Below are 139473 nucleotides of genomic sequence, written 5' to 3'. Positions count from 1 at the left end.
ATTATAAACGATGAATCAACATAATTCTGTCTTACATATTTACGTGACTAGAGACACATGCATACAAAAAGGAATGATTAGTACTTGAAGACGGGGCGAAGGAGGCCGGAGGATTGATGCGCCCAGAGGTGAGGATCTTCGGATACGGAGTCGGTGGAGCTATCAATGGCACTGAAGACGCGTTGGTCGGGGGCGGAGGGGAGAAAGCCCAAAGGGAGAGTCTGGTGGATCTGGACCTGGTGCAGGGCCAAGGCAAAGAGTGCCCCCGCCGCGTATTTTTGCTTCGGCGTCAGCATCGACGTTGATGATGACATTGTTTTCCACCTTTTACAGTTCAAATTAGCAAGGAAAGGTTGGGAGCGTCTACAAAGATGATAAAAATGATAAAATTTGGTAGTTGTGTGAAGAATTCAGAGAGATGAAGCCATGATCACAGATCACCCTTCTTCTTCTTTTTAGCTTTTCCTCTCGGTTCAATTCTAGTGGCGGTTGGTTTCAGCTGAAACAAGAAGTGAGCTACGACGCCGTATATATGCACGTTCGCGCAAATGCCTTATATATATATAGAACTAAAATTCAAATATCAAACTATATAGAAAATCAAATATGTAATGTAAGTGTAGTATAATAAAAAAATTATAATAATTCACATAAAATAAAATATATATTAACATAACATAAACTAAATACTCACATCTTACAAGGCTCAAACCAATTGATCACACCTCAATTTTAACATTTCTCTCCTTAACATATTTATCATGATCATAGTCTTCTTTGACTCCCACCAAACGATTATGAACATGTTTGTTTTCCATAAACAAATTTTTAGCATCTTTTCTCACTTCTCACCACCCAATTCCCATTTGATACCGTTCCCCAGCCGGGGGTCCATGCATATTCTGACTCCATCCTATTTAATTGAATCAGGTCAAAGCAGTTACTAGTTTTATTTTGAAGCCCATGCCTACCAGTTGATTTCTTCTCAGTAATTTCTTGGCCTCTGTTGAACTTCTCTGTTATCACTCTCTTGGAGTCGTTCAGGTTGACCTACCAACATCTACCCACCTCGGTCCCAACTATATATGTGATAGGAGTGCATTTTGTGTTAATTTAAAGTGATTGCAATCCTTTGTGACTAAAATATTTATAATCAAATGTCATATTGCACCATTAGCTTATAAAAGATGAATAGGATGAAAAATAAATAAGTCAAAATAAATATGTGAACAAATTAGAAGGAGGAGTTAGGCGCGCCTACGTCTAAACCTGCAAGAATGTGGCTGCAAAATGATGGTTCAAAACATGATTTTTTAAAAGATTTGAAGATGATTGGAATACTTTTGACTGATTGAAAACTCTCCTTATTGAAGGAAACTCTTTGGGATAATAATTTCTATTACTTAGGTTTTTTAGTTTTATTAAAAAATCTACTTTTTAAATTCTAATAAGATTAGATAACTAGTTAGTAATAAGTGATATAATTCACCATATAAACATCTATTGGATCTCTCATTTTTGGGATAATCTCTACGTTTTTCGATAGTATTTTCTCTTCTCCTTTTATTTGTTCTCCCATTAACATGCTAGGCTAGTTCTTTTATTTCTAGTTAAAATTTCAATATGTTGTGAGATCTAACTTGTGCTTTCTACTTTCATTCATATAGGTATTTGTATTGCTCTATGTGTTTTTATCACAAATAATCAGATTTATGAATGATGGGTACCATTATTTATTGTCAATAATATTTGCCTAGCTAATTGAACTTGTAATTTTGTAATTGTTTGTTTAATTTAATAACTAGTGGTAACACAACGTAATTGGTTATGCCGTAGTTTTTGATCATGTTATGGAATGCACAATCTAATTTAAAAAAAATCTTGGTAGGAATTTATTGGTTAGAGTTGGACCTTTTTAGTTCTTATTATTGTTGGTAGATTAAATCTTGAGGACGTTCCCAAGGTTGTTTACTGATTAGAGATTTAGTCGACAGACGTTTTTTGACTATATGGACAAGGTAAGAAAATGTGAGGTTGTTATGTCGTACCAATGATTATAGACAATTTATGATTGTCATCTTTGCATCTATGATAAACCGTAGAATTGAGCATCATCTTGTTTTTAACTGGAATATTTTTCTCATATTTATCCTATTTTTAATTTTACTTTAGATTTAGATTTTAAAACAAAATCCCCTCTTCTTTTTATTTTTACTTCTACTCTTCAAGGAATTAATTTAAAACCAAAATCTGTGGATTTGATCCTACTCACTACTTTCGCAAGTCCTAGTAGGAAAATATTTTTGGTGGATTCGGTACTCATCAAATTTTGGGGCCGTTGTCGGGGATTAGTGTCTTTAAATTAATTTTTTTTGTTATTTATTCTTGCTACTTGGTTTTTATGCCAAATTCTTCTCGTATAGGTGACATTGAATTTGATCCTGAGATCAAGAAGATCACACGTAGACTCCAAAAAGAAACTCAACAACATAAGGGAAAGGCTTCTACCTCTTCTGAACTATACGTCCCACGTCTAGCAACTCTTAAGATGAAATAATGGCCAAAATCTGGAACGGACGATCAAAGAGATAACTTTTCTTGACTTAAATCAACAACCTCTTTGCATTGAATACCCTACCTTAAATGCTGACTTTGAATTTAAATCTAGTCTTATTCACTTACTTCCTACTTTTCGTGGCCTTGTAGGTGAAGACCCACACAAACATTTCAAGGAATTTCATATGGTATGTTCCGGCATGAGACCTCAAGAGATCACCGAAGAGCAAGTCAAACTGCGAGCTTTTCCATTCTATTTGGGTGATAGAGCAAAGATTGGCTCTATTCTCTATATTTGGGATCCATCATTAGTTGGAACTAGTGCGAAAAGCAATTTCTTGAAAATTACTTCCCCGCCTCACGAACCATAACTATCGGGAAGGAAATAAGTGGAATAAGTCAATTTTTGGAGAAAATTTTCATGAGTATTGGGGAAGATTCGAGCAGTTAGTGAAGAGTTGTCCTCATCACCAAATTTTCGACCACCTCTTGATTCAATATTTCTACGAAGGACTGTCTGAAACGAATAGGAGCTTGGTAGACGTGGCTAGTGGAGGTGCTTTGTATGATAAAACACTACAACCACGCAAACTGATTACAAGCATGGCAACTAATAATCAGCAATTCGGCAGTAGAAACGACAACCCACCACAAAGAGTGAACGAGGTAAGTACTTCCATTGATGAACACTTAGATGAACTCACTTCTCTTGTAAAAAAATTTATAGTAAGAGGCACTCAACAAGTAAAAGCTTGTGGCATATACACATCTTCGGGTTACTTTACCGATGCTTGTCCTACACTCCAAGAAGAATCCACCATGCATGCCAATGTTAGGAGGATTCTCTGGACCATCACAAAGGGGACATGATCCCTTTATATATAACCCCGGATAGAGAGATCATCCAAATTTGAGATTTGGAATCAACCTCAAAATTTCCAAAGACCTTCATACCAACAACAAGCAGCACCTTCTCAAACCAACCCTAATTCTGGTATGCCCCTAGAGGATATCGTGAAAACACTCACCTTGAATACTCAATAATTCCAACAAGAAACTCGGGCAAGCATCTAGAATTTGGAGTCTCAAATGAGTCAATTGGCATTATCCGCCAGTGTGACGCCCCAAAGATTATATTATATAATTAGGGGATTAATTGGTAAATTTTATGAAACTTAGTTAGTTGGTTAATAATTATAGGTCATAATTGAAATATAATAAAATTTGAATGGAATAAATTGGAGTTCGTTATAATATTTGGGGGCAAGTTATATCAATTAAGAAATGTAGGAAGGACGTAATGGGTATTTTGAGAAAAAATTAATTAAATAAATAAAATAATAATAATATTATATATATTATTATTAAATCTTGGATGGAAATTTCTTTTACCTATTTCTCTAGGTAATCTATTATTAACAACTTCGTCCCAACTTCTTTCACTGTAAAGGAATAGAATATTCTATCTTCACAACTTGTCTCATGACAGAACCAATCATTAGTTCCCAACCGTGGGGTGAATGAAATCCGATACATAAATCGGTTAATAAAAGAATCGAAAAGAAAGGAAATGATTTAGTTCCAGAGCTAAAGATTGTAGTTCTCGAACGAGCAATCGAAACGATTCTGCTTTAAACTCAAATCTGATCTCTTTCCATACCTCACAAGCGGCAGCTAGTTCAGGACTCCATTTGCTAGCCTCACGGATAATTGCATTACCCTCAGCAGCAAAATCACGTCCTTCATTACGAGCTTTTACACATGCTTCTAGAGCTACTCGGTTAGCTACGGCACCTGGCGCATTACCCCAAGGGTGGGCAGGGGACTGCAAATCCTTTTTCCCCAGTTCAAATCCGGGTGTCGTCTGATCAACAAAGAACTAGAAATCTCTTGTTCTCTTCTGTTATGTCTCTCGAACCATAGTAATATTTTTTAATTTGATTGAATCACTTCAACAGCCTTCGATGGTTATATTGGTATCCAAAGTACGAATGAGATGGATGTTTGTTGTCCCAACCATTCTTTTAGTCCCGAGCCCCATAAGGAAGGGCTATAAGTACTGGGAAGGGCTATCTCACTCCAGCAAGAAAGGAAAAAAGAAGTTTTAAGTGGGCCGTCTTTTGTGGGTAAAGGAATTTGCATAATTCTATTTCAGATATCTATATCTATTGAAAAAGAAAATGAATAAGCGACAGTAGTTGGAGAAGTTCCATCCATTTCAAGTGCGTATCCCATTTTTGCGCAGCAGGGTTATGAAAATCCACGAGAAGCGACTGGGCGTATTGTATGTGTCAATTGCCATTTAGCTAATAAGCCCGTGGATATTAATAAGAGGTGGAATAGAATAACCCGATTGAAGCGTAATGATCATACGTTTGTAATGCATTGTATGTCCCATAATAGGTCCCATTCTTCTACCCTTTCCCGGAAGTCGATGACTATATACATATAAACATATATATAATAATATGTATATAGATATATACATATAAAATTATGAGAAAAGAGGGAGCGGATGAGAGTGGCGGCCAAGCCCACCTCACTTCTCTCTCCTCTCTCTCATTACACATATATATAATATACACATATGTAGATTTCTACTTCAGAAATTTGCAATTTCTCAATGCAGGCCAAGAAGAAACAGAAAGGTAAGAATTTATGTTTTAATTTATATTAATTTATATAATTATATTATTTAATTAGTTTTTTTACTAAATATAATTTATATTGAGCGATATATTATTTAATCGGAGTACTTTATGATTTTGGCTATTTAAATTAGTGTCGAATTAAATATCACATTTGCTAATTAAAATATTAGATTTGTTAGATTTAATTATTACTATAGCTAATTTACACAATTCCATTGGAATGATTAACCAAATATGTAATTATATGTATTATTGCTTAATTAAATTGTATAGCAGCGAGAAATCGATAGAAAATTCATAGAAATATTCCGAGAATTATATTTAATAAATGGTATGTTAATAAAGAGGAAAAACGAAATATTCCGAGAATTATATTTAATAAATGGTATGTTAATAAAGAGGAAAAACGAAGATTTGTACTTCGATAAAAGTAGAATATTAAAGAATTATTAGAAATTGTACGAAAAATATTTGATATTGTATTTAAAAGAAATTATGATATTCTCGATATATTAACTGTATGTGGTATAACTCATTATAGGATAAATTATGATATTCTCGATATATTAACTGTATGTGGTATAACTCATTATAGGATACGGGGGTAAAGTGAAAAAACCGACCCACCACCTATTGAATAGATAAAGGCGTTGTAAGGTCGAGGTAAGTAAATAATTAGTATTATCTATATATGTCCCCTTTATTTGTGGTTTTACTGTTATATGAATTTGTGGTTCATGCTGACATTGATTTATCTGAAAGTATATGAGTGATGAAATGATTTGATTGATTGATGACATTGTGTACGTAGAATGAGGAAATGAGTTAAAATATTATGTTTGTTGTTTGATGCGTTGTGGATGTCTGGAATGAGAATATGTCGATATATTGTTTTACGTTACTAGTTGCTTACAAGAATGGTGATATGTGGAAATGAGGGAGCGGTGGAAATTGAATATAATTGTGGTGTGAATACCCCTTGATGTGTTGAAAAGCCTATAAGACGAAAACATGATATGAAAAGAGCTATGTGCGAAATGAGATTATTGAGCCGGCTGTCAAGGGGATTCACTTGAATTTATATAACGGTGAGATTGAGTTGATGGGAAAACACAATATCACTTTCTGGTAAGAAAACTAGGAAAAATGGAGTTTGATTGATTGTCTTATTATGAGATAGTCATGTGGTGTAATAAAGCTGATTATGTTGGAATTAAATTGATTGTATTCCATGCATGTTGCCTGTTTATCTTGTTTGTGCTGTGTTTGATATGCATATATAGATAGGGCTGGTTATTTACTTACTGAGTGGCAGGCTCATCCCTCTGCTGATATTTTCTTTCAGGAGTAAACTTTGAGATGTCTGGCTGTTGAAGAATAGGTCTACGCGCTATACCCAGGCAGGTAGGGCCAGTATGTTGTTTTCTCCTCTTTGTCAATTAGAGTACAAAACACATTTTGTTATATAGAGAGAACGTAAGCATGGAGATTACTGATGATGGATTACTTGTGGTGTTTGATGTGCATATATAATATTGTAGGTTGATTACGCTTGTTATGACGTTGGGGTTACGTATTCAAATGGGTTAAATTATTATGCGCATTTATATTTATAAACACAGGGATTACTATAAGTATGACGTTTAGGGTAGATATAGCCCTTATAGCGAAGGGGGTGCTACAGCCAGTCGTCTAAAATCTCAAGATAAGTTGCCCTCCCAAACTATCATTAATTCTAAGCAAAGCGTTAGTGCTATTACCTTGTGCAGTGAAAAAGAGTTACAACCCGAAAATAGCACTAAGCGTGGACATGCAGAATAGGACAAAACAGAGCATGAAAAAGAGTTACAACCCGAAAATAGCACTAAGCGTGGACATGCAGAATAGGACAAAACAGAGCATGAATTGGAAATGCCTCAAAAGCAAGCAGAGAAGCCCGGCCTACCCAAATAAGAGCATCCCAAGCCGTCATATACATGGAGAAGCATCATGGCAGGGATGGAGCTCTTTCGGGCGGGTTGTAGATGGAGCATCGGCACGGGCCATTTGGTGAACATTTGGAGCTTCCTCGTACTTCCACGTTTCGACTTATCACTCCAAAGCCCCTTCATTGCCCCTTGTTGCAATGACCTCATTTTGGAGGATACGAGGGTATGGAATGACGAGTTGATCTCTGCACTGTTTTGGCCGGAAGACAGGGAACTTGTTGCTCAAATCTCCCTTAGCTTTATTGGTACGGTGGACTTTGGCACTACTCCAATATATGTGTTTTCCTCTCAAATAACAAAGTCAATACACCTTAATCATACTATAATTTTATTCTAAATGCACCTATATAGTTGGGATCTTTGCAACCCATCATCCGCTAATTGTTAAAATAATTTGAAAATCATTTTTCTGATTTCTATTTTTAATCTATTTAAATTAAAAATTATAAATAAGTTTTTATCAATTATGCTTGATAAAATTATGAATATTAAGCTTTTTGGCAAATAATTCGTCTTCAACTTTGTTTTTTCTACTTTTCACCTTGATTTTCAAATATTCGCAATTTTCCCTAATGCTTAGTTTACAACTTTAAAAAAATATTCATTTTCAATCTCCTTTAATTATTATAAGAATTCATTTGAATCGATAATGTCCTATTTAAGTGGTAAAAATGAATGTTCCTATCGATAAGATTGTGGGTTTGGGTCTCATAAATATAAATATATTTTCACTTTTATAATTTGTTTTTATGTATTTATTTATTATAGTTTTGACTTTGAAATATATAATATATTAAATAATATAATAAATTCATACTATAATATTTTCCCTTGGTAATTAACAAATGTTAGGAATTAAACATTTGTTCAGATAAGGGTAATTTTGTATAAGCAGAAAAAGTATTTCAAAACAATCTGCCAAATACAAAAGTACTTTTTGTATTTAGGTCTCTTAATTTAGGACATTTTTATATCCCTCACATATTCCATAGGGGCAACAAAAAGCATATTTCATAGGGGCAATTTTGTCTCCGCCATCTTGTGTGCTCAAGTGGGCAATATAAAGGGAGATAAAAATTCAATCTTTGCTTCTACAGCAAAATAACTCCACCTTCACATTCGAATCCACCGATTCCATAACTCCATCATTCCTTCGTTCAATAATAAAATTTTCAATTTTTAGTTTAAACCCATTTTCCTTGGGAATTCCCTGTCATCTTAATCCCATCAGCAGTTCAATCCGATCCCAATTTGATTTGAAGAGCTTTTATAAGATGCAGAGAAGTAGACGTAGGTGCGAGGGCACTGCCATGGGCTGCATCGTACTCGATCTTCGTCCTGGCCTCGGCCTCGGCCCTTTCTCTCTCGGTAAACCCTATTTAGTCCATTATTTTGCATTGTTTGGATTGTGTGTGAGTGGAATTTGTTTTTTTGACATTGAACTAGAATTATGAATTGATTGGAATTAAGGATTTGAGTTAAATTTACCACTCTTTTGGGTTTCCGCCTCTGTTGATCCTCCAATCATGGGTGCATTCCTTTTTGGATTGGTTTAGAATTTAATGAACTAATTAAGATTATCGATGATTTTTGTTATTCATAAATGTAATTAATTTAGGGGAAATTGTGTATGGTATCGTGTTGATAATTTTGTTTACGTTGACATTCAGGGATGCCGATATGCGAAGCTTTTGCTCACATAGAGCAGCAGCCCAACGTTTATGATGTTGTTCATGTCAAGTACTATGACGAGGTATGGTCCGTATGGATAGGGTTCATTTAGCTTAAATCGGCGTTCTAGGTCATATTATGTTCTTTAGGGTTCATCAGTCTCAGCATGCATGACCTTTTGAAAATTGTCTCATTCTTCTATTCGCCAAATTGTGGATATGATTACCATACTTGACTGGTAATAACATTTGGATCCTGAATAAACTCCACTTTTGGAGTTTGTGTTTCTCGAAGATGGGCTTTTTCACATTCTTGATTGTGTCCTAGCCTTTGGTTGTCGTCATGTTGTTGCTTCTATCAATTGGCTAGGCTGTCGTCATATTGTTGCTTCTTTCGATTGGCTAGGTTGTCATATCGTCGCCTTATTGATTAGCTTTTGCTGGCTTTCTACCTAATGAATCTTCACACTTAATGGAACCGTGTGCTGTCCGACCTTTCAGGGATGCTTGTATGTCGTACACGTGTTTTGATCTTTTTGGCCTTTTGCCATTTCTAATTCAAGGTCTAAAATTTGTTTAACAAGTTTTACATTTTTTTCATAACATAAAGATCTTGGACTGTTGTGTGTGTTGTGTAAGCTTGTTAATGCAGGGAGTGTGACTTCTCAACTTAGCAAAGTCAGAATTTTCACATTTCTTGGTGTATCCTATGCCTACATGTCAATGCTCACTGTGCCTCGTGAAAGAATTATGCACATTCTTATGCTTATTCCTGTGATCTGCAGGAGCCTCTGAAACTTGACATGGTTATTAGCTTCCCTGACCATGGCTTTCATCTTAGGTTTGATCCTTGGTCGCAGGTACTTATGATTCGAGGATTTTATTTTAAAGATTATTCGTTTATAAAAATCAAAATTGAATATCTTGCGAACATGAATTTTCGGTTGTGCTATTGCTGCAAATGCACAAACATTCATGCGCAATCAATAAAATTGGCTGTTTTCTCATAATATGAATTCTTAATTTTAGTTTTTCTTTATAACAGAGGCTGCGCCTTATAGAAATTTTTGATGTCAAACGGCTTCAGATGCGGTATGCTACTGCCTTGATCGGGTAGGATCTTGTGCCTGTACCATTGAAACTTTATCTTTTATGTTAAAGAATTGGTTCCTCACAAGCCGTCGTACTTCCAGTGGACCATCTACTCTTGCAACATTTGTAGCTGTCTATGCTCTTTTTGGGCCAACATATCCTGGAATTTATGACAAAGAAAGGGGCGTTTACACTCTGTTTTACCCAGTATGTTTGTTGATATCAACTTATCTGGAACAATTAGTCTTTGCAATTTCTTCTACCTATCTTATCTATTGGCAATGGTTCACGGTTGTATTTTGCAGGGCTTGTCCTTTGCGTTCCCGATACCCTCACAATATGCAGAGTGTTGCCGTAACCGTGAAGGTATTCATTTTTTAATAACCTCTTCGCAATTGACAAAATCCTCTACTCCTGGTGCTAAATGGTCCTTACTGCATCTTTGCAAGCTGAACTGCCCTTGGAGTTTCCTGATGGCACAACTCCAGTTAGTTGTCGTGTCTCAGTATATGATTCTTCTACAGACAGTAAGGTTGGTGTAGGCACTTCACTGGCCAAGGCATGTGTACCTCCACTGCCTGCTGGCAGCCTTTACATGGAAGAAGTGCAAGTGAAGGTCAGATATTTTACTGTCTGTCATATGTAGTTTCCATATACATTAATTTTCCTTCTGACGGACATTTTAACCTTTGAAATGCGTATAGTTTCCACTGTACTATCTCCAGGTTAACATTATACTAGCAATTCTTCTTTATACATACGGAAAAAGTGAAGTTTCAGAATCTTTACTTAACCTCATTTATCTTATGTATTGTTTAGTTAGGGGAAGAATTGTGGTTTACAGTTGGGGGGCAGCATATCCCTTTTGGCGCATCACCACAGGTATATGAACCTTTTGAAGTGACGGTCAGTCATTTTTCAGTTATTTGCCTCTATCATTCACTTTAAATTCATCAAATCCTTCCTTAACAAATTTTGGCCTTTCATCTGACCTCAATACACTGTGACATCCAATTTCATTGAACTTGATCTCCTTTTTTTCCCCCCCTCCAAGAAGAATAAAGACATGAGTTTCTTTGCATTAACTTTGGCTTCTGGCATCTAGAATAACAAAATAAAAGTCTTTTGTTTTCTTCCTCTTAATGATGTTTTGCTGACAAATAGTCATGAAGTTCCGCTTTCTCTTCGTTATCCATATGCAGGATGTATGGACTGAATTGGGAAGACCCTGCGGAATTCATCAAAAACAGGTATTACCTAGTGTAGGATCTCGTCAAGTTACAAACTCATGAATATTAACAATACATACTTTCTGCAATATTTCCTTGGGTTTCTAGTTGTTAAAATAAGGGGGTAATTGAGTTTTTGTGAGTGACACAGGTGGACCAAATGGTAATCCACTCTGCTTCAGATCCTCGGCCACGAACAACCCTTTGTGGAGATTACTTCTATAATTATTTCACACGTGGCTTGGACATCTTGTTTGATGGGCAGGTACCCTCCTTTTTTGTCATAAAATTTCATTATTGGTCGCATGAATTATAATCATATGAAATTTTGACTTTATCTGACCTGTTTTGCAGAGCCATAAAATAAAAAAGTTTGTTCTGCATACCAACTATCCTGGGCATGCAGATTTCAACTCATACATGAAATGCAATTTTCTGATATACAGTTCTGATTGTGAGTTGTTGACCCTTTCCATAAATTTTCTTTTACAGTGAAGAAAATCAACAATCTGATCATCAGTTTTTGGGTTTAAATTGTTTCAGTTGGTGGGTCATGTCATCAGGATGTGAATGCCTCTAAGTGTGCAATAACGCCTAGTACAAAGTGGGAACAAGTTAAGGTGATATATTTAAGCTTCTTTGGATTAAACAAAAATGGAGTTCATTTTGATTGTTGAACGTTTAATCCTTGATGTTGAATTAAAAAATTCTGCAAATTTTCCTACTTGTTCAAGCCTATTGTCATTTTTCACAATATGACTTAGACAAGTTCACTACAACTGATGGTTAGACTAAGCTGTACAGATGATGGTTTTTTTCATGTCCAGTTGTAGTGAACTTGTCTATTCCATGCCCATGATGCAGTTTTTAGGAATATAAATATACAACATTCCGCAGGAAATCCTTGGCGACTGCGGTCGAGCTGCCATTCAAACTCAAGGCTCTACCAGCAATCCTTTTGGATCTACATTTGTGTATGGTTACCCAAATATTGCCTTCGAGGTGGATCTTTTTATTGCAAACTCTTAAGCTTTCCTTTGTGCTTATCTCTCGAAAGTTTCTTCAAGTTTGCTGATCAGGCACAAATATGACGTTCACAGGTCATGAAGAATGGTTACGTTGCAACTGTGACTCTTTTCCAGTCGTAATGTTTTACATGTAGACATGGTATGAAACACTTCCTTTAATGCCCCATTTTGATCAGTGATATTTGGTATCGTTATCTTCCCTACCTTTCAACTGAACTGCGTGATGGAAATGCACCTTATTTGACTATGTTAATCCAACAGAATTATGATGTAAAATATGAAACATTATGAATATATCTGTAACTAAGCTTTTCCTGGAACTATGGATAACATGAAGTCTCTTTTTAATTTTCCGTCGAACCTCACACGCAGGTGAGTTATTATGACTGTTGGCTGATGATAGTTTAAACTCTGTTTTGAGCCACGTGTAAAAATTTGTGCTGCGTAGAACCCCTGTTCGTTCCCTTTAATACAGAATTTGGGCTGACATAGATTTATGATTTATCGTCTTTTCGGTTTTCTTGTTTTGGCAGGATCAAGGGCAGTTTGTACGGACAAATGGTGGCTGAACGAGTATGTATTACATTATATCTGATGGAAGGTTTGAACATGTACAATTCCTACAACTTGTATAGTTCTGTAAATTATCATCTCGTACACAAAAATGGTTATTTAATAAAAGTTCTGTGAAAATCGCATCAGTGTTGTTTTTTTTTTTTTTTGTTGTGTGGTTAACTCATATGAAGATATTAGTTTCTTTAGTCCAAAAAATCCTTAAAATCTCGGTTTGGACGTAGGAGTCTAGCGAGGGGAAGGCGAAAGATACCATCACATTTTGCTTTCAGATAAAAGTTAACCATCTTATTCAAGAAGAAAGCAACTGAGATTTTCTGGTGGAAAAGTGTACAAATTTTATTAAAGTTGGACATACAAGGTAGCCTTCTTGTCGATGTACTTAAATACAGTTCTCCTTCAATTCTTGAATGATAATTGTGTTACATTGTCCTCAGTAGAATATGTTGTAATACGTAGAAGTAAATAATTAGAAATTGGTGAGCCATTGGTGTCCATCAATGAAGCTAAGTGATATAAATGGCTCAGCCTCCTGTTTGGTGAGCTCCCTTGCCCATGACACCCTGCCTCCATAATCCGCCCCTGGTCCCGAACACTTGAATTGCCCGTAGAACACCGTCCTTTTCCAACATACGTAAATAAATAAATAATATCAAATTATTGTGATCAAATTAAATCAATCATAAAGTAAGTATAATATATTTGTCATTTGATTATTCATTTCTTTGAACTGAATGCTAATTATAAGATAAGTGTATTATACCTATTTTATAATTGGTTTAGATTTTGGCCAAATCGAATTTGGATCAGAATTTTCATACAAGACATTGCCTGATTCATTATGGAAATTTCAGAGTGTGAAAAACTTACATTTGTCTCTGCTTATCACCCCAGTCATACCATCCTCTTGGGGTAATAATCTTATCCATATATGTATAAGCAAATACCACTCTTGAAAAAGTGCCCCAGGCCCGGCCCAAATACAGTGCACCAGATCCAGTGACCTTGCAGTTCACAAAAGAGAATCCAGTTTCCTCCAGCATACTCTCCCTTTTCTGGGCTGTTAAGGCCCCATAGCTCTTGGTCTTTGCATGGAGGTGACAGTCTTGATATAGCGACAGTCCATCTCCAAATATGAAATCCACAGAACCTTGAATGTGGCAGTTCTTGAAATAGTGCCTGCCCTTGTGGTCATATAGAGTGTCTTGGGCTCCAATAAACTTGCAGTTTATGAACGCCGCCATGTCAGCTGATATCCGCAGCGCCACCGCCTGCTTTCCGGTGGCTCCGGCAGGTGGAGGTGGTGCTTTGTTCTGTCCATGAACCATCTTAGTAATCCTCATTTTTTGGACATGACTAATGCTGAGAAACATGACATGTTTTACTAGGGAAACATGCAATTGAAGTTGATTAATCTTTAATTGCGAATATGCTAACATGCGAAACACACATAAAAAGATATTCACAGCGCAAATGTATATTTGAAAGTCCGGCAACCTTAAAGGTGATGTTCTTTGCAACAAAATACGGAGCATTGACAGCAAATGTTGCCGAGCCATAAGTACCCAAAGGCTGTCCATTTGGGCCGACACGATCAGCTGTGTCATCCCATCGGATTATAGTCTTGCCGGCGCCAGCTCCTTCCAACGTAACATAAGCCATTGTCATCGGAATTTCTATCTTTTCCCTGTCAGTATACATACATTCAACCCAAAATGTGACAAAAACAAACTTGTAATATGTTGGAACTAACAGTGATGCATATTTACCTGTAAGTTCCTGGACCAACGGAAATAAGTAGGCGACAAGGATTGAAGAGAGGGATAGAGGAAATGGCGGCGTCGAGGGTGGTGAAGTGTGCTAGTTTAGGGTTCTTGTTGACCTTAATAGTTTTGCAGGGGTGGAATTTGTTCTTGGCGTCGAGGAAGTTGGAGTGGTTGCGGGAACTCATTCTTCTCACCCAATTCAAGTAGCTTTCTTCATTGTTTTTGATGGAACTTGCACTTGTAGTACTACTTGTCAACAACAAGATTATTAATGTTGTTGCCCCCAAGAGCTTCATTCCCATTAATAATGTGCTACAATCCTTGCCCATTTTTCCGATCGACAAGAAGAATTGTGTGTGAGAGAATGGCGTATGTATGTATATGCTATCTGTAATTATCTCAATCCATCTGTCAACCCGTGTTTTATAGTGTCCGTTTTTGTCTGCTTGAGCAGCTCTGAGGATCAGAGTCACTCTCATTCTCTCTCTCTCTCTCTCTCTCTCTCTCTCTCACACACACACCCTCTCTCTCTCTCTCTCACACACACACCCTCTCTCTCTCTCTCGCTCGTATTTTTACCATCCATCCACAGGTAGAGAGCCAAATTTCTACCTTATCATGTCATTCATGGATGGTGGTGGTGCAGCCATAGCCATAGGGACATGATTTGTACAGCAAGAGAGTTGACAAATAACACATATATACTCCCATACCCACAGTTAAAATTAAAAGGGGACCATAACCATTGCATACAAAAGAAAACAGAAATCTGTAGTACTACATTGGGCAAATAAACATTATTTAGATGTCTTATTTTCAGCAATATATATGGCTAATTCACTCTAAATAAATAAAAACAAGTATATATATAATATTAAACATGCAGCAGAGCACGAAAATTCTTTGTATTCCTGGATATGTAACATATTCATTCTTCTTATTCCAATTAAGTACATCACCAACATTCTTTTTTTATTAAGTATAAAAGGATTCAATTCCATCATGGATCATTACTTACAGGCGTCAGTGCACACTAGCCAAGAAATGACATAACCTTAATACAAGGAATTGTCTTTCTGTAAGGTATGAATAATGTTGCAAAACATCTCATTCATATACTCTTCACTCCACCAACAATTTAAAGATAGGACTAAAAAATATAATTTTGCCCTCAAACTCTAATAATAAAAGAATCGGACTAATGTGAAACAAATGTCATTTTTGGATCTTACAATTATATGGTAAGGAGAAAGCAAAGAATTATGAATAGCGCAACCAAAGATGGAGATGAAGGTACCAAACTTTCTTTATGTTTGCTACTCCATTTCCTTAAAAAAAAATTCTTATTGGACCCAGGCCCAACCTAGCATGGGCCTACAACCCATTAATTATTGACAACTTCAAAAATAACACTTCCGTTGCCGGGACTCGAACCCGGGTCTCTCGGGTGAGAGCCGAGTATCCTAACCATCTAGACTACAACGGATTTGTAAATGCATATCAGAATATAAAATATTGACCTATATTTCGAAACACGAGAGAAAAACCCTTCTTCCCACTCCATTGTAGCTCTAATCGACTCCTATCCACTGTGAATTCTTCTCTGCTTCAGGTACTTGTATGTTTCTTCTTGATATGCTTTCTTTTCCTTTCAAGTGTTTTACCCCCCAAGACTTCCATCGCGTTGCATTTCTGGTGTGATTACTAAATTTAAGCAGCTGAAGGTAGTTGAGGAAATTGAACCTAAATTTCATCTCTATGCAGCATTGGAAATTTTTGCAAGTTCTGGAGCTATGGGCTTACGCTAAATGCCAGTAGTGATTTAAAAACTTGAGCTGAATTGTTGAATATTTTCAGGATAGCTTATTCTTTGCAATTAGTGTGGGTGACAGTACTGCATTCTGCGTAACTGTTGGTTGTGTGCGAACTTATATTTTGAGTTAAGTGAATGACTGAATGGGTACAATTAGATGTTTTTTTTTCCCCAAGTGTATGCTTATTGTGATCAAGAAAGAAGACACAAGAGAACTGTGCTTGGACTTGTGGAGTAAAGTTGTATTTCTTTTTTTCCTTTTAGCTTTATGCTTCCCGATCTCCTGGAAGCAAAATGTACAAAGTTGGAGAATGGAAAGTGTGCCGTCGTACTTTTAGCTTGTCCAAACGAATGGAATTGTGAATCATGTTTTTGTTTTCTTTCTTTTCTGTTTCTTGTTATTGGAGTTAGAGTGAGGGGATTTGCATTCTTTTTCTTGGTCAATTAACCTTTACATACATTGTATTTTGGTGGCGATGTGTTAAGCAGTGCATGTGTGTGGACAGGATAAAGGGGATTTTGAAAGTGAAGAATATTAATGTCTAGATAGCAGGGGTACTTAATATTCTACATTTTTAATGACCCAGTAGTTAGTATTGAGTGAGAATATAGTTTAAGGGGTTTAGGTAAAGCTCTTTGACCTCTTCCTTAATGAAGTTGGTTTCGCCGCTAATTAGATGATCTGTCGACATGCTTCTGATGCATATTGCTGTGGCATTTCTTTTTTCCCACTTTTTTTTTTTTTTTAAATCTTCTTTTCTCAGTTTTTCATGTATCTTTTTGCTATTGGTTGTTTTTTCTTTATGTGGTTCAACAAGCAGATGTTTTTGTAGATCAACATATTCAAGGAAAGGCCATTCATGATATGCAGTATACTTGTATTTTTCTCAATGGCTTTGGTTGTATCCTAAGTGCCTAATTTAGGCTCTCCTTTTCTTATTTTCTTTTTGGTGTATGCAGACTTTCACTTGTCACATAAATTAGTTCCAGGGTGACAGAGATTAGCCACAGTTTTTACTTTCTTAGTAATGATGTCGTCTGGATTAACATACTGCCCCTTGAGATATAGCCTTGGCTCGCCCACAAGAGGGCCAGGATCACATAAGAAACACGTCGCTTTCTTTCCTGATTTCAGGACCTCTAAGGATTTGCTCTATCTGCCAAGGTAAATTTTTCTTAATTCATGTTTAAGTGTTGGCATGCACAATTTTGTTTCCACCGTTTCTCACTACGACAATCGTGTAGAAATGGTTTGGCTGCATCAACTTGGAGATATAAAAGGCGGACTCCTTCCCTTAAGTGTGCAATGGATGCAACCTTCGGAGATGCTACTAATGACTCAACTGGTAAATTTTGTAGATTTATTTGTTTATTGTTGGCCCATTCTCATGTACTTTGTCTGATCTGAGATGTGAGTTCTGATCTTTGTTTGGTGTGGTGCTTGAGAGGGTTCTTCTTTGTGTGGCAATGGCAGTTGTACGTTGTTGTGAGTTATGATCATTGAGGTTCAGGCAGTAGAAGATGGATTAATTATAATTAATATCTTGGTGGAGAATCAGGCATATTTTACCCCAATATTAAAAGATGTCTTTTTTAGTCATTTAGGTTGGTAAATGTTTCTATGATGGATAATGGCGTCCAGATTGATGACACTTGACATGCTCATGTTCATAGTTTCATGAAATGGCCTTTGTTGTGACTTCTTGTTCTGCACTTGACTCATTTATTTGCCCATAGTCTCAAATAGACATTGTCAGTCTGTTACTTCTGAATTTTCATCTCTCTTTATTCTTCTTGGTACAGCTATCTTTCCTAGAATTAATGTTAACGACCCTTACAAGCGACTAGGAATCAGTCGGGAAGCTTCTGAAGATGAAATTCAAGCTGCTAGGAACTTCCTAATACAAACCTATGGAGGGCACAAGCCTAGCGTGGATGCAATTGAATCAGCTCATGATAAAATTATAATGCAAAAGTTCTACGAAAGGAAAAACCCTAAGATCAACATCAAGAAAAAGGTTAGAGAAGTAACCCAGTCGCGCTATGTGCAGGCTGTCGCAAGCAGGTTTAGAACCCCATCCACAAGTGTCATCATAAAAACTTCAATCGCTTTCATAGCTCTCGGACTGCTCACTGTTCTCTTTCCAACGGAAGAAGGCCCGACTCTTCAAGTTGCTATTTCCTTGATTATTACTGTGTATTTTATTTATGATCGGCTGAAGAGCAAATTACGAGCTTTTCTTTACGGGTAAGTTCTTTAATTCTCCAGTGAGAGAATCCCTTCTTTCACGAATGGTTCTACCTCATGTTTATAACTAATGAATCAGTATTAGCAAGAGATACCAATTCAAGATCGAGAAGTGTTTTTTTGTTCTAAAATAACTGTTTAGTCTCTGTTGCACTTTGAAAACTTTTTGCTAAACTTGTTGCTATATTTATTCAGGGCTGGAAGTTTTATTCTTTCATGGCTTCTAGGAACATTTCTGATGGTGTCTGTGATGCCACCAATACTCAAGGGGCCAAGAAGCTTGGAAGTGACAACTTCATTGATAAGCTACATTATCCTCTGGGTTTCTTCTACTTATCTTCGATAATCTGTTTCTATACATGTCCCAGTTTTGTTAGATTAACAGTAGCTTCTTCTAGTGGTAATGGAAAAGTTTCCAGTGTTTTATATGCCTCCAGTTGCTATTTTTACTGTTACGGGATAGCAATACAGATTAATAGACACCGACTTCTGTGTCATTCTTTGAAAATTTCAAGATATCAATTGAGAATTTTCTAGTAACAGATTGCAAGCTAAATGGTAATTGGCATAAAAGGTTTATGAGTTGGTTGGAGATGGCCAACATACATTGTGAATTTATTGTTGCGCTTACGAATTTACCGTCATCGAAGAGATTATTTTGACTGTGAGGGTGTTCTGTGGCAAGTACAACTAGAGTCGCCAACTTGCTGTGATAGAATCATCTCTACAGCATCCCCTCTTTTCTCCTGGAAAATCCTTATATACTCCAGTCAGGAAACACCAAATGGTGTGGAGCATGCGACATCAACAGAATATTGGTTCCATTGCTGATGTAGCTTGTAATCAAGATTTGATATTTTCACGCTAAAGCTTGTAAGAGTTTTGCTCGTATTTCTCCTTCAAGCATATGGTAATGGTGGGATACATATATGTTAACTTCAATCTACTATGTATCTGTTGACCTGCAAAGTGTTTTGGTTCTTCACACTGCATTTCAGAAACTATGACCAAAGTGGTTGCAGCAACATTTGATATATTGGTAGATAGTTCTGAGCTGGTGGCTCTCTTTGTCTGAAAATCGCCTCTTCCACAGACTGCAAAAGGAAAAAACAAGGAAGAAAAGGATGGTTGTGGGAGAAGAGTTCATTGCTTTGTTTTCCTGCATCCCATCAGACCTCAACTGGTTTTCACCTGTTTTTAGTGGTGAAGACATTGCTTTGAAATGTTATGGGCCATTTTCAATTACAATCCTGTCCACACACACACACACAGAGAGAGACATATATGTATTTCTGTGTATATGTGTCTATCAGCCATAGATTTTTAACACCATGGACCATATGACAATGCTTCAAACATAACGGGGCCCACTTGGAGGGCCATGGCCGAAGATGTTCTCCAGCTCTTCTGCTAGAAGAATAGCACAAGACACAAGAGCACTTGTCAAGTTGCAGTGAATGTTTAGGCAGACCTGTAATGGATGCATTGCTAAGCAAATGATCAACTTCTAAGCAGAGCCTCAAATTTGCTGGGGTCTCTGCTTCATTACATCATTTTATACTTACATATCCAATTTGTTAGGAAAAAGGTTCAAGATTTTCATATTTTTTCCGACGTTGCTTTGCTTTGAAAAGAGTCTCCTACTTGTAGCCAAAGAATATTAAAAAGAAAAGATGTTTTGGGCAAGGAAGACTTATTAACCACGAACTTACTAAACATTAGGCAACTCCAAACTCTGGGCTAATTTGTTCCTTTTTTCTTTCTTGTGTTTGTGTGGCATTTTGCCAAGTCAGCAAGTTATCATCCCACGTGTGTAATGCTGATTGGTTAGTGTTTTATGGCCTCAAACCATATATCTCTCTGGAACTATATAAGCTGCACTACTGTTGTATCAACAATGGTAAATTGTGGGAGGGTGCAAGGGCTTAAGATATACATTGTTATCATATCATAAAACACGAACACGAATGGCTTCAGCATCCCTCCTCAAGTCATCACCAGTCTTTGACAAGTCTGAGTTTGTCAAAGGGCAGCCCCTCCTCCGCCAGCCTGCTGTGGCTGCAGTGCCATGCCGCCCTGTCTCCTCCTCTGCCCTCACTGTCCGTGCCTCCTCCTATGCCGATGAACTTGTCAAGACTGCGGTATGTTCGCACATGATTTTGCAGTGTCACACCGTAAAACACTTGTGATAAACTTCTACCTCGTAGAATGACATTTCTTACTGAAATATAATGTTACGACAGTATCTTATTCTTCTTGGACCTAGGAGTGTGAGACTGGTTCTAGATTGACATTCATTGTTAAGTTGTTCTCGTACGATTCTCTGGATAACTTTTCTTGGATGTACCATAACTTCATGATAAGGAACATGAGATGTATCTAACAGAAATGACACCCTCAAAGGAGCACTAGGCACTATTCAAACTGAGTCTGAAATATCACTTGTGACATATTACCTCTTCCCATAGTAACACTTATTTTTGCCTTTTTTTTAATCTCGATATCTCTTTCTCCGCAATGATATTACTTATTTGCACCAATGTGAATTCTTTCTATTAAATTTATGTTAAACATCTTACAGTAGCCAAAACCTACGAACTTACTATTATTACAGATGATGTGAAACTTGTCTCCAAAGAGAAAATGTTTTAAGTTCTTCACTCACAGAAACTGTGATTTTGCTGATTCCAGAAAACAATTGCATCTCCTGGCCGGGGAATCTTGGCCATGGATGAATCGAATGCCACCTGCGGGAAGCGTCTAGACTCCATTGGGCTGGAAAACACCGAGGCCAACCGCCAAGCTTACCGGACCCTTCTCGTTACAGCTCCAGGGCTCGGCCAATACATCTCAGGTGCTATCCTGTTTGAGGAAACACTCTACCAGTCCACCACCGATGGAAAGAAGATAGTCGATGTACTTGTTGATCAGGGCATTGTCCCTGGAATTAAAGTCGACAAAGTATGTTTCATCATTAAACATAGGAGATTTTTCGTGCATGATGATTTAAGGTCATGCATATACAGAAATAAACTAACCATTAGTGCTATTTTCTACGTGTGATAGGGTCTTGTTCCCTTGGCCGGCTCCAACAATGAGTCCTGGTGCCAAGGGCTTGATGGATTGGACTCTCGCTCTGCTGCTTACTACCAACAGGGTGCCCGCTTTGCCAAATGGTACATATTTATACTAGTAAAACCTAGAGTAGGTTGCATTCATCATAGGAATCAATAAGTGGATGAGTAGATTTAAAGTGTCATATGAATAGTTCAGGCATCGGAGCGAGTAATGAGTCACAATGAAAATTGACAAAACTAGTCGTGCAATCAGTTTTGATGGACACAAACAATTGCAGAAGTATGTAATGAAGTTCACAGTTTCACTGCAATATTTTTGCAGGCGCACAGTTGTGAGCATTCCCAATGGTCCATCTTCTCTTGCAGTGAAAGAAGCAGCATGGGGTCTTGCTCGATATGCTGCTATATCTCAGGTATGATGAACTCCGGACTTTCTTGAGCTCCTACAATTTTTGTTAGCCTGTTTCCATGTCTGCATAATAGTGTCATTTGAATATGTCAGGACAATGGATTGGTTCCCATTGTTGAGCCTGAGATCCTACTTGATGGTGACCATGGGATAGAGAGGACATTTGAAGTGGCACAAAAGGTCTGGGCTGAGGTTTTCTTCTACCTTGCTGAGAACAATGTCATGTTTGAAGGTATTCTCCTGAAGCCTAGCATGGTTACTCCTGGAGCCGAGAGCAAAGACAAGGCCACACCAGAAGAGGTTGCTGACTATACCCTAAAGCTCCTCAAAAGAAGAATCCCTCCTGCCGTCCCTGGGATCATGGTAAGGATCTACATGAAACATCAAAGTTTTCAAGATTGTAAAAATTTGTACAACCTTAATTGCTTCTCTGAATTCCCATGAACAGTTTTTGTCGGGTGGACAATCTGAAGTTGAGGCCACTCTTAACTTGAATGCAATGAACCAAGCACCAAACCCGTGGCATGTTTCTTTCTCGTATGCACGAGCCCTCCAGAACACATGCCTCAAGACTTGGGGAGGAAGGCCAGAGAATGTAAAGGCAGCTCAGGAAGTTCTGCTTATTAGAGCAAAGGCTAACTCTCTCGCGCAGCTTGGCAAATACAGTGCCGAGGGTGAGTCTGAGGAAGCCAAGAAAGGAATGTTTGTCAAGGGATACAGTTACTAAGTTGTCTGAACCAACAAAAATCATCAGATGTTTGATTGTAGCTTATGATGCAACCAAGATAAACTGAATTCTGCTCCTAGCACTTGTAGAATATTTTGTTTATATCTACCTTTTCTTTTACCATAAATTTTGTGCAACTCTGACACTCCAGCTTCCTTGGAAGTTGCAGCTTATGGATAATCTTTCAACAGTAGAGATGTAGCATAACTGCTACATTTCTACTGCTTCTCAGAACATCTCTAAAGGATCATCAAAAATTTCAAGAAATATTGGATTAACATGGGCTTAGTGATAGCCGTGATGTTGGCATAGAAGCTTGTATAAATTACAAGAGAGTTAAGACATGGTCAGAGTTTCTTACAAGGCAATCACCATTCCTTATATAGATTAAAACAAACACCAAGTACGACTTTATTTTTCGCGACTATACAACAATGTCTCCATTTCTTCAAGAAATAACTCCACCCCTTTCCAGACCTTCTACGGGCATTACATCCACTTTCAAACTATCGGAACTTGTCGACAGGAGAAAACTTAGGACTCTCTGCTCAACTGATCACTAAAAAGATGAAATCTCAATGCATTCTAGTACTCAGCCAGGACTTGAATAAGTATCACACCATCATAACAAATGGCACAATTCTTTCAAGATTCATTGTTTATATCGGAGTTGACGAAAGAAAAATGGCTGGAAACTAAAGCCCTCCACAAACATATCTTGATAGCCGAATTGAAGATTGTATTTTGCAAGAGAGTTAGCCTGGCTGCTTGTTTGAAGCTTGACCGTGGAGCTGATGTGGCTTTATGTTCAAATCAATCATCCCAGAGTCCATCTTCACAGGTACATCAGCATCTGTATCTGATTTGGCAACAGGAGAGACGGTGTGATTCAGCTGATCATCTTCAATCATTGGTTTTCTCGACTGACTATTTTCCCTCTTGTTTTCAGCTGTATCCAGGGGTTTCATGGCAGGATCTCCTGTCAGGCCTGGTTTATCTCCTGGAAACTGTAGACCCAGGCAATACCAAATCTTATTAAAGACATGAAGGGTGAAGACAAACATAATAAAAAGTCTCTAGAAACAAACCTTAACTCTCTGTCTTAGCAAGAGATATCTCCGATGAGTTCTTTTTCCTCCAACATGTACCATCATGTCACATTGCAGACAGAGAGAACTACCATCCACTTCACAGTAGAAGAATGCTGAACATTTGAATAATTTTACGTTAAGCTATTAATAAGAACATCCTGATCGAAATGGTGTATATATATAACAATATGAAAAAAAGGTAGCTAATAAAGCAAAAATAGTAGACGAATGAATGCGTGCATACCGGGTGAATTTTCACATATATCACATCGAGGCACATCAACAGGTTCGTCAAGCCCAACTCTTACATGTCTACTAGCTAACTTGTTACACATGTGAACCTGCATCCCAGATTTGAACGTTATATATTACAAGCATTTACGGAAATATCAAGACAAGGCAACCTGACTTATTCAAGAAAATGTTTGAATACTTGAGAGGCTGAAGACAATTCATCTTTAAGTACAAAAACAAAAGGGCCGCTCAAAACATTCAGTTGAGATAACTATCAAGTAATGAGCATCACTCCTCTCCAAGGCTTTACATCATCGTTCACTTATTGAGTGAACCAAAATGTCCAAACCATAAAGAGAAATTATAAGATCTTCTTATTTTCTGCTATAGGCAACAGAAAATTTAGATCTTTTAGACTAAATAACATTCATTTACTGCCACAATGCTCCATCTAACAAGAAAGTTCAAATTTTTAAACCAAGAGAGACCTTTTACAATCTTTTTCTCTCAAAAAATTCATAAACAGTATAATCTTTAAACAATAATACCAATTCATTAAACAAGACATTATTTATTAACATCCCAGAAGATGAAAAGAAAAGATTATCAAAATAAACAGATGGAGCAACACGTATCTGTAGAACACACACACACACATATATATATATATATGCATACATATGCATCAAACGCAGAGAGATGACTAAACTCAAAAGAACCTTATCATCGCAGGCACGGCAAAGAGCGGCCTCATCAGCGGCGCAGAAAAGAACAGCAGCAGCACTCTCACAAACGTCACAAAGCGTCCGCATACTTCATTTCTCCAATCACACAACTCTGCATATATAATACTATCATCCAACAACACTTCTACTAATGACTTATTAGTCCAAGAAATCAGCAACTACTCTCTCTCTCTCTCACACACATACAAACAGAATCACACACACAGTAGTTGATTTGATGAGAAGAAGAAGAATAGTGATGGAGAAGGATAAGTTAGTGGGACAATGTGGATAGTTACAAAATAGTTTAGTAGTGGTTCTTGAAGGAAATAAGAGGCTATTGTGACCAACTCCTTGAGGTAGTTTGAAAGCCACAAGTTTAAAGCAGGTGGTGGGGTTGAAACTTGAAAACTTTGATTCTTACCCACTAGTTGAATATCTCAGCCCTGGCCCAGATCACTACCCACCTTTCCCTGTTCATCCCTCATCAGGGTTTTTCCTTCTTTCTCAAATTTACATATTGCCCTTCAACTCTCACCATCTCTATAACTCCACCTTGGAATTAATGTTCTTCCTGCCTTTCTTTTTTAAGCACAATGGGGTGGGAGTTTGGGGACAATATATGTGGAGGACCAGAGATGCCAACTCAAATTCATTGTTTGATGGGACATTGTTAATATACATTTAAACAATTTAATGACTTAGAAAAATCTTGGAAAAATTATAAAAAAAAATAAAAATCTAGTAATTCTTTCTTTCTTTCTTTCTTTTTTGTCTTTTCCTTTCTTTAAAAAAAAAAAGTAGAAGAAGGATAAAAGTGGAAGTTTGACTAATGTAGCATTCAAGCAATTCGAATGCTTTATTACATACTAACGTTGTATTTTATACATTATTTAATAATATACAATTTATATTATTTTTTAAATATCATTTTAATGTATAATACAAATTTCAGACAACTGTGAAGGTGATTCTTGTTCTTGGGCCTCCAAGAACATTATTATTAATACACAACATACCATTTTTCTCAAAAGGGCCCAACTTACGAAGCCCACATTTGCAATTGGCCCAAAAGAAAAGATATAAAACTGGCCCAAGGTTATTTAAGAGAATTCTCATTTGTAATTAATTGCTATATTTAAATAATTAATTCCCATGTGGGAATAGTATATTTGAGTTTATTTTTATTCTTTTTACAAATAAAAATTATGTAATAATTCATGCAAAGTCAACAAACAATGATAAATTGGTACATTGGACATATGTTTGGTACATGCATGCATGTTGGATGATGCTTGTTAATCGTAAGCATGCATGTTGCATGTTGGATGATGCTCGTTAATCTTATGGAAAACAAAACCCAATGCGCGTCGATGCATTTGTCATGTATTTGTGTGTATATATAGCATGATTGGGTTTGGAGGGGTGATCAAATCCAATGTTGAAAGGTCATGCATATGCATATGACATGTATGTATGTGTATGATTTCAAGGTCAAAATGGGTCCTATCTATCTGCAACTACCCTTTTTGCACCTTTCTTTCTGTCTCACTTTGAGTAACCATACATGCATGCAACATGCCCTTCAACTCATCATCATTATCACTTTTTCTTGTTTCTTTGGTTATTAATATGTTTCTAAAAATTAAGTATTTTTCTTAGTATAACTTAACTAAGCTAAATGAACATATTTGAAAATGCTTCAGCTTATATTTTTTTAATCAACCTCTAATTTATCCATTATTATGATAATATGTAATTTCACAAATAATCTGGTAATACACTAAGAGCGTGACCGGTACGTAAGAATGCAGTAGAAATAAAATTATCATTCTTAAGTCCATTTTTACATCTTGACTAATATGCTCTAAGTTTAGGAATATCTATTCTGATGGGAATTCTTATTCTCTTATGTAAGGGACTGGTCATTCCATCCCCTGACCATGGTATTAGCTATTCCTAACATCCAGAAAATGAAACTTTTTTTCTTGTATTAGTTTAATATTTAGGTTTAAATGTTATTAAGTTTGAGTATTTTTTGAATCTAGTATTGAGAAATAATTATGTATGCATGGTAAGAAAAAAGTGATATTATTTTGGCATTTAATTATTTTATTAATTTAAAAAATTTCTTTAGCTGAGTACTGAATAAATACTGGTAGATGCATTGATTAAATATATTACTCCATTTGATTCTTCGAAGTAATTATTTTATATTTTGGCAAAAAAATATTATTTATATGTTTAATGAGTCAATAAATTATTTATTACATAAATAAATAATTTTTATATATAAATATATTATAAATTGCTTATAACCTTCTGTAAATAATTTTAAAAACACTATTAATTATTATATAATTAAATTCAACATACCCAATAAAATATAAATAAATATTTTTTTTAAAAAAAAAAGAAAAGAACAAATTTGTAATAAAAATGATTTTATTTTATTACTAATCTTTATTTTCTAATTATCAATTATGTTAATGGAATCAACTAAGGAATATGATAATTCTATTATCTTCTATTGTGTATATCAATCACATAAATGTTATTCAAATTCGACTTCTTTCCATTCTTAAATTCATGTCATTTTCACTTAATAGCTACCATTCCAATCATCCCCTAAATCTTTTACCAAATACATTAACTTTTCTTCTACTTATAACTATTATTCTAAACACTTTTGATTTTTAGAATTTAATCACTTATCCACTTTTTTTTTTTTTTTAAATATGAAGCCTTTTTTTGGAAAAATATAAATTTTTGCAAACAACCCGTTATTTTCTTGGAGCCTCATATAATTATTTATTGGTAAGTGTGTGGTGATTAAACATTAGGATTTAGGAATGTTAATGACAATTAGCATTGAGTTCAACATAACTTTGACAACTCAACTTGACTAAGAATACTTCATTCTTACAAATTAAATGACAATTTTACCATTATATAGACAATTTCTATTACAAAATCTTTTTGTTTTATAGTAACTAATCAAAATTAATTACTACTTTAAAAAAATGTCAATGTTGTTGCATCAACTAGAAACCAAGAATTTCAGTGTTTATAAGCTACAAAACTTTCTTTCTTTTATTTTAAAATGAAACCGCGAGAGTCTTGTAAACCCAATTCCTCATAATATGCTCACATAGATTGTACATCACATTAAATAAAATATTAAAAATAGTTTAAATTGGCCTTGCTACTCCAAGAGATGTATGGATTAAAGAATAATTCAATAAATAAATTAAGTTACATTAAAAAAGAAACAATTTTTGCATATAAATAAAATATAGGCATCTCGTTGTTAGCAAAATTACAATTATTTTTCTGAAATTGACGATCGTCTACTGAATATTAATTGTTTATTGTAACAAGCGTTTGTTAGATAGATTTTAATTGTAAAAGATATTTATAATTTTTTAAATAATTATAATAAATTTAATAATGGTATATTATAATTTATACATGTAAAATATAGGGCGACATAATAAGACGTGATTGTCTTGAGAACCAGAGCGAGAGCCTCGACAAAATAATCAAACTAGTACAACTGCCTGGAACGGGAAAAAGATCGACTTTTTATTTCAAATCCACAAAAAAAGAACCCAATTCCTGTGTTGAGTTTGTATTCGAAATCAAGGGTTCTCTGTTTTTAACCTCTCTGAAATCACATTTTCATTGAGGTAAAAAGCAGAGGAGTCTTTGGCAAGAAAAGAGATAGATTCTTGACAACAATCGCAATCCAACATTCCAAGAAAATGACCCATTAAACCAGAATTTTTCAAAGTTTTGCGGTACAACAAATTATTGTTTGTTAGCACAGTTTCAACCTAATCCCACATTACTTTTTGAAAGTTTCAGCCGTGATTTAGAAAACATTAATGAGAATCATGACATTTTGACAGTCTCTCCATGAGCCGCAGAGAAAAGCATAGAAATCCCTCATGAATGCATGGGACAAAAAGAGCAACTAAAACATGTATTGTTGGGATTCATTAATATATTGCGGCGGACTCACACATTAGTCTGTTTTTTCGCAGGTGATCATCATTGTTTGCTGCAAGATATCGAGACCCTCTGGTGTTGTCTTCCAAGAAGAGGAGGGAAGCTTGTGGGTGGATGATCCCTGTAGGTTTCCTTAAGAATCTTGATAGTTTGATTGTATAATTATCATAAGTTTGGGGGTGGAAATGGAGATAATGGAGAGTGGAAGGGAGTTGAGTAGAGGCAATGAGGAAAGGATTTACGTGTCAGTGAGGTTAAGGCCGTTGAATGATACTGAAATTTCGAGCAACGATGTCTCAGACTGGGAATCCGTCAGTGATGATACTATTGTTTACAAGAATGCTAGTCTTCTTGCCTCAGAGAGGTCAATGCAGCTCACTGCCTATACAGTTGGTAAGGAAGTTATGAAACTGCAATTTTTGGACACTCTTGTTTGGTATTTTATGCTCAGTTTTGCTGGAAATATGATCATGATGTGCATGGCAAGACAATGATATGGTATAAAAAAAGCTCTGTTTTTCAGTTATCGTGAAAGAGAACACTGGGACTTTCTTCTTAAAGCCCTTGTCAGAGAATACGTGCTTAAGTATTTCAAATGTTAAGTACATGCCATCAATTACTGATTTTTCAAAACATTTCATGGAACATTCTTTTATTTATTTATTTTTTTATTTTGTGTAGATAGAGTATTCGGGAGTGATTGCTCTACAAGAGAGGTCTACCAGCAAGGAGCCAAAGACGTCGCTCTTTCAGTTGTCCATGGGATGAACTGTGAGTCTAATATTTCTTGTTTCTTTTCTTATTCACATTTCAGTTTTATGCTTGTTTTATCTCTTTTGAATCTGTTTGGGTGATCATTAGGTTATCTATAGCTATATGCCAAAGTCTGATTTTTTTTTTTCTTCTGTAGCAACTATTTTTGCATATGGACAAACAAGCAGTGGAAAGACATATACGATGACTGGAATTACCAACTACGCGATTGCAGATATATATGAGTATATACAGACGGTAACTATTAAGTGCTAATGCATCATTGTGGAAATAATTTCACTTGCTCATTTATTCTAATAACTGGGTGGTTTTCAGCATCCAGAAAGAGATTTTATTTTGAAGTTCTCAGCTATGGAGATCTACAATGAATCTGTCAGGGACCTGCTCAGTGCAGACAGCACTCCCTTGAGACTTCTAGATGATCCTGAGGTGAATCCTTTTTCCTAACATACTACTTGCCCCTAGAAATACTTTTCAATTATCTGATGGATAGTTATTTGGTAGAGAGGAACCATAGTAGAAAAACTCACGGAGGAAATTTTGACAGACAGGAATCACGCGACTCAACTCCTTTCTGTCTGTGAAGGTAAGGAGACTATTTTCTGTTGAGTTGCATTTGAATCAATGTATTTGGATGTGAGGAGGAGTTTGACCAGGGGAGGGTTTCAAGTCCATGTTGTTTCAATTTTCATGTCGAAATAGGCTAAACTTTTGGTTTAAGGATGGGGGCCCTCTGTTTTCGTACTATAGTACTGAGCAATGGGAAGAGTGTTTATGTTACGATGAAAATGAAATCATTAAGTTCGATTCCTAATCAAATACCTGCTAGATTCTTAGAATGCACACAACTTTAGATTCTGCGGTTTCTGTCTATGGTTTCAGCTCAAAGGCAAATCGGAGAGACATCTCTCAACCAAATGAGCTCCAGATCTCACCACATTATTAGACTGGTATTTACTATTTCTTGAATTTCTATTTATTGCCTTCAGACCTGGAACTAATCTGTCAAAATATGATTGCATCAACTCAAGCTGCATAAAACTCAGTTGTAATTCTGATCATCCATTGAGTCCTTAGCCTATAAGAGCTTCTCAATTTACCTATTTTTGCACCATGCAGTATAATTACATTGTACCCTCATTCTTCACCATCAGCAATGACAAGTATTTTACCAGTTCTCATTATTTCATCAGTGTCTTGCAAAAGTTTATGTTGATCATTTCTGTAAACATTCACTGTGTTTTTGCAGACAATTGAAAGCTCTTCCCATGAGTCTTTAGGCAGGGAAAACGCAAGCACTCTTGAAGCTGCTGTGGTATGGAGATACATATAATGATAACTTTATTTGGGACTTGATTTCAGTATTTCCATATGTGGTGTTTTATGGAGAGTTAATTTCTCATTGTAATGCAGAACTTCGTTGATCTAGCTGGAAGTGAACGAACATCCCAATCACTATCAGCTGGCACAAGGTTAAAAGAAGGCTGCCACATAAATCGTAGTTTGCTGACACTGGGGACCGTTATTCGCAAGCTGAGGTAGTTAGTCGATGTAATATCATCGTTCCAGGTTAATTCTGTTGATTATGTTGTTTTTGGGGAATGCAAGTTAGAGACAGCCTTCACTACTCTTCATATTCATCATTGTGTACTTATCCTTGGAAAGGGTACTTTGCCGTCCTTCTTTCTAATTTTCTGTAAGAACGAACTGAGGATCTTTGAGAGCTTGTTTTCTTGTTAAATAGAAGAGTTGTGGAACAGAGAATCTGCAGCCACTCAATCTACTCATCTTGACTTTCTGTCATTTAAAGTTTAGGGTTGAAACTTTATACTTTGATTGTCTTCAGTTTGCAAACTAGTCAGTGAAGCTATAGATTTATACCTTTATGGAATGAACCTGTGATTATAAGAGTACTAAGATGCCTGTATACTGACAAGTTCTCTGTAACTTATCTCTATTGTTTCATTACCTTATACAGCAAAGAACGGAACGGCCACATTCCTTATAGAGATTCTAAGCTAACTCGAATTCTACAAACATCACTGAGAGGAAATGCCAGAACAGCCATTATCTGCACAATGAGCCCTGCACGCAGTCATGCCGAGCAATCAAGAAACACTCTTCTCTTTGCAAGCTGTGCCAAGGAAGTAACCACAAATGCCCAAGTTAATGTTGTCATGTCTGACAAAGCATTGATAAAGCATTTGCAGAAGGAGCTTACAAGACTAGAAAGTGAGTTGAGAAGTAGCCAGTTCAATTTTCCCCCGTCAAATTATCCTGCAATACTGAGAGAGAAAGATTCTCAGATTGAAAAGGTAATAAATGAAGATGGGGGCTAAAGCTGTTCCAGTCTATTTGGTACAACGATTTTGGTGAGGAAAGGAAAAGAAATCTTAGGGAAAATAGTTTTGGTTGTTTGGTTGATCAGGAAAATTCTAAGGAATAAAAAACTTAACCAAATATATAGTGGAATGCATAAACTCAAAGTCACCTTCTCTGAATGCTATATTCGTCTATAGTTCAAATTACATGACATCAACCTGAGATTTTACTACAAAAGTTGATTGCTAGACTTTTGCAACTTGGAGCTTTCATTTATGTTTACCTTTCAATGTAGCTTGAGAAGGAGATCAAAGATCTAATTCTGCAAAGAGATATCGCTCAAGCACAAGTTAAAGAACTTCTACAAATGCTTGGAGAAGATGCAAGTTCCATGGCACAGGTAACATTTATGAAATTGAACCCTTATATTTTCTTTTTCTTTTTTTAATGTTTAATTCTTTCTTTGATTTTTCTCTAGGTAGGATTGGGAAACTACCCTCATTTGCGAGTGCAAATATCGCCGCCAGATGCTGAAATCGAAGAAGAGGAGACTCCTATATCACCAGACCCTCAATTTTTTGATGTTGATATCGAAGCATATTCTCATGGATACAGTAGGAGCAGTTCGGAGGATCATTTTGTGAAAGTTCCATATTTTGATGAGAATTTTCTGAACAATACTGTATCTCCAAGGATCTTAATGAGCAGTTCAAACTCTAGTGAGAGGGATCCGTATCATGTTTGGGAGGAGATTGAGAAACAAAGTAATGGAGTTTTCGAGAAGAAAGTTCGTTGCATTGAGTCGGAAGATTTGAGTTATAGGGGGCTAATAGGATCCAATTACACATCTTCGGAAGACAATGCTGAATTCCCTGCGTTCAAAGTGCATATAAATAGAGAGGATCAATATATGGAATTGGAATCACATCTGGCGGTTAAAGATCTAGGATTTACATCGTCTCATTTGAAGGATGATAATGAAGGGAGGGAAGATATAGCGTCTGGAGTCATGGCCTCAAAGGAAGTCGAAGAACTGATTTCTTCATCAATGATAGCAGACAATGAATCAATTTCAACAATGCTCAAGGAAGAGAAAGATTTTAGCTCCATTCAATTTCTTGATATTTCATCTCTTGAAAATATATCCATGACACATCATCTAGCTAAAGATTCATTTGGATCCAGGAGCTTGAACTTAGACAGAAGTAGAAGTTGCAAAGCAAGTAATATTACTATCTCAGCTTCTCCATGGTTAAAAATGATGGAATACAGTGGTAATACATCGTCTTTTGGTTCAGAAAGAGAATCTGAGGCTGGTGGTGGAGGGAAAATATATACATTAAACTTTAGCACATGTGTGAAAAATTTATCTAGAACAGATTTTCAGTTTCCTAGAGAAGATGCTCTTGATATTGAGAGTGACACCCCATCTGTAAAAATTTCAACTGTTGAAGATGGTGGTGGCAGCACTTCTGACTTGATAGAAAAAGCTGAGCTCGCAACTGAACAAGAAACTACTATAAAATCAGTGAGTTAAACATTTTCTTTCTCTTATTACTATATCTTCTCCAAGATTTGTATCTTCTATGGTTCTCCTCATCCATTCAGTCATGTCATGCGCATCTCCAGTTGGTTTAAGACATCCATGGTTATCAATCTGCTGATAGCATGCAGTAATCGAGAACTAATCTTTTTTGCTTTAGAAGTGCAATTAGTTTCTTTATGCCAAATTCAGGAAATTGTTTGTCTTGAACTTTTCTCTACTATTGCATTTCAAATATCATATAAGTATATCTATAGAGACAGATATGCATCTTCTTCTACCTTTTTGTTAGTATTTGTAGATTGAGTCAATATTTGGATCTAGTATCCCTGAATTTAGCGTAGTAAAACTTGATTAGCATAAAACCAACAGTATTACATATACATGCTTCTGTTATATAGAACTAAGAACAACAACCTTCTCTTGTTTATACACATTACGAAGTAAAGTCGAAGCATGTCATTTCAGTGCCAAGTGCACATTAACTTTTTCTAAACTTCGTCACTGACAGGGAGGTCGCTCTAATTACTCAAATAAGAGGAGTGCCTCTCTGGATTGGACTTAAGCCTATTGCATGATGGTTTAGTTTAACCAAATAACACTTACCTTTGAGATGTTCTATAGCTTCTGGACGTAATTTAGCTAAACAAAACTTACAATTAAGAAGTTCGATAGCTTCTGAAATGTAGCTGTTTTGATGTCTTGACATCTGATGTGTTTGCAGGGGAAGGGGATGGAGATTGCACCAAAGGTCAATGAATCTACGAAGAAGGATGTCAAAGGTGTTGGATTAAATCCAATTGAGGATAAATATAAAGGTCTTACAAGTTGGCCTGTGGAATTCAAGAGGCTTCAAAGAGAAATAATCAACCTTTGGCATGCTTGCAACATCTCACTAGCGCATAGAACTTACTTCTTCCTGCTTTTCCAAGGCGATCCTTCCGATGCTATATATCTGGAGATAGAGATGAGGAGGATGAAATTCTTGAAGGAAAAATTCTCTAGGGGAGAAAAGGCCACTGTGTATGGAAAACGTCTAACACTTTCTTCAAGGTGAGATTGCCAAGTCGATTCCAAGTTTGGCTGCAAGGATATCTGTGTTTCTTGTCCATTTAACTAATGAATGTTTTCTGATGGGCATTCGTCCACTTCTCCTCTTGAATTGGGGAGGTGAAGAATACATGTACTTATGAGACTTGCAAATGACTGCTAGTAATTCTAGTTGATGATACACTGGATGGATGCATGGAGAATTTAGATGCTACCTAGGTGGCTGGCAGCTCAACATGGTGTAGACTGTCAGAATATATATAATGACATCAACATTTCAGTATATGATATCATCATATTATGAGCTGATGGTTCACCTTGTAGTATGAATTCATCCAGATCCATGATCGCTTTTGTGAACTCCAGATAGTAGAATGAAGTGTTTCCATCCCAGGGAATTAATAATCATTAAAGACTAGAACGGCATGCCTCTAAACTCCACATGCTGCATGGCACACCTTGTAGGTAGGTGAGAGTTACATTCTAGAGATGGATTTTGGTTCACCATGATTTCCCTTCTCGAGTACAGTCATGTACACAATGGATCTCTTCTCTAGAGGAGGCTTTGCCTTCTCCCAACCTCTCAATCCTTCTGTAGTATACTTATCTTCTATTCTTAGAAATTAGAAATTATATCCAAACTTATTTTTGTTCAGATCTTTGGCCCTTGCCTACTGTGTTGACTCCTAGCATGCACTAAATTTTCTTTTCTTTATGTCTGAGATTTGCTGAGAATTATTGTTTTTGCTTACACAAGTTGTAGAGCTCGTAGTTTGCTGCTTTGACTCAGATCATCTAATATATGACATAAACAAAAGCATGATGATTTCTGTTGACTCTGATGCTGTAGGCGAGGATATCAATAACTTTTGATGACATTTATTATATATGCATTCATTTTGTTTCCTTTAACCACAAACTTACCAGTCCCCAGTGCTTATAGAATATGTAAATACTTGTCATGCATTCTACTGATATGTTTCTTAACACAAACAGTGCAAAGACTCTTCGCCGGGAAAGACGAATGTTGACTGAGCAGATGTCAAAGAAGTTCTCAGAACAAGAAAGAGAAAACCTCTTCCTCGAGTGGGGCATTGGTCTCAACACTAAACTGAGAAGACAACAGCTGGCTAATCTCGTCTGGACGAAGACAGAAGATATTAACCACATTGCCAATAGTGCATTCCTTGTTGCAAAGCTGGTTGGTTTTATCGAACCAGGGCAGGCTCCTAAGAAAGAGATGTTTGGCCTAAATTTTGCACCAAAGGGCTCGACCGGAGTCTGTAGTTTCAAACGCAGCCTGGTATCTCTCTTTTGATGTTGAGTCCAGGCCATTGACATGTAGATACATGTAGATAGTGTAATGTGTTTAACTAGCTCTTTCGTCATTATAATTTTGGGGACATGGATTCCCTTTTCTTTTTGCATTTCAGTTGTAATTTATTGTAGGGACCCGAGGGAGTTCATATTTTCAGAGTGGTGGGGTGAAATGGTTTAAGTTGGTATCCATTTTCTCCTCTCCTGTAATGTACAACATGAAATAACAAGTATAAAGAGCTATTAATGAGTCTGTCAATATAAATATACTCGAGCATTATATTTTTCGCTAATCACCGTGAGCATCTGAAAAAATGGTATAATGATTAGTGTCCTCTACTCCTCTATATCCGCACTAAATAATACACCTCCTCAGTGACATGCAAGATTTCAGGGCTCATTGGTCTCCAGATTATCAGTCAAAGTTGTAAGATTTCAGATATGTATAGTTGGGGTATAAGAATTACTTGCAGCAGAAGGCTGGCAAGTCTTCAACTATTATGTTTGATTTTTCAGACTGTTTTGATTCATAAAAATAGCTTTAGAACAATTGAAAGAAACCGAATGTAGTTGTAATAATACCAATCGTTTCCTTGAACAACGTTATAAGTCTTACAGGGCAGGAGTTTACGCTACCTGGGAACACATTGGAAACAATGGAAGGTAGGCAGCTTATACGGTATTAATAAAACATTGTTTCAGATGAGGGGAAGAATTGAACAATGGAAACAGACGAAATAATTTTGCGAAAAGAAAAGGTCAAGAATACACTCGTCACACATCGGAACTACACTCACTCTCCCACTTAACCAGCTTAATTTCTTCTGCATTTATCACCCATGAACTCCAGCTGATTCTATGTTGGATAACGGCATTCTTTGCAACAAGTCCTCTTATCATCACTTCTTTGGCTTCTCTTCTCCAGCTTTAGGCTTTTCTACATCTGAAGCTGGTTTCTGCCCCTTGGCTTTCATCTCTGGTGTTTCAGATTTATCATCTGGTTTCTCTTCTGCAGGTTTGTCCTGCTTTGGGGGCTCCAAAACTTGTTTATCTTCTACTTTTTCTGGTGTGGTAGTCTTTGTAATCTCAGCCGGTTTCTCTTCTGTTTTCTTCTTTTCCACATCTGAACCTGGTTTCTGCTCTTCGGTTCTCTTCGTTCCTGCGATTTCAAGCTTCGGAGTCTCGGTCACTTTCTCTTCTATTTTTTTTTCTGCATCAGAAGCTGGTTTCTGCTCCTCGGTTTTCTTAGTCTCTGGTGTTTCAGGTTTCTTATCCTCATATTTCTCATCTGGTTTGTTTTCCTCAGGTTTTCCTGTCTTATGGGTCTCTACTTTCTCTGATGTTTCAAGCTCGGTAGCCTCAGCCAGTCCCTCTCCTGCTTTCTTCTGTGATGCATCAGCTTCTACATTTTTGCTTGCTGGTTTTACATCTACGCCCTCTGACGTTTTGGTCTCTAGGCCATCAGTTGCTGGTGCTTTCTCTGTTTCATCATTTACTGGAGCATCAGCAACTTGTTTGGGAGATTTGACATTTTCATTTTCTAGAGGCTTATTCTCAGTTGCATCATCTGCTTGTTTTACTTCCTCAGATGCTTTGCCCTTCTCCCCTTCATTCTATAAAAGTTTGCAAATAATATTAGATGCATCATAGTAAGAAGAGCTCCAAAGGAAAACATATACCAAATGCATAAATGATTAGAAATGGCGCGATGATGCCTTCAGCTTAATCATCAGTGATACACTGGAAGTCTTTGAGAGAAGACATATATCAATCCACTTACATAAATCATGAATGGGCAGTTATCTCAAGTTTTATACACCCTGGTCTATCAATTGCTTACTCCAGTACATACACCTAATGCTGCTACACCCATGAACATACAGAAAACATTCCCACTCCTAGCAAAGACTAGTGACAGAACGAAATGACGCGGAAAGGCAGGCAGTTCCAAGCACCACTTCATTAGTAGATCAATTGTGATGGAGACAAACAAAAACAGAGAGGTAAATATATTATATGATGGATGAATTTGTAACCTTTTTGTTTGTCCTTCAGCCGTAAATGAGAGAAAATTCTTTTCAACAATCAATATACAAATGCTGCATCATCCCTCTCATAACCAAGCAAGGCAAGGTCAAAAGTAAACAGCTAGAAAGAGCACCTTTGAGTTGGACACATCATGAGAATCTTGGGACCTCTTTTTACATTTTCAGAGTAAAATAACAAGACGGAGCAGCCAAAACATGTTTTTTTAAACTTTGATCCAGAACTTAAATTTCACTTCATGTTGGCGTAATTTAAACTTGAAATCATTAGTACAAAATTCCAAGGAATACACTCTTGGCCTGCCCGTTTTTAATCATCTGAGTATCTTTAGCATCCAGAGACCATAAAGAAAAGGGTTAAGTGGGATGCGAATACTTGCAGTTGTCTATAAAACCAATAAAAGGTGCAGAAAGCAAAATGCCTTTGGATGAAGTCCCTTTTTCTACTTGTTCAGTTGTCTCCGCAAATTCCGTGTAGCATCTTAGGAGGTCCGGATTTAGAATACCGTGCAGTTACAAATATCTATTCGTCATAAATTCACGCATCAATGATTGAATCAAGAATTTTATAGAATTCCAAAACCTCCTGAAAACACAACATATTCCGTAATCAGAAGGAAAAAGAAAACTTCACACATCAAAAAGCAGAACAATAATTCATGTCAAGATTGATGAAGAAATAAGCCACAAGTTAGTAGAAGAAAAAAGTAGAAAGAAAACGAGAAAGTGAGCAAATCCATAGCAGCTAACATTCCGGCATTATCAGACATTATTGGTACTAATTCAGTTTTTTCTCTAAAGCACTAAACTTTTAAATGCAATTTACAAAGATTGTTACCTCTTTGAACAAATGGCCGAGCGAAGGACGCTTGTCTTCATCATCCGCCGGTACGTCATCCTTCTTGACAATTTCCTCCGGCAAGTTCACCTCCCTCGGCACCAACTCCTCCGGCGGCGGAGCGTCTGGTGCGTCCTTCAACACCTTGAACTTGCTCGCACACGCTCCCATTTCCAGTGGACTTTGAACTTCTCCGAGTAGGAACTAAATGCGTACTAGTTGGCTTCCCTGTTGGCGCGAAGAATGCAAGAAAGCTAAGGAGCGTTTGTAGAGAGAAGAAGAGAGATGAGAGAGAAACAGAGAATAGAAGAGTATTTATAGGGGGCCAGGGGCAGCGGCAAGAGGAGGATGCAGGTCCACCCTCATATTTTGCTCCGACATACATTCTATGATTTCCACTGGTTTGACCCCTCCCTACATAAACTCATACTTTGACCCATACTTGGACAAATATTTTCATTTTCCCCCAAACAAAAACAACAAATTCACCTACTAATATTAATATATACACATATTTTTCTATTTTTATCCCCTTTTTTCAAAATAATTATATTTATTTTAATCATAGTGAGAGGGAATAAAATTATATTATTATGATTTATTTTCTTAATTGGAGCAGGCAAAACATATATTTTTCCAATTTAATATGTGAAATTATGTTTCATTTTCTTAAATAATATTACCATCTCGAAATAAAATAATATAAAAAAATCAACTAATTATAGATTATAGATATATTACGTTAATTATTAGAAATAAATGAATTATTTTATGACGACAGACAGCAAATAAATTATTAGTATTATTGTACAAAATTGGTAGTTATTAATTTATTTCCTCAGAAAAGTATAACGTGTAGAGATATAAACGCACGTAACCGAAGGTTTTTTGGGTTGGGGGTACGTTATAACATATATTTCGTGCCTGCACGACACACACACACACACACACAACTCTCTGTTTCATTCAAAATTGTAGCAATAAATGAGAATTAATGCAATAAAAAATACCACCCTAATTTTAGACATAATAGAAAAGGACAGCCATACATGTCTGAGTTGGCCATGTTCTTCTCACTTCACACCTTCTTCTTCTTCTTGGCCCCACCATCAAAATTCACCTTTTTCTAAAATGGATAATCACATTGCACGCAACCCTACTATGATTTGGTGTAATTATACATATAATCTGCAAAATTTTATTTAATATTTTTGAAGTTAATTTTCGTCTTTTCATTATACGTATATATTGAATGTGTTGATGTTAGCAGAAAAAATCGAATGAAAATTCATATTTACTCTTAATTTATTGTAAGTTAAATAATTTTTTTTAGTCAAATAACCTTTATAAATGTGAAGACATACCTCTTTACATTTATTAACATGTGAAAAAGTAAAAATAGTTTGATTAGGAAAATATTGATTTGATATGTAATAAGTCAATTGGGATAAACATGAATTTTTATTTAATTTTTTTACTATTATAAATAAATTCGATGAATTTTTACTAACATGGAGATCTATTTGTTAGACGAAAAATAAACATCAATGGTATTAAATTTAATTTTTCAATCACATGACTTGTACGTGTAATTACACCAAACCTCATGAAAAAGCAATGTAATTATTCCTTTTTAAAAATAATTAATTTGGTTGATTTGATTAAAAATAATTGTTAGTAATTATGGTAAATTCATATGTGATTAGTGAGAACCAAGTTAATGATAATCACATGTTATTAATAATAATGACGTTACAAATAATGTAACATCAAAAAGTGTAGGCGTTAAGTCAATAATAAGCGTATGTAACACAATTTAATTTGCATTAATAATTTACCTATTTCATCATACCTAATTAAGTAATTCAATCTTTAATTGTAAATCATATTTTATTTTACATATATATATATGCGTGGAGTTAAATATTTCAGATATTTTTACATATAGAGTGTGTCATGTGTGTTTATAGTAACTATCATTAGTTGTCAATATGTGTGTGAAATACTTTAATATTTCTTATTTAAAGTTTAAAAAATTGTGTTTGAATATAAAGTGATTATTAATCTAATCGAGTTCGAATAAGTTTTAATTGCATCAAATACGAGTTCAATTTAAGTAATTTGATATTTTTTTAGTATACTTTATTACGTTTGTACAAAGCAAACCGCATTCAACCCAAGCTTGATAGCTTATTGAAAAAAAAAAAAGAATTGTTGAATTTGATTTGTCAACTTTAATAAATCTAATTTAAACACCGATCAATTTTAATGTATTATGGATAGTTTAATTGAAGGTGTAATGGAGTATTATATGAGTGGAATGGAATCCATTCCATTTCATTAGAGGGAGGGGCTTTCTTTTAGGTCCACTCTCGTGAAAGCAGGGCCCAATTTGTGAAGAAAATGTAGATGATTCTCCTCTAATTATTCATGAATTTAATTTTTGTATATGGATGGATTGAAATAACAACACTCTGAACATTTGAATTATCTATTTTTCATAAAGAAAAAGTATATTCTATAGTTTCACTCTCTAATTTCATTAATAATTATTATCATCATTCTTCAAATATAATGATTTTCATCAAATATGTTCATCTTTATATTTTGGATGATATCTTTTCAATTATTTTTTCTAAAGCCCAAAGCAAAAGAAGTGGGCCCCATTGATCAGCTCAGCGGACTTGATTCTATTAGCCCGAAGCAAGGTATAATATTAATACTAATTTGGTAGGACAAAAATTGAGCCCAATACAACAGGACGATTAATCAAACAATAGAGATTCCATATCATACATATTCCCAACACATTAAAAAATCTCCAACAAACTCTTCTTAAATCAACAGCGGTCGATCTGCCAAAAACAGGTAAATAGATTCCCTAGATTCTTGATTAATTGGGTATGACTCATTCAAATAAATATATTTATATCTAGATAAGTCCAAATTTCATTCTATTTTTTCTGTTAATTAGCTAGCCTCTGAATTCTACTCTAAAGCAGCCTACAAATAGAGATTATAATGCAATCATAACAGTAACTTCATTCATTCACACTTGTTGCTCTCGGTCAACAGCACAGCTACGACCTCCCTACTCATTTTTTTGCACTCCACAAGCATGTTTCGTCTTATATTTTAATATATTGTTACTCCACTTCAATTATTACACTACATCTTATTTTATTTTCCAAGTGTTTCCTTATTTATTTTTTGATAAATCAATTTATTGATTTAAGTATTGGGGTATTAATCCTTATTTTGTAGGTTAATCCATCGTTGATTTTAGAATTTTGTTTAACAAAAAAATTTAACCATTGTACATATTGTCGGGATTTTGATAGGCATCATACTTAATTTCCATAATACGTATCTTTGGCATTCTACAACATGGTAACACTAGCTACTCATTGTTACGTAGTTATATATATATATATATATATATATGGGAAAAAATAAAAAAGAAAACACCAATTTGGTGGACAAAAACAAAATCTCATACATAATAAGTAGAATTATTTTAGATTTGAAGAGGGTAATGTGATGTGTGGGTTTGAGAGTTGAGATGCTTTCTCAACATCGCCATTTGGTTGGAGTCTCATTTTTGATCTCTCTTCCTCCTTTGTCTTTCCCCATAGCACAAAATAAAGCCCTCCAACTAGTACAACTGCTCCCACCACACTATCACATATTCAACAAAAAATTAATTCATAATCCAATCAATATGAAATTATTAAAATTCAAAAGTACTAGTTATATTAGGATTATTAAATATATAATTACACTAAAGATATTCAAGTGCTGACCTAATTAATTAATACCATATACAACATAGCAATCGGCTTCATTTGTTTGATCAAACTAGATTCGATCTGGAATATATTTTTTATAAAAAAATATTTATGTGGAATTAAATAAAGAATCAATCACCTTCCGAGACTAATAATTTCTCCCAAGATGAAAGCTGAAATGATGATGGTAAAGAGGAAGATGAGTGGAGTGGTCATGGATAGGAAGACTGGACCTTTCTTCTCAACCACCATTGCTTGCAGGTAAAATGCAACACCAGTCACCACTATTCCCTGTACGTAAATTGTAACAATATTACAAATAATTTATTGTTACTTGAAAAATTACAAATATATACTCTCTTGTAACAAATAAAATATTCCCTTACAATAATGAGAAATATATTTGTTAAATAACTATTGATTTCAAAAGATATTTATAATTAATTTTTTAAAATAATAAGAGAATTATTTATAATTATAACGAATTTTAAGAGAAGACCTCCTAATTTATGGTAATGAACAAAAGGGTAGTGAACGTACGCAGTAGGCTACAGAGAGAAGGCTTATGCTCCAGCCAAGCTTCCATTGAGCAGGATCTCTTGCAAAGATAAGAGCAACTAGGAAGGACTGTATTGTGCTGGTAAAGCACTGCAGGGTTGTGAAGAGCAGCTTGGAAGGATAGGCTTTTAGTACTCGCCCCTATTATTTTGATATAAATCAGCATTCAGCATAACAAAACACAGAAAATAAATGAAGAGAGAGAGAGACCTGTAAGAGGAGCCAGAAAGCCCAAGTGAAGTTGGAAAGGAGGATGAGAGCGACACCCTGAATCCAAGTAGCAGTGTTGGGGTTGGTGGAAGGGAGTTGGGTGTTGATCAAGTGATGATGCAGCAGTGGTTTCAAATAAGGGCCTCTGTAGAAAGCTATGGTGGCTGCGCCTGCTATGCACACAACAACTCCTCCCACCTTCATCATTCCTTCCCTTCTCCTTATATTCACCTTCTCCATCCTCAATACAAGTGCAAGAAAGAAAGTAATAACTGGAAGAGTATTGGTGGCTGCTGCCCCCAGAGACGCACATGTATACTTCAAACCTATACCTACCATATCCAAGCTCATCGTGATTCTGCAAATTCATTCACCACCAAAAAATAAAACTAAAGAGAGAGAGAGAGTGTGAGAGAGAAATATGTATATATATATATACACACATACACACATAAAGAGAGAGAGAGAGAGAGTGAGACGTACCCGAAAAGAGATAGCATGAAAATCTTGATGAAAATAGAGAATGAAAGGCGTGGAGCTGTTTTCCTGCATAAAATATACATACACTGAGAATGTAACTGTGTGAAAAAAGATATAAGGAAAAGAATAGAGAGAGAGAGAGAGAGAGTAGGTAGCAATACCATTCGAAGAAGATGGCAATAGGAGCCAAGAAAAGGGAAGCAACAGCCTGTCTGTAGAAAACAAAAACAAAAGTGTTCATCCCAACGTCGAAGGCCACCTTCGTCAGCACGAAATAACCAGCATATATCAACTGTATTGCTACAACTGCCACTAACGTCTTCATCTCTCTCTGTCTGCGCTGTGTGTGGAGAAAAATGGCTGCAAAATTGGGGGATATATACATATAGAAGCTGAAGCTACTAGCCTACTAGTGAGGTGTGTGAAGGAGGAACAGTAGTATGATTAATAAAGAGGTTATTTGGTTCTGGGCCCTACCTAAAAGCACTTGGGATCTTCTCTGTTGCTCTACATTATGTATAAAATTTATTTACATTCATAAAGAAAATATATGAAATAATGTTAATTTTTGTGTATGTAGGATCAAACATATCTTCCAAAAGGAAAATCATAGGTTTATACAGCTACTACTAACCTATACTATATAATAATATGATTGTGAGAGAGTAGATAACTATTTCTCCCTAATGAAGAATGGGGAAGTGATGATTATTAAGGGGGATACACAAAAACAAAGTCCAAGAAAGGTATGCTGCCTTCTTTAACTGCTTTTAAATTTTTTACCCTTCTCAAAGTTGAGTAAATATTCTTTTTCTCCTCTTTTGCTTTATTCATCCATTTTTTGTCTTCTTTTTTTCATTATTAATTAATTGATGCTTAACCACTACAATTAATAAAATAATATTTTATAATAATAATTTAGAGTCATTTGTGGGCTGCCTTAATCTCTAGCTTTTCCACATCTTCTATATATATACTTTTTCTTTTTAAGAAAAAGAGTCAAAATTTGAAAATCATTCCATGCATATTTTCGGAATGTGGGTCCTATAAATTCATATCTATAAACACCATTTTGCTATCACTAAATTTGTTATGCCTATTTATTAATTAGGGAAAAACAAATTATTAGACAATGATTCAAACTTTATTAAAATGCATTTATAAATTATAATTTACACAATTTAGTAAAATTTGGATATATTATTTAAATTGAAAAAATTATTCTTTTACTATTTTTAAAATTATTAATTATAGAGAGAACCTAATGGGTAAATAACAATATATTAAAATTAGTCGGCATGCTGCATTTAAATCGAATTTCAGGTGTACAAAAATCTTGACAATTCTGCTCCAAATTCAATCCAACCAAAAACAAGAATATACACATTCTTTCCCATAAAATCAAATGTTCCCCCTTAAAAAATATTCATTCAACATTAATTAATTGCTGCAATCAGCCCACATTTCACGCGAAAAACATGATCCATCCTCAATCTATATTCCCCTTAAGTTGGGTTTAATGCCATATATTTTCTATAATATTTCAAATGAACAAATTATCTTCTTATGAAAAAATTGTATATGAATAAATCACTTTCCTATGAAAAAAGAATAGCAATTTAACCCCATGTGTTTTCTAATATGAAGCAATTTATCTCTTTATATAGAAATGTAATTAAATTGCTTCATTTTAAAAACTACAGAAGGTAAAAAATTGATGCATTTTAAAAAATACGTAAAGGTAAATTGCTATTTCTTTTTTCTCGTATGAACATAATTGTCTCATTTACAGTATCACAGGATTTGCTTGTATCTTTTCCTAATATTTGCTATAACTTAAGCCCAAAATTAATCATCACACATACGTGCGCCTAGAGATAGCGGCTACAAAAAATTTGTATTGCACTTAATATTATCAAACTTTATTATTATTATTTAATTTTTCCTTTACATTATTGAATAATTAATATAGTATGGTGTGAAGATGCTTTCTTCTTTAATTAATTTGATTCCAAGGCACGATATCTTATGCTATGGACTATTGTTTTCCCTCCAGCAGGTTCTAACTTTTTCCTAAATATTTTATGTATTTAAATGGTGCATAATTTAGGTAAAGTAAAGATTAAATATTCTTGATTCCCCACCCCTTTTTTTTTTTAATTTTATTTTCCCTATTTCGGTTACCTGTTTTTCACAATCAAAATGATGTGATCATTGACAGCTTTAAAATTAATTACTTTTATTCATGTTATGAGGAGATTAATGAAAAAGTGTCAATCAAATGTTATAGCACGATAACAAGTGTCTTAATTAAAGGCTTTTATTCAGGGAAAAAGAAAAACAATGACTGTTGACTACATATATATAATTGCATGTTACATCAGTTTTCAATTATGAGATTAATTTTTTTAATGGTAAATATGTACTTTCATTTCATATTAAATAAAGATAAAGGACTAAGATATATATATATATAATTTTTAAAAAAATCACGATAACTATTAATAAATCATGATTGCACAAATATATATTATTATATAGTCATTGTTTCTGCATGTCAGGGCTATAAAAAGAAAAAACCATGGTAAATCTTATGTTTTCTAGTAATATTGATGTTTATCAAAAAAAATTTAAGTCGTAGTAGTTTATAATATAAGAAATGGTTTGTTTATGTTTTTTTGATGTGAATATATAAGTTTTATAATAATTCCTCTTTTTGTATGGAGTTGTGTTTTCAAAATTAAATTCATGAAATTTAGATTAAAAAGGACAAATTAAATATACCTCGATCATATGAAGGTGTTAGATCGAGACGGATAAATGTATGCCATCATATGAGTATAAATTAATGACCTCTAAAATAACGAAACAACGAAATGTTAATCCAGCATAAGAGTATAATTTTTATCTTTTTCCTTATTCGGAGGTAAATCAAATTAAATGAAGAGGGTGATGATAATTGATTTTTGTGGTTGGTGTTTTTAGATTCTTTTATATATTATTTACTTTTATTTAGTTTATAAATTAAAAGTTATTGGAATATAATTCGAAATCAAGCACCCTTCAATATCATCCATCATGTGTTTAATTATGGTCGGAAAGTTATTCAATTCCTTCACAAATTCCAATATATAGGGGATTTAATCTAGTTTTCAGTGATTCCTTTTCGATGTGGTTCTGATAACGTAATTTGGTCCGCATTACCTGATTCCATTTCAATAGAAATTAATCCACAAAAAATGGGTACAATAAGAAATTGCACTATATATATATATATATATACATAGTTGATCTAAACAAAGAGTTGTTTTAAAGAAAACAGATGACGAAGTTTGTTTAATTGGAGGGCTCTTTTGGTGTTTTGTGATCATTGCATTATCTAAGAATTCCACCCAATCATCAATCATCAATCATGCATTACCCTAATAAAAACAGAAACAAACGAAACTTGAAACAACACGTGATTCCTCGCCTTTCAATCTATTCACTTCTTTTTAATATATGGTATGGGGACCTCATGAATCCTTCAAAATTAAAATTTAACTTTATTCAATAAATTTGTGATCCAAATTTTTATGAAATTAAAGCAGATAATACCTCATACAACATCACTCAATATTCAGATAATTAACCAATCAATCAAAAGCCCTTTGCCCATTAAAGTCCAAGACTTTGAAAGCTACACAACAGCTTTAGTTTTGGGGATCATAGCGTCAAAAGAAATGAGAGGTTGATAACATGACCCTCCTTTCTCCATTTCTACCCTTCTTGAGTTGTTTCAAGAGGGGATACGAAAGATACATTTGCTTTGAGTTTTCTCTTTGGGTTGGTGGAAGTGACATGCCCTCAATCATGTACGCATGTTAAAAGTAATTGCGTATTCGCGATTCTAACCTATCAACCACTCGTAGAAAAGTAAGATTTTGACTGTGAATCATCGTAGCTCATCTTAATATAGATAAAAACATGTTTATATGATTTGAATGTTTATTTACACTTGGATAAACTATTCGAATCAGCAAATTGCTTCATGCCCCTTTATTATTACGTACCGCCACCATTATAATTTCAAAGTTTTAAGTTAATGTGATATATACAACTTAAATCGGAGGAAGAAAAATCAAATTATTTAAAAAATGGAGGGGAGGGGGGAGGAATATAAGCAAAAGATCCATGTTTTCGGAGTTGTTTGAAAAAGGTAACTAAAATTTAGACTAAAAATCTTAAAAGTATTTGCGTGTTATTGAGTCTGACGTGATAGTTGCTGATAGCCACTCGTAAAAAAAAGTAGGATTCAGACTGTGAATTAACGTAACTTTCGCATGTTATATAATTGGAGAGTCCTTCTTGGCTAAGGTAGATTATTATTGGAAGATTACCTCATACCCTTTTAAAATTAATATCACCATTTCTTATAACTTACAAGTCTTTTAATTAATGTGATATACATAACACACAAGCTAAGAAAAACAATAATAATCAACTTTTAAAAAAATTATCTAAAACAATAATAAATGAACAAGTTTATGATGAATTTTTAGTAGTAATATAATGAAATGTTGAAACAAGGAACAACAATAACAAGATTGCTAAACTATTTCAACAAGCAATAAAGATATTGTGGATTGATACATTATTATTAATATTGGCTACTTTTGACAAGTAGTTAAAGTTTAGGGCATGTGCACATATTGCCCTAAAAGTTGATCAACTTGACTACTGCCTACTGCCTATCTAATCTACCCAACATCCCATCTTCATCAACAAATTCAAATGATTCTGCTTCTCACAATCGCCTCTACCCTACCTTTTCATCAGCTATTAATTCATCATTTTTAACTCATAACTCAACTATCTTCATTCCATCCATCGCCATAAGAATTAGAGGGTTCAGAAAATTTATACTTAGTTTTATGGTTAATTAAGTATAGAATTGTCATGTCTGTGGTCCATTGCTCTTGCCCCAATTTCAGGCCCAACTGTCCATTTCTTTTATAATTTATTCCATCAAAGCATAGCCCTACAAAAGGAAAAAGGATGTGAAAGTGAAGATAGAGATGACATTATTTATATCTAGGCTAGATTACAATTTACAACCCCTCTCATCAAATTTAATATAATTATAAATACTTTTTTATTTATTTAGAAAATTATAATACCCTTCTAATTGTACCATTCCTCTATTCAGTTAGTCTCAATTAAATTTGCAGCCATTTTTTATTGTAAAATGGCCAAATACCCTCTTGATTTTTGCATCAAGAAATGGCCAAATATTCAGTTAGTATTAAGAAAGCGGCATCTATACTTGATATGGAATGTCATTTTTGCATTTTATTTTGTCATATAAGTGATTTATGCCTTTTTCTTAAAAGAAATCAACTTATCATTTTATTCCTGAGAAATTATCTTTAATTTTTATTTAAACTTATATAAGTATATAATTATTTAATTTTTCTCAAGAGCTCGGCGTATGTTATTTATTTGTTTTAAGAAAAAAGAAAATTCTGACTTCTTTTTAAAATTTTAACAAACTGTATCCAAGTAAGTATAGATTTATTATTACTAATATTTTAAAAATTTCATATATATTATTTTATCTAAATCCTTTAAAATATTAATTTTTAAAATAAGATTTAATATTTTATAAATTCTAAAAGTAGCATCTTAATATTTTGACTAAACACCCTCTAATTTGATACTTTTTATAGTGTATTTAATTTAAGGATTGATTACAGAGAAAGATATATATATAAAAGAAAAGAGTATAAAATACAAAAAATAAAAGTAAAATAATATGATAGGCGTTAGAGATGAGTGCAGTCTTAATTAATGACAATGATTGCGCATATATACACACACCTTTCTCTTCATTAACTACAATGGATGGAATCTGACAAGCATGCCTTGTCATTAATCCCCCAATAATCTTTAGGGATAAAAATTAATATTTACCCTCAATTATTGATTTATTGAAAATCAATTTTTTTCTGACTAAATTACTCTTATAATAGTACAAATATATTTTATTACATGCATTAATATTTGAAATTATACAAGAATAATTTGGTTATAAAAAAATTATTTAACGTGTAATAAATTCGTAATAAGTCATCCGTAGGTAAATATTTATTTCTATTTGATTTCTTTGTTAATAAATTTTGGTAAATTTTTATTTGGCTAAATTGCATATTGGTTCCATAAAAAAGGGTCAGTATCATTTTTGGTCCAGTGATTTACGGGATTTTATTTTTAGTCCAAAAAAGTTAAAATAGTTGAAACAATGGTATATTTTCAATTTTCAGTCAATACTTAACAGAAAGTGTCAAAATGCCTTTAATTGACACAACTAACTCCTTTTTTGTTGGGCTAAAATGCATTTTATCGTCTGTATTTTTGTTGAAATAGCTAAAAGCTCTGTAGTATTGTACTAAAAATCCATCTATGTTTTGTAAACTCAATAATAAAAAAAACACCCACTCTATTAGCAATTAACAAAAAGTGAATTGCACACGCTCCGTGTGCATTTGGTTTTTTTTTAAAACTATTTTGACATTATTTTTTAGTGCTTTTGACTAAAATACACTCATGATATTTATATATTTTGCATGTACATCTTTTACTTATTTTGAGTGATTTTTTTTTTCTACATTTCATCTACTAAAAATAAATTATTTTTTAAATACATTTACTTAAAATATGAAAAAAATTATATAATTTTTGAAATTTTATAATTTGAATTGAAATATTAAATTAAATTCATAGTATAAAAATTAATAGTAAATTATTTTAAATTTAAAATATCTTAAATAATACAAATGTTTAATAATTATAAAAATTATATAATATTAATAATTTAAATTATTAATCAGTTAAAATATTTAAATTTAAAGAATTCTTGTAATTATATAATTAAATTAAACTAAAATTCAAAAGTTTTCTTTAATTATATTTAAAAGTATCAATGAATTATTTTTATATCAAAGGTTAAAAATATTTATAAAAAGATTAACCCCTTCAGCCCTCTCCACACACACCCCAGCCCCCATCGATTATCCCAATTTTATAATAATAGGTAAAAGATAGAAGCACCCAATTCATTCGTGCTGCTGCTTCACACCTCACCAATACCCTTCTGCCCACTGAAACAAAAGAAAAGGGCAAAATAACAAGTTTTATTCCAGATATGTCCTTCCAAGCTACACATCTTTCTTTATACTATTGCTAGCACAAGTTATCCGTAAATACTGCCCGATTCCATGCCCTTTTTCGTCTCAACAAAATTAAAATTAATAAAGCGATAAAAATTAACAAGTGAAATAATTTTGTCCATCTTCTGCTCTCAATCTCATTCTGAGACAGACAATCAGATCTTATTCTTCTTCACCTTTGCTGAATCCAATCTCTCCAGGAAAAAATCGTTTCCACGTGCCATACCCTAATCCTTGGATCCGCTGATGTAACCCTCGCTGATTTCCTCTTTCGAGTTTTTCCCTGTTTTTTTTTTTTTTTTCGTGTCGGAAAAAGGGAGCTCTACGATGGATCCGGAAGAATTTCGGGCGATTTTGTCGAGATCGGGAGTCGGAATTTGGGCGATGATTGAGGCGGCGATTAGAGTCGCCAGCTCAGACTACGGCGAGGAGTTGCGCCGCCGCCGCGATAAAATTGTCGAGTCGCTTTACGCGCCGGCGGCGCAGCTCTGTCGGAGCTGCAACGGGGACGTCCACCAGAACGTCGCTCAGGACGAGCAGTATTATCCGCAAAATATTAGTACCGTTTATAATAATAGTGATGATATTGATAACAATATTAGTAAGAAGTATAATAATGATGATGATAATAACAATATGAATTCGAATGAGGATTTTAGTAAGAGTCCGTCGACTCCGGAGTCAAACCATCGGGATTTTAGTGGTGGAGAAGCCGAAGAGGATTTGGACCCCTACGGAGGGTTGTTTGATGATGAGCAGACCAAAATTGTCACCATCAAAGAGCAGCTGGAAGATCCAAACCAGGTTTACGTTTACTTTCGCTTATTTACTTTTGGCTACAATTTTCCTAGTTGAGTAGATTATTTTCTTTATCCATTTTCTTACTATAAAAAGGAAAATTTCTTTGGTCCAGAGTGAAGATGCTGTGGTGGAATTGCTCCAAAACCTGGCAGATATGGATATCACGTTTCAAGCTCTGAAGGTGAAAGTTATATATTTACCTGGTCGAAGTGAAAAATATGATGATTTTAACGAAGTTTCTTTCTATATATCTTTGTTGAAAAGAATTGAGGTTATTGTGTAGGAAACTGATATAGGAAGGCATGTGAATCGATTGCGAAAGCATCCATCAAATGAAGTTCGCAGATTGGTGAAGCAGCTTGTCAGGTTTTCACTTTTCCCGTTATTTCTCTTTCAAATTTTGGAAACGGTTGGATTCTTTTCCCATTGAATTTCGATCATGGTATATAAACTGACTTCTGTTTTTCGATTTGGATTTTTGTTATTTGGGATTGCAGAAAATGGAAGGAAACTGTGGATGAATGGGTTAAGGTGAACCAACCACAAGGAACTTCAAACCTCATTGGTAAAATATTGTTTCAACATTAGAAACTGCTCTCTTAACTTTGCTTGATAGGTTAGCTAAAAGCAGCTTACGTGGAAAAAGAATGAATAATTTTAAGTAAAGAAGAATTCATGTGTTAATATTGGTGGTGGCAGCTGATGGGGACTCACCTCAGCAGAGCATACCCAAAAATCAAGAAAATGGCCATCACCAGGTGAATTGAAAGTTGTTCCAGTCAGTTACATTTTCAGGAAAAAAAGGAAAAAGAATAAAAGATCTGGAAAGAACATAAGATCACAACAAGGGAACACGGACATTAGAATGTTGTTGTGGCCTTCTGAAGTTTTGGTTTTTGCAGGTTCCAGATTTTGGGTACTCCCCGAATCCACAGAGTGAGTGTTGAATCAGATATTCAATTTGGAGCTGGCCATTTCTAGCTGGTTTTGTCATTAGATTAACATTTCAATCTTCTCTCTCTATGCGTGTTAGATGGGAGGTCTAGTGTGGAAAGGAATTATGCAGAACATGAAACAAAGCCCAGACAACCACAGTTTGCTCCTCGAAGAGAAGCTCCATCAAAACCACCACAATCAGTTCCTAAATCTGCTTCTGCTCCACCAAATGTACTTGACTGCCGAGCATACTTCTCTTATTCTATTTTGTTTGAAGGGGTTTGGTTGCATGTGTTTTTGTACCGCTTATATTTGTCGTAATGGAATTCATGCATTGATATATTGATGTTATATATCAACGCCAAGCGCATTAGCTATCAAGTTTGGATGGTGAGTTTCAACCAGTTCTCTGCACATTATTACTCTGCATTTCTTGTGGAGATGGCCAATCATTTTTTGCCTTTTTTTTGTGAACTGTGTTTAGAGATTTGGTTCAATTTTACTGTAGAGGCCTTTAACTACCGTAATGTGATTATGCAGAGAGCACAAAGAGAACCAGTCATAGATGATGAGAGGCTGAATTCAGCAAGAAGGCGGCTTCAAGAGAACTACCAAGAAGCTCAGAACGGTCTGCTTTTGATATTTGGAACTTGTTGCTATACTAGAAGCTCCACTATGGTGTTATGTTCTTTTATGCTGATTGGATTTGTTTATTTGTTTTTGGTATACTTCTGCATGGTGTAGCCAAAAAGCAACGGACGATTCAAGTGATGGATATTCATGAGATTCCCAAACCAAAGAACGCCTTCTTTGCCAAGAACAAAGGCGGCTTTCAAGGGAGGCACCATCGGTGATTGACATATTTTGTTTTAGGTTTCTACCCCATTATTGCATCCAACTTTGTTTCTGAAAAGGGCCTTTCCACAAAGCAGTTGGCTTAGCCTGCTTTTTACACTTTGTCTTTATGCATGAATTGAAGTATAGAACTAATGTTAATCTGTGGTTTAAATTTATACTACTGAGTAATTTTTGCCACTAGTGCCTCAAATCTACTGCAAAATGCATAACTGGCTGAGTTGCTTTTTTTCTTTTGGCTTCTTATGTTAGTGAATTTATTAGAAGGCCAGAGAAGATAGTGTTGAGGCTTTAGAAGCAGTATTTGGGTATTTGCAAATATTACAGGTTACCGTTAGTACTATTTGTTTTCTGGCTGTTATTTAGACCTTGGCTTGTCCTCAAACTCTTGCTATTTAGAAGTCTTTTTGGATTAGTTGCGATTCCATTTGTTGGTTTGGTCAATTGGGAAAATAAATTCATATAAATATTCTTTGAAATTACTTGGACAAAGATGAGGCTGTCTAGCATCTAATAATAGTTAATGAATCTCTGTGTTTTATTATTTAGAGATTTGTTCAATTTAATTAGTTGCAAGGATTGTGCGGAAAGTTGGTAGGGTCACAACCTGATCCAACATGGACATGGAGTTGTATATCATTATTTTTAATTAGTAATTGACGAAATAAGTTGTTATTTGAAAAACCAAAAAAGATTTGGTCATTCCTTTTCTTAGTTATGTTAATAAATGTGTACAAGTTGCAATGGCAAACATTTAAGGATATGTGTCCAATAGTTGTAAAGTCTAAAACTGCAATCATTGCCTATATTGAATTAGAGATTTCTCCACTAGTAATTATGTCATTTTAGGAGAAAAGCAAAATCACAATTTATTTTCTGTAGCGTGAGGTATTTATTTATACAATAAAATAAGGGGTAAAAATAAAACACACTTTCCCACTTTTGAATCATAATCGTATACGGTTAATAATTTTGATCCTTATCTCGTCAAAGATTCTGTCCCTAACCATCAAAATTTTGCTACCTATTTCTCAATCTGGACCATTACTTGACAGCAACATTAAAAAAATAGAATGATTTTAATTGTAACAAGAAAAGACCCTTGAGAAGTATAATCTGAAAAAGAAAAGAATTCAAACCTTTGAAGCTTCAACCAAAAAATAAAAATAAAAGAAATACAGAAACAACCCACAATCAATAGGTGTATTTCATTTTCTGTTAACAGATTCTTTCATTTTCTTTTTACTCATTATATTACATGGAAAGGTCCCTTTTTATTCACCAAAACCCACCCCTTCTAAAAATATTACAACGTGTCACGCCAACCCCATTCCCCAATTTGAGATAAATAATATTGATAAATATAAATGTGAAATGCATTTTCCACTCCTGAATATTCATACTATTAACATTGCCATTAATCATTACCTACCATTTTTAAAGTATTTTTACAATTTAAAAAATAAAATTCTATACATTTATCATTTGGTCAAAATTGAAAGACTTGGGTCAAAAGACCTCTTTCAAATATAATATATAATCTATACTAATATATAAGAGAAGGCATTTCTCTTTCACAAGCGGCGGTTATGACACCGCGACATCAATTTATTATTATGCCAATAATACCCCTAAAGTTTTTTTTTCCACTTTGTTGCTTTCTTTTTTTCAATCTTTTCTTTATTTTTATTTTTTTAAAAATATGATGTGTTTTGGCTTATATATTTTCTTATTCATAATATATTATAAAATATAAAATATTATTTATTATATACACGTAAAAATAATGTATTACGACGACTAATAGATAATAAATAATAAATGTTTTTTTGTTAACGACAAGCATCGTCATCCCATATTAAAATAAAACTAATCATGTTAAGAATAAATATAATTCTAAAGTTTTATTAATAAAAATTCGTCTTAATATCCGACTCGCTACCACAAAACAAGAATTTGTTAATTGTTATAGCATGACATTTGGTCATACCTAAAAAGTCAAAAAAAAAAAGAAACTCGAGGGGCGAAAAGAAAGATATTATAAGTAGAGGGGTGAAACTGGAATATCCCATAATCGACTAGACCTCTATCTATAAACACGTCATGTACGTTACAAGTTGCCTAAGCGTAGAACAGCAATGGCGAATCTCTCGCAAAAGGCTTTTGGGTGGGCGGCGACTGATACCTCCGGGGTTCTCTCTCCTTTCCACTTTTCTCGAAGGTATGTATATGTATACACACACACACAAGGTAGATGTAGATATTCACATACTCTATTTGGAGCTGGTTGTACGGTTGTTTAGAGAGATACATGGGCACATATAAGAGGCGTTTTTGCATGAGATTCAACCGAGATGTCTTCTGACTCTCCATCTGTTTGAGGTTATGTGTAATTATGCACCTATTTTGCTGAATTTTGAGAAAGTGTAGATGGAGAGTAGGGAGTACGATCCGTATTTCTTTCTCTTTTGAAAGTTCTTGTCTATTTTTTTATGGATTTATTATTTTATTCGATCTAAAATTCCCATGAAACAATTATTTATATCTAAGAAGATCCATGAAATGTCTTTTACTCCTAATCCGTTACCAGCAATGTTTCATCTCAATGGTTAACTCTTTAACCAATAAGATTGTGATTTTTGGATGAAATTATGAATTTCATATTAACAAATTCTTTTTTTTTTGTAGAATTTCTCTTGTTAACTATATTCATTTATTTTTTACACAACTTAATTGTGAAAGTTTTTAATATATTTTTTTTAAATTTGAAAAGTTTAATCTTTTTGTTTATTCATTCAACTCCAAAATTTAAAATTTTCTCCATTATAATTTAAATATCTAAAGAGAATATTACTTGAAAAGTTTCGTTTAGTAAAATAATTATATTGATACAAATTGATCAATTGTACATACCAAAAGAAAAATATTTTACTTAAAATATCATCAATTAAATGCATTTCTTTATCTAAGAAGCCCGGTTATTTGTCAAAAAATTATCACATCTTGATAACATCAGTTATATTAAAATTGGGGCTTTTCAAATGAAAAGTTTGCAGTAATGAGTTTCTGGATTGATGAAAGGAAAATTATAGGTATGGTTTACTTAGTGATTTACCTTTACTGCAGAATTTATCTCTTGTGTTGACTATCACAATTCTGCAAATAAAATATCTTGCAAAACCTGAAAAAAACATGTTTAGAAGGCCAGTCTTTTTAGTACAAGTAGCAAAATTGCAGCTAAATGATCTATACAGGGCTGCCCTTTATTTGCTTTTTTCCTCCATTGATGGATATTCCCATATTTTGGTTGAATGCTACATGATATCGAGACATGTTTTTGCTCCTCAACTATGCTAACCACAACGTAGATGTGATGTATTATCAGCAACCAACACATAAAAGATATTGTGATTGACAGGGAAAACGGTGCTGATGATGTTACAATCAAAATACTGTACTGTGGAATTTGCCACTCTGATTTGCACACTGCAAAGAATGAATGGGGCTTCACGAAGTACCCTGTAGTCCCCGGGTATGGTTTAAGATCCTAAAGTTTTCATAAATATGTTGTAATTCATAATTGTACGATACTTGTTTTCAACTTCTATGTTTGAGGAAACATAGAATTGTTTCTCTTTCTGTTATCTTACTGTAGATTGTAGCATATTGCAAAAGATAATCACTTGAATCTCATAACCAGATTAACATGCCTTCCTCTAGATTAGAGCTTCTAGAACCAGATTGGAAGTAATATTCATGGTTTTATAGTTAATTTTCAATTACATCATTGCTATTTGCATTAGTTTGGCTACTGATGATGATCTTCATATTGGAAAGTTAAAAAATATTCTTGTTTGCAGACATGAAATTGTTGGGCTTGTGACTAAAACTGGGAGCAATGTTGAGAGTTTCAAGGTTGGTGACAGAGTTGGGGTTGGAGTGTTAGTGGGCTCCTGCAGAACATGTGACATCTGCCAGCAAGACCTGGAGAACTACTGTCGTAAAATGATATTCACATACAATTCCACCGATAAAGATGGCACAAGGACATATGGTGGTTATTCTGATATAATCGTTGTTGACCAGCACTTTGTGCTTCGTTTTCCTGATAACCTTCCATCAGATGCTGGTGCACCCTTATTGTGTGCTGGGATCACCGTCTACAGCCCAATGAAATACTATGGAATGACTGAGCCGGGGAAGCATTTGGGCGTGGCTGGACTTGGTGGACTTGGCCATGTTGCCGTTAAGTTTGGAAAGGCTTTCGGGTTGAAAGTTACTGTCATCAGCACTTCCCCCAAAAAAGAAGCTGAAGCCATCAACAAGCTTGGTGCTGATGCTTTCCTTGTTAGTTCTGATCCTGTTCAGTTGAAGGTAGGTGAAAGCAACCTTCGATACAGTAAGTTTTTACTGTACTGGCATTTAAATTGCTAACATTTTGTCTGATGCAGTTTAATCACAAAGGACTTAATTTTATAGCTCTGCTGGTAAGCTCTATAAATGGTGTAAGAGCTTGGTGAAAGATCAACTCTAAGATGATGATTAACCCAAAAATACTATCATATGTTCGACTAGAGGCAGTTAGATGGTGTCATTTGAGGCTGTTATGATGTTAAAGTAGAGTTTTGACTGTCATTTATCTAAAAGTAGCTTATTCTTGCAGGCTGCTATGGGCACAATGGACTTCATCATTGATACCATTGCTGCGGTCCATCCCTTGGCCCCATTGCTTGATCTGCTGAAGATGAACGGGAAACTAGTTACAGTTGGCTTGCCAGATAAACCACTGGAGCTACCTATTTTTCCCCTAGTATTAGGTAAGAAGAAGTTGATGTGTAAATTGGCTTTGGTGGATTTCTATTATTGCAATGCTGCAAATAATTTTTGTCTACTACATTGAACTTGAAGAAAATGTGGCTGAGGCCTGAGGCAATTGAATGAATCTCATTACTTGGAATATTTAAGGGTTAATTACAACGACTTACTCTTTGGAGTTAGTATAATTACAGACTACAGCTCTCCCTCTTCAAAATCTCACCAAAAATTTCCCCCTCCAAGTTTATAATGCTTACATACTACACAAGATTCCATAATGGACCTAACTGTAAGGTTCTTTTAATATGAAAACTTAGAGGGTATGTTTCATAATTTTAAGGGGAAGGGGAAGAATCGGTAATTATAGTAACTCTTTAAAGGAGGGCGCCCATTGTAATTGAACAAAATTTAAACCTGCTCATGACATGAGAACTTCCTAGAGAGCTTGATCTGCTGTCAGCTGAGTTCTGGTAGTATCCTACCCTGTTCCCATTTCACAGGTCGGAAGCTTGTTGGTGGAAGTGACATTGGAGGCATGAAGGAGACGCAAGAGATGCTGGATTTCTGCGGGAAGCACGGCATAACTGCAGACATTGAACTGATACGGATGGATTACATAAACACTGCCCTGGAACGTGTCTCCAAATCTGATGTCAGGTATCGATTTGTGATCGATGTGGGCAACTCCTTGGCTAGTCTTTGAGTAGCAATATCATGTTTAGCTGCTGCTATCTCTACAGAACTATGTTTGAAACATTTTCACAGGTCTTAGTATTCAGCTAATTGAAGACTTTAACAATGTTTGATCTCTGCAAGTTGAGATGATTGAGTTGAGCTAAAAGAAATCTCCAGTTTGTTTAGGGAGAACATTGTGTTCTGACTCCTCTAAAAATTTTAACAAATATTAAGATAAATTACAACATGTTCTCCTCGGATATGCTGTAATTATAAATACCCCTTTATTTTTTGAAAAACTATAAATATCTTTTGAAATTGCAAATATTCCTTGTAACAGTCTATTATATGGAGTATTTGTTACGGTATTTATAAATTCAAAGTTATTTGTATTTTTTTAAAATGAGGTAGCTTTTGTATCTATGACAAATTTTAGAAAAATCCACTGTAATTTACGCTAAATTTTATAATTCACTTCAATTAATACGCAATAATTATTTTTTTTCGTGTAAAATAGTTAAGTTTGGAGAACAAAAAGATAAATATATAACATGAAAGTAGAAATAATTAAGAGATGAACAAGAATTCTTTTTAAGAAGAAAATGGGGAAAAGAAAAAGAAAAGATTGGAGGTTGCATTTCAACTGCATTAGAGACATTTTCAAGAAATCTGAAACGGGCGCGCCAAACTACAACTGAAATAACAGCCTCTCACACTGCCCCCCTCTCTCTACAACCTTACTTCAATTCAACCAATGGCGTATCCTTCCCCACCATCACCACCCTCCACCCTCCTCCTCCTCCTCCTCCTCCTCCCCCTCATAACCCCCGCCAATGCCACCACCAGCTTCTCCACCACTTTCCGCGAACTTGAAACCATGCTGGAAGCACTCCGAAACCACGGTTATCCACTCTTTACCAACGCCATCACCACCTCCGACATCCAATATCAGCTTCTCTCCACCACCACTTCCCCATTCACTCTGTTTGCACCAAAAAATTCGCTGCTCCGCGCACTTTGCATGGACTTGGACGCCCCCGCTTACATCAGCACTCTCTGGTACCACGTCATCCCCGATCACCGCCACACCTTCACCGACCTCCAAAACCTCTCCTCCCCTTTCCTCGACACCCTCCTGCCCCACTACTCAGTTTTGATCGGCAAAATTCAAGACAGCGACGCTTTGTCCGGCAATGCTACAGTTGGCGTAATGGTGGATGGAGTGAGCTTGTCGGACCCGGATCTCTTTCTCGGGCCGAGAATTGCAGTTCACGGGATCGACGGAATTCTAGTGATCGGACTGAACATGTACCGAGATTTGGATGGCAATGATAAAGAGCGGGAGAGTTTCCCTCGGGCAGAATCTCCGCCTTCGTTGTCGTCTGATCAGTTTGGTTGGCATAATGACGGGAATATTCGGGTGGCCCCGGCGCCGGAAATTTTGCAGGATGAGGGGGAGAGAGTGAAGAATGTGAGGAAAAAGAAGAGAGCGAGACGGCACCGCCGAAGACCAAGAGCGGAGCCGGAGGCATAGGGTATTTCATGGTCATCACCCGGATGATGTATAGATGAATTGATGGGCATACATGGCTAGCTAAGGGCCATTAGTGTAATATTTGAGGTAACAACGGGACAAATATGTCAATTCATCAAAAGCAGTTTGAAGTTGATGGTTTCTAGAGTAAACATTGCTATCATGAGAGAAGGGAGATGGATTTTAATGCAGTTGAGTTGAATATCATTTTCACTGAAATTTGCGCCAAAAAATTGCTGTTTTGAACCATATACATTTCATTGGAAAATTGCGCTTTTATATATATATATATCGTGCTTATTTATTTATTTTTTTGAAGTGAAAAATATTAATTACTATTATTTGAATAAATCAACAACTACTACTACTACTACTAAAATAGAATAATATTGTTTGAAATTAATTTTCTTGTTACCTATGAGAATAACTATATTAATTAATATATAATTGGAAAGGGTTAATTAAAGTATGGTATTTTTAGCTTGTAACTGTATATGGTATTTCTTGTGGATGGGAAAAAAGATAGCTTTATGGTTATATATATTTTGCTTTGAAATACAATTGTCTATATCTAATTTAGATATGATTGGAAGAAATTTGACATGCATATGGTGAATTTAGAAATTAAAGGTGGTTGCTCATCATGAATTCTTGATCATCCACCTTATCAATTACAAATCAAAGCAAATTTACTAAACAAGCTCTTGTTACTCATAAAAATGACAAAGTATTCCACCATACAATATACAGTATTCAGTTTGGGCGGGGAGACTCACTAGCGTCGCAATAGCCATGTAGAATGTCGGCTTCTTCAGGAGTGTAGCCGAGGGAGGTCAGCATTTGAGGCCAACAATGGTGCTGGATGATCCATATGGCACGGCAACAGCCTGGTCCCAGATAGGTTTCCCCGTTGAGAAAGAAGAGTACAACTTCAGCTGTGCAAGATTGTAGTTGAAACAAAGACTCCCAACAACCACTATTGGATGACCCTTCCTGCTCATCCAACTTTAAGCGGCTGGAGAGGGACATGTCCTGCAGGCTGCCTGATGCTGAAACACACAGCAGCAGAGCTATGGGGAGTAGTTTGAACGTGGAATCGGCCATCACTAGTGCGTGTTTGTTTGTTGTTGAAGTAGCGCTCACTTATATATAGTGGATGTGCAGGGGGAGGGGGAGAGGCATCACTCAATCAATACAATACACACACTTAATGTTTCACAATCCATGCATCCGTTATAAACTAATTATAATTAGTTTCTGCAACTCTTCCCCTTCACACCAAATTATTATATACTTTTAATTTCACAATAATATTAATTTTTTGGAATATATATATATATATATAGTTGGATTTCTTCGTATTAAATTTATATATAATTCGTCTTATGTATATATATATATATATATATCACTATATCCAGTGTGAAATATATACTTCAATCTTTGTATCTATCTAATAATACAATTGATGTTCAATTAGGAGGGTATAGTTGATTAAACTTATTTAAAATACTTTATGTTTTCAAATATTATGTTATAAGATGTTTCAAAATTGTTCTATTTCATTTTGTAAAATTAAAATTTTAAAGTATGTGGATAAAGTAAAATTATAAATCTTGTAGTAATAATTTATATGATTAAAATACAAGTAATTTACTAAAAAAATAAAAACAAAGTCAAAACTCCTTACTTTGCCTAAAAAGTTTATAAAATCTTTATATATGGATTTGATGTTATAATATCATTTTCTATAAATTTTATCAAACACTCAAGTCGAAAACTTATAGATAAATATTAAATTAAAATTTCTGCATTTTCTTAAAGAGAAAAATAAAAAACAAAGGAGGAGGGCCCATCCAATTTGGACCTCACCATCACAATACCATTCCGCCCCTCAAAACCTCATTCTCAAGCTCCTCCAAAATGAGCGCAGCGAATCTACCACGCACGGAGGCTAATGTGCTCCGGGCCCACGAAGGTGCTGTTCTGGCCGCCCGCTTCAACGCCAACGGCGAGTATTGCCTCAGCTGCGGCAAAGATCGCACCATACGCCTCTGGAATCCTCACCGTGGATTGCATATCAAGACCTACAAATCGCATGGTCGCGAAGTTCGCGATGTCCATGTCACGCTGTACAAGCCTAAAGTTTCATGCTGGCACTTCCCCTAACTCTTGAATTGTTTTGTTACTTTTTTTTTTTTTATTTTCTTTCTTCTTTTGTTGTAGGGATAATTCGAAGCTGTGTTCGTGTGGAGGCGATCGGCAAGTCTTCTACTGGGACGTGGCGACTGGTCGTGTAATTCGGAAATTTCGTGGTCATGATAGTGAGGTCTGTACTGTTGGTGGAATTGATTTTGTTAAATTGCATGAGATTAGCTGTTGGATATGAATGGTTGGAAAGATGTGACATTAGGTGTCTTAAGTGTCGCAGTTTTTGTGGATTTTTAGGTAAAAGATTCTGAATAAAAATCTAGTCTTGGAGCTTCAGTTGCTGGTGGAATGTTGATATTGCAAACTCATGTTAAAAATTAGATTCTTCTTTGACAGAAGATTGACTGTGAATATGAGTTATAGTCTTCATTTTGACATATATTGGCATGTAAGAAGAAGATCAAAATAGCTGCATTATATTGTAGTACTAGATGAAAAAATTTCATCTTTTCATGAAAAACAGTATTTGTAGAAAAAAAGTTCCAAGTCCTAAACTTGTACCTTGGAGCAGTGGACCTAGGTTCCTCTTTGTTGCAGCAAGGTGTTTGCTGACCGCATTCCTCTACCTCGTCATGTGGACTGATATAAATCATTATTATGCTTATTGGAGCATCTGTAGTATCCCTTTTCATACTCACGAGGGCTTGTGGAGTGGAGCTTTTTCTTGGATTTGGAACTAGTGATTCTGATTACTTTAATGAGTCTTATATCAACTACTAAGCCGTTCAGTTGATCAGGATCGTAATGCTGATCTATCTGTTTTCTGATTATGTAACCTGCGGGGCCTGAAGGATTAATTATTCCATTTCTCCTGCTGCAACATTTAGAATTCTCGTTCTACTTCAACGTTCCGTTAAGGATGCCTTCTACTCGGAAGCTCAATGAGATTTTTGAAAATTTTGGTTTTTTGTATAATCTGTGCTGGATCATGTATATTGTATTATAAAGTATTGGAGTAACGTCAATTGTATGATTTTAAAAAGTGATATCCTTGGCATTTTATCCACTGATTTCTCATGGCACTCTGAAGCTTAGCTTTCTTCATATTAGTATCTTTCACTAGCAAATTTGAGAAATAATATTTGCTTACCTTCACCCTATACGGGCATTTTGTGTCGGTTTTTTTCTCAAAGTAATTATTTGTTGATATTAGTCTTCTTTGTTACCAGGTGAATGCTGTGAAGTTTAATGAGTATGCATCAGTGGTGGCATCAGCTGGCTATGACCGCTCAGTCCGTGCTTGGGACTGTAGATCTCACAGCACTGAGCCTATTCAGGTTATTTCTTGTTGTTACCTTACTGAAGTTGAGTTCAGGGTACTGCTCCACCCAGGAGTTTTATGTGAATAGGAACTTTAGGCAGAAAAAGCTTTCCTTGTCTTTCTGGTGCTGATTGCAGAAAGATTTTGACGACCAAGAAGTTTTTGTTTTGTTGATTTACGATCTTTGCTATGTTTTCTTAAGAATTTGGCTTTACTTAATAGAGATTAGGATACTTTGCAGATCATCGACACCTTTTCAGATAGTGTCATGTCCATTTGTTTAACAAAAACTGAGATAATTGCTGGAAGTGTTGATGGAACATTTCGAACATTTGATATTCGAATTGGTAGGTATGTGGCTCTGAAAATGACGATAACTGTATGGGATTTCTTCATTTATTTTATTTTTGTCTTTAAAAAAGCATAGTGCTAAACTCAAACGGTTACTTTATGGTTCTTATGAATCTTAAACTCTCACCTCTGACTTCATAATTGTTACCAGAGAAATATCTGATGATCTCGGGCAGCCTGTCAACTGTATTTCATTGTCAAACGATGGCAACTGTGTACTAGCCAGTTGTCTTGATTCTACTCTAAGGCTTTTGGACAGGTAAATTCTTTTCCCGGGGTCTACTCAGGGAAACATCAATAAATCTTTGGTATCTTTCTCAAATAGGTTCCGTTTTCTGTGGCAGATCAACTGGTGAATTATTACAAGAATATAAAGGCCACACTTGCAAGGTTTCCCCCTGGAACTTAAGACTATGTTTATTCTTTTTCCTTATTAAGATAATCCGTCATGCAATCAATAAAATATATTCTTAACTACTTTCCTTGTTCACTCGCATGTGTCTGTCTTATGAAATAGACATCTCTGCTCTTTTGACTGTCTTTTCCCTCTTTCCTACTTTTTCATTGTCACTTATAGTGTTGTAGTAGCACTTACCCTTGTCCATTTATCATTGTCCTGGGCTTAACTCTTAACTTTGTTAATGTTGCCTTCTGCATCAGTCTTTCAAGATGGACTGCTGCCTAACAAACACGGACGCCCATGTGACTGGTGGTTCAGAAGACGGCTATATTTACTTCTGGGATCTTGTAGATGCAAATGTCGTATCCAGGTTTCGAGCTCATTCATCAGTGGTAAAGTCACATTTAATCATGAAATATTTGCCCTTGTCTCCTTATATTCTTATTCCATCAAAGTGATTAGAAGTTTGATGTGAATATGTGAACTGAGGACAAAATACCCAGATGTCAACCAATTTAGCATAAATAAAAGCTATCTGAGACCATTTTCTTTACTCCTATGGTTGCCATTTCCCCTCTTTGTTAAACCGAACCGATGATCACGTTACATTGATGCAAGAAATGTTAAAACTTGTGTTAAGCATTCTAACTACTTGTGCGCTTAACCTTATTTGTTTCTCTCCCTCTTTTGGTTGACAGGTAACTAGTGTAAGTTATCACCCAAAGGATGATTGTATGATTTCTGCTTCAGTTGATGGAACAATTGGGGTCTGGAAAGCCTGAGAAGCAAGGTTTTGTGGACTTTCAACTTCATATTTTCTCTTTATATCCGGCTTCTGTTTTCTTGGCGATTGCATTACTACATGCAATCGTCCAGGTACAACGACAACATGATTAGCTCAAATGTCTTTAGTGTTGTTTATCAAACCAAATATATCAGAGCGGCCAAGGAAGCGATGAAATGGCATTGCCCTTGCCGTAGAACTTTAAGGGCATGGTTGGAATGGCTTCACAGCTTGTTGGAAACCGTTATCCAGATATTTGTGCTGGCTGCCTGGCTGCCTATACTGACTTAGTATGAATTATGCAAAAACACATGTTTGGTTCTACCATTTTATATATTTTTAATTTACTCAACCAATCTGATGAATTATCATTCTTTTTTATTTTTCTAAAATATCTCAACTATTTTCGATTCACCAAAGAATGATAACGCTACATGAAGATTATTCCTGCAACTTAATTTACGTGATATATTTGTTATTTCAAGAATCAATTATTAAAAGTTGGTTGTTGATGCATACAAATATAGAGGTGAGGTTAGGTGAGAAGGGGCTGCCTCCAAATTTGTAATTTCTTGGATTCTTTTTATTTTTATTTTCACATATTTTTATTATTATCATTATTGTTGTTGTTGTTTTAGGAGTATATGATTATTTTATTTATTAGTGGATAATTTTGTGTTGTGGAATTAAAATATATATTAATTATTAAGCAGTAATTACAATTGTCTTGTAAAATTTTACTATTTAAAAAAATAATTGATAATAAATTAAATATAATCATATTTGCTATTTGATTGATTTTTATTTAATAATATTTTATTTTATATATACATCAATCCACAAGAAGCATTATATTTGGATGCATCAAAAGAAGAGTAGGTAAGAGATATAGAACACCAATTGTTAATTGCATAAATAAATAATGATAGTAATAATAAAAAAAAATAAAATTAAATATTTATGTGATGTATATTATATTAATCCCAAGAAAGGTAGGGGGTGATGAAAGTCATGTTCACAATCAATTTTATCTATTTGCTGCCCTATTTTGCCACATCAAATGCTCCTAAACTACCCAACTCCCTACAAATACTTTTTTCATTAAAGAAAGAAACATCTTCTTGTTTTCTAATTTTGATGAAAATACAATATTATTTTTTTAAAAAATGAACAGTTATTGAATAATAATGCAAAACCTACAATATGCCAATCCATAGTAATTGAATTGTTGGGTCAATGCATTGAATTTAATTCCAATTTTATATTAGTCGACAAATTTCAACACCCAAAAACAAATATTTAATAGAACATCCATATATATTCCGTGAAAATGCCACGTGCATATGTTAGTATATATATTGCATTTAATATTTAAATTATAATATATGTCTTTTTATATTCCATCAATTTATGTTAAGGTTAGTGGATGATTATGGTCATAACAATTGTACATTTTCTTCTTCAATACCATCATCCCACTACTACTACCCATTTATCACCACTATTTATTATATAATTATCCACTAATTCACATTACAATGATGGATATAAAACGGGCATCATTCTACTTATCTTATATATTTGTATAGATTATGTGGAAACCTTCTAAGATTATATCTAACTACAAAATATTTCATGCAATTATATTTTCTAAATTATAGTTATAATTACAAATATATTCCCTGTTTAAAAGCAAAATTTCACGAGTATGCCTTAAAAATAAATTATATGAACAGACGTTTAAGGAGTCTATTGTAATTATAATTAGTTAGAGAATATAGACATATTTTTTTTTAAAATTTTACAAAGTTGGGTGGAGTACAAGACAACTTTGTACTTTCTATATATATTTATATTCTAGAAATTTAGACCCGTGAACCTATGTTTGTCCATTTTGCCCCTACTCCAAAACCCTAAAACAACTTTGTACAAGAATTTAACAATTTTGTTTTTTTTTTTTTTTTAGAAAAGAAATGGTGTAGGGATAAATTTTATTTTATTCCCCAACATTTGATTTCAACTTCAAAATAGTCCTTATCCTTTTAAATAATACCCAATTATAAGTTTTTTTTTATTAAACATAGTTATATTTTTTTAAAAAAAATTATATGCAAGGTATGAAATTGCAATTGAAAATGAAAAGTTAGGGATTAAAATATTTTTTTGTAAAAAATAAAAAAAATTATAAGAGTAAAGTAGAAAATTCACCCATTAAAAAAATTAATTTGAAACGAGTTGAAAAGACAAGGACTAAATTCAAATAAATTTTACCCAAAGAGGTAGAGTCAAAATAGTCAAATCCGTATAAATGTAGTCTGAGTCTGACCATAATTAACAACAGTTAATAGTACAAATACGGATGTACAGTGTACTCTCCCATGTGACATTCCTTATTACCAACCAATTTCACACACACACAAAACTCTGTTGCTATGTAGGACCTATCTCCCCACTGCCTTTACTCTCTCTCTCTCTTGTTCTTTTTGTCTTCTCTCTCTATATCTAACTGGTGTATCTATCCGCAAGAAACAAGACTCATCAAAAATCACACATGATCAAGACTCTGATGAATAGTGTGACCCAATCCCTGTCCCAAAATTTAAAGAGAACCACCCCAATAAAAGGAACGGGAGCAATCCCTCAATACAAACAGCTACATATGCACACACACACACACAACAGAAATACCACATCAAGAACGTCATCCATACTAGAAAAAGGACAACAAAATTTTGGTGTTAGCTGAGATTGCAAAGGCCCGTTGTTCTTGTTTTTCAATCTCTCTTCTCTCTCTCTCTCTTTCATTACATGTATGTACATACACAACAATTATTATATATACATATGGCTTTTATTACTATACCAACCACAGTAGGGACAGCGTAAAGCTAACAGCCCCCACCTCCATCACCGCATTTTGGGCCCATTCTTTCCACACACACACAGAATTCAGAATTTCCCGTTTCCACATTACTGTTACAGATATTTTGTTAGTTTTGATGCATAAATTAACCATCTAATACAACCCAACTCCACCTACCTTTGCCTTTGCGTTTTCTCTTATTTGTAAACAGCAATTTCATCTCCCTCTCTTCTCTCTCTCTCTCTCTCTCTGTCTCAATCAATCAAACAAGAGTCCTCTAAAAAGTCCATTTAGCCCAGCCATATTAAAGTGAGCATTAGCTTGTGGTGAAATATGATCAAATATCCATACATCTTCATTTATTAAGTTCCTCGACATTTTCAAGAAACGAAAACACCTTTTGGATTTCTCGACTTTCCAGAATATTGTATTCATTTCTTCTCATTTTCTTCTTTTCTCTAACAGAGTGCTTTTTCATTCTGGCAATTTGGTGTGGCTGGTGTCTTGTAATGGGGTTTACACTCGGTGCTCCAAGACAGTTTTTAGCGTAAAACCTGGCTTCTTTCTTCAGGCATTGGAGTGAAAGGTTCAATCTTGAGCTGGGTTTTGTGTATCTGGTGGAGATTTCTGGGACTGGAAGCTGGATAGTTAGAGCTGTTTATGTGCATTGACGGAGGGTTAAATCTTGATTAGTTTACTATGAGTAGAAGAGTTCTGATTTTCTGCAAAGACTGTTGGCTTTTTTAAGCCATTGCTGCTGTTGTTCTTCATTTCAAGACTTACCCTAAGTGGGTTTTTCTGTATGAATTGAAGAATTTATTTTTGCCTCAAAGTATTGGCCTTTAAGCCCATCCAGTTTCGTTGAATGCAGTAGAAACTTGAGGTGGGATTGTTTGTGGGATTCAAAAAAGTTGGGATTTTTTGCTGGATTTTTCTTAGTGGAAGGTGATGAATACAGGAGGCAGGCTTGTTGCTGGTTCTCACAATAGAAATGAGTTTGTGCTCATTAATGCTGATGAAACCGAAAAGGTAAGCTTCCAAATCGCTCTCATGTTGGTTCTAGTTTCAGGTTTCTTAGTTTTTGCTTTTCCTTGTTCCTGTCTTCTTTATCTGGCATTCTGACTACCAATATAAGTACTGTAGATAAACTGTGGAGTACTTCCTTGTTCATTATTTTGATTTATCTAATTAAGGAGTTGTATTTGATATCTCTGCTTATGGCTAGAGTTTTAGGGTTGAGATTGTCAAATTCGATGTTTGTTTATTTATATTATATATATTTGTTGATATATTAACTTAAATGGTTTCCTTGATTTTTATGCATGAAGTCTGTGATGAAATTATCATCATCTTATTTCTATATGATGGAGAACAAAATCCACATTGTTTGTTGTATGACTCGTGGTTGAGAAGCTAATGGAAATGAGACTCGTGATGTTTTGTTATTCTCTAGATCAAGTCTGTTCAAGAACTAAGTGGACAAACATGCCAAATTTGTGGGGATGAAGTGGAGATAACTGTGGATGGGGAACTCTTTGTTGCATGCAACGAATGCGCTTTCCCTGTCTGTAGAATTTGCTATGAGTATGAGAGGAAGGAGGGAAGTCAAGCTTGTCCTCAGTGCAAAACCAGATACAAGCGCATCAAAGGTGAGTTTGACAGTGTTCTTAATTGTATAAAAATGCTCATGGTTAAACACCCGAGACTTTGGTTTGCTGGGTGAATGTATTGAAAGATGCATCTATATTGCAGGTAGTCCTAGAGTAGAGGGTGACGAGGAAGAAGATGAAATTGACGATTTAGAACATGAGTTTGATTATGGAAACATTGAGGCTTCCAGCTTCACACAAGGTATAGGTGCAATACCCTCTGGCCGTGGTGGTCATGCTGGTTCAATTGGATCGGCCACAAGCTCAAAGAATGATTCTTCGCAAGGTCTTGAATTCCCTCTCTTGACGTATGGTGAAGAGGTAAGACAAGAATTATCCTTCTCCCTCTCTCTCTCCCACTTGCGCACTTGTTAACTCTTTGTGATGTGTGTATCTTTTTGCCGCATAGTCTCTAACTTCCTTGTCTTCTGATTATTTCTAGGATGTTCAGATTTCTTATGACCAACATGCTATCATAGTACCTCCATTTGCCAGTCAAGGGAATGGGATTCATCAGATTCTTGCTGGGACATCAGCACCTTGTATGCTGTTTCTGTGGCAGCTCTGTCTTTTAGACTGTTTTCTAATTTGAACACAGCTTTTAATAGGTGTACTTTGATGTACAGTGCAACCCCGATCTATGGTTCCTGAGAAAGACATTGCATTATATGGCTATGGAAGTATTGCATGGAAGGAACGGATGGAGGAGTGGAGAAAAAGGCAAAATGACAAACTTCAAGTGGTCAAGCATCAAGGGGATAATGATGGTGAACTGGACCCTGATTTGCCAATGTAAGTGATGGCCTCCATAATGATCTGTAAATGGCTTTCTAAAGAAAGGAGCTTGCTTCACATGGTCATGACATGACATGACCATATTTAATCTCACAATGGAAATCATAAGTCAAGTTGCTCGTAACTTGACATCAAATGTCTCTTATACTTCAATCACAGTTCCAAAATTCTTGATGTGGCACAATGCTTTGTTGTTGAGGACCGGAGTGCACAGTAGTAGTTGTAGTAAATTTAAGTCACGGAAACCTGATTATGATGCGGTAGAATTAGTTCTTTTAGGAAAAAAGTTAACGGGAATGCTAGTATTCTGCTCTCAACAGAAATTTTTAACTGGATTAGATGTAAATAACATCAAACAAAAGATACAAAACAATAAATGGATATGAACATGCTCAGTGGACTAAGTAAACTAATGAGCTATTGGAAATAAACCTAATCTCATAAATTAATGTAGTAAGGAGACTAACTTACACATAAATAAGAGCAACTGCTTGGTATTGAACGACACATGATCGTTTGCCACCATCGGGAAGATACTTTTATATGAGATTGTGACTTCATTTGGTGTGTATTCCTGGAATTTACCCTATGGTTGATAACTTTTATGCTCATAAATTGTGGTATAAGCTTTAAGATGTTTGTAGAAGACTTCTTTTCATGCCAAAACTTTATGATCGTATCGAGTTGCCTGCGTGTAGTTGTATTTTGTGTTTCTGTTTCACAATCTGAATGGTATGTGGCACTAGCTTTTCTTTTCTTTTCTATGATTTCCAGCTCATTTGTCTCTTTTCAAATCCTGGTAGGATGGATGAAGGGAGGCAACCACTGTCAAGGAAATTACCCATATCTTCAAGCAAGATAAGCCCATACAGATTGATAATTATACTCCGTCTTGTGGTTCTTGGCTTCTTTTTTCACTATAGGATTCTCCATCCAGTTCCCAATGCATATGGCTTGTGGATGACATCAGTTATTTGTGAAATATGGTTTGCTGTATCATGGATACTCGATCAGTTTCCAAAATGGTATCCGATTGAGCGAGAAACATACCTTGATCGGCTTTCCCTTAGGTATATTGCCTTTTAATCTCTTTTCTGAAACTTGTAAATGGTGATTAGCTGGACTCAAGCCACTCTACCAGTTTAATTTGTGAATCTTATGTTCATCAGAACCATCTTTCTCTCTCTCTCTCTCTCTCGCTCGCTCGCTCTCTGTGGATCAAAATGTCAATTCTCTGTACTACTCCATATCCATGGATTCACACCTTGAAAAAAAAAAAGAGTTTATTGTAGTCACTTGCTTTGAATTTTTGACCGTCTATGAGATATAGTTCAAGTCATTTACTGACTATTCAATGACTCTTAGTGTTGCTTTCACGTTTTAGGTATGAAAGAGAAGGAAAGCCATCTGAATTGGCAGAGGTAGACATCTTTGTCAGTACAGTTGATCCCATGAAAGAACCTCCATTGATTACTGCAAACACAGTTCTCTCCATCCTTGCCGTGGATTATCCAGTTGACAAAGTCTCATGCTATGTGTCAGATGATGGTGCAGCCATGCTTACTTTTGAAGCACTTTCAGAGACATCTGAATTTGCTCGAAAATGGGTTCCATTCTGTAAGAAGTTCAACATTGAACCTCGAGCTCCAGAATGGTATTTTTTGCAGAAAATGGACTATTTGAAAAACAAATTTCATCCGGCATTCGTGAGGGAAAGGCGTGAAATGAAGGTCTGTATCATGTATTCTGATTTCTTCGGATATACAAAAACCCACAAAAAGAACATATTATGTGCAGAAGAAAGATTGGGAGATAACCTATATGTCGCAAATTGCCTTTGGCTGCGAGTTATTAATATTTTTGTTTGCTGGGTTACAGAGAGAATATGATGAGTTCAAAGTTCGGGTCAACCGTTTGGTGGCCATGGCACAAAAGGTTCCTGAGGATGGCTGGACAATGCAGGATGGAACCCCCTGGCCAGGAAACAATGTTAGGGACCACCCTGGTATGATCCAGGTTAGTCATACTTCTCTTGATGATTGCATGCAATTTGTCCAATTAAGCTTGTAGTGTAGTCCCATTTGGATAACTGTAGTTTCTTACCATCTTTCTAGTTCATTCGGTTCTGATTTCCCGAGTTGTGAAAACAGGTATTCCTAGGTCATGATGGTCTTCGTGATGTTGATGGAAATGAACTGCCTCGCCTGGTTTATGTTTCCCGTGAAAAGAGACCCGGCTTTGAGCACCACAAGAAAGCTGGAGCGATGAATGCTCTGGTAAGTATTGATTGGACAGTATATTCCCTTGAAAGTCCTTCCTGTCACCCCCCCAACCCCGCCTTCCTTAGGGCCTCCATTTGAATTCAACTTCACTTTAGCTCATTATATATTATCTGCAAAATGTTAAGGTCCGGGTTTCTGCTGTTCTGTCGAATGCTCCGTATCTTCTGAATGTCGACTGTGATCACTACATAAACAACAGCAAGGCGCTGAGAGAAGCTATGTGTTTCATGATGGATCCTACTTCAGGGAAGAAAGTATGCTACGTGCAGTTCCCACAAAGATTTGATGGGATCGATCGTCATGATCGATACTCTAACCGTAACGTTGTGTTTTTTGATGTATGTGTGGTTTCATTTCACATTTGCTGGTTTTATCTCCTCATCGTTGTGCAGGAAATGACATCTTTAACTTTAAACAGATCAATATGAAGGGTTTGGATGGTCTTCAAGGACCTATATATGTTGGAACTGGATGTGTCTTTAGAAGGCAAGCTCTCTACGGATATGATGCTCCGGCTAGGAAGAAGCCACCTAGCAAGACCTGTAACTGCTGGCCAAAATGGTGCTGTTTGTGTTGTGGTTCTAGAAAGAAGAAAGGAGAAAAAACAAAGAAAGATAAGAAAAAGAAGTCAAAGCACAGAGAGGCCTCCAAGCAGATACATGCTCTTGAAACCATTGAAGAAGGAATAGAAAAAGGTAAAACTTTTGTTTGAGAAAACCAAAAATTTACTGTCTTTACACCAAAGAAAGAAACAAGAGTAAGCAAAAACACCCTTAACATCTGACTGAGATCAGTTACATTTCTTCATTTGCAGAGACAAATATTGTCAGCTCACCTCCTGTCTCCCAAGAGAAACTCGAGAAGAGGTTTGGGCAGTCGCCCGTATTTGTGGCTTCAACCCTCCAAGAAACAAGTGAGTTTAACATCACCCTTGAAAGAGGCCATGCATCTTATCAGCTGTGGTTATGAAGACAAGACCGAATGGGGAAAGGAGGTAAACCAGCTGTTTGGTCGTGTGCTTTACATTACTTTAATCTATGATTTTTCTAGCCACCTTCTAAAAGTTTGAGTGCTAAACCAGGTTGGCTGGATATATGGCTCCGTCACAGAAGATATATTGACGGGGTTCAAAATGCACTGCCACGGCTGGCGGTCCGTTTATTGCATACCTAAGAGGCCTGCATTTAAGGGATCAGCTCCTATTAACCTCTCAGATCGTCTTCATCAGGTTCTTCGTTGGGCTCTTGGATCAGTGGAGATTTTTCTAAGCAAACATTGCCCAATCTGGTATGGGTATGGAGGTGGATTGAAGTGGTTGGAACGATTTTCTTATATAAATTCTGTTGTATATCCCTGGACTTCCATTCCATTGCTCGTATACTGTACATTGCCTGCTATCTGCCTGCTAACTGGGAAATTTATTGTCCCTGAGGTATGTGATACCATAGCATTATTGAACGTCACTTTTTGTTTCTAAAGGCTTTACCTAATAATGCATCATCCAAATTCACAACTGACAGATTAGTAATTATGCAAGCATCATATTCATGGCCCTTTTCATCTCCATTGCCGCAACCGGTATCCTTGAAATGCAATGGGGTGGTGTCGGAATTGACGACTGGTGGAGGAACGAACAATTCTGGGTTATTGGAGGTGTTTCCTCACACCTCTTTGCTCTCCTCCAAGGACTACTCAAGGTTCTTGCCGGTGTCAGCACAAGTTTCACAGTTACCTCAAAAGGAGGCGACGATGGAGAATTTTCCGAGCTATATGTCATCAAGTGGACAACGTTGTTGATTCCCCCAACGACATTGCTCATAATAAACATCGTTGGGGTCGTGGTTGGCATTGCAGATGCTGTTAATAACGGGTACGATTCTTGGGGTCCATTGTTTGGTAAACTATTCTTTGCCATTTGGGTCATCATGCACCTCTACCCATTCCTCAAGGGTTTGACAGGGAAGCAAGACAGAGTGCCAACCGTAATTGTGATCTGGTCGATTCTACTTGCATCCATCATGACCCTTGTATGGGTACGAGTCAACCCGTTTGTTTCCAGAGACGGTCCAATACTCGAAATCTGCGGCCTCGACTGTGATGATTAATATTATTTGCCAGACATTTTTCTGGAAACATTTTTGCTCTCATTGGATGTCCCTAAGGTAGGAAGAACATAAACATTACTCCACCACAAGAGCTTTGTAGATAGGTAGCCGCCGGAACTGACTCATTGATGCTTGTCTGAATTTGGTTCCTTCAATTCTTTTGTTGGTAAAATTTGTTTAGCGTTTCTCGGAAGAGAGTAGTTTGAGTAGGACCCTTTTTGTATGTCCTTACAACTTACATTTGAAGATCAAGGAAGATCAAACTACCATGGCAGAGTGGTAAAAGAGTAACTTTAGATTTCAAATAATTATATATTAGAGATGGATTGTAAATCCACAATGATAACTCAACAAATTAGTCTTAAATGAGTATTTGAAATTATTGGTTTCAAATCTATTAATCCAAACAAGGAATAACAGTCTTTCTGCTATTTCCAAACATTGTATGACTATGAATATTGTATTGTTGGTTTGAATATGATTATGAATATTGTATTGTTGTTTGAAAATTTATCAATAATTTTGAGGTGATAAATTATATGATCCTTAAAGAGAGGCCCGGATTGTCCACTTCACTTTATTCTTATTGTATTTTTTATTTGAAAAAAGGATGAAGTGGATGAAAATTTTGAAAAGTTATAAAAAAAATTGTCTATTTAGTTTATAAAAGTATTTCAAAAAAACTAGAAAATAAGTAAGTTATAATTCATAATCCTTGAAGGATTACAAGAATTGTTAACACATTGAAGGGGTTAAAATAAATCTCTAAAATTATTAAAATAAAAAATATTCCTTGAGGGAAGCAGGTACGTAAAGATTTATTTGCTGAGGGGGATGCTTGCTTAGGGGCAAAGCTTATTCCGTGAAGGATGCTTGCTTGGGAGCAGGGTTTATTTTCTAACAGGGTGCCCCTCTAGTGAAGGATTTTTTTTTTTTTTTTAATGGGGATGCCTGGTTCCACCACAAGGGCTAAGCGGGCAGGAACCAATATCGCCATCTGCTCCTGAATGGCCACTGTAACTACTTATTGAATTGCGCCAAGCAAGGCTAAGGAAAGTTCGCCTGATGTAGTGTCCGAGGAGGTGCTTCGCCTTGGAGGGTCAACCAATGGATCCATTACCTGAGGGGACCATTGGAGCGGGCAAAACTGGGGCTGGCCCTCCTACTGGTGCTAGGGATGCTCCCGCAACAACCTGCAAGGCTTTGGATCCTGATATCGAATTTGGGCTAATTGAGTGAAAGCTCTTTAGAAAAAGGACCTGTTAAACAACACATTTGCACTCTGATGATTAAGTTAGTCCTGGATTTAAGAATAAATAAATATAAAGATCGATTATAACGACAAATTGTGAGAGAAATAAGAACTTCGTAAGCAAGACACAAATTTTAGAATAACAGAGTAGCAGTGAGAGAGTTTTTCGAAGGTGGAAGGGGGAATCTGCTAATGGGTACCCTCCATATTTATAGAGGAGGAAACCCTCTTCGCAGGGACTCTATGGAGCTGCGTGTCTGGCAAGGAAGGCAGGATTATGATGGATAAGGTCGTACCTTATCCGCTCCTTGAGCAGTAAGTCTTTGGATGAGGAAGGGCCCCTTATTCGTGAAGACTCTTGCCTCGCAAGGAGTCCTCTTCAGGTGAGGAGTCCAGTTTTTTTAGGGCACCTTCCATCCCTCGGGCTGAGCTCACCAGGCCTTCGTACTGGGCTTCCTTTTTGGGCCAACCTTTGATGAGGCAGGCTTTATCCTTGGACAGACTCTGGTGTGGGGGGCTCCCTCTTGGGCTGAGTCTAGTGGGCTTCCCTCTTAGGTTGAGCCTATTGGGTTTCCCTTTTGGGCCGAACCATGTTGCAGGGTGCTTCCTTATTGGGCTAATCCCAGCAACCCTGAGCGAGCCGACTTTCTCCTGGGCTGGCAGACCTGACTCAGGTTTAACATTTCTTCTTGGACCAATCGTTTTTGGGCCATACCCATCAATAATAATAAAAATTAACTCGAGTTCGTCAGATCGAACTAGAGCTCATCAGGTAAGATTCGAGCTCGAGCTTGAGCTCGAATTATGAGAGCTCGTTGAGCTCAAGCTCGTGCCAAATCACTCAAAGTCAAGCTCGAGCTCGCTCATTTACACTCGTATGGGGGACCAGCTGGGACAACGATGCGAGGACACGTGGTAGGCAAAGAATAGGAGACAAAAACGCATCGTATACAGCTGTGTTTGGAGTTCCAGCTTTTGAAGAAATGGCAAGGAGGTTCACATACTCATTGATAGTGCAGCACCCACTATTTTATTGATGAGAAAGTGGTGGGAGTCACGGGATGCAAGGTAGAGCACACCACACATATGGAGGTGAGAGTAGCAGATGGCAGTAAGGTGTTGAGCAGCCTTCACTACCCTAAACTATGTAATGAGATACAAGGGCATCAATTCTCTCATCCAGTCAAAGTTTTGAAGTTATAGGGATGTGGTTTTGTTTTGGGTTGTGATTGGCTTAGTGCTAATAATCCTATGAAGCTGGATTTTCATCAATAGCAAGTCACCATTAATCAATTAGGGAAGGAGGTAATTCTAAAGGCTCTTCCTAACAAGACAGACCCTAGGGCTAATTCAGCTTATTCACTAAGCAAACTTTTGAGAAAAGAAGCTTATGAGTTTGATGGTCAGTTGTTTTCAATTAGCAAAAAGGAGAACCAGGAAGAAAAGGACCCAAACATACTTGCCATACTCCAGCAATTTGAAGATACTTATCAAGAACCTCACACTTTACACCCTAAGAGAGCTATTGAACATAGCATTGATCTCATACCTGATGTTATACCCAAGAAGCAACATCTTTATAGGTATGCTTATGGGTAGAAAACTGAGTTTGAGATATAGTTAGAGGTCTATTGGAGAGTGGTCACTAGAGGTAGCCAAAGCTCTTTTGCATCACCAGTTTTGTTAGTGAAAAAGAAAGATGGAGAATGGAGACTATGCGTTGACTACAGGTATCTCAATAAACTTATTGTCAAACACAATTTCCCTATACCTGTTATAGATGAAATGTTCGATTAGTTGCATGGCTCCAAGTATTTCTCAAAAATAGATTTGAGGTATGGTTTCTTCCAAATTAGAATGAAAAAGGAGGATATACCAAAAACTAGCTTATCACCCACATTGGGTCACTATGAATTTCTGGTTATGCCTTTTGGATTGTGTAATGCAACTTCTACTTTTCAAGCACTCATGAATCAAGTGTTTGAGCCTTAACTCAAGAAATTTGCATTGGTCTTCTTTGATGATATATTGATATATAAAGGATTGGGGGACACATTTACAGCACTTGAGGAAGGTACTTGAATTACTGAGGAAACACAAATTTTATGCTAAAATGAGTAAATGTTCCTTTGCTCAGCTGCAAGTAGAATATCTCGGCACATAATCAAAGAAAGAGGGATAGCACTACTGTCAAATCCTAGGGGATATTACAGAAAGTTTATAAAAAGGGAATAGGAGTTGTGCTCATGCAAGGGGATAGGCCTATTGCTTACCTCGATAACACCCTAGCAGCCAAGAACATGGGTTTGTCTGCTTATGAAAAGGAATTCCTTACATTGTTCCTTGTTGTCACTAAGTGGAGGCACTACGTACAAGAGAACTATCAGAACTGACCAAAGGAGTTTAAAACATATACTTGATCAAAGGGTTGACTCCATGCTGCATGACAAATGGATGACAAAATTATTAGGCCTCAATTATGAAGTTCAATACAAAAAAGGGAATGAGAACAGAGTTGTTGATGCACTGTCCGGAATGGATCATGACAGAGTTGAGACTCAGTCCAATATCACCACTTCTCAGGTACCCTTATGGGTGTAGGAATTGCAAAGTAGCTATGAGGAACACTTTGTTCCAGACCATCATCCAAGCTAAAGTTGTAGATACTCAGTCTTATCCAGATTATAGCTACAATTCAAGCATGCTAAAGAGGGGAGACAAAATATGTGTGGGTGGTCATGAAGACATCAGGAAAAAAAATTATCCAATCCTTACATTATTCAGCTCTTGGAGGACATTTTGGGATGAATGGAACTTATCAAATGGTCAAATCTCTTTTTTATTAGCCTACACTGAAGGAGGAGGTTCAAACTTGGGTGAAGGAGTGTGATGTTTGCCAAAGGTCAAAACATGATAATAACCCTTATCCTAGTTTGTTGCAGCCACTACCAATCCCATTTCAGGCTTCGTCATATATATCCATGGACTTTGTTGAAGGATTGCCTAACTTAGAAGGGAAAGATACTATCCTGGTGGTTGTGGATCGCTGACAAAGTATTCTCACTTTTTACCCCTCAAACATCCGTACACTACAATCTCTGTTGCTAAGGTGTTGTTTGATAATATTTACAAATTGCATGGCCTCCCTATCAGCATTGTCACAGACAGAGATGAGATATTCACTAAGAAATTCTGAACGGAGTTATTTTCTTTGTCTGGTGTGTCATTGAATATGTCCTCAGCTTACCATCCACAAAGTGATGGGCAAATAGAACGGGGTTAATCAATGTTTGTAGAATTACTTGAGGTGTATGTTTCATCAAAAACCAAAAAGTTGGGCACAATGGTTGACCCTTGTTGAGTTCTGATTCAACACGTTTTCATTCTGGGTTAAAGGCTACCCCCTTCCAAGCCTTGTCTGGATATCCCCCACATCAACTGTCCATTGGCCCTTACTTAGAACCACCATAGTGACGTAGAGGAGCTGATGCAAGAGAGATCAAGCTGATTTAGCTGCTAAAGGAGAACTTACATCTTGCCCAAAAGAGGATGAAGCTTTACATAGACAAGAAGAGATTTGAGAGGGTGTTTGAAGTAGGAGATGAGGTGTTCCTAGAGCTGCAGCCTTACAAAAAAACCACCACAGCTCTTATGAAGCAACTGAAGCTGTCAACTAAGTATTTTGGCTCTTATAAGGTAATAGAGAAGGTAGGAAAGGTTGCCTACAAGCTTGCTTTACCTCCTGAAACAAAAATACATCTTGTCTTCCATGTCTCCTACTGAAAAAGAAGATAGGAGCCAAGTACTTTCCCTCTGTAAACTTACTTTGAAGATGAAATCTTCAAAGTTTACCCGGTGGCCATCCTAGCAAGAAGACTAATACCCAGAAACAATGTTGGTGTTTATCATGTTTTGATTCAGTGGTCTCATGCTTCTCCAGACCATGCAACTTGGGAGGATTATCATGTTGTTGCCTCAAAATTTCCAGGCTTTGATCCTTAGGGACAAAGCTCAAAAAAAGGATGAAGGGAATGTAATGATTTCAGGGGAAAACACGCTCTATTAACTGATCGTTGGATGGAAAAGGAAAATCTCAGCTGTTTGGTCAAGGGTTATGATAAGATTGGGGGCCAAACTGAATGAGAACACAAAAACGATGTTGTTGAAGCCAAATTTGGGTCTTGAACCTAACGAGCTGTAATTTGGGGAAAGAAAGTGACATTTTGGGGGAGCAGCTGGGATAACGACGCGAGGACACGCGGCAGGCAGAGAACTGGAGACAAAGACACTCCGTATGCAGCTGTGTCTAGAGTTCCAGCTCTTGAAGAAAAACCAATCCGAGGCTTTTATGTCTATTTTGGGAATTGTTATTTTCTGATCCTTTGTTCAAACTTTGCTGGATATTAATGGGGTTGTAATACATTTTGAGGTTAATGAAAATTTTATCCAGATTTCTGTTACCTTTCATCACCTCTTTTCCATCTCTTTCTTCTTCTGCGTTCAATCTGTGACATATAGGAGAACGTGGCATGGATTATTATCAAGAATCTGAGGTCTGAGAGTTTCGCACATGCTTTTGCATGAGACTGTTGTTTCATTTGGCGAAAAAGGAGGACGTTTTGAGCGTCGCCATGGTTGACCGCTCGCCTTATGCTGGAATTTCAAGCAGCAGCTCAAACTCGTTCCAGAATCGGAATAGCTGCGGATGATACCATGTCTCATTGTTCTTGGACCACTGAACAATGATTTTCATCACTTAAGGAGACAACGTGGACAGCCAACTAATCTGCTCACAATGCGGAGACTGACACCGTACCTATGACCTAAAACCATCACATCACCATCACCCATTTTTGGTGCGCGCTCTTCTACTTTGTTTCTTTTTCTTTAATTGCGCTTCTGCTATTTACCAATACTGCGCTGCTACTCCAAATACGAGATGCAACAGTTGTAATAGTTTTACACATCTATCCAACTGTCTCACATAAATAAAATACCCACACACGAATGAGAAGAATGGTCAAAATTGTTTAAATTGTTATGGAACTTAAAATTTTATATTTGAATATAATTGATAAATATTCTAATCCAAGGTCAAATAAATTTTAATTGAATCAAATATAAATTAAGATCAATAATTTAATATTTTTAAATATTTGTTATTCTTTTTTCATTAATCGAATCAGAATCAAGTAAAATTTAAAAATTTATCAAACAAAAAAAATTAATTTATTAAATTTAACAAAACAAATTCAAACCAACTTTTATTATCAAACCCTCAGACCTTACTGTATGGTGGGTCGAAATATCATTAAACATTTAATATCCTCATCCAATCATTCGTTGTTTACACATCTGCCCAAATGGATGTCATAAAATTCCTCTACAGCGAAGGTACCATACACAATATACAGCCACTCCTCAAAATACGACTAAAACGTACAAGTGCGGATTCTCAGGCTTCCAATTGAATCTTCTCATTACATGTGTTGTATACCCCAGTTTCACACTTTCTCAGTAGACGATACACCCACAACCAAGGGAGCCTCTATTAATATATCGTAGACGAAGGTAGTACAGGAAATTTGAATATAATCACCATAAAGGTGCAGATATAATAATAGTACCGATCCATATAAGGACTGCAACAAACCTCCAAGCATCATTGAAATTTCAAACTACAAAATAGTTTGACACAATTACAAACACTTGAGAATTCAACATTTACTCAATACATTCATACTACTGCTAAAGATTTCCAGACAATCCAACTAGAAGCGGAGTCATTCCCTGGCAGAGGCGCCACTGACCTTTCATGCTTTGTCTGCAGGAGACCTCGTTCAGGCTGTGCCTTTGAATTTGGCATCATACTCGTAAGGTTGCTGCAAGAAACAAACATCAGGGACACAGTCGACGCTCAACAGATGTTACCAACTAAAAATCTGACAAACAAAAATTCTTTTCACTAAGACCATATTTTCAATTTTTCCAGAAAGAAAGAAATCACACTTTAAAAATTCCTTTGAAGATGTACAAGTAAAAGCATATAAATAGGGGATAGCAAATGAGCCAAGAAGTTAATAACTTGCTTGCAAATCGAGAACAGTGCACAAAATAAGGTGGAGTTTATTTTCTAGAAGTTTGCAATTCATAATCTAACTGTTGCTTAGAGAACAGTGCACAAAATGAGGTGAAGGAGTTTATTTTCTAGAAGTTTTGCAATACATAATTTAACTGTTGCTTAGTGTCTTTATTAGTGTAGCAGATCTTGGGACATGACAACTAGGACATCTCATCCATAAGACTCGTGCCATCAATATGGCTGCGTTCGTGATACATTAACCAAATCTCTGTACTCACCTGAATCTAGTTGCAAATAGACACTAGCAATTTATATCCTAGTCAAATATCTATCAGGGAGAAAGGGAGTCACAGAAGTACAATACCAAGAATATAGCGGAGATCAATCTACGAGCAAACCATCTTTTGTGCATTGCTTGTTGAGCACGTGATGCTGCTTCCACACTTTCGAACCTCAAATATACATAGCCAGCGCTGTTCCTGGAATTCAGTAGAATAAAGATTTGGACGTCACCATGAAGTTCTGCACTTTTATGAGGATTTAATTAAGGTTTCCTATTTTATATATTTAGTTTATTAGCATAACATTGAAGAATCATTGACGAGAGGGAAAGATAATGCATCCATGTCAAACAAACAAATATAGTTAGCGTGCCATGATTAACCATCGAAGATAGGAAAATCGAAAAGCTTAATCAACTGTAATTCAGAGGTTAAAAAGTCATAATCTGATAGGAAATTAGATTATTTTGTATTTTTCTTGCTGGGTGGATTGTTTGAGGGTTACCCAATGGTAATTAGATATTAATGGGACCCAGTACAATGATCCTCATATATCAATTTAACAAAAACAGCCAAAAGGATATAGCCTTACTTGTCAACATGGATATGCTTCACCCGGCCATACTTGGAACATTCTTCTTGTACATCATCTCTAATGTCTAGATCAAACTCTGGATCCGTCTGCAATGTTTTATAGAAATGTAACTAAAGGGGAAGAGAAAGGAGAAAAATAGCTTTCCTCCCATTGCGAGCACCAACAAGCAGAAAACACTAACCTCAGTGGTCGGATCAAACATATTCTTTAACAATAAACATTCACTGGGGGTTCCAATAGGTTCTGGAGCCATGGAAACAACCTGTGCCGGAAGAACTGGAGTTGGAAGGACTGATGTTGGGTTAATGGGCATAGCAATAGCTTGTTGTGAAGGAACTGATCCATTCAGCGCAGGCACTCCAAGTGGCCCTACAACACTGCACAAAAGATCATCCTATCATTCTCTGCATTCTCTGCATTCATGATGCAACCCCATAGTAGTCAATGACTCATGGCGCACCATGACGCAAAGGGTTCCTGGATCCATGATGGCAAGGGCTCCTGAAGCCACAAACAGTGCAGTACGCACCTTTTCGAAGGACGGCGCTAATGCACCAAAATAATTTGTATGTTTGTATATTAAATATTTTTCAATGAGAATAATGTAAAAGAAGTTAATATAAAGGTTAAACAACAAATTGAACGTTTAAAAAAAACTAATGTTAAAGCCTTAAAGAAACAAATTTCTACTATTTGTAAGAAATTAAAATATATAATACTTGCTCTAAATTTTCCAGATTTTAGAAATTAATGCATTAAACTGTTGAGGAAGAATGAGAAGAAAGAAAACAGATTCTGTAACCGAGAAGGTCCAGAGCAAAAGCAGTGCTGAAGTCGAAGAGTCACCGAAGTCCAAGAGGCACGCGCACCATTGCCAAAGTGTAAGAAGCGCACCTGGGCAACAGCCCAGATTGCGACCAAGTGCATGGCAGGGCAGCGCTAGGACAAAGCCCCTTCGCCACAAACTCTAAATGGCAAAGAGGCCGCGCCTTCAGCATGTACCTATGACTACTATGATCCAACCATGAGAAAACTATTGATCTAATAAGATCCTACATACAGACCTTGAAGCTATACCACTGCGATCCAGCTTTGCCATGAGCATTGCTCTTGACTGAGCATTTAAAGCCTGCAAAGGTTGCAGACAATTATTAGATGAGAAGAGGCAGAACATTATTAGATGAGACATTATTAAAAAGAAATAATAAATGATGAATATTCTATGCTTGGGTATTTTAGTCTCAACAATGGGGAAAAGAAGAAACAATAATGTAATGGTTCTCATTCTACCACATTCCACTCCATAAAGAAGCAAAAAAACCCACTACCTTCAAATCTACAGGCTACTTTGTGTTTGCTTGAACATGACCATACGAGAAAACAAGCAACTTTCCTCCAGAAGAGGATCAGCGCTAAAAATTTGTAATACACTCTAAACTTAACTTCTGCAATCACACTCATGCTTCAGTTTTAACAGTCGCCAATTACCATGGAATAGGACAAGTTAAAAGGTCTCTAATCTGACAAGCCAGTCCCAAAAACGTGTGTGCTGAAACGGACATGAGAAATATAATGACACAATAAAGTACATATTAAAGAAACCAATAAACTCCTCTCAAAGAAAAGTCATCAATGAATTGAATCAGGATCAAATGTCAATCTTATATTCAGAGTTCAGCAACCTAGTTGGACTGCCATCCACGCCATTGACCACTGTCACGCCTGTCCTCTTAGTCAAGATTTTATGCTTATATTGACACCAATTGTGAATGACTGAAGAAACTTCTTGTCATAAGAATAGATGAAACGAAGACGATCATTTAGCCATGTTGGTGGTTGAAACAATTAAAAAACTCAACCCAGCAGATATCAGGACTCTATGAGAGTGTTTTCTAGCGCATCGGAAAAGTACTTTTCAGCTTTGTAGCTTCGGGGTTTCGGATGCCAACTTCTGATTCTGGGACTACCAAAAAAGCGCTCCCTCAAGTGCTTCTAGATGCTTCGGCCTTTTTGTAAATAAATTCAAACTTTTTATTTGGGCTATATTACCCTTATTACAATAATCTTAATTCAAATTTACCTTTTCCAATTTATTTCCCAAATTACACATCTGAGGCTGATATAGAGTTTTCAAAAAAATTAACAATAATAAAATTTACACTCACATTTTAATGTCTTAGGATTTTATATTATAATTGCTATATCATCTGATATTTTCCTGTATCATAAATTGAATTGCTATAATTAATTAATAAAATAAATATTATTTTGGCAATCATGCAAGTTTATTTATTGTGTTTGAATGAACAATTATATTATTTAGTAGAAGCATTATCGAATTAAATATTCAGTTTTTCTTTAGTATTCAATATTTTAACAATACAAATGACAAATATATGTAAAAGATTAAATATAAAATATACTAATTGAAATAAAATTTATGATTTTATGAGATAAAATAATTGCTATTGACAAAAGACAAATGCAAATATTAAGTGAAAATAGGCTATTTAACACATACAGACAAAACAGTCTTTAATCATTAAGCTTGTTTAGAATTGCTTTTTCCCCCGACCATTATCCAATTTTAACTTTTATATGTTTTTCACTTTTTTTACAATCATTACCCACTTTTGATTCTGATTGTGCTATAACTTCCCACTTTATTCCACAAAAATCACTTCTCTACAAGCACAAGTTTTTGGAAACACCCCCTAAATCATGTAACCAACAACTAAACATTTTACAAAGCAATTACTGCCCCTGCGACATAAATAATCACAGTTTAAACAATAATTATAGCTGATTAACCTAGTAATGCAATTCAAAAGTTTTACTCACCAAACCGCCTCCATCATCATCATCAAAATCTGCAGTTTTTGCCCCTGAATCTTGTACTCCAACATGATCAGTAACAGAGGAAACCTGAAGTCAAAACATAAAGTGGAAAGTCAAGATAATAAAACCGCACGCAGAAGTTGTAATAATGCAACTTATGGATCAGAAAGCAAGAGAAACCATTTTCAGGAATAGGAGAGCTCAGTTGTAAACCAGAGCACAATACCTTAATGGTCCGACCAGCAATTTCCAATTTCCCATTCAAACTTTGTGCTGCCTTTGCATGTTCAAGTTGTGCAAACTGCAATGATGTTTATTAAATATAAAGTTTCTAGGGTCAGAAAGCGAAAAGCAAGACTCCTTGAGATTGAAATATTTATAACTATTGAAACAATTAACATTCAGAAAATACTGACTTGAACAAACCCAAACCCTTTGCAATGTCCCGTCTCTGGATCTGTAGGAAGTTGGACAAGTTCAACTGGACCAAACGCTTCAAAAATCTAGAGAAGTATCAAAGTTAACTTTCGAACATTTGAAGCTAAAAATAACATAAAAACACAAATAATATAGTACACTAACAATAACAAATAAGAAATCAATAGCCTAATCTCATATGATAAATTTGACAAGCTGCATAGTAAATGAAAATAATTTCAAGCCATATAATGCACTGTGGCTAGTAGCGAATGAAGAGGTAATCAAAGGATAAAATACATATTGCCCCTCATTTATGGCAACCTAATGAACAGATCAATTGATAATTCCCCAAACCGGTAATTAAAGAACAAAACAAACACCCCAAGCAATAAGTAACAATCCTACGACTCATGGTTCTCAGACATAATTATACAGAAGGTTCAGCAATTAACTTGCTACTGCCAAAGCATGATGCCGTCGAACCAATTCTTCAAAGGCAAATGACACCAAGAAAAACAATAAAGTATAAACCACCGTGAAAAAACAATAACGATACTAATTACAGCCTCAACACCCACTCCCAAAAAAAATTAACATCCACCATTATATCATAATGAACTTGAGTTCACAAGAACACGATGCTATAATTCCAGCACATTGAACTGGGAGTCAATGATTCCTAAAATGAATGCTAAGGAGAAAAGCTTCACGGCAAGAAGCTAGCACTGTCAACTGGAACAGCAGAATGCACCAACTTACTAGAAGATGTAGTAGTAATGGCAGAACAGTTAAATGCATGCTAAATAGATCAGACCAAAAAGTCCCATACCTGTTTAAGCTGAAATTCTGTCATGTTGAAATGTAAATTGCCAACATAAAGCTTCCTATCTGTTGCACCATATGGTCCAGCAACTCCTGCACCACCAGCGGAAGTATTTGATTGAACAAGATTCTTTTCTGCCTCTGAAGGTTTTACCATTACAGGTTGTCCGAGGAATAGGTGGCCGGATAGAGCTATAGCCATTGGTACAGACATGGCATCATAAAATTCAATATACCTGTAATAGTGTACACAGGTTCAATCACAATAGAACAGAACACCAAAAAATCATACAGCAAGACTAGGGTTACAGAAAGCCCATAAAATCCTAACACATAACGTCACACTGGCTTTCTAGCAAAATGAAGCAGATCAACAGTCGTCAAGTCACAAATTTCCCACAATTAATACATCAGCTGAGAAATATCCTGCATCGAGGGATCTGGAGGACATTTAGACATCAATTTCCACCTTGACTTTATCATAGTAAGCAGATGAACACCAGGATTTGATCACAGTAAGACACTAATCTATAACCTCATTATCTCCATGAGATGTATCATACCACTGTTAAACGATATAGAAGCTACAGCAATGAAAGCCAGCCCAGATCTGGAAGATATATTTGCACCGACAACCTCATCCTAATTCGAAAATAAATGCATTGAACCTAAAACATAATTTCATGAATACCAAACAGAGATAATGTGGAACGATAAAGCAATCAATTCTTTCTCTCCTTTATTTCTTCTTCCTTTTTTTTATGTGGGGGGGGGGGGGGGGGGGGGGGGGTGTCCTTCTTTTTTTTTGTGGGGGGGGGGGGGGAGGGCGGTCGAGGAAGGTAAGCACAAAGAAACATACCCAACTCCTTTTGATCGCCTCGAGTTCCTATCCATAATGAGTTTTACATCCCTTACCTGAAGATGCAAAATGAAGAAAAGGTGAATTAAAAAGATGAAGTAAATCAACAAAGGAAAATAATCACCACCAACCTTTCCAGCTTGTGAAAAGAATTCAAAAACATCTCTCTCCGTAGCCTTAAGTGGCATCTGCAATAAACAAAAATTAGTGAATCATGTTGTTAGAGATGTAGGACTTCAAAAAGTTCAAGTTTTAGAGGATCACTGAATACAGGCATCTAAGGTTCAAACTCATACTTGATATGCAAAAACAGTTCTCTGGTCCCTTTCTGGATCAGCTTCAGGCTCCACGGCTTCCTTTTTATCCTTAAATCTCCTGCATACATAACTCAAAGTAAAATAAGAACAAATCCAATGGTAGGAACAGGTGGCATTGCAATAAATGCAGCCTTATCAGTCTGCTAGAGACTTGTTGTAACTTGTACGATATATAATCTCAAACCCCTTCTCATACTCCCCCGGAGTTCATGTACTTTCACCCCCACAAACTCCTGCCAGCACCTTGTTTGGGCCCAATTACAAGGCTAATCCTAAACCAGAACAGTGGATTTAATCACAAGTAAAACAAGAAAAGATACTTGCATATATACATTTATATCGGTCACAACAAGCCCTTAATAGTTATCACCAGTCACAGACATATATTATAACCATTGAGCAACGAAAACCAAAATACTAGCTGGACCACAAACAATAAGAATACCTAGTGAACATGAGCAACAAAATTGATGTTATCTATAAATGACCAATTATTTCGAAATCCAGTTGGTGAAGTATACCAGACTGTCCTCAAGCTTTATAATCTAGTATTCTAGTTGCCTACAAAAAGTAAAATATATAGCCTTTGGCCATCATTTGTTACCAAGGAACACCTTTACATGAATTTTAAACTACAGCTCTGAACCTATGCTGCACACATTAAAAAGTCCTTCATCATCTATACTAAAAGTGACTGTAGGGAGAAAGTCTCTCTTGATGTTACAGCTAGGGGAAATTTGGGAAGCCAATCTCCATTCCACATTTCAAAAGACCAGCAAGCAAAATTTGGACATCTTCAATTTTTTCCCCTGTAAATTCATGAATTAATATGCATTATTAACTGTATTGCAATTTCAAGGTCAAGTTAAACACTAAACCTAATCACAATATCTTATATTTGGGCCCCACATATAAAACATTTGCTATTTAAGATCCCTGTTCAAAGCAGAGGGAAGGCCACAATTATGGAGCTAAAGCATTTTCGTCTTGGAAGTGAAGAAAATGTTGGAAAACTGATACAGCTTCACCACAAGCGTTGCCGACCTAAAAATCGAATACACCATTGGTCAACATCTCAGCTCAGAGGTAAGAAAGTAACCTTAAATCCAGCCATGCAAAAACATTAGAAGGATGGAAGAGTGAGCCAACTCAAAAAGCCTATAACAAAGAAACACGACAGACCTTATCAAACTCAATATGTGGAAATCCACTTTCTTCCATGGAGAAGCCATCAAGGGGTTTCCGCATTATTAGCCCATTAAGATGTGCAAACATCCATCTACGATTTCAACCCAAGTTAGAATACTATATCCTCCAAGTATAAACTTACACTTTTTCTGCACTTAGACCCTTTTTATGCATTTCCTTCATGCTTCAACTCTACCGACAAGACCAAGGTGATAGAACATACACTCAGGTCAAATTTAAATGAAGCATCGTACTTGTATCTCAAAACCAGAGAAAATTTAGAGGGCAAATCCGAAGTTTATTATAGTACAATATGAACGACCTTAGAGAAGGGGAAAAACAAAAAAAGAGACAGCCATCAATAGCTTCCAACTGAATGACACTTTCTTACACCAATATAAACCCTTAAAACTTTGCACAGAGCAAAACAAAAACAAAAAACAAGAAGTGCCACCCCACTCATTTAAGGATATTAGTGCAAATCAACTTCCAAATATTATTTTGAGGTTCGCATTAGATATCAAACTTCATAGGCGATCAAGTGCAAACCAAGCATGAAGTAAAATAATTTTTGCTCAGGCTATGCAGTATAGACAGAAAAAATAAAGTTTCAATAAGGAAACAAAGGTGCTTGACATCACCTGCTCTCTTCACGCTCCCTTTCTCTCATCAATTCCCTCTCTCTTTCACGGTCCAGCCTCGATCGGCTCCTACTCCTCCTCTCCCTCTCTCGCTCCTTCTCCCTCTCCTTCTCCTTTTCCTTATCCCTCTCTCTCCTCTCTCTCTCCCTCTCCTTCTCTCTATCCCTCTCTCTCCTCTCTCTATCCTTGTCCTTATCCCTTTCCCTCTCTCTATCCCTCTCCTTCTCCTTATCCCTCGAGCTGCGTCTCTCCCTATCAGAATCCCGCTCTCGACTCCGATGCCTGGAGCTCCTCTCCCTATCCCTATCCCTATCTCTATCCCTGTCCCTATCCCTCTCCCTCTCTCTATCCCTATCCCGATCCCTCTCCTTCTCCCTATCGCGCCCGTTTTCTTCACTCCGCGATTTCTTGCTGCTGCTCTTCCTCTCCTTCTCTTCTTCATCAAATTCATCGTCGTCGCTCCTATCTCTTCTTCTGTACCCCTTCTCGCTCTTCTCTCTATCCTTCTCCTTGTCCGGAGTTTCCTTCTTCGACGGGCCGTTGGTTTCTTCCACGGCCTTCTCGAGGTAATCGTACTCGTCGAAATCCATTCAATTCCGAGATTAGAAGCTACAGAAAATGATGCGTCAGCGCAGGACACTGGAAGCTATTGGATTATCTTATCGGAACCCTAGCTCGCTGAGATTATCTTTAGGGTTTTGGGGAGGAGAAGTGCACACAATGGCAAAGGATGGGAATGTAAATTGCATTTGGCGTTACACTCGGCAGTTTATTGGGTGGGCTCTTGGGCCTTTTGAGACAAAAAGGGCTGAGATCAAAAGGTGGGCCATCTTGAGGCCCGATTAGGGCCTTTCATCAGACCAAAATAATTTTATTCTCAGGGCCCATATTGCTTTATATTGTTTGGATTTTAACAAATATCCATAGTGTTTGGTTTCATTTTTGATCCATCTCAAAGATGGGCCAAGACATGATAAATGTTTGACTTGATTTGTTTTGGAAATTCTAATAGTGTTTTGAAATTTTTTAAAATAATGCCTCATTTATATTTTGTCCAAATAAGTCTATACTAATTATAGGCCCTACAACTAAAAAATTATATACATACTCATATATATATATAAAGATATATATAAAAGAGGCATGATTTGACAATGGACATTAGTTTTTGTCTCTCACTGAACAACATCAAATATACCATATTTATTTTATCCAAAAATAAATCCAAACATAATCACTATCTCTAACGCATCCTTATTTATCTTTATTTTTCTCTCTCTATCTCCACAAAACACACCAAAATAAGTCAAAAATAAAATCAAATATAGTGATCAATTCTTTTATCATTGTTTTTGTCAAAAATTTTAATATGATGATCTATTAGAAATCAAAACGCCCTTTATTTACATTATATTTGGATTAGTATTTTGAGTGTTTTGGAGATAGAGAAAAAAAAATAGAAATAAGTAATATGTGTTTGAGTAGATTGTATGTTTGGATTTGTGTTTTGATATAATATAAAATAGTTTAAAATAAGTGGTGTAGGTTTGATGTTGGGATTTGAGAGACAGGAGTAACTACTCATTGTCAAATCATGTCTTTGAATATATATTTATTAATATCAATGTGTATGTATATAGTATTTTGTTTATAGTGAAATATAATATATATATATATATGTTAAGTAATTTTCTTTGTTGAGGAATTTCTTTTATATTTTAAATAATAATTATAATTTGAATGAATAATTAAATGCATTGTAGTATTGTCTCCAAAATAATTTTGTTACACTTAATATTTAGACTAAAAAAATATAATAGATAAAATTCAAATAAAAATATTAGAATTAAGTATGTATTGTTGGTATATTGTCCTCAATTTTCAAATTTCTCAAATATTTCATTAAAATAGAAAAAAATTTCAGTGCAAAAGATTAAATAGTCTAAGTTGAAAAAATTTGTAATTAAGAGTTAAATGCACTATAGTAATGTGTTGAAAATACATTCGTTAGACTTTTATATTCAAACTGATAAATTTTAATAGATAATTAAAGTAACAAAAAATACAAATTAGGTATATAGTAATGGTATATTGTCCTCAACATACCAAACTACTAAAGTATTTCAGTGAGGTAGAAAATTTTTAAATATTTTTACTAAGTAGCAATGATAGTAAATATGTTTAATATCAATGGTTCCATAAGTTTATAATTATACTTTAGTAGTAATTATTGATGAGATTTTACATATATTATATGTTAAATAATATATGATACATATAATACAAATAATTTTTAAAAAAACAAATAAATCTCATTTGCTTTGGTGTGGAATTTATTTGTTTATATTAAATAATAATTATAAATTTAATAAATAAGTACATGCACTACATCGGTGTGTTGAAAATGATTTCATTGGTGTTTATATTCGTGGTGAAAATATTTATTTGATAAATCGAACAATAAACAGTTTGCACCATGCATGTAGTAATGGTATATTGTCCAAAATTTTTCAAATATTTCGTTCAAGTAGAGAATGATATATTGAGTCCAAAATATTTAAATAGTTAAAGTTGAGTGAATTAGTATTGATTAGTTTAAAACAGAACAGAGTGAATATTTTTACTCATACCATATAAGGCTGTCAATTTCTAAGGTTGTCTAATTCTAATTGCACATTTGCACGACATATAAGAAACGAATGCGTTTGACACTCACAAAATGCTCGAGTAGTTGTTCCATTTTTACTGATTAAATTAGTATTTGACTCAAAATTTTCATATTCGGCCATTGTATTTCTAAGGACCGTCATGCCGCTGTGGTGGAAGTCCTTGTGGTTGGCGTGAGCGCGCTATGTTGTCTCCCTCACTATACGTCCGGGCATCTTGATCAGACTGCACGCCAAATCAACGAATGTAGTCAGTCCACGATCCAATCTCCCCCACTTTCGATCCCATGTCGAGATTGCAACGTGAGGCTAATGAGGTACTGCGTACCAACAATGGGCCACCATCACCTCACACTACATGTTCCACTACATCCCAACTAGCGATGTGTGTACGCGTCTGCACCAATTGGGTAGTAGAATCCGATATGACAATCGGTGCATCCTCCCCTCCTCTCAGTAAAATATGCACGGATGTTACTACTCTCGCTATTCAGTGCATCACCCTAGGCCTCAGTAGGACACTCGGCAACATGATTGGGCCCCTCACCTCTAGCATGATGGGATAATGTGGCTCTAGGTACTGATAGTACCGTCTAGCCAATGAGAAATGCTGGCCCAATGGAAGATTTGATTGCGTTACAAATTAATATATGTAATTTGAAATGGCAATTGTTAAGTGGATGTCATCATATTCGAAATAACATGACGCACCCATGACGTACGTGGTCGTAGTTCGGAGGGAAACACCATAACAAGTATTTCAATATCATAATAAATCCCTAGTATCTAAGTGATGTCGTAAAACTGGCGAAATCGACTTTTAAGCTCGTAGAATTTATCACGGACCTGGTTTCAGGTATAGGGATATCCAAAATATCTTTGTAATGCACGTGCCCAATGACCAATGTATGCCTCCGCACGTGTATCATCTCTCATCGACGTTCGGGTGTTGTCGTCCAATACCATCCACATGAAATGTTGCTCAATATTTAAAGTCCAGTGGTCCTCCTATGGAAATTCAACACTCTCCAGATATATGGGATATGTCATGGCTGCACAGAATTATGGTTAGAAAATCGTAATGTGCAACATCGTATCACATGGAGGGTTGCAAATGTAGAAAATCTCATTTTGCTTGAATTACTATGTCATAAATTTTTAGAACTGTCATACATTCTACTCTTGATTACTACTAAATAATCTTATAACGTAATAATTTGATCCAAAGTGAAAATCGGAAAAGGTTTTAATAGTTTAGATATGAATCAACTGTGTTCAATACTTTCATTCCTAGTTCGGATGGTGGACTGCCCATATTTGCATCGCTATGCTATCTCGAAGGGTGCGTTGAGCTACTAACTCAGAAGCGGTTGGATGTCCTATATGGTAAAATGAATCTATGTCAAGAGGAGTGTCTTCATCCAGTTTGTTGAATATGATGTCATCGTTGCTATATCTACAGATGAAGTTATGAAGTGTGCAACATGCAATTACTATATTGATCTGGTGATTTTGAAGGTAGCTCGGCATCCCCTACTGTAGTATTGGAAACGTTTTTTCATTACACCGAAATATCATTCAATTACATTTCACAACCTTGAATGTGCATGGTTAAATATGTCCTGTGGGATATGATATCGACGACCATGTCCCTTCTACTCAGGTAGGTGATACATTGTTTCTCGATAAAGAGTCAGGAAATATTGGTAGTTTGCGAAAGCCGCATCTACCAAATAATACTTACTTGTGTTGTCAAAAAACATTGTCATAAGGAGAACCACTAACACCACGTATTTTATTTTTAAGCAAGATATTTGATGAGGGGGTTTTTTATCTTTGGACGAATATGCCCCTCACATTAATTGGGGAACCTCTATGGAAAGATTCCAGGATCCCACATAATGCTCAAATGGAGAAATTTGCGCCTGCCATAACAGTGGTTAGCTACGATTTTGGGCATAACTTGAGCTCTCAGACCCGGATATTGGCACTCACCAAAAATATCTTTTGGAGACATATAAGAACAGCAAATGAAGGCCTGAGAAGGGAAGTTTTTCACTTGCTAACAGACGCATTCTATTCACTATCAACGGATATCTCTGATCTAGGGACTGACTTGAGCGTCGGAGAGCCATAGCCGGGACTACACCCGGCCGGCTTAACCGTTTCTTTTGTTCTCAGGGATCGCGTTTCGGGAGCCGAGGTCGGATCGCGGATCAAAACTTCGACCACCGAGTGAATTCGATCAAATCTCCCCACGCATTTTCAATATTCATTGGAATGTAGCTTATATGTTATGTGTATCAGAAGACACCATCATAAATCATTATTGATTTAGCATGGAGTGTACTTTTTTACAGGATTAGTACTCTTATAATTTTAAAATTTTCTTAAAAATTTTGAACTTTGTAGTTTGGCAAAAAATCTGATACATAATTGGCACGTTTATGAAAAACACATGAACTTTAGCGTGAAAAATAACGACGATTTCTAGTAAAGGAGGTGAGAAGGGATCCAAGCTCTCGATTCAACAGCTGGATCCATTGCTATAAATCCACTTTTCCATGAGCAGCTGCCTTAGTTTATCATGGAAACATCAATTCAACCCTCCGCGGCTTCTGCTCCCCTAAATATTCCAAAAAAGTCGGCTGTTTTTCTCAGTCACTTCAAGAAGTTGATTTTTAAAGTTGAATTTTAACCCGTTGAAGTCTACAAGAACCTGAATTTCAAATTTTCGTCTCCCATAATATCTTTCATCGAGAATCCAAATGAATGGCATCATGATCCGCACCTTAAAGCACCAGAAATTAGTGTGTGTATGCCGCAAATTCACGTCCTCCGCTGCATTGCTCGAAGGCCCGGCAGTTGAATATGGTGAAAATCAGGGAAAGCTCGAAGCACTTCACTTGGTCAGCAACCCCTCAAATTTGAGAGGATTGACATTCATAGAAAGCAAAGCAGCGCATGCCCTTCTACTGAGATGCGGCGTAATATACTCTGACATTTACGCTGCAAACAATTTGCTTGATGCTTACTCGGAGTTCTGTCACATGGATTATGCATTTAAGCTGTTTGAGGAAATTCCATTACGGAATGTAGTAACGTGGAATTTGATGATTTTGGGGTGTAATAAAAACTTCCTTTTCGATGACGCGTGGCAAGTTTATTGCCGAATGCATAAAATGGGAGTGGGTATGGATGAGTTTACTTATGGCAGTGTTCTGTCTGCTTGTGGTTCTTTGGAGCATATAACAAGTGGGAAGCAGGTTTATGGGTTCGTTCTGAAAAACGGGTTCTTTACAAACGGGTATGTGAGGGCTGGAATGATTGATTTGTTCTCAAGGAGTTGTAGGGTTGAGGATGCTTTGAGGGTATTGTATGATGTTCACTGCAAGAATGTGGTTTGTTGGAATGCTGTAGTATCTGGAGCAGTCAAGAATAAGGATAATTGGGTTGCTTTGGGAATTTTCAGCCAAATGTTCCGCCAAGGCTCCATGACCCCAAATGCTTTTACATTTTCGAGTGTTTTGACTGCATGTGCTGCAGTTAAGGAGCTTGAATTGGGTAAAAGTATTCATGGACAGGTGATCAAAGGTGGTGCCGGAGCAGATGTTTTTGTGGGAACTGCTGTTGTTGATTTATATGCCAAATCTGGGGCTATGTCTGATGCTATTAAGCAATTTAGGCTAATGCCGGTGCGCAATGTTGTCTCTTGGACTTCCATCATCTCTGGGTTTGTTCAGAAGGGTGATTCAGCTTCTGCTCTTGGGGTCCTTAAGGACATGCGTAAGACAGGAGAGGAGATAAACACCTTGACAGTCTCAAGTGTTCTTGCAGCCTGTGCAAATCCTTCTATGTTTAAAGACGCACTACAGGTCCATTGTTGGATTTTCAAGATTGGGCTCCATTTGAACCCAGTAGTAAAAGCATCTCTAATAAACACATACTCAAAAATTGGTGCCATTGACTTATCTGAAATAGCATTTGCAGAGGCTCAGGACCTGAAACAAGTAGGTGTCTGGGCTAATATGATTTCTGCATTTGTTCATAGTGGAAATTATGAAAAAGCAATCACTTTGTTTGAAAGAATGCTAAAAGAAGGTATTACACCCGATAAATTCATTGCTTCCAGTATCTTAAGCCTAATCGACAGCTTAATTCTAGGGAGACAAGTACATGGATTTGCTCTGAAAGTGGGTATGGTGTCTGAAGTTTCTGTTGGCAGTTCAATTTTCACTATGTATTCAAAATGTGGTGACTTGGAGGAGTCTTTAAAAGCATTTGAGCAACTTGAAACGAAAGACAATATTTCATGGACCTCTATGATTGCCGGTCTTGCAGAACATGGGTGTGCAGATAAGGCTGTTCAAATGTTTAGACAGATGGAATTTGAGAATTTGGTTCCTGACGAAAAAATTCTAGCTACTATTCTAAATTCATGTTCTGCTCTTCATTCCTTGAAGCTAGGTAGAGAAATTCATGGATTTGCTCTTCGATGTGGGTTTGCCAAGCATACCATCATCGATGATGCACTTGTGAATATGTATTCAAAATGTGGTGATCTCAATTCAGCCAAGATAGTTTTTCACGCAATGCCTTTCAAGGACCAGGTTTCTTGGTCCTCTCTAATTTCAGGATTTGCCCAAAGGGGGTACATTGAGGAGGCTCTTCAGCTTTTCCACGACATGCTTCTGTCTGGTATTATTACAGTTGATGCCTTCACAATCTCGTCGGTGCTTGGGGCTCTTGCAATTTTAAGTACACCAGGCATTGGTACTCTGTTGCACGCATATATCATTAAAAAGGGTATAGAATTAGAAGCTTCCATAGGAAGTTCACTTATCATGATGTATTCAAAATGTGGAAGTATTGGTGATTGCAGTAAAGTGTTTCAGCAGATTAAATATCCTGATTTAGTTAGCTGGACAACGATGATCACTAGCTATGCACATCATGGAAAAGGATTGGAGGCCTTACAATTATTTGACCTTATGAAGAAATCAGGAATAGAGCCTGATGATGTTACTTTTGTTGGTGTTCTATCCGCCTGTAGTCACACTGGTTTGGTTGGAGAAGGGTATCTTCATCTAAATTCAATGATCAGAGACTATGGAATTGAGCCTGGTTACAAGCATTACATGTGTATGGTGGATCTTCTTGGCCGTGCAGGAAGACTAGAAGAGGCTCAAAGGTTTATTGTCAACATGCCTATAGAACCTAATACTTTAGTGTGGGAAACTCTACTTGCTGCTTGCAAAGTGCATGGTAATCATGAGGTTGGAAAGCTAGCTGCTGAGAAGATTAAGGAATTGCAGCCCTCTGGTGCTGGAACATATGTTTCAGTTTCAAATATGTGGGCTGAAGCAGGAGAGTGGGAACATGTTCTGAAAATCAGAGGTTCAATGAAGGAAACAGGAGTAACAAAGAAGGAACCAGGGTGGAGTTTCATATGAAATATAAGTGTTAACTGATATGATTTTTTCTCCATCCGATCACCCAAAGTAAGATTACAAAGTAAAGAACTGCAAGTCCCACTTGGGAAGTATTCCATAAGCAACCGCTCAACCTAGTATATATATGGAAATGAATCAGTTCCACACTCTCACTTAGCTTCCTGGGTCCAAAGCAACGTGAAAAATGGCTTCTTGTTTCCGGTTACTGCTTCTGTTTTGGATGGCTATTGAAAAGGAGCGGAGTTGAGCTGCTGGAAACAGAGCTCAACCTCAGAATGACATGACTGATAAATTTAGCAAGAGCCAATTTTCCTTAATTCAATCCACAGAAATTCGACAAGCCCAAGGAGTTAAAGGACTGGAAATGCTTCCAATTTAGGTAATTTGCAGTAAACATAGTGAGTTTGCATCAGGTGAGGGATATCCTCTCATGCTATGTGTGAGTATGTTAGGTAGCTTGAGTCATTGATGCTTGATTGCTAAAATATGTGTCGGTCATTAGCAAGTGCACTATCTATCAAGTAGTATAATAAATATCGTTCCCACGATAATTTAAACGAAATAATTACCAAAATTATGATAATCTACAATTATCTGGATGATTCGTAAAGCAGGTGATAGACTACTACTACTATTACTAAAAATAATTACTAACGAAAATAAGCTAAAAGAATGTGTTGGAAAAGATTTAGGAGTGAGAAAGATGCGAAGGCTATTGGTCTACTTAATTGATCCAATGAATGCAAAATTCACAAATTAATCTAGCAAGCAATGTTTTCATACACTAAGGTTTTTCCCAAGTTAATTCAATATATTCTCTCGAGCTATATCAAACCTATTATTATCAAGGAAACAGTGGATCTCTCCAATCGATCTAAAACTCTGGACAACATTATGATTCTTTGGTCTTGTGTTCTATTGTGATTGAACCTGTGTACACTGATGATAGGTAATTGAATTTTATGGTGCCATGTCCGTACCAATGGCTATAGCTCTATCCGGCCCCTATTCCTTGGACAACCTGTAATGGTAAAACCTTCAGAGGCAGAAAAGAATCTTGTTCAATCAAATACTTCTGCTGGTGGTGCAGGAGTTGCTGGACGATATGGTGCAACAGATAGGAAGCTTTATGTTGGCAATTTACATTTCAACATGACACAATTTCAGCTTAAAAGGTATGTGGCTTTCTGGTCTGATCTATTTACCATGCATTTAACTGTTCTGCCACTACTACTACATCTTCTAGTAACTTGGTGCCGTCTGCTGTGCCAGTTGACAGTGCTAGCTTCTTGCTGTGAATCTTTTCTCCTTAGCATTCTTTTTAGGAACCATCGACGCCCAGTTCAATGTGCTGAAATTATAGTATCATGTTCTTGTAAACTCCAGGTCAATGGGAAGTTTCAAGCAGCGTTGGATCATTTTGTTTGGGTTTCAAGCCTGCTGCACTCATGCTGGTCTGTTGGAGAAAGGATGGGAAGTTTTCAATTTGATGAGTAATACATATAGCATAGATCCCGGACTTGATCATTACGCTTGCATAACTGACCTCCTTGGACATCGAGGAAAGCTGAAAGAAGCATTGGAGTTTATTCAAGACATGCCCATCAAACCAGATTCTGGGATTTGGGGTACTTTGCTCAGTGCCTGCAAAATTCATCACAACTTAGAGATTGCTGAGCATGCAGCATACCATCTTCTTCAACTAGAACCACATGCTGCGGCTCCTTACGTAGAAATGGCTAATATATATGCATCAGCAAGAGACTGGAACGGGGTTGCTGTAATGCGTATAAGAAAATAAAGAGCAAACAGGTGACAAATCCCCTGGGCAAAGTGTCATACAAGTTGATGGCAAATTTCGTTCGTTTACTTTCTGAAGGGTTGCAAATATTTGAGACTTTGGATTGCTTAGTCCTGCAGCTAAAAGATGAAATAGATTTGTTAGCTCCCGAGGAACTCTTGTCGTGACTCAACCTTGGCGTTTAAGTGATTCCCTAGCACTCCTGTCTTGGAGATGAAAACGAGTTCCTTGTTTCTCCATGGCAATATAAAATTCCATAGAAATAAGAGGCCGTTTTTGATAGTTTACTAACTGCCGATTGGAAAGTACATAGAAATCAACATGTAGAATCCAATGTTGTGAAATTGTAATTGAAGTGCCAAAAAAGGCAGCTTCAACAGAAGGCCCAAAGCTCACGTGCACATTGAAACCACACCCAGACAGATGTCTGTTATGAGGCAGTAAAAATTGCAAGCACTAGATAAAATCAGCAGGAGGCTGCTTAATTCACTATCTACTCTATTTATGTTAAGGGGGTGTTTGGAAGGGCTTAAAATAAGCAATTATAAACTTATTACTGAAAATGAAATGAAAAGAGTATTTTTATTTTACAAATTTTGCTTTTGAACTACTAAAATTAAGTTGATTTAATTCAAATGTTCTAAAGAGCTCCCTATAATTTTTTTGAGAAAATTGTAAATATTAAGTTGGTTTTTCAAACATTTCTAACTTTTTTCACTTTTAACTTTTGTTTTCAAACACTTTGAACTTTTAGTACGTCTTAATCACAAAAATAAAAGTTATTGCAAACACCCTCAAGTCGTTTTATACCATCATTAGAATAAGCCCAGAACAGATGAACAAAAGCAAAACAAGATGAAATGCGTCCATTAGAACCTTAAAAACCACGCAGCAAATTTCATGTTGGCCATCCAAACAACTAATTAAGAGAACAAGCTAGAGTTAGTTTCTTACATGAAACTAGCTATATTATTTCTTCCCTTGCAAGAAATTTATTGGGTTTGTAGCCAAGTAGAGATTATGAATACTCCTATACCTGCGCTTCTTCAAGCTTCTCTCTTCTAACGAAATTTCAATGCAATTAGGAATCTTTCTCTTCTTGTTGATGGAGATATTGGAGTGGTTTGCAGCATTGGCCGTCGTCTGATCAATATCTTCATCTCCAAACAACTGTATGAGCATACCTGCGATGATCCCCGTCATACGATCAAACCCCCGGAAGCCCTTTTTATCATCATCATCATCGTGATCAGACTCGTTTGATCTAGGCAAGGATTCTGATGATAGAGACATATATCATGAAGACCTCACAAAGAAGTTAACAGCTATCTTGTAATGCATTGGTGTGTGTCAGTGTTGTTTTTATATATATATATATGTTTTAAGGGCTTTCAATTTGGAGTAAGTGCGTTATATATATATGAGGCCAGGTATATATATATATATATATAGTTATTCGAACTAAACATTAACTATGTTGGCGGCCATGAAGGTGACAGGAAGTTGTGAGGATGATTGATCTGATCTCCATCCAAGAACAGAAAACACAGACACCCACATGTGTGCGTGTGTGTGTGTACTTTTGTGTTGTATAAGTGGGACAGACATGTAATAGATAGATAAGCAGGTGGGATTTTTTCATGGCAAAGAAATGAGGAGGTCTGTCTTCTCACTTGTGTCCTAATTTGAAGTTTATTGTAGTTGGGAGGGATTTCATAGTTGGATCGTTTGACTTTGTTGATGTCTGCCGTGTGACCGTGTCCCTCAATTTACTAACTGTCTGTCTGTACAGATCAACTTTTTCTAGTCAGTCTTGTTTTCATTGCTTTTAAGCTCTTTCACAATTGCCCTCTAAAATTTAACTAAAGCCCATTTTTTATTTCATGCTTTTGAAGCTTATTACTTTCAAGAACAAATAACGAGTTAGAAGGTGTTTGTCTAAATTTTTTTAAAATATTTTATAAACACGTACATCTTATAAAATATTTTAGAAACTTATAAAATATTAGATTTTATTGAGGATTTACAATCCATCTAATACACAATCCATTTCCGAACGAGCCTAACCATCAATTAGCTTCAAGCAAGATGTAGTAAAATTACTCTTTTACCACTCTGCCATGAGACAATTTACACAACCACTACAATTGATCTTTTCTGCAAGAAAAGGGCACAACCGTATCTTCCTTGATCTCCAAATATAAGTTCCAAGGACATACAAAAAGGGTCCTACTCAAACTATTCTCTTCCAAGACACAGTAAACACATTTTACCAACAAAAGAATAAAAGGAACCATTTTCAGACAAGCAATCAATGAGTCAGTTCCACCGGTTGCCTATCTACACAGCTCTTATGGTGAAGTAATGTTTATGTTCTTTCTACCTTAGGGACATCGAATCAGAGCAAAAATGTTTCAGAGATATGTCTGGCAAATAATATTAATCATCACAGTTGAGGCCGCAGATTTCAAGTATTGGACCATCTGTGGAAACAAACAGCTTGACCCATACCCATACAAGGTTCATGATGGATGCAAGTAGCATCGACCAGATCACATTTACAGTTGGCACTCTGTCTTGCTTCCCTGTCAAACCCTTGAGGAATGGGTAGAGCTGCATGATGACCCAAATGGCAAAGAATAGTTTACCAAACAATGGACCCCAAGAATCGTACCCGTTATTAACAGCGACTGCAATCCACTTTGAAGACATATAGCTCGGAAAATTCTCCATCATCGCCTCCTTTTGAGGTAACTGTCAAACCTGTGCTGACACCGGCAAGAACCTTGAGTAATCCTTGGAGGAGAGCAAAGACGTGTGAGTTAACACCTCCAATAACCCAGAATTGTTCGTTCCTCCACCAGTCGTCAATTCCTACACCACCCCATTGCATTTCAAGGATACCGGTTGCGGCAATGGAGATGAAGAGGGCCATGAATACGATGCTTGCATAATTACTAATCTGTCAATTGTGAATTTGGATGATGCATTATTAGGTAAAGCATTTAGAAACAAAAACTGACGTTCAATAATGCTATGGTATCACATACCTCAGGGACAATAAATTTCCCAGTGAGCAGGCAGATAGCAGGAAATGTATGGTATACGAGCAATGGAATGGAAGTCCAGGGATATACAACAGAATTTATATAAGAAAATCGTTCCAACCACTTCAATCCACCTCCATACCCATACCAGATTGGGCAATGTTTGCTTAGAAAAATCTCCACGGATCCAAGAGCCCATCGAAGAACCTGATGAAGACGATCTGAGAGGTTAATAGAAGCTGATCCCTTAAATGCAGGCCTCTTAGGTATGCAACAGACAGACCGCCAGCCGTGGCAGTGCATTTTGAACCCCGTCAATATATCTTCTGTAACGGAGCCATATATCCAGCCAACCTGGTTTAGCACTCGAACATTTAGAAGGTGGCTAGAAAACACATAGATCAAAGTAATATAAAGCAGAAGACCAAACAGTTGGTTTACCTCCTTTCCCCATTGGGTCTTGTCTTCATAACCACGGCTGATAAGATGCATGGCCTCTTCCAAGGGTGATGTTAAACTCACTTGGTAGGGTTGAAGACACAAATACGGGCGACTGCCCAGACCTCTTCTCGAGTTTCTCTTGGGAGACAGGAGGCGAGCTGACAATATTTGTGTCCGAGAATGAAGAAATGAAACTGATCTCTGTCAGATGTTACGGGTGTTTTTGCTTACTCTTGTTTCTTTCTTTGGTGTAAAGACAGTAAATTTTGGTTTTCTCAAACTAAAGTTTTACCTTTTTCTATACCTTCTTCAATGGTTTCAAGAGCATGTATCTGCTTGGAGGCCTCTTTGTGCTTTAACTTCTTTTTTTTATCTTTCTTTGTTTTTCCTCCCTTCTTCTCTCTAGAACCACAACAAAACAGCACCACTTGGGCCAGTAGTTACAGTCTTGCTAGGTGGTTTCTTCTTGGCTGGAGCATCATATCCGTAGAGAGCTTGCCTTCTAAAGACACATCCAGTTCCAACATATATAGGTCCTTAAAGACCATCCAAACCCTTCGTATTGACCTGTTTAAAGTTATAGAAGTCAGTTACCTCCATATTACCTCCACTCAGAAATATAATTTTTTGGTCCAAATTCACTCCAAATGCAAGTACCATAAGGGCAGATCTTACAATCAAAACAACTCTTGTCAGATCAATAGAACAATTTAAGCCAAATGATTAAAATGTTTAATTCTATTTGGCTCATAAGATGCTACTAATACCTATACAACCAGCAGCGGAACTGTTGATAGATTTCTTCACCATCCACAAAAATCCTGAAACGCCAATAAGAATGTATTACTTGGCCTGGAAACAACAAGATAACGAACTAAAATAGTAACACAAGGTACCATGACATAAGCAGTTACTCTTCATCAATGTCCCATGATGCAATCTCCAGTAAAATAACGCCAGAGGCACATCTCTCAGTTCCCATTGAAACTTTTGAATAGTTAAGAGTGGCCATTTCTAGAACCATGCTTTTTCTTTAACAGATTCTTATCTCTAATAGCTTCATGCAAGAGTTCATAGGCATAATAAGTTATATGTGACTTCCTCAACAAGTCTTCAACAACTATCTTAGGTGCTACAACTTGTTTCTTGTCAGCTTCAAAGATCGTGTTCACAGCTTCAGGGACAACACCCTTGCGCACCATAAGGTGTATGATTTCAACTGCCTCACGCAATCTGTGCTTCACACATAGGCAATTCAGCACTCGTCCAAATGTTGTTGGTGATGGGATGAACCCTTTCATAATGTCGTCAAGAAGAAAGCGATATCCAGAATCAATGTTTCCAGTTTTGCAGAAACCATCTATCATACAGCGGTAAGTGTAGTTATCTGGTGGACAGCCACTATCACCCATTTCATGGAATAGTTTTGCCGCCATATCCATACTCAACCTTTCGGAAAATGCATTGATCAGGATATTATATGTTGCTAATGTAGGGGAAAGTTTATACTGTTTTTCCATCCTTCTGAACAATACATAGGCTTCATCTAAATCCCCATTTTCACAAAAACCATTGATCAAGGTACCAAAAGTTACCGTATCTGGATGCATACCACTTTGCTGAATCTCAGTAAAAAACTCTACAGCTATCGCCAGTTTTCGAGCTTTGCAAAAACTCTCTATGAGTATGTTATAAGTAATAACATTGGGTATACAACCCTTCTCCATCATTGCTTTGAAAGTTTCCAATACATTATCAGAACTCGAACACTTGCAGAGCCCATCCAATATGATGTTATATGTGATGATATCTGGAGTAATGTCATGCTCCCACATGGTGTTGACAATTTCAAGTGCCTCACCCATCTTTAACTGTTTGCAGTAACCATCAATCAAAGTATTAAAGGTGAATATGTCTGGAAGAAACCCTTTGGTGATAGCATCATTCATAACAGTACTTGCATCAGCTAAACAGCCCATCTTGCACATGCCATTTATAACTAAATTATAGGTCCAGATATCAGGACTGCAACCATTTTGCTGCATCTCATTCATCAAGTGCAATGCTTCGAAAATTAGTCCCTGTCTACACAATCCTTTAATTAAAGTGTTGTAGAGAATAACATTAGGCTTTACTCTTTTTCCAGCAGCTTCACTAAATATGCTTATGGCCCTGTCTATGTCACCATCCTCACACAACCCATTCAATAAGGAACAGTATGTGAACTCGTCGGGCACAAACCCTCTAAATTGTGCATCAAGAAGAATCTTGTCTGCCTTTTGCACCATATTCAGTTTGCAGTATCCATCAATAATTGTATTGTATGTGAAAGCATCAGGCTTCAGACCACTATTGACCATTTTATTCATGTAATTCTCTGCTTCCACCACTTTTGAGTTCTTGCACAAGCCACATATAAGTGTATTATATGTCACAACATCAGGACAAAGACCTTCTCCCATCGCACCATCCAACATCCTGGCAGCCTCATCATGCAAGCCTTTCTTGCAAAGACCTTGGATGAAGATGTTAAACGTGAATAAATTTGGAAACACACCCCTTTTAAGAACCTTATCTAGTAGTATTTCACTCTCTTTTACATCTCCCTTCTTACAAAGTGTATGTAATAGCTTATTAAACGTAGCAACATTAGGGACTATCCCAAGCCTAAGCATCTGATCAAACAAACCATAGGCTTCCATTCTATAATCGCCTTCATAAAATCCACTTATCACTGTACAGTATGTTACCGAGTTAAACTTGCATCCCTGAGAAGGCATGTTATTCAGAAGCCTGAGAGCAGCATGCGGCCGATTTGTTCTACAAAATGATTTTATCCTAATTGTATATGTATATACATCAGGTGCAATCCCTTTATCTTTCAGTCTCATATAAACTTTATGGGCCTGATTAAAATACCCATTTTCCACCAAAATATTCATAATAACATTGTACGAAAAAACTGTCGGCTCACAATTATAAAAGTCCATCCTCTCAAACACATTGACGGCTTCTTGAATCTTCCTTTTCCTCCCATAATTTCTCATGACACAAATGTACACTCCTTCCAACCACCTGTTATCAAATTCTTCCCTCATCTCCGCCACAATATTCTCCATGGCCTCAAACTCCCCATAGCTACCAAGCTTTTCAACCATGCATTTATAAGTTAACAAAGTGTGTCTGTAGCCATCTTCCTTCTTCACCGTATTAAACATCTCCAGAGCCCTTAATGGGTCTTTCTGGTATCTTATGACGGCGGCTACATGTTTAGGAAGGACAGCAGAACTCATTCCACTCCAAAACTTAACCTAATCAATATTTCGATCAAAATCCATTACACCAGTTTGAACATTAAGCTCAAAGTTGCAGTATTCCATCACCAAAATTTCCACTTGAATCCTTCTACCCACGCCCATCTCAAATCGTTTGAACCTTATAATCAATTGGCCCAGCAAAAATCAGGAACAAAAGATCATCTCCAAATCAAAAGGATTGCTTAAACAACACAGACACTCACAAGAACGATAACAAAAATCCAGCCAAAGTCCAATAACAACCTAACAATGTGGACAAAAATTCAATCAGGCATTTCATCAATCACCTTGAACGCAAAACTTGCTCAGAAAATTTCTTCTACAAACGTTAAAAGAAATTTAGCAAAAACAAAAATCACGAGTTAAGGAATATGGAATTTTTTCTTGGAAGGTGTGCCGTGTGCCGATGGATTCGTGGACATGAAGCTAGAGATATGGAATTTTTTCTTCACTTCGCGCGACAGACAGAGAGAAAGAGTTCTCACTTCTCAATAGTGAAGAGACAGTTCTCAATTTCTCACATTGCATATTTACTACCTTTTTAGCTTTTCTTTTTTATTTCTAATTTTAATTTTAATAAATTACTTTGTTGATTTATTTATTTAATAAATATAGATATAACTAATATATTTATTTATATACATCAAATAAATATAGAATTAAGATAACTAATAACAACTGTATTTTATTATAATGGATAGTACATAACAGTACAATTCATATATATTATATTAAATATTTATTTATAAAAAATTTATCAAAACGTATTAAATTATTGATTAAGCTTATTTTTAAATAATACAAATCAAAATACCATACTTTGGTATTATCTAAAGTTAAAATATGAGATATTAACTAATGATTCTAATTTATGATGAATTTTAAACATAATATTTTATTTTAGTGGATATTGAAATTATAACGATAAAATTCATATGCATTATATTAAATATTTATTTATAAAAATGATTAAAATATACTAAATTATTGATTAAGCTTATTTTAGATAGTATAAACTAAAATACATATTTTAACATTATCTAAAATCAAAATATGAGATATGGACTAATAATTCTAATATATAGCGAATAAATGCTTTTTGTCGTGATGGATTGAAATTGTAATGATAAAATTCATATGTCTTATATTAAATATTTATTTACAAAGAAATTATCAAAACGTACTAATTTTTTATTAAGCTTGTTTTTAGACGATATAAACCAAAATACCGTATTTTAATATCATCTAAAACTAAAATATGATACATTGACTAACCATTCTAACATATGGTGAATTTATATATAAATGCATTTTATTGCAGTGGATATTGAAATTATGACGATAAAATTTATATACATTAATCAAATATGTATTTATAAAAAAATTACAAAATATACTAAATTATTGATTAAACTTGATTTTTGGATTATATAAACTAAATTATCACATTTCACATCATTTAAAACTAGAATATGAGATATTAACTAATAATTCTAATTTATGGTGAATTTTAAATATTTATTTACAAAAAAAAGTATCAGAACTTATTAAATTATTGCTTAAGTTTGTTTTTAAACAATATAAATAAAAATAGTATATCTTATTATTATATAAAATTAAAATAAGTGATATATTAACTAATAATTCTAAATTGTAGTGAATTTTGAATATAAACTTGATATAATATTAAATATGTACTTAAGTAATATTTAAAAATAAATAATAATAATAAGGAATATAGCTCTAATGTTTGTGAGTCAGCTCGACTCATCTTGCACCCCTATTCTTATTATGCAGGTTCGCTTCAATATTTTTTGCCATTTCTTTCCTCTAGTTAATAAAGAACTAAAAGTATCGCGTTTGAAAAACATACAAGATCAAATATGTTTAATTGAAATACATACAGAATTAAAATCGACGATTATATGATTATAGCATTAAATATGTCAAAAATATAAAAATTACAGGATCAAATATATATTTTTAAAAAGGTAAAGAATCAAAAGTAAAATAACTCTATACGTACCGGACAAAAATTAATTTGGCAACAGTTTAATAGGAATTTGAGTGAGAAAAACATCCGACTTGTGTAACACCAACCTCCATGCTAAAGAAAACAAAATCCGAGAAAGAAATGATGTTGCTGTTCCTCCATGCTAAACAAAATTTGCACACCCTGAGAAGGCTGTCTATACCTTTTTTGTGTCTTTCTTTTGTTAAAGCTGCCATCTTTTAATTTTTAACTTATTTTTGTTTTCCTCATCTCAACTTCCCAATTTTTTCTTTTTTCAAATTTGAACCTTCACATTGCTTTATCTTCTTTCACTCTTTTTCCGATGACTTCTTATAATTTCTTCTATTTCTTTCAATATTTTGTATTTATTCAATTAAGACATATGATTTTAAAATAATATGTTTTAAAACTTTAATCAATTACGCATATATATATATATATATAAGCATGTATCCACCAACTTTAGAGGAATCAAGGACTTAACCAGCATTAAGGTGGGATAACAAATGTTACAGTCCATGTTCATAAAAAATTACAAGGTGGCAAAGTGGGATTTCTTGAAAAAAGTCGAGATCTCGAAAATGGTTGGAAATTCATGAATATAACAACAATGGGTTCTTACAATAATAATGACAGCTTAGGGATTCAATTCTTTTCAGAAAGAATATCATCAACTCATGAAAGATATCTATTACATATGTAGCTTGTTAACAGAATGGTGAAAGTGCCAAGACATGGAAATTGTTCCAGCAGATACTCTCGCATTTGCTCTTTTGCAGCTGGAGAGAAATGCCCTTGCAGTTGCAGTTGTTCTGTTCTATTGCCTATTCAACCTATCCTTCTCTCCTATTCGCATTTGCTCAGCTGCCTTTCATGTCTTCATAGGCAGGGAATTTGCATCTTCACTGCTCCATTTCCTGCGATGCACGGATGAAACAATACCTCCAGCATTCCTTCATGATTGTTTAATATCATTTTAGCAGGATGTCTTCATTCTATTTTTTTTATGTACAATATCATAAATTCATTAACCAGAATGGGAGGGAAACAAACAAGAAAGCAACAGCTTATTGCAAGAAAGACTTATGAAATAGAGTAAAATTAGTCTCAGACATCCAAGGAAGGAAGTAAAGCAGCAGAAGCTCTCAAGCCCGGCGAAAGGCGAAAGCTCTCAGGCGGCCACTGCGAATGTTCTGAGAAACAAGCCTTTGGATTTATCATCATCGACATAATCCGACAATTAATTAAACCTTAATAAACAACCAAAAAATAATGATCAATTAATTTCCCATCCCTGCATGGCCAGCAAAAAACTCTTTAAGTGCAAATGCTGGCTAAAATAGGGATGGATTCGGGAAACTCTGTATTCGAGGGACTTGTTCATCCCCCAAGCTCCCTGAATCTTCCACGCCAGAGGGGCAGACATCCAAGTCCCAACTATTTCCCCAATTACAGAAAAGAAGACATTATATATATCCAAAACCATGAATCCATGTACATACGCATGTATAATATCTACAAAAAAGCACATACGAAAACGTAAATAAACAACATACATGTAGTATTGGAACAATCTCAGACATCCAAGGAAGGATGGGAGCAGCAGAAACTCTCAAGCCCGGCGAAAGGCGAAAGTTCTCAGGCGGCCGCTGCGAATGTTTTTTGAGAAACCGGCCTTGAATTTCTCATCATCGATGACAAAAACTCTCGACAAAAAATAAGAAAAATTCGCCAAATTATCAATGCAATCTACGATCATGAACACAATCACTGAGAAAATTGTTAGCGTGAAACAACAATTAAGGAAATTAAGTTTGACAGACTGGAGGAAGAGGAGCTGGGGGGATTGGATTTATATAGAAAAAAATGGTGATTTAGGGTTTATTGTGATTGGAACAATCTAGAAGTTTGGGCCCATTTTTTGGAGTGGGTTTATGGGTCTATCGTTGGGCTGTGGAAATGGTCCACCCAGAGAAATTTATGGCCAATACTTATTTAATAAACAAGCCCTTGAAGTATAAATATTTATGCGTTAGTGTTGTTGAAAAAAGTAATCAAATATCCTTTAAAATAAGGTATAAAATGCTATTATCTAAAGCAAAAAACAATATACTTTTGTTTTTCCAACTAAATTTCGTACAACTAAATCTCATCTAACAAATAAATTCATTTGTTAGTCAAAATTCATTGAATTTGCTGATATTAACAAAAAAAAATGAAAAGAAAAAATCTATATTTACTATCGGTTGACTTATCACTGACTTACTGCAAGTCAAATAAATCTTTTTATTATCAAATTATCATCATACGTCTTCACTCGTTAATGCATGTGAGGAGGTATATTTTCACAGTTATGTGGGTATTTTAGTCCTAAAAAATTATTTGACCTGTAATAAATCGGGTAATAAATTAATCGAGAGCAAATATAAATTTTCATTCAATTTCTTTTGTTAAATATCATCAGCAAATTCAGTGATTTTTTACCAATAGGAGACTTATTTGTCAAACGAAAATAAATTTCAAATGTACTATATGTAATTTCTCAAACCACAGAAAATTTATATGTAATTACACCAAATCTCAAGGGAGAGTGATTGTAATTATCCCTTATCTTAATTATATGTCCCCCCCATCCTCTTCTTTTCCTCACTAATCTTAACTTTGTAAAGAACTGCTATATCATATAATTTTTATTCTTGTATATTAACTTAATTTTAATGCCTAAATTATATATTGAAAAATATTGTTCAATGAAAAAATAAATCGAGCTGATTAATTTACTCATATACAATTAGTAATGTCAATTACGATTTCAAATCTTTTAAAATATCTTTAGAATGCTCTAAAATTAAATTCAACATCAGATTATTACAGCAGCTATATAATTTCCAATATAAAAATTCAATATTATTGTATATAGAATTATTGCTGATCATATATGATAATTGCGGTGCGCACATATATTAAGACATTAATGTTTCTTGATTAACATATATCCCTCAAATCGTAATTCATATATGCACTTTTCTTTTGTATACGTATGTATCTAATAATACGTACGATGCATACCATACTATTTTTTGCTTGATACATGTGATCGAAAATTATATATATGTGTGTAATTATGCATCAATAAAAATAGGGTAAATTATATTTTGTCATCCAAACTATGTTCGTTTTCACACATTGTCATCAATTTTTTTTTTGTGTCAATTTATCATCTCAACTTTGTAAAATTGCACTTTGCCATACATAACCCCTTTTTTTGTTGATTCTTTTGCCAAAAGAATTCACATGTTGTGAATCTATGAAAAATAATCACATCTCATAATCCTTAAATATCACATGTACACTACATGTGATATTTTTTGGGCAAAGTGTAAAGTTGAGATGGTAAGTTGAAACAAAAAAAGAATTAAATACCAGTGTAAAAACAATCATAATTTAGATGGAAAAACACAATTAACCGATAAAAGTATGATAAATTTGAGTGGCAGTAGCTAGCTAGTATTGATGATCTAGTTATGAATGGGACTTTTCTTTCGTGCAGGAGTGTAATCCATTGCTGCTAATTCTTGAGCATCTCCCGCCTCCTCTTCCGTCACTACCACCATCGACTCCTTTCCTCTCTCGTTTGCTGGATTTGGGGATTGAAGAATCCTCCTTACATTTCTTGCTGCAATAATCAAATCAGATCAATACACAAATTGGATGAGTTGTGTTAATAACGAAATGGATAGTATATATATGTAGTTGAAAAAACAAGTGAATTAAGTACCTGGGACTCGAGTAGTAGTGGTTGAGATGAAGCAAACTAGGAAGAGAAGTGAGAGCAGAAGGAGTTGTTTGGAAATTACTACACCCATCTATCTGATCTCTTCTCTCTCTCTCTCTCTCTCTCTCTCTCTATTTTTATGACAATACTCAAATGTTTTGATGAGCAGAGAAATTAAGTTCCAATAATGAATTCACATTCAAATGAATTACTAAGTGCTGCTATTTATACACAAATTCACTCCAACAAATTGTAAACCCATAGCTCGCTTGTGACATGAATTAATATCTATACACACCACATTAAAATCTCTATAAATTAATAATATCGGAACCACGTAATTTATTGATTTAAAGTGGTATTAATTAATTGATAAATTAATAACGGATTACTTTCAAGAGATTTTTTTCGATTCAACAAACCTTCATTCTTCATAAATGAAATGCTTTTGCGACGAATTACACGTTAAGAAAGCACTCGTTGCGGCAACAACTCTTCCTGTAGCAGTATGAGAACGCAAAATCGGAGTTTTTGGAGGTAGTAAGGAAAGTTAGAGATGAAATACCGTTAGATTTAAAGTTTAAGAAGAAACAAACAATAATGAAATCATACTTTAGTAAGTTGTCTTAGTTATATTTGTAATTTTATAAAATTATTAATTTATAACATTGAAGGGACCATAATTTGTATAGGGGTTTTTTGAAAAAATATTATCTTATTAATTTATCAAAAAAAATTATAATGTAATATTAATTTGTTGGTAATAAGATTTAAAGTTTAAGAAGAAACAAACAATAATGAAATCATACTTTAGTAAGTTGTCTTAGTTATATTTGTAATTTTATAAAATTATTAATTTATAACATTGAAGGGACCATAATTTGTATAGGGGTTTTTTGAAAAAATATTATCTTATTAATTTATCAAAAAAAATTATAATGTAATATTAATTTTTTGGTAATAAATTATTTTTTAATCAATAATTATAGTAAATTAAGATGTATTAATCATAAAATTATTATCTTTTTATTATAAATACAAATATTAAGATATTCAATATTTATATATACTATTTTTATTATATTTATATAATATGATATATATTTTTCAAAGTAGAATATTTGGTTCGATTCAATTAACCAGGACAAGAATTTAAAACCAAGTCGCATATCATAATTTTAAAAAATAAATAATTTTTTATTTGATATTCGACAAAAATATCGAATTGTTATTTTGTTGGATTAGTTGTACATTGCACACCCAAATAAAAATAAAAATAAAAAGATACAAATAATAGAGATACAGCCTTAATTAAGTAGGCATCAAAAAAAAGTTGAGTGATTAATAAGCAGCACAGCAAGCAATTGAAAAGAGCAGCAAATCAGAGCAGACAGGCTAATCCGGATAAGTCGCTCTGAGAGCGGCTGTTGTGAGGATTTCACATGACGCGCTTTCTTCTTTCATTGGTGGGACTGAAGCGCGCTTCTTGTCTCGCCACAACCCACACCCCTCAGACATTCTGTTCCTCCTGAGTTGACCTTTGGAAAGTGAGGGACATTGATTTTTTTCAATAATAAATAAATGGGATAATTATATCTTTTTTCACCAAAGATATAATGTAATTACACGTAAATGTTTTGTAGTTTAGAAAATTACATCAAGCACTTTTGAGATTTACTTTCGTCTAATAAATAAACCACTTTGATGATATTTATAAAAAACAAAAAAAAATCGATATTTACCCTCAATTGTAATTTATTGCAGGTCAGATAGATGTTTTATGACCAAAACCCTCATACGTCTTCACGCATTAATGCATGTGAAGGAGTTATATCATCATCGTTATAAGGGTATTTTAGTTGGAAAAAAAATATTTGACTTGCAATAAGTCAGTTGAGGGTAACTATCTATATTCGTTCATTTTGTTTGTTATTATCAATAAATTCAGTGAATTTTGACTAACAAAGGGACTCATTTATTAGATGGAAGCAAATATCAGGAGTGCTAGATGTAATTTCCCAAACCACATGAAATTTAGATGTAATTTCCCAAACCACATGAAATTTAGATGTAATTACACCAAACCTTAGGGGCAGGGGAGTGTAATTATCTCTAAATAAATTCATTCTCAAGCATATCATTACACTAGCTATTCTAACATGTTGCTTGTGCGTGCATATAGTAAATGATTTTACGTTTTAAAATATATCATAAATAAGAGTAAAATGTATAAACCAATACATTATATTAAAAATATAAAGTCCTATTCCTCAAGCCTTCTCCCAACACACATACTCCACACATACTCTTGTAAATATTCATTTTGGATAAGTCTTTCAATTTATTTTTTAGGTGTTGACATTCCTCGATAGTGTGGTCGTAGTCATTATAAAAACGGCAGAACTTATCAGATTTAGGGTGATGAGGGCCATCCCTCAATGACTTGGGACGAGCCAATTTACTTTCTCCCTCTATTGCCATGAGGGCTGAGTAATGGGTACAATCAATAGGGTGTACATAACGCTTATCTTTTGAAAAGGTCGCTTCCTATCTTGGAAATCCGTTCGAGATTTCTTGGAGGGAGCTTCCTCATTCGTTTTCTTCCTTTTCTCTCCACGGTTCTCCCTTTTGGAGGTTTGGGCGTATTCCATATTCATGTATTTTGCTTGCAGCACGAGCTACGAAGGCATCGAACTTGGAGACGGGCTTCTTAGCCAAGGACTTAAAGAAATCTCTATCCAAGAGTCCTTGGAGGAAGGAGTTGGCTTTTACCTCCTGGGTAGTGAAGGGCACCTCCAGTGCAGCTGCGTTGAATCTTTGCAGGTACCCTTCAAAAGCTCATTCTCCTTCTATCGCACAACAAAGAGACTAGACTCTAGCTTTTGAAGCTTTCGGCTATTAGCAAACTGGTTCAAAAAGAGGGATCAAAATTGTTGAAAACTTCCCATCGCTCCACGAGCAACTGATTGAACCATTATTGAGTTGTCCTGGCAAATGTGTTGCCGAAGACACGACAATTCATCCCATTCGTATATCAATGTAGGAGTGCTGGCATCTCAAAGCGAGAGAGATGCTCCTGGGGGTCGATGGTACCATCGTATTCAGTGCTAGCTAGGGTGCGACAATTTGCTGGGAGTTTGTTTGACATTACTGCCTCTATGAAGGTGACACCCTGTTGTTCCTCCGGGGAGGTCCTTGTGATCTGATGTTGGACGTCTTGGAGACTTTTTTGTAGACATTCCAAGTGTGCGAGCCACTGTAGAGGGACCTCCAGTTGGGCTGGCAAAGGAGGTCCCTGTCCTCCTATCATTGGAGGTACAGGAGCAAGGATGCTTCCCTCACCATCTTTTCTTGGGGCGTCCATGTTAGATAGAGTGGCTGTACGAGCAAGGACCGGTGCTGCCACCTACTCCCGAATGGCTATCGAGATCATTCGTTGGATGGTTGCCAAGAGCACCGGGGACAACTCTCTCGAGGATGTATCAGAGGAGGTGTTGCGTTATGGAGGATCAGCCACAGGAGTTGCAAGTCTGGGAAGTGGTGGAATTGGTGCCAAGGGTGCTGGAACTGGTATTCCACTAACGAGGGTCAAGGATGTTCCTGCGACAATTTGCAAGGCCTGGGTGTTACCAGGTGTCTCCACAGCTTTCTGCTTGTTCGTTGCATTGCTGGGAGCTTTTGAGACTCACGTATTCACTTTATGATTTCTCAAAGACGGGAGCCAATTGATGCATGCGAAAATGGCACGGGTCCAACAAGCTACAACTTTCTTTTTGGATTTGGACCAACAAGTGTAAAAACCTGAAAAACGGAACATGCAAAACATCACGTTAGCACTCCGACGCCCAAGTTAATGTTGGATTTAAGAAAAGATAATCGTAAAAAATGAAATATAATTAGAAATCGAGATATGGTGATCGAATTGCGAGATGAGCTCTGCTAAATTCACGAAAGAGTGCTTGATGAAAGTTGATAATAATGCTCGAGAGTTTGGAGAGTGCCCACCGCATGAGGGACCAAATATGCATTTACAGAGGGGTGCCCCCATACGATGGGGGTCTACACGTCTCCTTTCATTTTCGGAGGAAGTGGATAAGGGCGGTTAGATAAATCATAATCTATTTTTATCTTCTGTTGAAATTACTTTTGACCGCATATCTTCGAGTCGAGGGAGACCTCTTGCTAGTGAGGACTCCTGGTGGCCAGGGAATCCCAGCCGCCACGGAGTCTAAGCTTTGGGGAAACCTCCCTTGATCTATTCCTTCCAAGCTGGCGAGGAGGTACACTTGGCAGGCTAGGTCTACGTCACGTGGGAGCAGCTAAGTGTGGACCTTGGACCAATTATCCTTATTGATCAATGTTCCTAGGCTGAATCTAGAGATGCCTTCGGCTCCTTCTCTCCTTCCTGGGCTGATAAGCCTCCTAGGTCGTTGGGGTGCTCTGGATCTTTTTATTCTGCTTGGGCTTGGCTTTTCTTGAGCCATATGAATCACCGACCATTTCTATTTTCAATGTACGAATTGTAAAATTGAATTAATGTATGATTAAAACTGTCACCCGCATACTTACAATAAAATTGTAATTTTCCCATATAACAATCATGTTTAGGTCTTTTTTAGTTGTAATATCATCTACCCGAAAAACAAGAAGCGTATATGTTTTATGTTTAAAAGTAATTTTATTACCAATCATTATTTCTCTCTATATATATGTTTTTAATTACTATTTAATAAATAATAATATATACTTTTAACAACTGATCACAAAATATGTACTAAGTACTGCATAAAATACAAATTTGTGTTAAAAAAATCAATAAAATACAAATTATATACCAGTTCCGTTCAATTTTTTTAAAAATATGAATCTAACACCGTAAATGAAATGAAAATTTGCAATTTTATTCCTCCAAGGATGAAGAAGACGATTAGCAAATTCTGAACATTTTTATTTGCAAATGTACGAGATTTCTAAAATCGCAAATAAATATTATCAAATTATACATGACTAAAAATCATCACCACAATATTTACAAGATTAAAATTGTAATATTCCCAAAACAAAAAGGAATTATAAATGAAAATGCAACCCTAGGTTTTGGGATTACTATTTATAAGTAGACAAAAAAAATTGATAGATTATGATCATCTTATGAAGACCGAAGAAGTAAGCTCGAGGAAGCAGACGCCATCTAGATCTCAATGTAAGTACATACATATAATCAAAATACGTACATAAACATACAAACAACTCATGTCGGACCAGCTTGTTCAATATTTAGCCATTGCCCACCCAACCAATTGTCGATCAGTTGTCTGGATGTGAGGAATATTATTACAAGAGATAGATCATGAATCGATCGTCTCGTGAAAACTGAACCTTATGTTTGGTATAAGTGTATTAGGACCCGCGGGGGTTAAGATAGGGCTGTTGGCATTTACTGTCAGGTGCGCATGTCATTCTTGGATTTGATACGGATTGGGGTCGTACGTTGCCACCTCATGCCAACACTTACGTTAATATCATGCTCAAATTTTTTGCTGCTATAAACAAATATATATGAATGTCAAAATTATGTCTTGTCAGTCTCACATTTTTCAGTACATCCAATTCCAACCCATCTGATCTATGCTTGCTTAAAGATCCGAGTCTTTGATTTCTTGACATGTCGGGCAGTTTGTGTTGAATAAATGGTTCTCACATTTTATTTTGTAGTTAGAGTGGATATGAGATAAATTGTGACCACGATTTATTGTATATCTGCTAATTTTATTTCTCACTGTAGAAGCGTGCATGATTTAAGCCGTGTACACAATCTATCTCTACATGGTAATTTTTCTGATACGATCTACTATCCAATTTAAGTAACTTTCAGTAACCGCCGAATAAGAATATATGAGAGATTTTTTATGGAAAAATATTAATTTTTGCTGCAGGTCTCGCTCTCTCATTTTTTTTTTTTTTTTGAAATTTTGAATTAAAGGCTTGGGTTCCTAGAAATCCTCTGATTGTAAGGAGACACACTACCGATTTGATTGTACCAGATTTCAGAAGAATCCAAACATTATTTTTTCTGAAGACTTTCAATTTTTTTTTTTTTTATAGATTTGCATTTAAATCAATGGTTTGATGGTAAGTATCTTAAAGTATTTCGCTTCCGCACTTAATAATCTTAATATGTATATGATGTGATGGATACATATATATTAGATATAATTTATTTTTTTCCGGCAACTATGTTGAATTACATTGATGTTTAGATGGATTTATAGTTCGACCATCTTATTTCTTATAGTGTATTTGTTATGCTTACAGTTCGGTCCCAAGAACCAAACTTATATCATACTGGTCCAAAATCTAAAAATGCCTAACATAAACACCGGACAAGATATTATATCTACTCGCTCTCTATTATCAAAGTGTCTGTCTTCATCTGGAAAAACTCATTAGCTCTTGAACTTCTTGTGATTTCTCGATAATATCCCTGATTGTGGATAGACTACCACGACACTAGATCGAGTTCCAATTTGGACTCTAGAGTCAACGTCTTATCAATATAATAAGCAAGGTTATGTGTTTGAATTTTCCTAGCCGTCTTTAATTGATAATCACCCAATCACATCTCGCCACATGAAACTTAGTGGACAAATACATATATCACTCGAAAAAATTTCATCTAAATCAAATTTTATTGAATTTAATTAACTACCAAATAAATGTAATATACTTGTTATGTAATTAAATATTTTTTTTAAAATATATATTAACTACACAATAAATATATTATATTTATTATATAATTAGTTAAAATTCAATTAAATCCTATTGATAGGTGACTTTTGGAGTCCTTAGGGAAACAGAAAATAGAGTTGAGTGGTAGTACTATGTAACGATGGTGATGTTTGGTTGTGTGAAGAGATGGATGGAAGACGACAAATGAGGTTGTAATAATTAGTAGGAATGAAGAGAAGAGAGGGGGGTGGTCCATCACGTGCATGGGATCGTGTTGTGCATGGGGATGAGGGGTGGCGTCTGCTTGGTTCACGGGACAGGTTGGGGGATACCTAGTCAATGACTTGGTCACCATCACCATTAAATGTACCTAAGCTTCTCCACCTTTATTATTATTTATTATTATTATTTTTTTAACTAATTAGCAACTTGTGATTTGTAATTACTACTATCGCTGCACGCGATTTTTATATTATATAAAAAGAATCGTAGTGTAAGAGGATAAGAAAAAAAATATATTTTTATTAAATATATTATTAATCTCTCATAAAATTAAAATATGAATAAAAAATATCAAGATGAAATATAAAATAAATATATCTTACATTTACGTTTTTAACCAAATATAGCTTCAAAATATACATAATCAGTTTATTTTAAAAAAAAATACGCAGTGAGACATTTTTAATATTCAAATTAATTAAATTATCATGATCATCTCTCGAATTTTTAATAATTTTATTCCAAAATTTTTAGTTTTGGAGGAGTGAGTTAATTCTTTTTTTTTTTTATTAAGCTATGTTTTTTTTCTTAAAAAAAATAGCACAAAATTTTTTGAAATTATAAAACAAATTCAAAATGTATCGGACACGCTTGTTATTTATATTTTTGAACATAGGGATGCCGTGTCACATGTTCGAGGCGTGTTTGAACCGTGTTTGTGTTTGACACGCGACTACATCAGGTACATTTTTAGAATGTTCGTGTATTATAAGATGACGATCAGTGAAGTTAATTTCCGTTTTGTTGGGTGATGCAGTTTGATCAATACCTCAATCGTTGCACAAAGTATTATTCACTTTAAATTCATAAAAGTTTCATGAATTTATCCTAAAAAAGTGCCTCATTAATATTATGATTTATAAACCTATCAAATGCATTTTCTAATGTTTACAATTAATATAGAATGCTTATCTATATCCCTAGTGAACAAAAAGCATAGGGATGTATATAGAGACAATATCAATCATGCATAACACAATGTCCAAATAGGGATATGTTTGCCTGATCCTCAGAGGAGGGTTTAATTGTTCAGACCATGGACATGTACGATGGGACTCTGTGGTACATAGTACATACTCACATGCATATGTTGGCACTCTCCAAGAGCTTTCCCACCACCCTTCTCTATACCAATTTGTCCTATGGGAGTGTTTTCTAACGTTAAACTGTTTTTCAATTTTTGGTTCTTAAAAAGTATTTTGAAGTGTTTGAAATGTTGATTTCTATTTGTGAAACGGTTTAGACTAGTGCTTTTAGGTCAAAGTGCTTATAGCTGCTTTGGCTTTTTTGCAATTAAATTTTATTTTATCTTGATTATTTTTACCCTTATTATAATAATTTTAATTTAACTATAGTTCTTAATTTATTTTTAAAATTGTATATTTAAAGTTGATATTGAAGTTTTTAAATAATTTGAATAATTCAACGATAATCAAATTTACACTTTCACATATTTAATATTTTAAAAAAAATTTATATTTTATTTATTATATCATCTAATTATATTATTTCATTCACGTAATATTATTTGATTAAACATTTTTTTGTATTAATTTTAAAAAATAAATAGAAAATATACTAATCGAAATAAAAATTATTATTTTTGTGAAAAATAATTAATATTGACAAACAACAAATGAAATAATAAGGAAAAAGCAACATCTTTTTAAAGCATAAGGACAAAAATGATCTTCAATCAAGTAAGTTTATTTTAGAAATAATTTCCTTCATATACTATCTAATTTAGCTTTTATCTATTTTTCATTTTTTTTACAAACACCTACTTTTGATTCTGTTACAACTTTAAATTTTTTCTACAAAATTTATTTCTCCAAAATAAGAATTTTTGCAAACACTCCTTGTATTTAGATGGAATGATTTGGATTTAAATTAATAATTTTAAATGAATCCGCCGTATCAAATGAATTTAAAATTCATAAATATTTTGAAAAGTATCATTCAAAATAAAAGTTGAAACATTTGAACTTCATTGTAATATGAATTATCTAAACAAAGCCATTTGTTATTAGAGATTTGAATTCCTATTTTAAGACCACCAATCCAAAGAAAATATGCAAATTATATATTGAATCTTTCTGTTGCAAAGTCTATTTTATATTCTACTTCATTTAATATATATATATATATATATCATATGTATGAAAATAGCAAGATGTATTATATATTGAACAGAGTAGAAGATGAATAGAGTTTACAATAGAAAATCTAATACGCTCAAATTACGACATAGAAAATAATTATGCTAAACATATGGAGATTAGAAACAAATGGTGGAAAATTAATTAATAAGGCTTTTGTTGGTAATGGCCTTGAGGAATAAATATTCCAACTATGTCAAACATAAATATTATTGTAATTTTATTTATTATTGATGTGTATGGCCAAAAAGTTTTTGGCCCAAGAGAGGTCATGAAACCGAACCCGAACCCATCAGTCCATGATGAAAGCGGTCCATTAGAAAATTACCAAAATCGGTCCAAGAAAAAAGCCCAGTAAAAGGCTTGCCAAATTGCAAGTCTGCCTTCCAAAACCGAACCTAGGAGAATGAGGACGTCCCCAAGGCTTTAGACTCCTTAACCTAGGAGGACTCCCCACAAAACAGGAGTCCTCAAATAAAAGAAGTCCTCTTCCAAACAAGACGTGCTGATCAATCTAAGGATAAGATGGATACGTGCCTTGTCCACATTGTTTCTTGCCTTCTTTTTCTCGGAACTACAGGTAATGTGTAGAGTCCCACCGAAGGGGGACGCTTTTTCTATAAATACATACAGCATCCCCCAGTGGGGACACCTTCAAGAACTTGAAAATTACTCTGTCATTTTTGCTGCAATTCTTATCTCGCACTCTAATCATATTTCTCTTGTGAAATTCTTATTTTTATCTCAATTTCTCATTATGATTTATGTCTACACTTATTTATTCCTAAATTCGGAATTAACTTGAGCGTCAGAGTGTTAACGTGTTGTTTTGCAGGTCCTATTTCTCAAGTTATTTTGCTCAATCAACCTAAATTCATCGTCAAGATCCAAGACCGTGCTAAAATCACACACATCAATTATATAATAAAAATTAATTTCTGATGGAATTTTGGGAAAAAGATTATTTGAAATTAAACTTCTGTATTTTCCAAAAAAATATAAAAAAATCACAGAAATTGTATATTGATTTTGGAGAGCTCAAATAATAGTGGGCTTGACCTTGAAATATTATTGGACTTATTTAAGTTGGGCCTAGGACATCTATGGTAGGCCCAACCCAGTGCCACCCCAAAACCCCCAAATCATCCCGCGCGGAGAGGAAACTCTCAAACTGTTGCACTCAGTTTGAATTTGGATGACATGGCGCAGCCAATTCCTGTTGACATTCTCTCGGATTCTGATACCGACTCCGGCGGTAATCGGCGTTGGGATCTCCGGACCGAGGCTATAGACCTCGTCACTCCGCCACCGTCCATTCAATCGAAGAAGAAACAGAGGACAGAGGCTTTTTCGGACCCTAGTAACTCAACGGTCTTCATCATCGACGATGACCCCACGCCATGCAAGAAAAGTACTTCTTCATTGGGTCCGACATCGTCCTCCACTCCGTCGGTCGTCCCTGAGACACCGTTCTCCGATGCCTCAATCGTCAAATGTTCGAGAGGGAAATGTTCGTTTTCCGGTAATCTTAACTTTATTAATTACTCAAATTTAGTGCTCGTATGCGATGGGGACTCGGGGTTCTTTGATCGGAGTTGAGTTTGTGGAGGAGGTTTAGATGTGATTTTTGGTAACTTCTAGATTGGCACTCTGATTCCATGTAAAAGACTACTAATGGTATGAAAATATTGGGTCCAAAATGCACGGTGCCGTTTCGAATTCTTTTCCGTCTTCTCCAAATGTGGCATTATTGTTTAATAGAGAATTTGAGCAGTTCTGTTGTTTAATAACTTAAGGTATTTTAGTTTCCAGAATAAGAAATAATAAAGAACTAAAGGGATTTTTAGGCATGAGTACACTGACAGATGCAATTTGTGGACTCGTGATTTTTATCATTACGAATGGTTTATATCTTCGAGTTAAATTTCTTCTTTGCCTTTTAATTTTTGTGTATTATGGCATGCATGTAAGATTAAGCTATTTTTGGAAGTAAATCATCAGCTTACTGAATTGATAATATGCTGTCTGGAATAATTGGCTTCATATATCTTCAGGTGAAAGTTTTGCTACTGATCCATTTGTAGTTGCCGACACTCCTATGCGTGAGCCTTTGGAATCTGGAGTTTCAATTGATAAATGCAATGCAGGAAAGCACAACCGTGAACCTGCATGTTCAACACATAACGATGCTGGTGAGTTTAGTTGGTGCTGTTTGAAATTCTTCAAATAGTTTTTACGATAAACTATATGTTCCCATTGAACTAATTATTGGGTTCCTTCAGCTGTGATCATTTCTCTTCAGCTCAATAATATGTGGTTCTTGTGATGATATTTATGGTTTGTTTAGAAATTAATGGACGGATATGCGTGGAGTCAGATAATGAATCTGAGAGTATTGGAGAGTTTGGAGCATGGAAGCATAATGAATGTGTTTCTGCTGCTAAATTGACGAAAGAATCAGAAATTGGTTCGAGATTTGTTGAGTCATCATTTTCTCTTGGTACTACTATCCATCCGATTCTTGACGCTATCATCTCATCTGATTCTGCTAATTGAGAAAGTAACAATATCTTAAGCTGCTTACAATTCATCTTCAGGTACTCGCGTTCAATTACAGAAGAAACCTCCCACTCAGAATCCAGTCAAAGTGCACATGTCAGAAGGCAATTCAAGTCCAAGTTTTGTAGAAGATGGCATGTCTCTGGTGGGTAGTCCTAACACATGTGAATTACTACTAGTTACTTTGAAAATTAGTTCTTTTGGAAATTGGACCACCTTATTACATTGCAATGACAACTTTTGTCTTGACTTGAAACTGGTTGCATGTATAGCATAAACATGGAGCTGTTAAGCAGCTTCAAAATCCAGATTGTATGCTCAGGTCTGATTATCTCTCTTTATAACTGGAAATTGTGATGCTTGGAGATTGGATAACAGATATCTATTGCTTCCTAGGTTTCCATTTTCTGTACCTGTTATAGAATCATTGTTATTTACTTTATCACTTGTGGAAATTATTAAAATCTAAGGAGGCTCGTTGCAGTATTCCTGGAAATTTTCTTTGCTAAGGATTTTATTGTATATGAAAGTTATGAGAATATGTGTTCTCCATATGCTCATTATTCGAATAATTGAGTTCATTCCCTCGTAGCTATAGTGTTGTGTTTGAAGCTTGCCCGAGAAGCTTCCCTGCTAGCAGATTGGCTACGGCACGAAAACATTGCTACCATCTTTTCACTGACCATACTGAAATATGCGAGTCGGTGATATAATGATATCAGCTAGGTTATTTTAGAACATTTTTTGATCCTTAGTATTCGTTTGACATGCCTGTGACAGGTTTCTTTATGTGCTATCTGAGAGAGAATTTTCATTGATAGGACTTGATGTCATCTTTTTACCAACCATACTGAAATATGTGAATCCATTGTTTATTTTATTATCTTGTTTAAATGGCTATAATGATGATTCTTAGGCATATGAAGACAAAGCTAGTACAATGGATGCTGTGGGCCAAATCCCGAGTCAACAAGATATCAATGGATGCTGTATGAAAGAGAAAAAGAAAGCATATGAAATAATGAAACCAAAGAGAATATCAAAGGAGGAGAGACTTCGTCTGTTGAAAGAAAAGAAACAACTGAAAGAAGTAAGTCATTACTTAAAAACTGCATATGAATATGTTTATATGTGGATGTGCTTGCATGTTTTTCATTTATCTAACGCATTATATAATCTACTTGATTCGTCTAAAATAGCAAGAGAAGCTGCTTAAAGCTGCTTCAAAGGCAGAAGCTGCTGAGATGAAAAAATATAAGAAGGAGATGCAGAAGTGGGAAAAGGGGAAATATGCTTTAAAATCCATTGTAGCTGAAATTGACAAAAAAGTGGTTGAACTGGGATCAATTGGAGGTAGGATCTTGTTTTCTTTGTGTTTCTCTCTTTCTTCTTCCTCCAGAATCCACTCACTATCTTCAAGGTGCCTAAGCTATTTTTTCGCTTTCTTAGTTTAGGGCATCTGCTCACAAGGTTTGCAGAAAAAGGGCTTACATATCGCATAACCTCAAACCCCATGGAAAGAACTATTGTATGGACTATGGTAGTTCCTGAAGAAATTTCTGTGGTAATTGTCCTTCCCCTAGTGGTCAATGTTTAGATGAAGATTTTCTATGTTCTCATTCATTCGATTACCATGAATGTTACTTAAACACCACTTTGCACGCGTATGGTGTATAAGTATGTGAATTAACTAGAAAGTTCCTCTTATCTCCATTTTCCTATTTCTCTTAAAATGACTGTTGTTGTTCCCTTGTTTCTAGTAGTTACATTCTGAATTTTGGTTGTGTCTATTATTATCTTTTGATGTTGAAAGTTGAATGACAAAGTATAAAGGGGATGAACTTATTTAAGGCTCTATTGGTTCCCCAAAAATGGGGCAGGAGAAAAAGGATGAGGGAGTGCATTTACAGTTACTTGGAAAATAGTCAAGTTTCTAAGGAAATACGCAAATCACAAGGACTAGATAACAACTTAATGTAATCGTGCACCTCTAGCTTAAACAACAAGTAACGTAAATACATGTTATACCTTACGCATCGATCCTGCAACTCACATTCCATATTTCCAACTTAACAACATATCTTCATATAGTGCTGCAGTACTCCTGTTAGATGATTGTTGTTAAATTTAGAGATTAAAAGTACCAGCCATGATTGAATTTTCCGTGACTATGTTGCAGATTGCATCTGATAGATAACAACTTAATGTAATCGTGCACCTCTAGCTTAAACAACAAGTAACGTAAATACATGTTATACCTTACGCATCGATCCTGCAACTCACATTCCATATTTCCAACTTAACAACATATCTTCATATAGTGCTGCAGTACTCCTGTTAGATGATTGTTGTTAAATTTAGAGATTAAAAGTACCAGCCATGATTGAATTTTCCGTGACTATGTTGCAGATTGCATCTGAACCGATTGAGATTTCTTATGTTTTGATAATATATGAGGCTGAAGAGTTCTGTAACCTTGTCATGAATGAATCTCTTATGGATCACGTTCAGAGTGTTCAGCATCGTTATCCTCATCACACTGTATGTTATGCCACGAATAGGCTTATGGCCTACATCAATAAAAGGTCAGTAGAGCTTTCACCCTGTGAATTTCTGGCATTTGTTTTAGTTGTATTGCACTTGTTGGTGTTATGTTGGTTACCATTGTACCTTTAATACCGCAATTTTAAAAGAACTCTTGGTGATTCTTTTTGAAAGTTCATTATCTCGTTAATTTGCTGACTATTATTTGGTGCCACTGGCCCAGGGAACAAGCACAGTACAAAAACCCTGCCAACTACGCTGGTTGGAAGCGCCCTGCTATAGAGGAGGTTGCTGAAACAATGAACTTGGAGTGTGTGGAGTACTGTTAACCATGAATGTCTCCTGGGGAAGTTTCAACTGATTAAGCTAATCTTCCCTTACAGGTTTTAGCAAGATTAGCTACTCACTTTTTCAAAGTACACTCAAGGCACTGTGTCGATGAAGCTGAATTAGCTGAACATGTGGTTGGTCTAACTTGCAGCCTTGCGTCTTGCCAATTTAGGTAACCCATACTCATTGATATGTGTGAAGAGTATACAGAAAGTCATTTGTTTGGTTTCTTTGGTGTAGCCATAACATCGAAGGGGACTTTATTTCTTGTTAGATTCTGCGTTGAGCTATTTTGATGGGATATTACTTAGCTTTTGTAGCAACAAATCTGATTAGTTCAAAGCATCCTATGACTAACATCATTACAGGAATGGACTGTTAGACGTCTGCTAAGCTTGGATTTCCGTTTGATGCTTATTCCCACTTTCTCTAATTTCTTATGCAGGAAAAAGTTGACAAGGTTATCAGTTAATGCAAATGGATCCATTATCCCTAAAGACTGCGTTGACAAGAATTTAATAAAGAAGAACTTGTGGTAAGTAATTTGAATGAGCAAATAGTTGTAGCGCAGCTTCCATATCACTAAATAATGACCTGCATCTTTTCAGTCTGGGGACAGCCTTGTGACGTTGTATAATAATCCTCCTGGAATACATTTCATTTAAGCTAATATATTTGTCAATGTAGGTTTTCTATAGTATATTGTAGCTATGTGGTCAGTGTCTTCATTTTAGTAAATGTATAATTATATTCTAATGTATGAGATATAGTGTTTTGGCTCTGGTGGTTGCCGCTGTTTTAGTTGGGAGACAACTGGAGTTAATGGTTAAAGATAATGTTGTACAGATTCAGTTGCTCATTACTATAACTCAGTCATTGAACTTCGAGAAGTGTCCTATGACCAGTTCGATGAGTCCAAAACTCTAGTATATTTTTTACATATGCCTTGGGTGTAGGAAGAAATCTCTTGTAACAACCTATAAAGATTGCTCGGCTTTGAAAGAATCATTGTATTAAATAAATGATAAGATTATTCTTTACTAAATGAATGATAAAAAAGCCCTGTATAGTTAGTCACATGTTTACTTATATGTATTATGAAAATATGATATATTCTATTAAGTGTTTACTTTGATGCATCCACATGCTTTTGGTAGGAAAATTACCTTTGAGCCCTTATTAACAAAATTTAATAGATAACAAAATAATAATAATAATAATAAATAATATATTATTATTTTTTATTATTTTTTTATTATTATTGTAATAATAATTATTATTAAGTCAAATTTCAAGGGTACAATGGTCATTCACATCTGGTGCAACCTTAGGACTAATTTTATACCACCTCCCAAGGTGGTATCAGTTATTCAAGTGGAACAGTAATTAGTACAGGGTCTTGGTTTTATACCGGCCCCCATACAACAAAGTAAACACTGAATTAACCCATACTAACTTTCTTATACATGTTTATTCATCAAAGTAAATGGGGCCTTAATGTATCTTTGCCAAATATATTTGTGGTGATTGAGACTGGTGCCAGATATTTTTCCATACAAAAGAAATCATAATATAAATTTTATGTTAGCAATGGTAATATGAAATTTGTGGACATCAGCTTTCTTTGGAGGTCTACTTGTTGCATAGATGCTTTTTGGTGGTGTCAGATAGTTATGGCAATTTCGACCTGCAGGTTAAAGACGCTGGTTGCTATCCCTAAGGTGCAGCCACGGTTTGCTATGGCTATATGGAAGGAATACCCCACTATGAAATCTCTTTTGAGAGTTTACATGGATCCTACAAAATCTGTGAGTCTTGAATATCAATGAGAAATTTATACTTAGCTTTTCTGACAATTTATGGTTTCATCTATCATAAACGAATTTGGAGTTAAATTTGCTATCATTACCTAGTAATTGATATTTATAGCTGATGACCATCACCTATATGAGCAAAAAGTCTGATCTATTATTCTGAGACGACGCAAGAAACAAGAAACAGTGATATCAAATGTGCTTTAAAATTTAATATTGCAAAAGGTTCCTGGAGCTACAAAAAACCTTTCTTTTGCTGGAAATGGATTCCCGTATCTGGAGGGACCAATTTTTAAAATTTTGAGGACAGTGGAAAATTATTTCAGTCAAGATATACCCTTATTTGGTTTAGTTATGACAAAATCCACTTGCTATGTGTGTGTGTGTTTCTTTTTTTTTTTTGTGCCCCTTCACTGGTTTACTTTTCTGTCAGTCCTGTCTTGCCTATATAGTTGAACCCATACCATTGCATGGTTAACAGTTTGTGTCTGCTCTAAAAGAATATACATGGGGCCAATGTGATTCTGTTCCTTTGATTTCCGTTACCTTTCTTTACTGTGCAATCTGATATCTTGTCCCAAAACTGTCAGGTGCATGAGAAAGAATTTCTGCTCAAGGATTTAACCACAGAAAGCTTATTAGGTGATGAGAGACGACTGGGCGAGGTTTGTTCAAAGAGAATCTACAGAATACTAATGGCTCAGTGTGGGAACATCAAGACGGATGATGTTGAGAATGGAGCTGGTTTCTTTACTCATCACTCCACTTGAGTAATGCATGTGGTGCTGGGATCAGACTTCCACAATTGAAAAGGTTGAGGTGTGTAACATATGCATATTAAGCATTTCTGATTTTGTTCACTTCCTTTTGCGTGCGATCCTGCAATTTGTGCATAGTCACGTATGTTAATGTTCCCCAATCCCCTGGCCACCAAATCTGGCTGTCTAGTTTAGTGCCAACTAAAATTATGAGGAACATCTTTTTATTGTCTACTTGAAATAATTCTGCGACATGTATAATGCTCTCCTATTATTCTTGGGCTGACCCTAGAAGATTTTAGTGTATGTGAATCCTTAAACATAGAGCTCTTATCATGTTATCTACTCTGTGCCAGCCTCATTTCTCCACACATTTTCGTGGTAACATCTGTAGAGTCAAATGAAGAAAAACAAAGGCAGGCTGGCAGTCAGAAGAGTAGACGATACTCACTGTTGTATCGAAATTAATTTTATGGGGACCCCTCTAAGCAACATAGACTGGTTTCATTGTCCCTGATAAAGAAAATGCTCTTGGCCTGTTCATGCACCCCAACACATCATGCCTGAGTGCTGAGTATAAGGGCTTCATTCATGTGATTGGGACATGGTGGAGCAGTTTCTACTTCCATCTGGAGTTGTTTCTGAACATTTTACCATTGTCTTTGCCCTTTCAAATTGCAAGAAAAGCATCACATTATGAGAAAAATTGAAGCTAAGATTGTAATGTGCAAATAATTTCCAGTGCCAATTTCTGATTTAATGCTAAAATGATTTGGTGTTATGGATAAGAGCAAATGTTTGGTGTCTGCTCATACGTGGAAGCATCATGAAATTATGGGACAGTTGAGAGTATTGAAATCCCACCAATTGGCAGCTAAGAGTGGTTAAAACCCAGGAACTGGATGAAGCTGAGACTAGAAATATCTATATATTATACTTTCAGTATTCTACGCTTAATTGGGACATCTAAATTGAGGAAGTCTGTTTCAACTTTTCAATGTGCGTACTAAAAATATATAATTCTGGTTGGGTTGGAGTTGGAGTTGGAATCATCAACTTTTGTCAAACCCATAATGAAAAGATAGATGCACGTGGAATTCAATTTTTTTTGTAATCTTTCGCAAAGGCATTCGTTCAGAAAACGACACCAAAGGCCCACGAATTGAAGATTGGAAACAACCCCATTTTCCTTCTTTAAAGTGGAGCTTTGCCCTCCACTACTGCTGTCTCTATTTAATCCTGTTGGTCCCCAAACCTCAATTGGGCCCACCACCCATGGCAATTCATAGTGCTTTAGGGTTAGCCCACCATTTGTCTTGTCATCAAACCTCTATTGGCTCAACCAACCAACCTTTCTTTTAGCTCCCCCTGCATGCTTTCATATCAATTAGCGGGCGGAGCATAGTTTAAGTGATTACAGATATTATTATATAAATGCAATAGAAAGTTTTAAGTTAATCTAAGCTAATAAAAAAAATGGTAAGTAATACGCAAATTTTCTAATACCCTTTGTTTGAAAATGAGGTAGTTTAAGGTCATTTAAGAAATTGTATACTAGGTATACCAAATTTAGTTATTTTAAGGTAGTAATAGTATACATGAACCAAGCTGTAGTTCTATATGCTTACTAATAGTCTCTACCAAATAGTTATCATCTTATTTCATAAAGATTCTATTTCAGACTGAATTTGACATTATAACAAAATTTTAGTTAGCAATAATTGTAACTGAAAATATATTTTAAGTAATAATAATTTTAGCTTATTATAATTAAACTATTAATGACAAATAAAGCATTTTATCACCATAAATAATTAATGACACATTTTATAACAACAACAAAAAAGCTTAGTGGCATTTATATTTGTTGTAATTGCATTATCATTATACATATACCACTAATTGATTATAATATAATTTAGGGCATCATTTTTTATTATTAATTATTGCTGGTGACAACTTTTACTCAAATATTATCACTATTAGAACTCGAACAATCATTACAGCAACAAAATTAATATATAGATACGTATAATTAGTGATAATTTTATCATCATTTTAGTGTCACTCCCAAACTAATTTATGTATCCAATTCTCCTTCCACTATATATGGCTCCCACCCATTCAGCACAAGGCTTCATCTATGTTCATCATATGAAGGCATATACATGAATCTTCACACGGATCTTTTCTTCAAATCAAGGTCACTCACACTCGTGGTCCATGCAAGCGCACTAATGTACACAATTTGCTTTGCATGGGGTCCATACAATGTTTATAAAATGCAGCTAACTCTGTCCCTTCTTCTTCTCAGGCTTTTGAATGTTTTTTCCTCATGGACAAGAGCAAATCGTTCCCTTATTACTCTTCTTCATATGCTGAGGCGCGGTTTGACTTCGAAGATCGTGCTAAATCGTATAGTTTCAACGGGCCGGGTGACGATCCTGAGGTGAAGAGGAGGAAGAGGGTGGCTGGCTATAACATGTATGCCGTGGAAGGTAAGCTCAAATCATCGTTCAGAAACAGCTTAAAGTGGATCAAGAGCAAATTCACAGACAACTACTATGATTCATGAACTAATAATATAAGGCAACACAGAAGTTGTGGGCCTACCCTTTGGGCCACCCGAGGAAGCTCTTTCTGCTCCTTCCTGCACATATCAAGTCTGTGATATTATGAAAATTTTAAGTTGGGATCTTTTCTTTTCTCCCTTGTGAGAATTGTAATATTTGATCATGAACTTTGAGACGTAGTTTAATGAGATTGAAGTGGGCTTGTGTACATATTATATGGTTCTTTTTGCCTTTACTGTGGTTTGGTTATTTCTCTTGATTTCTTGTTTGCTCTTTGATTCTAATCAAGTCAAGGCTCCCATGACAATAAAAGTTTTCAGAAAAGAGATTTATGTACCTCTGCAGCCTGTTTTTTTGCTGTACCCGTTTATGCTAAAGCCACAGAAACGCCAAGCAAAATCAGAGGATATTTTCAGAAAGAAATCATACGAATAGAATATGAGGTGAAGTTGTGCAATTTAATAGGAGTGACGCTCGTAGAAAAGCTGCTAACAAAGGTAAGTTCCTAGCTTGTAGTTGTCGACCTTCGCCTTTAATATGAGAGTTATCTAATCACTTACAGCAGCTGCGTGTGGGTGCTGGTTAGGTGGGGGGTTCGTGATTCTTCAATTAAGGAGGTCTAGTGCAGAAACCATTTTAATAGCTCCGGAGAAAGAAGAGATCACCAATCAAGAATGATCTTGAACACTGATTATCAGCTGAGGGATGGGATTGCATAGCTGTATTTAGTCTTAAATCCCTGAGCTAATGATATGGGACCTAAAATGCTTAATTCTCATCTTCCCAGCAACCAAAACTTAGATTTTGAACATAGGTGATAAAGTCTGTATTTGTGAGTTTCGACCAACACAAATTGACATGCCAAGTTCAACTCAGAGAAGCTGATGCAGTTTGAATCTAAAATTCATTGGCAAAAGCTGTAGAATCAATTCAAAATCAAGATCTTTGAGAGCAGTGTTGGAGATGGACCTGCAGCAAACACAACTTCCTACTAGAATGACTCACAGAAATAAACCAAATCATGCCAGTTCGTGATGCCAAATTCACGTGTTTTATTTTAACTGGTGATGATAGTCATTAAAGCAGGAAGGAAAAGGAAAAACTCTCATATTTTAAGGTAACAAAATGAATTTTCATTGATGGAATAACAATATACATATATGACTAGTCAAGGATGGCATTACTTGTATGCAGCCATTTCTTGACAAAGATGTTAGTGCAACTAATGTGGCCTAAAATGACTCACCAGAACTTTCGTAGCCAACTTGATGACATTGCCATGTAATTATCTTCTAAGCCAGACATCTCTGAAATCTTTCAAGATCAAGATTTCTGAGATATCGATGCTGCTGGAAGTGGACCTTCAATAGCGACTTGAATCCTTTCTTCCGTTAAAGTTCATCTCAGGCAGCATGATCAAGTTCCATACATGTTTCCATGAAATATTATCATTGCATTCAATCAAACGGATGGCAAGAAGAGCTGATGTTCACATCTAACAACTTACCATCAATATCAAGCATTTGACCAAATTAATGACTTAGTAAAACTAAGTAGCAGTCCTACAAGGGGTGGAAAAGGAAATGCATTTTTGTCCCAAAATCTGAACCAAATTCATTATAACAGTAAATAATTGAGTTAGTACTTAATTCAACTAGTATTTAGAAAATCCAATCACATATGTCCTCTAATACACTTGGTGTAGCATACAGTCTGAAAATGTCAAACAAATGTTCAGCTGGAAACCTCTCCAAGTATGATTTTCAGCCTTTCGTTTTCAGTGGCTGGAAGCAATACAATGATGTTAACAAAGAGTTCAGGAAAAGATTATCCCTTTAAGAAGCTGCTCTTATTCTAAAAAATCATATTTTCTGAGATTCGACTTTCACTGAACAAATTCTAAAATAGAAACAACAAACTGCTTGGACCATAAGATAGGATCCAATTTTGAGGCTTTCTTGTATAATTCAACCAAGATGTGTCTTGCCAAGACTATTTATCAAAATGCAACCAGGGACAGTTGCGTAAGGACCACAGCTGTTGCACTTGCATTAGAGATGTAGTTACTCCCACTCCAACTTCATGTTTGTGGTTTACATAAGTTTCACTGCCAAGCTGATCACTTTTCCTCTTGATTTGAGTAGCTTACCATAAAACACAGCTACCTCACATAGACACTCTAAAATTGTCTCCACCAGCTCCATTTGCATGATGTGAAGGTAGCTGAGGATCTCAGGGTCCACAATATTCAATCTACAACAATATAAGAGTGCATAATTCATTAGTTTGCCGGATTTACTCATAACAAACTTTAGTTGGACATGCAGTTGATAATGAGAGAGTACCAACCCTCTTGATGCTTGACAGGCCAAAGGCTACTATTTTCATCAAAGGCTCCTCGAGTACAACGCAAAGGATTCAGCTTCATTTCTTGACAAGAAGAATTCTTGGTTAATACAGTTTCATTGTTCATCTGCAAAAATAAACTATGACAACCTTATTCTTAAGATAAAAATAGCTATAAACATTCCATGCAACTTTTGATTGTACACATTAATGGACCAGCAGTTTTAAGATTAAACTAGAATTATGTAACACCAATAAACTACATGCTTCAAGCTCATGACATGTTGATTTACTTTCCCAGTGTGAATGCATATACCTCTTTGATATCTGCATAACCTTTTTCCTCAATTAGCATAAGTCTCGAGCCTTTTAAGAGATGAAGCTGTTTGCCCTTAAATTTCATCTGCTACTAAAAGACTGAAATCAATTCATGATTTTATTGTTTGGTAAGAGTGAATCTAAAGCAGGGTTGCCCTCATTTGTTAAATACTTTGACTGACGCATCAAACCAAGCATACAAGTTAATTATCTTCTCTTGAGAACATTTATATACCAATTAATACAGTTAAAAAGCAAAAGCTAGTAATGTGTTTCAGTTTTACAAATGGCTAAGATCTTTTTACAATTAAGTGGTATTCCTTTTTCTTTTTTTCCTTCAACATTCCGTTCCAGATAAAACCAAGCAAACCCTGATTTACTTCCTCTTTTTCCATGTTTGCAGTGTTTCTCATATTAATCATGCAGACAGAACTAATCGTGAAGTTCCCAAAGAGATTTCATCATATCAAGAATGCCGCACAAACCTTAGCAACCTTAGGAAACTGGAATTGTTTAGAGCTTGTACCATTTCTGCATCCTGTAGAACTAGCTATTCCGTTTGAACTTGTGACACCTCTTTTTGGTTGAAGTTTCTGGATAGGAAATGCATGGCATGTCTCTTCAGCATCCAAGATAGACAAATTTGACTCGTTACATGATGGTTTTGGAATTTGTGAATTTGCATTTAGTTGGGCAGAAATAAGAGAATCATAGGAGTCCAATAAATGCGCATTAAGCTGCAAGCTTGATTTACTCTCATTTAATTCCGGGCTATAACCAGCCTTGCCCTGCAAGGATACCTCAGACAACAAGCCTCCAATGCTTAAGGTTGTAAGATTATCATCCCATGGAGACTGGGTTTGTACACAGCCTCCATCCACTATTCGTGCTGCCAACTTGTTCTTGTTTGAAAGTAGAGATGCTTCAGACAATAATCCTCCAATGCTTATGTCACTGGACTCCAGGAAGATAGGTTGCAAGGATGTTTCACTTTCTGGTTTCATGCTAGGATTGCTCATTTTACGCAGCAAAGATGCTTCAGAAAGCAGACCACCACCACTGATATCAGATATTTGCCCAAATGGCTGCATGCTAGATTTGTTTACAGAGTTTGGATCTGATTTATTAATTTTACCCTGCAATGATATTTCAGATAGGAGGCCTCCAATGCTCAAGTTGGTCAGATTATCATCCCAAGGTACGGTCGAATAAATCGGATCAACATCAGTTCTCATCATTGCATCATCCTAACAAGAATAGATATACATGTTCACAATCAAATAATATTTGTTAGAAGCTGATTTACTATCCCGGAAAGTATCCACCTATTAAAACTCAAAAGAAGTCATAACAGATGCAAAATTCATAAACAAATTGAGAGACAAGAATGGTAAACACATGCTCCCAAGACAGTTCACTAAATACTTCAAGCGAATCTTTAAGACCTATTCCCTTCCCTACCAAATTGAACATGATCAAAGTCAGCATTCTCCTTAATGTTATGTCATGAATCTTACCCAATTCAGCATCCCTCAGTACTGAAATTATTTTTCTCAAAATTCTAAATTCCTACCTATCCCAATACCGCCAATGTCCAAGTCATGATCAACATAAACGTTCCAAATTAATCATTGAAAAGAGGGACTTATATTACCGGAAGATCATAAGATCCATCCAAGGGCTTCAGCTCATTCACATCTGAAGTCAAAGCTTCATTCACGTTGGTTAGCTGTTGGATGGTTTCACAGGATACATCTAGTTTTCCCTTTTGATAACTTGATATCTCCAAAACTGTGCTGCAGCCTCTCCTCCTGCCCTCAGAATCTGTATGAGCCTCGAGAAGACTAGCTTTAGGAGGTATGTGAAAGATCTCATGCTGAAGATTGGAGTACCAAGCATACCTAGAAATCAAACCAGTGAGTTGAACTATAAAACTCTCAGATTACAGTCTCTGGAGAGCACAAATATTGCGCATCAGACCTTAGGCGGAAAAAGGAAGGTCTGCCCACATCAACATACACCTCCCATGCAGTAATGGCATTATCATTTGAAGTCCATCTTCTGCATGAAGCTACTTGTTCCAACTTTATATTATAGGGGAAAAGCACAAGCTGTCCGATTGCCACACTTGAACTTCCCCATTTGGTATTCAGGTGCCTAGCCACTGATGAGATCCTCTTCCGAGCACTTAGAGTGAGTTCCAGAAATGGATTGTAACCATCCTGTAACAAAATGAGATGAACACAGCCGTGCATGTTCTCAAGCATTTCCTATTCGGTAGGGGTGGGGAAGAGAAAAGGTGGGAGGGGAAGAATTGTTTTTCATACCTTCTCTAATCCCAGGCGAGTCTGTTCATTTATTGGGAAAAGCTGCAGTTTAATCTTTGCAGATGGAACCTGCAATTGAATTCGAGGCTCCAAATGAGGCTTCGTTATACTTTCTGCAATAGACACATTAATGAGAGTCTTTAACCAAAGAATGAGCAAAGCTGCAAGATAATAATTAAACACACACACACATTTTTTCAGCGTAATCTCTTTATATCACCTAACATTAGTTTTATAAAAATAAGCAAAAAACATTTCAAATCTACTTGAAGTTAACTGTTGGCTTCATACCAACATTTTTTTCTATTGCAAAAAAAAAGCACAGTTCAGAAATAAATTGTCTTAGTATTTCAATATTAAACATACAGATACAGTGGAACAAACTCAGGGAGATACATACACACTCAGTAATATATGCCAGACAGAGAGCTAATTAGTCCCAATAATGCCTAACCTGTAGTTTTGGGATGGCCCCAAGCAGGTCCAGTTGCAGATTTCTTTACAGAAACACCCATGAGTTCATCTTGCTTTCTAGTAATCTCGGTTATCTTTCTCTTTTGTTGTCTATAGGACTTCATGGAAGATTTTCTGCAAACAAATCTCACTTCATCCCGTTTGAGAATCAAGTAAAAAGACAACTTCAAGTTAACTCATGTTTTGTTGCATAGCGACTGCTAGAGTAGCACCAAATTGTCCCTGGGGTTATCCACACCCTCTAATACATCTTCATATTTCTCATTTTCACAAACTTTACATTCTTATATGCATAAAAACAACTGGAATATAGACGCGAATGAGAAATAACAACTTAGCTCCATGTTACTTAGACATTAATAAATATATCTTTTGGTCCACCATAGCCTCTGGCCCTCTACCTCACATAGGGTTGACCCCATATCAAGAACCAAATACACAACAATGCCATACATACTTCTCTTAGAGGATGTTTGAACATATGCATAAATTGGCTATTAAAATAAATGTTCTTTTTGGGGCTGTGAAGTCCATCAAATTAGCCTAGTTGAGCGTAAGGTTTGTCACTGGCCTTGGTATGTTCTAAATATGACCTTCAAAATATTAGCATTTTAAATATTAGAAATACAACAGCTTTTTTCTAATGCATTTCAGCAGATTTAAAGACATCCTTAAAGCTATCACAAACCATTTTTAAAATTTCCAAATTCAAATTCACATTAATTCCCATATATGATATGACGAAAAGAAGAAGACTTAAAACTTACGGCTTTTACGTCATATATACCAAGAACCAGCAATCTTACAAACAATAATAGTTGGCAAAAAGATGACCAATAAGAACTCGACATTCTTAATTGACAATCAATCCTCCAATTATTACGCCAGATTACTACCAAAAAAAAAAAGGACGGAAAAAGGAACCAGCGTAAGAACAAACTTCTCATCACGCACCAGTAAATCGATGGTTCTGAATTAGAATTCTCCGAATTCGAACGCCAGCAGATGAAGAATTAATCTATCAAAGCTGATTATATTCCAAAACCACAATCCCAACATTTACAAAAAAAAAAAAAAAAAAAAAAGGGGACGAAGAAATTTACAAAAAAA

At 35.6% G+C, this 139473-nt stretch overlaps 18 protein-coding genes, 1 long non-coding RNA gene, 1 other non-coding gene and 2 pseudogenes across 36 annotated transcripts in view; 11 read left to right on the top strand and 11 right to left on the bottom strand.

The window, feature by feature from the left end:
- The window catches only part of LOC105179052 (transmembrane and coiled-coil domain-containing protein 4), a 5818-nt gene extending 5286 nt beyond the window's left edge, over window positions 1-532 (bottom strand). Inside the window, 1 exon segment of the mRNA XM_011102647.2 lies at window positions 85-532. Within this exon segment, the coding sequence (XP_011100949.1) occupies window positions 85-314 (230 nt within the window). The 5' untranslated portion in view covers window positions 315-532.
- A 7745-nt stretch (window positions 533-8277) lies between these two features.
- Window positions 8278-12912, top strand: LOC105179051 (UPF0183 protein At3g51130). Of its 2 annotated transcripts, XM_011102645.2 has the most exons (15): window positions 8279-8563; window positions 8866-8948; window positions 9651-9725; window positions 9911-9978; window positions 10059-10164; window positions 10263-10323; window positions 10407-10573; window positions 10777-10839; window positions 11160-11207; window positions 11338-11451; window positions 11541-11640; window positions 11730-11806; window positions 12084-12188; window positions 12287-12353; window positions 12748-12912. In XM_011102645.2, exons 1-14 carry the CDS (start codon window positions 8470-8472, stop codon window positions 12332-12334), a joined length of 1209 nt encoding a protein of 402 aa, XP_011100947.1. In that variant the 5' UTR covers window positions 8279-8469; the 3' UTR covers window positions 12335-12353; window positions 12748-12912. The 2 variants fall into 2 exon arrangements, with proteins under 2 accessions (XP_011100948.1, XP_011100947.1); XM_011102646.2 differs by lacking the exons at window positions 12287-12353; window positions 12748-12912 and having other exon boundaries at window positions 8278-8563; window positions 12051-12184.
- A 193-nt stretch (window positions 12913-13105) lies between these two features.
- On the bottom strand, window positions 13106-15023 carry LOC105179050 (probable pectinesterase 53). The gene is made up of 4 exons (XM_011102644.2): window positions 14557-15023; window positions 14285-14474; window positions 13658-14100; window positions 13106-13407 (listed from the first exon to the last, which is right to left on the bottom strand). Exons 1-4 carry the CDS (start codon window positions 14880-14882, stop codon window positions 13257-13259), a joined length of 1110 nt encoding a protein of 369 aa, XP_011100946.1. The 5' UTR covers window positions 14883-15023; the 3' UTR covers window positions 13106-13256.
- A 943-nt stretch (window positions 15024-15966) lies between these two features.
- Window positions 15967-16039, bottom strand: TRNAE-CUC. Its single transcript has one exon. It is a non-coding gene; the product is annotated as a tRNA-Glu (tRNA).
- A 43-nt stretch (window positions 16040-16082) lies between these two features.
- On the top strand, window positions 16083-19100 carry LOC105179049 (protein CHAPERONE-LIKE PROTEIN OF POR1, chloroplastic). 5 transcript variants are annotated; one of them, XM_011102640.2, is made up of 5 exons: window positions 16083-16165; window positions 17327-17531; window positions 17612-17712; window positions 18170-18614; window positions 18810-19100. In XM_011102640.2, exons 2-5 carry the CDS (start codon window positions 17395-17397, stop codon window positions 18958-18960), a joined length of 834 nt encoding a protein of 277 aa, XP_011100942.1. In that variant the 5' UTR covers window positions 16083-16165; window positions 17327-17394; the 3' UTR covers window positions 18961-19100. The 5 variants fall into 5 exon arrangements, with proteins under 5 accessions (XP_011100942.1, XP_020546873.1, XP_011100944.1 ...); XM_011102642.2 differs by having other exon boundaries at window positions 16152-16171; XM_011102643.2 differs by having other exon boundaries at window positions 16162-16277.
- A 1398-nt stretch (window positions 19101-20498) lies between these two features.
- On the top strand, window positions 20499-22954 carry LOC105179048 (fructose-bisphosphate aldolase 1, chloroplastic-like). Its single transcript, XM_011102638.2, has 6 exons — window positions 20499-20755; window positions 21306-21575; window positions 21681-21790; window positions 22014-22104; window positions 22194-22463; window positions 22549-22954. Exons 1-6 carry the CDS (start codon window positions 20582-20584, stop codon window positions 22825-22827), a joined length of 1194 nt encoding a protein of 397 aa, XP_011100940.1. The 5' UTR covers window positions 20499-20581; the 3' UTR covers window positions 22828-22954.
- Window positions 22955-23096: 142 nt separating this feature from the next.
- On the bottom strand, window positions 23097-25400 carry LOC105179047 (B-box zinc finger protein 19). The gene is made up of 4 exons (XM_011102637.2): window positions 24872-25400; window positions 24163-24259; window positions 23916-24031; window positions 23097-23834 (listed from the first exon to the last, which is right to left on the bottom strand). The coding sequence occupies exons 1-4, from the start codon at window positions 24962-24964 to the stop codon at window positions 23583-23585; spliced, it is 558 nt and encodes a 185-aa protein (XP_011100939.1). The 5' UTR covers window positions 24965-25400; the 3' UTR covers window positions 23097-23582.
- A 3019-nt stretch (window positions 25401-28419) lies between these two features.
- LOC105179046 (kinesin-like protein KIN-7F) lies at window positions 28420-36131 on the top strand. Its single transcript, XM_020691212.1, has 13 exons — window positions 28420-29281; window positions 29570-29659; window positions 29799-29899; window positions 29978-30091; window positions 30167-30248; window positions 30545-30612; window positions 30912-30977; window positions 31076-31200; window positions 31641-31977; window positions 32280-32384; window positions 32463-33512; window positions 34252-34580; window positions 35574-36131. Exons 1-13 carry the CDS (start codon window positions 29074-29076, stop codon window positions 35893-35895), a joined length of 2997 nt encoding a protein of 998 aa, XP_020546871.1. The 5' UTR covers window positions 28420-29073; the 3' UTR covers window positions 35896-36131.
- Window positions 36132-36461: 330 nt separating this feature from the next.
- On the bottom strand, window positions 36462-39111 carry LOC105179044 (brain acid soluble protein 1). The gene is made up of 2 exons (XM_011102634.2): window positions 38778-39111; window positions 36462-37507 (listed from the first exon to the last, which is right to left on the bottom strand). The coding sequence occupies exons 1-2, from the start codon at window positions 38946-38948 to the stop codon at window positions 36794-36796; spliced, it is 885 nt and encodes a 294-aa protein (XP_011100936.1). The 5' UTR covers window positions 38949-39111; the 3' UTR covers window positions 36462-36793.
- Window positions 39112-42115: 3004 nt separating this feature from the next.
- Window positions 42116-44195, bottom strand: LOC105179074 (WAT1-related protein At5g64700). Its single transcript, XM_011102669.2, has 6 exons — window positions 43975-44195; window positions 43817-43879; window positions 43334-43691; window positions 43106-43264; window positions 42705-42856; window positions 42116-42455 (listed from the first exon to the last, which is right to left on the bottom strand). Exons 1-6 carry the CDS (start codon window positions 44136-44138, stop codon window positions 42290-42292), a joined length of 1062 nt encoding a protein of 353 aa, XP_011100971.2. The 5' UTR covers window positions 44139-44195; the 3' UTR covers window positions 42116-42289.
- Window positions 44196-51061: 6866 nt separating this feature from the next.
- On the top strand, window positions 51062-53998 carry LOC105179043 (probable mediator of RNA polymerase II transcription subunit 26c). Its single transcript, XM_011102633.2, has 9 exons — window positions 51062-51825; window positions 51935-52003; window positions 52106-52188; window positions 52320-52387; window positions 52522-52580; window positions 52725-52758; window positions 52856-52989; window positions 53299-53386; window positions 53503-53998. Exons 1-9 carry the CDS (start codon window positions 51349-51351, stop codon window positions 53610-53612), a joined length of 1122 nt encoding a protein of 373 aa, XP_011100935.1. The 5' UTR covers window positions 51062-51348; the 3' UTR covers window positions 53613-53998.
- Window positions 53999-55686: 1688 nt separating this feature from the next.
- LOC105179042 (probable mannitol dehydrogenase) lies at window positions 55687-59350 on the top strand. Its single transcript, XM_011102632.2, has 5 exons — window positions 55687-55834; window positions 57032-57145; window positions 57474-57987; window positions 58277-58430; window positions 58929-59350. Exons 1-5 carry the CDS (start codon window positions 55752-55754, stop codon window positions 59129-59131), a joined length of 1068 nt encoding a protein of 355 aa, XP_011100934.1. The 5' UTR covers window positions 55687-55751; the 3' UTR covers window positions 59132-59350.
- A 246-nt stretch (window positions 59351-59596) lies between these two features.
- Window positions 59597-60904, top strand: LOC105179041 (fasciclin-like arabinogalactan protein 19). Its single transcript, XM_011102631.2, has one exon. It carries the CDS (start codon window positions 59858-59860, stop codon window positions 60635-60637), a length of 780 nt encoding a protein of 259 aa, XP_011100933.1. The 5' UTR covers window positions 59597-59857; the 3' UTR covers window positions 60638-60904.
- Window positions 60905-62495: 1591 nt separating this feature from the next.
- LOC105179040 (WD repeat domain-containing protein 83) lies at window positions 62496-66000 on the top strand. Its single transcript, XM_011102630.2, has 8 exons — window positions 62496-62769; window positions 62864-62966; window positions 64018-64125; window positions 64351-64460; window positions 64612-64719; window positions 64805-64850; window positions 65121-65252; window positions 65559-66000. The coding sequence occupies exons 1-8, from the start codon at window positions 62561-62563 to the stop codon at window positions 65640-65642; spliced, it is 900 nt and encodes a 299-aa protein (XP_011100932.1). The 5' UTR covers window positions 62496-62560; the 3' UTR covers window positions 65643-66000.
- A 2672-nt stretch (window positions 66001-68672) lies between these two features.
- Window positions 68673-75768, top strand: LOC105179039 (annotated as a pseudogene).
- Window positions 75769-82147: 6379 nt separating this feature from the next.
- On the bottom strand, window positions 82148-91378 carry LOC105179038 (RNA-binding protein 39). Of its 2 annotated transcripts, XM_011102629.2 has the most exons (13): window positions 90634-91377; window positions 88784-88862; window positions 88619-88675; window positions 88488-88543; window positions 87636-87864; window positions 86803-86889; window positions 86613-86687; window positions 86390-86473; window positions 84613-84677; window positions 83730-83925; window positions 83546-83634; window positions 83037-83151; window positions 82148-82472 (listed from the first exon to the last, which is right to left on the bottom strand). In XM_011102629.2, exons 1-13 carry the CDS (start codon window positions 91221-91223, stop codon window positions 82431-82433), a joined length of 1764 nt encoding a protein of 587 aa, XP_011100931.1. In that variant the 5' UTR covers window positions 91224-91377; the 3' UTR covers window positions 82148-82430. The 2 variants fall into 2 exon arrangements, with proteins under 2 accessions (XP_011100931.1, XP_020546870.1); XM_020691211.1 differs by having other exon boundaries at window positions 88488-88675; window positions 90634-91378.
- Window positions 91379-95760: 4382 nt separating this feature from the next.
- Window positions 95761-101060, top strand: LOC105179037 (pentatricopeptide repeat-containing protein At1g74600, chloroplastic). Of its 3 annotated transcripts, none has more exons than XM_011102627.2 (3): window positions 95761-99165; window positions 99702-99927; window positions 100139-101058. In XM_011102627.2, the coding sequence occupies exon 1, from the start codon at window positions 96068-96070 to the stop codon at window positions 98750-98752; it is 2685 nt and encodes an 894-aa protein (XP_011100929.1). In that variant the 5' UTR covers window positions 95761-96067; the 3' UTR covers window positions 98753-99165; window positions 99702-99927; window positions 100139-101058. The 3 variants fall into 3 exon arrangements, with proteins under 3 accessions (XP_011100929.1, XP_011100928.1, XP_020555153.1); XM_011102626.2 differs by having other exon boundaries at window positions 95761-99131; window positions 100139-101057; XM_020699494.1 differs by having other exon boundaries at window positions 95761-99927; window positions 100139-101060.
- A 1646-nt stretch (window positions 101061-102706) lies between these two features.
- On the bottom strand, window positions 102707-105023 carry LOC105179072 (annotated as a pseudogene).
- LOC105179036 (putative pentatricopeptide repeat-containing protein At1g74580) lies at window positions 104468-107867 on the bottom strand. The gene is made up of 3 exons (XM_011102624.2): window positions 104938-107867; window positions 104809-104862; window positions 104468-104608 (listed from the first exon to the last, which is right to left on the bottom strand). Exon 1 carries the CDS (start codon window positions 107332-107334, stop codon window positions 105040-105042), a length of 2295 nt encoding a protein of 764 aa, XP_011100926.1. The 5' UTR covers window positions 107335-107867; the 3' UTR covers window positions 104468-104608; window positions 104809-104862; window positions 104938-105039.
- A 2005-nt stretch (window positions 107868-109872) lies between these two features.
- On the bottom strand, window positions 109873-111213 carry LOC105179034. Its single transcript, XR_849200.2, has 2 exons — window positions 110929-111213; window positions 109873-110325 (listed from the first exon to the last, which is right to left on the bottom strand). It is a non-coding gene; the product is annotated as an uncharacterized LOC105179034 (long non-coding RNA).
- A 12288-nt stretch (window positions 111214-123501) lies between these two features.
- LOC105179033 (crossover junction endonuclease EME1B-like) lies at window positions 123502-133108 on the top strand. 4 transcript variants are annotated; one of them, XM_011102621.2, is made up of 14 exons: window positions 123502-123842; window positions 124375-124512; window positions 124668-124820; window positions 124918-125024; window positions 125796-125969; window positions 126079-126232; window positions 126334-126443; window positions 127289-127464; window positions 127647-127710; window positions 127807-127925; window positions 128199-128288; window positions 129447-129561; window positions 130158-130386; window positions 132640-133108. In XM_011102621.2, the coding sequence occupies exons 1-13, from the start codon at window positions 123521-123523 to the stop codon at window positions 130335-130337; spliced, it is 1902 nt and encodes a 633-aa protein (XP_011100923.1). In that variant the 5' UTR covers window positions 123502-123520; the 3' UTR covers window positions 130338-130386; window positions 132640-133108. The 4 variants fall into 4 exon arrangements, with proteins under 4 accessions (XP_011100923.1, XP_011100925.1, XP_011100924.1 ...); XM_011102623.2 differs by lacking the exon at window positions 132640-133108 and adding an exon at window positions 130682-131106 and having other exon boundaries at window positions 123502-123830; XM_011102622.2 differs by lacking the exon at window positions 132640-133108 and adding an exon at window positions 130682-131106 and having other exon boundaries at window positions 130158-130380.
- LOC105179032 (TSL-kinase interacting protein 1) overlaps window positions 132666-139473 on the bottom strand; it is a 7133-nt gene continuing 325 nt past the window's right edge. For 2 of the 6 annotated variants that reach the window (XM_020691216.1, XM_020691215.1), the window contains exons 2-8: window positions 138344-138477; window positions 137890-138002; window positions 137543-137784; window positions 137217-137463; window positions 136048-136809; window positions 135248-135371; window positions 132666-135151 (exon numbers count right to left, since the gene is read on the bottom strand). In XM_020691216.1, the coding sequence (XP_020546875.1) occupies window positions 135147-135151; window positions 135248-135371; window positions 136048-136809; window positions 137217-137463; window positions 137543-137784; window positions 137890-138002; window positions 138344-138467 (1617 nt within the window). In that variant the 5' untranslated portion in view covers window positions 138468-138477 and the 3' untranslated portion in view covers window positions 132666-135146. The other 4 variants (XM_011102616.2, XM_020691217.1, XR_002286246.1 and 1 more) reach the window with 4 other exon arrangements.

The sequence above is a fragment of the Sesamum indicum genome, unplaced genomic scaffold (assembly GCF_000512975.1).
Source record: "Sesamum indicum cultivar Zhongzhi No. 13 unplaced genomic scaffold, S_indicum_v1.0 scaffold00120, whole genome shotgun sequence".
NCBI classification, from domain to species: Eukaryota; Viridiplantae; Streptophyta; class Magnoliopsida; order Lamiales; family Pedaliaceae; genus Sesamum; species Sesamum indicum.
Note: the sequence above shows the minus strand (reverse complement) of the source record. Positions and strands in the feature narration are given on the sequence as shown.

Bases quoted from the DNA above. Each gene is read 5' to 3' on its own strand.
- LOC105179051 (XM_011102645.2), top strand. From the start codon at position 8,470: ATGCAGAGAAGTAGACGTAGGTGCGAGGGCACTGCCATGGGCTGCATC. The intron at 11,208-11,337 runs GTATTACCTAGT...TGAGTGACACAG, and splicing joins GCGGAATTCATCAAAAACAG to GTGGACCAAATGGTAATCCA. The intron at 12,189-12,286 runs GTGGATCTTTTT...TGACGTTCACAG, and splicing joins ACCCAAATATTGCCTTCGAG to GTCATGAAGAATGGTTACGT.
- LOC105179050 (XM_011102644.2), bottom strand. From the start codon at position 14,882: ATGGGCAAGGATTGTAGCACATTATTAATGGGAATGAAGCTCTTGGGG. The intron at 14,101-14,284 runs GTTGCCGGACTT...GTTCATGGACAG, and splicing joins CAAAGAACATCACCTTTAAG to AACAAAGCACCACCTCCACC. The intron at 13,408-13,657 runs GTAAGTTTTTCA...ATGTTGGAAAAG, and splicing joins GGTGATAAGCAGAGACAAAT to GACGGTGTTCTACGGGCAAT.
- LOC105179049 (XM_011102640.2), top strand. From the start codon at position 17,395: ATGATGTCGTCTGGATTAACATACTGCCCCTTGAGATATAGCCTTGGC. The intron at 17,532-17,611 runs GTAAATTTTTCT...ACAATCGTGTAG, and splicing joins GATTTGCTCTATCTGCCAAG to AAATGGTTTGGCTGCATCAA. The intron at 18,615-18,809 runs GTAAGTTCTTTA...ATATTTATTCAG, and splicing joins TTACGAGCTTTTCTTTACGG to GGCTGGAAGTTTTATTCTTT.
- LOC105179048 (XM_011102638.2), top strand. From the start codon at position 20,582: ATGGCTTCAGCATCCCTCCTCAAGTCATCACCAGTCTTTGACAAGTCT. The intron at 20,756-21,305 runs GTATGTTCGCAC...TGCTGATTCCAG, and splicing joins ATGAACTTGTCAAGACTGCG to AAAACAATTGCATCTCCTGG. The intron at 21,576-21,680 runs GTATGTTTCATC...TACGTGTGATAG, and splicing joins CTGGAATTAAAGTCGACAAA to GGTCTTGTTCCCTTGGCCGG.
- LOC105179047 (XM_011102637.2), bottom strand. From the start codon at position 24,964: ATGCGGACGCTTTGTGACGTTTGTGAGAGTGCTGCTGCTGTTCTTTTC. The intron at 24,260-24,871 runs GTTCTTTTGAGT...TCTGGGATGCAG, and splicing joins GCCGTGCCTGCGATGATAAG to GTTCACATGTGTAACAAGTT. The intron at 24,032-24,162 runs GTATGCACGCAT...TCAAATGTTCAG, and splicing joins TATATGTGAAAATTCACCCG to CATTCTTCTACTGTGAAGTG.
- LOC105179046 (XM_020691212.1), top strand. From the start codon at position 29,074: ATGGAGATAATGGAGAGTGGAAGGGAGTTGAGTAGAGGCAATGAGGAA. The intron at 29,900-29,977 runs GTAACTATTAAG...GGTGGTTTTCAG, and splicing joins TATATGAGTATATACAGACG to CATCCAGAAAGAGATTTTAT. The intron at 31,201-31,640 runs GTAGTTAGTCGA...TACCTTATACAG, and splicing joins ACCGTTATTCGCAAGCTGAG to CAAAGAACGGAACGGCCACA.
- LOC105179044 (XM_011102634.2), bottom strand. From the start codon at position 38,948: ATGGGAGCGTGTGCGAGCAAGTTCAAGGTGTTGAAGGACGCACCAGAC. The intron at 37,508-38,777 runs GTAACAATCTTT...AAACTTTTATAG, and splicing joins TCGGCCATTTGTTCAAAGAG to AATGAAGGGGAGAAGGGCAA.
- LOC105179074 (XM_011102669.2), bottom strand. From the start codon at position 44,138: ATGAAGACGTTAGTGGCAGTTGTAGCAATACAGTTGATATATGCTGGT. The intron at 43,880-43,974 runs GTATTGCTACCT...TATTTTATGCAG, and splicing joins ATTGCCATCTTCTTCGAATG to GAAAACAGCTCCACGCCTTT. The intron at 42,456-42,704 runs GTGATTGATTCT...AATATGTGATAG, and splicing joins GAAATTATTAGTCTCGGAAG to TGTGGTGGGAGCAGTTGTAC.
- LOC105179043 (XM_011102633.2), top strand. From the start codon at position 51,349: ATGGATCCGGAAGAATTTCGGGCGATTTTGTCGAGATCGGGAGTCGGA. The intron at 51,826-51,934 runs GTTTACGTTTAC...TCTTTGGTCCAG, and splicing joins AGCTGGAAGATCCAAACCAG to AGTGAAGATGCTGTGGTGGA. The intron at 53,387-53,502 runs GTCTGCTTTTGA...TGCATGGTGTAG, and splicing joins CTACCAAGAAGCTCAGAACG to CCAAAAAGCAACGGACGATT.
- LOC105179042 (XM_011102632.2), top strand. From the start codon at position 55,752: ATGGCGAATCTCTCGCAAAAGGCTTTTGGGTGGGCGGCGACTGATACC. The intron at 55,835-57,031 runs GTATGTATATGT...TGTGATTGACAG, and splicing joins CCTTTCCACTTTTCTCGAAG to GGAAAACGGTGCTGATGATG. The intron at 57,146-57,473 runs GTATGGTTTAAG...TCTTGTTTGCAG, and splicing joins AAGTACCCTGTAGTCCCCGG to ACATGAAATTGTTGGGCTTG.
- LOC105179041 (XM_011102631.2), top strand. From the start codon at position 59,858: ATGGCGTATCCTTCCCCACCATCACCACCCTCCACCCTCCTCCTCCTC.
- LOC105179040 (XM_011102630.2), top strand. From the start codon at position 62,561: ATGAGCGCAGCGAATCTACCACGCACGGAGGCTAATGTGCTCCGGGCC. The intron at 64,461-64,611 runs GTATGTGGCTCT...AATTGTTACCAG, and splicing joins TTTGATATTCGAATTGGTAG to AGAAATATCTGATGATCTCG. The intron at 64,720-64,804 runs GTAAATTCTTTT...TTTCTGTGGCAG, and splicing joins ACTCTAAGGCTTTTGGACAG to ATCAACTGGTGAATTATTAC.
- LOC105179038 (XM_020691211.1), bottom strand. From the start codon at position 91,223: ATGGATTTCGACGAGTACGATTACCTCGAGAAGGCCGTGGAAGAAACC. The intron at 88,863-90,633 runs GTGATGTCAAGC...TTATGTATGCAG, and splicing joins AGGGAGCGTGAAGAGAGCAG to GAGATTTAAGGATAAAAAGG. The intron at 84,678-86,389 runs GTGAGTAAAACT...CAACCTTTGCAG, and splicing joins ATGATGATGGAGGCGGTTTG to GCTTTAAATGCTCAGTCAAG.
- LOC105179037 (XM_020699494.1), top strand. From the start codon at position 96,068: ATGAATGGCATCATGATCCGCACCTTAAAGCACCAGAAATTAGTGTGT.
- LOC105179036 (XM_011102624.2), bottom strand. From the start codon at position 107,334: ATGAGTTCTGCTGTCCTTCCTAAACATGTAGCCGCCGTCATAAGATAC.
- LOC105179033 (XM_011102621.2), top strand. From the start codon at position 123,521: ATGGCGCAGCCAATTCCTGTTGACATTCTCTCGGATTCTGATACCGAC. The intron at 125,970-126,078 runs GTAAGTCATTAC...CGTCTAAAATAG, and splicing joins AAAAGAAACAACTGAAAGAA to CAAGAGAAGCTGCTTAAAGC. The intron at 126,444-127,288 runs GTAATTGTCCTT...ACTATGTTGCAG, and splicing joins TTCCTGAAGAAATTTCTGTG to ATTGCATCTGAACCGATTGA.